Genomic DNA, 116,147 nt, shown 5'->3' with positions numbered 1-116,147 from the left:
CTCCCGTTGCTAAAGCAGCACGCTCATGTACTTTTTAAAAATCTTTAACAGGGCGATTTTGTACCGCTTATCAGTTATCGTTCGTCCAGATTTTGCCATCTAATCTTAATTGAAAATTCATGTTAATAATTTAAAAACTCAAATCAATCACAATAACAGGTCTTATAATACAGGCAAAATAAAAAGCAATATATTTTGTCCAAGTACCCTGCTTTCAGCAATCACAAAACAATGATGAATTTTGTTGCTGCCCGCTGCGCATCAGAGATAAGCCTAATATTAAAAAGCTATATTTGACGAGTAGGAAGCTTTTTGATGCTGCGGAATAATACTGGGCCTAAAAAGGTTTTTCTATAATCATTGTTTTGCCAATAAGACGGCTTAGCCTGATCAAATAAAATAAAATTAAAATGTAATTCGGTACCGGTTGCAACAAATTTTATGTCAAAGTTCAGGTGAAAACAAAAGAGATTTTCAAGAAAGAATACAACAAGAATAGCATTTAATAATGCAAAACGCACCAAACCCAAAGAGGATTGGGATTCTTATCAATCAAACTTAAGAGAGTTTAAGAAAGTCTGCAGACAAAAACAAAGAGCTGCTTGGAACGCCTACTGTGAGTAGGTTTGAAGATTTCTTGCAGGCTTCCAGGCTACAAAAAGTGCTCTCGAAGGATCCACATCGGCATATAGGCATATTACCGAACAAATATGAAAGCAAAATTTCTAACCTTTGCGAAAGTGCTAACTTCCTAATAAAAACACACTTCCCCGGTTTTACGCCTCAACAGAACCAAACTGGATGAAAGAAATAATCATACCCTCAGTGAACGAGTGGCATCTCGCCAGAACAATGATTAGTGAGAAAAAAGTAAGATAGGCCATCGTGCGTTAACCCTTTCAACTCACCAGGGCCTGGCGGCATATATCCAGCCTTACTACGGTGGGGACTGGATATCCGTCTGCCACAACTTGTATGCATATTCAGAGCCTCCTTGGCTCTGTGATATATTCCAGAAATGTCAACTGTGATGTATTGTTGATGATGATTTGTTTTATCGACTACAAAATGGCATTTGATAGAGTAAAACATGGCAAGCTCATATCCATCTTTAAAGAAGCGGGCTTGGATGATAGAGACTTGCAAATTATATATAAAACAGATTACAACCAAACTGCTAACATTAAGGTGGATGACCAATTGACAAAGACAATCTCCATAGATAAAGGAGTGGGACAATAATGCATTCTGTCTTCAGTGCTATTTAACATGTACTCGGAGCGTATCTTTGAGCAAGCACTGGGACAACTACAAGAAGGCGTCTTAGTTAACGGTGTGCGTCTACACTACATTAGATATGCTGACGACGTAGTAGTTTTTGCAGATATGGGCTGGATTTTAATACGAACAAAACAAAGTACATGGTAGTTACTAAGCGCGAAATATTAAATACACATCTTTTGGTAAACCAACAGCCAATTCACCGGGTAAACAGCTACACATATCTTGGTGCTAACCTAAACAGTTAATGGGACCACTCTACTAAAATAAAACAACGCATATCGGGCTATATCGCATAATAAATATCTCAGCTACATTTTTTATTTGAAACATTTTTTTCTACAGTGTACAGATTCTTGGTAAATCGATTTTTTTTGCGTTTTTACCCCCCTGCGAGGGGGCTTTTAGGAGAAAGCCCGAGGGTAAAAATAGTAAACTTTTTTTGCATCTTTTTTGGGGTTCCAAAATTAATATTCTCTGCAAAATTCAGCTTGTTCGTATGATTTTTGGGTGTCAACTCTCTGACGACTGGACTAATGGTATACTACCAGCAATTAAAACTAGTAACAACGATGTCACTAGGAAACAGTTCGAGGATAATAGGGATGTAAGATTAAAACAACGCTGGCTACAAAAATAAAATTATATTCAATAACAGTCACTTGAATTAAAAACATTTTTACAGATATCAAATTATTTTAATAACAGACTTTTTAAAAAAACGAAAATTCGTCTTCGAAATTATCAGAATACCCAGTAAAATGTTTATTAAAATTTTGGTGGAACTCATCCTCTTGGTCATGATGATACCTAGATCCTCCTTCCGGAACTAAAATCATTACCCTACCGTATTTTCTCTCGTCTCTATGAGGACTTTCGTCGTTAACAATTTTTACTTTTATTATTTTGGCTTCTTCTTCATGTTGAGAGGGCTTCGATTTCGACTCTGGTCTTGAGACTTCTTCGTGTTGGTTCGAATGTTCTATGTCCAGAAGCTCCACCGGTTTTTCTTTACGATATTTAGTTAATTTTTCGTTAATATTATAATGTTCGTCTTCTCCATAGTGATCTTTAAGGTCGTCGTCATGGTCTACGTCTTTTCTAAAAAATCTGAATGCTTTAAAAGGAGAGAATCCAAAAAACTTTCGTATTTCTCGGTTGCTAATAAAGAAACTTTCTGAGTTGGAGATGAATGTTGAAGCAACTATTAAAATCAGTATCTGAAAAATAACGTTATTTTTTATTTCAAACGCATAAGTAGCATGAAATAGATATTTATTTATAAATTTAATAAACAATAAGTTTTTTAATAGTATACGACAATCATAGTACTATTTGATTGATCATCAAATGCGATTTAAAAAAAATCAGTTTATTTGCTTCTGCTGGTTTCAAATGTACAGCTGGTTCTTTAAAAAACTGATACTACTCTAAAAGCGTATTTTGTAAAAAATTGAGCAGTGTATATTGAAGGATAAATACTTATTATTTACATACTGTCCCTTTCACTGCCAAATCTTAAAATTTGTCAGACAACTTATTCTGTTTAACCTCATAAAATGGCTCCACATGCTAGCAAAGAACTAAAAGCAAGACTTGTAACGAAATTAGAAGATGGTTGGTCACTATCTGCCGTAGCGAACCATTTTAACGTAAGCAAAACAACAGTTTTTGATATTAATTAAAGATGGAGAGAACAAGAAACTCTCGAAAAAAAGCAAGGTTCTGAAAGACCAAAAATATCTAGCGCTTATGTAGATCGTACGCTTTTGAAGAGATTAGAAGAGAATCCTTCTGAAGATGCGAATACTGCAAGTATTACCCTTGGGACAGGGTAATATTTACAGATGAGAAAACTTTTCAATATTCTAAAAAGGGCAAAATTATGGTGTATAGACCAGATAATAGATTTAATCCTCTACATGTTGATAGATATCGAGCAGCTGGTCATTTTAGCGCCAATGTAAGGGGACGGATTGCATCTAAAGAAATGGTAATGGTATAGCGTCTTGATGGCAGGTTTGTAAAATAATTGTATCTTCCAAAAAGATAATTGTCCTGTTCACACTGAAAATATAATAAACCAGTGGCTCCAGAATAACAACAACATCGAAACCTTACCATGGACCAGCTACAGTCCAAATTTAAACCCAATCGATAATGTGTGGGGGGTTATTATAAAATGCTTGTATCGGCGTAATTTTATACCTCAAAATGCTGAAGAGTTGTGGCATGGTATACAACAAGTTTGGGAAGAGCTCTCTGGAGAAGATAATTTCACGCAGATGGACCGAAGACTACAAGCTCTTATCAATGCTGATGGAGATACAGTAGACTCCCTCTATAACGAGAACTGAAATGGCAGACTATTTACCTCGTTATAAGCGGATCTCTTTATATCCAACAACAATAATACTGTGCATACATATGAATATGTAGTTTTCTAAAACATTAACTTTCTATAGTGAAGCCATTAGGAGCAATATAAGATGCTAATAAATATTGTTTAAATGGCGTTTTTGAAAAAAAGTGGTTTACTTTTATTGTTAATGAAATACATTAAAACAAAAAAGAGTTGTTTACTTCTATTGTCAATGATATACGTTAAAACAAAAAATCTGTATTCTGTTAATCTGTATAAAGCGTAATTTCAAGAATAACATAAACTACTGCGTCTACAATTGGAAGAAGTCTGTCATTGTTGACTGCTTTAAATTGTCCAGTATTCTATCTATTATATTTTCTAAAGATGTGAAACAGTTTTATGCTTCTTCATTTGCGTTTTTTTTGGATAAAGTTTCTGACAATCTTTGAAACACTTTCCACATCTTGTCTATTAGGACCTATATTATTAGGTGTGAATGGTCAACCCCCTACAATGACACTTGTGAATCATAAATTGTAAATTTCCGACTAAGAATCATAAATTGTAAGAAGTTTATTGGACGGCAGTTAAAAAGGGTATTTATTTATAGCTACGGTCGGGCCAAAACGTAAAAAAACACGTTTTTAATCTTATTTTCTCTCGTTATAAGCAAATTTACCTCGCTATAGAGGGTTCTAGTTCAATAGAAATTTCACGTTACATCTAATGTACCTCGTTATAAGCAAAAACTCGTAATAACCGTGTTCGTTATAGAGGGAGTATACTGTATTAGAAAATATTAATTTTATTTTTACCTACCTAAATTTAGTATAGTTTTGGTATTCCAGACCCTCGTTTTTTTTTTTTCGGGAGTTTCTTGTTTTCTCCATTTTCTACTAATAGAAAAACTGTGGTTCTGCTTATAATAAAATGTTTTGCTGCCTTAGATAGTGCTCAGTTATCTTTTAATTTGGTTGCAATTCTTGCTTTAATATATTGTTGAGTTAAGTCGTTTGTTTTATTTCTTATATAAAAATCTTTATAACAATAATAACAACAACCCTATTTTATGTAAAAACTAACATTTATTTAATATTTATAAAATGCAGAAATTAAAAATAATATCAAAATTTAGACCTTAACAATGATTACAATTTATGAACATTATACAGTGTGACCCATTTAGATTGGAAACACCTCTATAACATTTGAAGTTGTTAACCGATTTTAACCAAAATTTTTTTTAATGTCATGTAATAAAAGGTTTATTGAAGGACAAAATATGAAATATTTAGTTAAATTTTCAGGGCAGTCTACGATACTTTTTCTTCGTCGAAAATGGAGAATTTGTATTAGCGATTTTTTTATTAAAAAAATTTCTACGCCACTGGATTTAGAGTGGCTTTAAATAGCTACGACAAAAATTTCATTAAAATATATTTATTAATAACGAAGTTATGATAACTTAAAATTTTAAAACTCACTAAGCTACGAGTCAAAAAAGAACACCCTGTATCAACAGATAATCATAGAACTAATTATTTTTCAAATAATTTTAATAATAAATCACTACTAGAGAAAAAAATGTTTAAAATAGCATAAAAATTTGATGCAATTAACGCACATTATTAATAACTTTGCAAGCTACAACTTAAATCTCAGTTGCCATGACAACGATATTACTGTTTGACATTATTTGTGTCATACAAATTTCAGTGGTAGCATAAATTTATGCATAATATCTGCAACAATATTTACTTCAAATTCTTTTAATAATATTTTGTGTCATGGCTGCAAGATTAAGTTTGAGAGAAAAAAATGAAATTATACGTCTTTTGGGAGATAACGATAGAAGGGCCAGGGAAGTTTGTACAGTATTTAATGACAGACATGTGGATCGTCCTTTAGATGTGGTACGGTAAACAAAATAAATAGAATATTTAATGAATATGGTGCAGTATCAAAACTAATTTTAAAAAATAACCCGTTACAAAAAAGAAGATGAAATGATCAAATCATTTTAGATCATTTCAGAAATAACCCTAATACCAGTTTAAGGAATGCCAGTTTATATTTGAATGTGCCTCGAGAGAGTATTCGGCGATGTCTTAAGGTAAATAATATTAAACCTTTCAAACCAAAAGTCTTACACACATGACAAGAAGGCGACGAAGCAAAACGTTTAGAATATTGTTTATGGGCTCAAGGGGAATATTTAAACAATATAAATTTTCTAAAAAACCTGTTGTTTACCGACGAACCCACTTTCACTACAAATGGAGTTGTATCATCACAAAATTGTCGCTATTGGACAGCAGATAATCCCCATTGGGTAATAAACTGTAAAAGCCAGTATTCTCAAAAAATTAATGTCTGGTATGGTATACTGAACGAGTTATTGGTCCTTTCTTTTTTGAAGAAAACTTGAACTCACAGAACTTTTTAGAATTTTTAAACACCGACTTGTGGGATGCTATTCATGAGCTCCCAATTAATGAACCATTACATTTGTATATCCAGTTAGATGAGTGTTCTGTTCATTACGCCAGAACCGTGAAGCAATGGCTAAATGAAAATTATCCGAACCGTTGGATAGGCCGGGGTAGTCCGTTAATAGATTGGCCACCCAGATCTCTAGGGAGATCTTCTTTCTCTAGGGAGTTATCAAACAAAAAGTTTACCAAACCCGTGCAAGAGACGTAAACGAACTTCATGCAAGAATTCGACAGGCACGTGCAGAAATTACTCCCCAACAACTAAGAAATAATGTAATTAGAAATATTCATAAACGCTACGACAAATGTATCCAATTTGATGGTGGATTGGTAGGAACAACTAGGATTTAAACTAAAATTATGTTTCCATGTTTCTGTTAATACAGAGTGTTTTTTTTAACGTTAATACAGAGTGTTTTTTTCTTAGTGAGTTTTAAAATTTTAAGTTGCTATAAGTTTGTTATTAATAAATATATCTTAATGAAATTCTTGTCATAGCTATTTGAAGCCACTCTAAATCCAGTGGCGTAGAAATTTTTTTAATAAAAAAATCGCTAATACAAATTCTCCATTTTCGACGAAGAAAAATTATCGTAGAATGCCCTGAAAATTTAACTAAATATTTCATATTTTGTTTCGCAATAGACCTTTTATTACATGACATTAAAAAAAAATTTGGTTAAAATCGGTTAACAACTTCAAATTTTATAGAGGTGTTTCCAATCTAAATGGGTCACACTGTATGTAATCAATTGTTTATTGTTTGTTTATTTTATTATTTGTCTGTCATAATAAATATAATATAATGTCAAACCAATCAAATACAATGCTCAAAATGATCAAATCTTACTAAGAGTGGTATTAGTTTTCTTAGGAACCAGCTGTACTGACGAGACAATTTATCTGAATAGTAATGCTTAACCTAACAAAGCAATTGGGTTCTAAAAAATACTTATCATTTACAATAGTTCAAATTGTTGAAGAGGAGTAGAATAACTAGTAGGTGCTATATAAATTCATACAATATAGTATGGATGGAGCATTGTCAGTGACAAGAACGATCTTACAGGCAAATTGGCGATTTACTGTTCTGTCAACTATTTTTCGTAATTTTCTGCATTGGTCTTTAAAGTAATCTTCAGAATTGGCACTTGATGTAAAAATTAAAAGGACGTTTGGTATGAAATCCATGTACTTTGTAGTATATTTACTCGTCTCAAATTAGTTAATATAGCTGTTTTAATTGTCTACGTAATAAAATATTTTGTGCAACTGCTCGCTCCTGCATTTGAAACCACCTGTATTTGCTTAGCGACATAGAGAGCATTGCAAAAACCTGGAAAAATTACGGCTTAGAATTATAAAAAGACACTTCAAAAGACGCGTCAGTCTCAGAACACAAAAAACATGCAATCAAAGAGACAGACCCAATCATTTCATAAATCAACTAAGAAATAAAAAAAGCAATCGGCAAGATTGGCTTAGATGTAACACTGGATATGTGCAACATAATATTGATCGCATGTGAATGACCTATATCTTTATTCCTATATGTAAAAAAGATCACTAATCATATGCAGCAATCACAGAACCATTGAACTTATTCCCAATGGAAGAAACATTTTGCTAACAAAATCAATTAACGGCTAAAGAACTTTCTACTTCCGGAGATAGACAAAGGACAATGTGGATTCGTACCAGAAAAAGGAACGAGTGAGCAGGTCTTAAACACCAGCCAGACATTAGAAAAAGCAAGGGAAAACAATATACCAATATTGCTCTGTTTCGCAGATTACCCAAAGTCTTTTGATTCAGTAAAATAAAATTCCCTTTGGAGTATAATGAGAAATATGGGAGTACTTACTTACCTAGTTAACCTAATAAGAAATCTGTATGATAAAAACTCAGCCAAAGTTAAAGTGTTGGAAGTAGAGGAAATGGTAGAAGGCCGAAGACCAAGAGGAAGATCTCAATCACGATGGGCAGACCAAATAAATGAAGACTTTGGTGGGAAAATTTCTACATGAAGCCAACCATTTGGCACACAACCATTATCGGAGATAGCCAGCTAGCAATTTTTAGGGTGTCACCACTTTCTGATAAGGGCTCAAGGAATAAGGAGGACGTCTTTGTTTAAAAGAATTTAACAATAAGCCAATATTTGAAATATAATTTTGATCTAGGAGAAAATACTCAGCAGCTGTTTGCTTTCTAAATCAATAGATTAAAACTCTGTTTAAAATTCTCGACACCACACATTTGGGTTTGTTGATTACGCTATGTCTGAATGCTATTCTTCGAATCAGTTTTTTCTAATGATTTTTTAGAAGTTGATGATTTACAGTAGTTTTTTTTATTAAGTTTATATTTAATATAAGTGTAAATATTGTGTTATAAAGATAGTATCTTTCATTGGAACTATAACATTAAAGGGGGATGTTCTAAAAAACTGGTTTTTATAAGACAACCAATTCCGTTATGAAAAACCAAAAATTAAAGATCAGTACAATGCGTTGCAGGAAAATCTAGAAAACACAAATTTCTGGCAACTCCATAAATCTTAATGAATTAGTTTAATACTTTCAATATTTAGTAATTTGACCAAACAATGAAATCACATGTGACGAAGAAGTAAAGGCTAGGACTATAATAGCACAGCATTCAGTAAATAGAAATTTACACTTACCAACAGTAACCTAACTTTTCAAAGGGATTAATATCACTGAAATATTATGTGTGGTTTATTTTCTTTTGTGGTTGCGAAATATGGACGCTAAAAGTCGACACAATGAATAAAATAAAGGCGTTTGAGATATCGTGCTATGGAATAATGCTAAAATTTTTATGGACTACTGATACCAGCAATGAATAAGTCCTCAAACTACTTAATAAAGATCGTAAGAGGCAGTAAATAACATATTCTTCACCTGATTATCCAGAAAAAAGAAGAAAGCGAAAGATGGATTGGTCCTTCCTGAAAGGTTCTCATGGTTGCGGAATATAAGAGGTTGGATCGAGGTGAGTGTAGAACAATTTTCCTGTAAAATAAACGATCAAAATCTGTCATTTTATTGGGAGGTATTTGCCTCAAAACACCACGCTGGCAAGGCGGGTTGGTGAGTTTTTAATTCAGCTGCTCATTGTAAGTACCGACGCTGTTTGAAGCTGCCCGCTCTGGGTCAGACGCTTCTAGGTTTGTGATCTTACACTATCCCTAAAATCAGGTGTTGCCAACTCCGCCATCTTCGCCGTACCGAAAATATTCTTTAACACCTTGGATGCCGTTCTGGACTTCATCTGCGACCCTGGACAAGGGACCCTTAACAGGTGCTAGCTTAAAGGGTCAAAAAGCTCCTGGAATCTGCAGAGGGTACGGATTGATTCACTTTTTCTGATAGGACTATCCAATAGAATCCATGGGAATCTAAAGGAGTTCCTACCCGCTACCCTGAAAAAGACGCACAGAACCGTGAAGAGTGACGAAAAATGGAAGACAGTGGACAAAAGACGTTGCATGATGATGATGAAACGATCAAGAAAGATTATTATAGGGATAGCCAACAACCTAAAGTCCGAAGAATCTCTAAGCCAACTATAAATATAAAATTGTTCTGAAGCTATTTTCTTGTGGCATTTTAAATTAATTTATATTTAAATGGGAATAAGCCACAATTAAAGGTTAAAATACGTTTATTGACGTTTCAATTTCCCCTTCGGAAATCGTTCTCAAAATACAAACATTAGTAAATTAAACAAATTTTGTTTTTTGTTACTTAGTGAAAAATTCTTCTAATAATTTAATTTTATCTGACTAATCTATATTGACAATTCAGACATACCTTATACATTTTAAAGTAGACGACTTTAAAATGATATTGCCAATATTGTTGAGTTGCGTTCCTGGGACGACTTTACTTATAAGAACGTTCATAGATAAGACTTTAAATATAGTCAAGACGAAATTAGAAAGTGATGATACATTGGCAACTAGAACAAGACTAAATATATCAGCTATAATGGAGTTAATAAAATTATGTACTGATAATACATACTTTCAACTAAATAATGAATTCTATAAACAAAGTTTTGGACTAGCAATGGGCTCTAGTTTATCTCCATTATTAGCCGATATATTTATGGAAGATTTTGAAACAAATATTATTTCTAAACAAAATATAAAACCCTCAGTATTGTGGAGGTATGTAGATGATGTATTCTCAATATGGCCTCATGGATCAGAGTTGTTGGAAACATTCCTAAATGATATAAACGATAAAGAAGAGACAATAACATCTACCATGGAAAAGGAATATAATAACACATTACCTTTTCTGGATGTTTTAATCTCTAAGAACGATACTGGATACGAAACTCAGGTGTATAGAAAACCAACACACACCAACAGATATTTAAATTTCAAATCAAATCACAATATTAATATTAAAAAGGGAATTATTAAATCCTTATACGATAGAGCCAAAATTACTTGTTCTAACGAAAATTCGTTCTTGGAGGAAAAACATTTGTTAACATCTGTTTTATTAAAAAATGATTATCCTTTATCGTTTATAAATAAGGAATTTTCAACAATCGATCGAATAGAACAAAACAACTTAGAACGAGATCCTACAGCATATGCAAGGAATAATACGAGGAAAATAACAATACCATACATAAAAGGATTATCGGAAAAGCTTAAAAGGATAGGAAATAAATTCAACATTTCAACAACATTCAAAACAACAAACACGTTGAGATCTATCTTGTCCAAAACCAAACCTAATAATGAACAAGAAAGGACAAAGAATTGCATTTATAAAATACCTTGTGAATGCGATCAGTTTTATTTAGGTGAAACATCAAAACCATTAAATGTTAGAATAAGTGAACATCAATCCTATATTAAAAATAGAGAATTTGATAGATCTCAAATCTGTAAACACGCATGGGATAATGAACATAGGGTTCAATGGAATGATTCAAATATAGTCCTAAAAGAAACGGATGGTAAAAAGAGAAAAATCAAAGAAGCGGCTCTAATTATGCTAAATGAGACCAATTGTGTCGCGAATTCCTCGGCAGAATGTAGTAGGATCTGGTTACCCATATTGAAAGAGGAAGTTATTAAAAGGAAAATATCAGTATTGGTAAGTCAGTAATATATAGAGAATACATCATTTATGTTTTTTTAAATAACAAACATATAAAATCAGAATTTGGTGTTTATTGAAGGTAAATTAAATGCACGATCAAATACTTACCATGTCGGGATAGTATTATGAGGTTTTTTTTTCCTGGTTTTTCCCTCATAATTTACTATGGAATCACTAACAGGAGAATTTTACTGTCATCATGGCATGCATTTGTCTTTTTAAAGACGAATTACATGTTATGATCTTTTCTGACGGATATTCTTAAGTTAAACTTGATTTCATGTAATCGAATGAACTATCTTATAAGTAAAGTCGTCCCAGGAACGCAACTCAACAATATTGGCAATATCATTTTAAAGTCGTCTACTTTAAAATGTATAAGGTATGTCTGAATTGTCAATATAGATGACTCAGATAAATTTAAATTATTAGAAGAATTTTTCACTAAGTAACAAAAAACAAAATTTGTTTAATTTACTAATGTTTGTATTTTGAGAACGATTTCCGAAGTGGAAATTGAAACGTCAATAAACGTATTTTAACCTTTAATTTTGGCTTATTCCCATTTAAATATAAATTAATATAAAGATAAAAGGCATAATGCGAAATGTATACAAAACTTAAAGATCGAAAACGAAACACTGAATTAGAGAACTAAGCAGATTAGATTCGTTACAGAGCAAGTGGAAAAGTAGAAAAAATTATGAAACAAAAAAATAACATTAGCGACCATGCGCATATCGGGGAGTAGAAGAAAGATTTTGGATTAAACAAATGTACACTTCGGATATCTACAGAAATGGAAGTGATCAGCTAGGATAAATAGAAGATACGAAGAGAATAAACATTGAATATGAATTTAAATGTATAACTAACACTAAAATGCTAATACATTTTCTTCGTATTTATGAAATAATATTAAAAGTAATAATTAATTAATATAAAATAATATAAAAAAAAAAACGTATGACGACAGTACGTACCAATTTTATCATCTTGATTTGTCTATTAGAATCACATGAATAATTTGGTGAAATGTCTTTTTTATACTATATACCAAAATATCAGTTAAACCGTTTAATAAAACCTATCATTAGATTACACAATTTGATATTTTCAATCAACTAGTTTGTTTTTTTATTTCCTATATAATTTATCTACTTTCAATTGTTAGTATATATACATGTTCGTAGATATGAAAATATTTATGACCTATAATATAATGAATAATTATAACAAAGCTTGTAGGTTATAAAAAGGTCCACGAACAGGAAGTGCAAAGTGCGTAAGTTTCTTGTTAAAACCATATGTTTTCATTTGGTAAATTACGATCATTTTCATTCGGAAAAATGTCTGTAAGAGCAGCTATAAGTTCATTTTGTATAAAATTAAGATATCTTTATCCCGTAGGAGCATCATCGCAGAAAAAAGTACCTATCTTTAACTATTCCTGCCCATACGTTTACTTTTTAAGGGTACCGAGTGTGTGCCTCAGTCATTCAATTTCATTATCATTATTTATCACGGTGCTACACCCTTAAAGGGCCTATTCCTTTTTAAGCTTTCTGTGCCATTCTGCTCTGTCTACAAATTTTTTAGTTGGCAATACCGATCTTCTTAGCAACCAGTATTCCCCGTTTATTCACCTAAGCTTTGGTCTTCCTTTTCCACTGGGTGTGCTGTTAACATCTTTTTTATCTTGTTCTATTCCAATCAGGCTACATGTCCTGCCCACTGCAGACGGTTTTGCTCAATTATAATGGCAACTGGCTTTGCCCGTCGCAGGCGATAGTGTTGTACGAGTTTTCTGAAAGAGACGTTTGTTAGCTAAGTACTTTGATAGACCATGATAACACGTATTTTGACCCTGATTGTTATTATTGGGGTTAACCGATGTCCATAGATATAAAAACTCTGTGACCACTTTGAAGTTTTGTTCAGTGTCAATTAGATCTGCGTTAACATTTCCAGCTCTTGTGTTTGTGTTACTCGAAATGAATTTGGTTTTATTATGATTTACATTTAATCTCATTCGTTCACGCGCTGGTATTCGTGGTTTTCGCCCTTGTTCTTGTTATAATAGTCCATGTTGTCAGCATATGCTAGAATTTTGACTGATCTATAATATAGTTAGTTCCCCTGCTATCTAAATTAGCATCCTCTACTATCTAACTTTTTCTAAGCTATGTTAAAAAGCTGACACGCCAGCGCGACTCCCTGTCTTAATCCCATATGTATTTAAAATGGGAATGACGAGTTATTCTGAATTTTTAATGCTAATAGCTTCTTAGCCATCGTCACATTTATTATGCATATTATTTTTTTTTGCAATTTTTAACTCATTCATAAGTATTGCAAAGCCTTGGAATTATAACATTGTTATAAGACATATATCTATTTTATATCTATTTTAAACTATTATTATTTTCGAGAATTTTTCGTAGTGTGAAGATCTGGTTAATAGTTGAACGGCCTCACCTGAAACCTGTCTGATTTTTTTAGGAACGCTTCGATATAAGGCTTCAATCTCTCAAGCAAGATGTTTGACAATATCTTGTATGCTGTGTTTAGGAGAGTTATTTCGCGCTAATTTTTTCATTTTAGTTGATCCCCTTTTTGTGTAACGGGCATATTAAGCCTAAGCTCCATTCTTCAGAGATTTGCTCCTCAGACCAAATTTTGTAAACTATTTTTTGCATCACATTGGTGATCTGCTTTTCACCGAATTTAAATAACTGTTCGGATATCATCGCTGCCTGGGGATTTGTGATTTTTAAGTTTTTTTTATGCATATTTAACTTCCTCTGCCGAGGGAGTTTCACAAATTTCCCATTTCGGTATTCCAGTTTTAGGATTTTAGTAGGTGCTCCTTCCAGCAACGCTCGAAAGTGTCTTATCCATCTCAACAGGATATCCTCTTTTTTAGTAAGCAAGCTGCCATCCTTATTATTACTGATGTTGATTCTCGCCTTGAATTTTTTCTAATAATTGGTGATAGAACTTTCTGGTTTCTCCTTGACTCACATAGTCTAATACGTCGTCTTCTGATTCTCGTTTCTTTTTTGTACTATATTTTTGCACTCTAAAGTCAAATCAGTCGTTTCTCTTAAATTCGAGACATTTTCAATGTGCTTTCGGCTGCTAATTGCAAAGCCTCCCTGCAAACATTTTCACGTTTGATTAGTCCACTACCAGGTTTGTTCTAGGGTTTCTTTTATGTGGAACTGTTTCCCTTATGTTTTCATTATTTAGCATATGTAAATTGAATTTTATATGTCTATGTAGAGCCGTTTGTTTTTTGGCGTTGGAAATTTTTTGTCGAAACTTGGCTCCTAGCATGAAGTGGTCTGAGCCAATATTTTCGCCTCTGTAACTTCTAACGTCCATTAGGTTCATAAAGTACCTTCTGTCAATTATAACATGGTCATTTTAGGTTGCGGTATTTGATTAATTTATTGATATTCTCTTCATTAAAACATATGCGTCCTACAATCATATCTTTGGCAGTTGCCATACTAATAAGTCTTAACCCATTGTCGTTAGTAACATCGTAAAGGCTGTGTTTGCCAATTTCATGGTAGCATATCTCTTTTCCTATCTGGGCATTCATGTCCCTAACGATTATTTTAAGTATACATAACCGATCATTTATGGCTTTAAAACCAATCTTATGATTTTTGATTTTCTTTGATATTAGGGACATGGTTCCGATCTTGTGTCGGTCCGAGTTGCAGTTGTAATAGACATCATCAATGTTATCAACAGTTATCCAATGAGGATTCTTTTTATTTCAATATCTGCAATTTTGCCGATTCACTGTTCCATGTAAACAGAAGGTTGCTTCGTCAGAAAAAAGGATGTGACGAATGACATAAATCGTGTATTACTTTGCAAAACTGAAGTCTGCAATCTGGACCATCCTCCACCTCCACCTCTATCCTCCATCCTCCACCATTCCTGGATATTATAAATTTTATACGGAAGAAATTTCTTTAGTACACGTAAAACAAAAATGTTTGTATCATCTGTAAGTTTTTTTCTGTTTTGTGACAATTATAAAATATATTATGTATTAAATAAATTACGTACATACCTACTCCTGTGTAAATTAATTTAATTAAAAATTTAAATATTTTCCTGACCTCCCTGAGCTAGCACACGACCCCTATTTTTATTAAAAAAATCATAGATTACTTCCAGATGGATAACGTTACTAGTATGATATATCTGCCAAAAAATTATAACTTACTTATTAATTTTGCCCTTCACTGTATATTTCTTCCATGTTTATATCGTCTCCTTTGCTGTGCATAGAACGTTTTCTTTTTTTTTATGTTATTATTAAAGGTTCATTTTTTTTTTTCGAATATATAGGATTCTGGGATGTTTCTGTAACTTGCTAGGCGATTAAACTCATCATAGTTTTCGTCAGTCATATTTTCCCTGCTGCTTCGCTTTTTTTACGTATATTGTAAATTTTCCTTATTTTTTATGTCCGAGTATAGAGATAGAATAGATGTCCGAATAGAATAGATACAATTAGTAATTCTAAGACACTAGAAGACTTTTATATGGCTCTCGAAGGTGTACTTGATAAAATACAAAACAAAGACATGGTGGTGATACTAGGCGACTTTAATGCCAAACTTGGAAGAACGAATCTAGATGACCACATGAAGATGATTGTAGGGCCATATGGTCTAGGAGATAGAAATGAGCGAGGAGAACGACTATTAGAATTCTGCAACCAAAGGAAATTTTCTGTAATGAACACGCATTTCAAGCATCATCCGCGTAGACTCTATTCCTGGAAATCACCTGGAGATAGAACAAGAAATCAAATAGACTTTATTCTGATCAGTTCGAGATGGAAGTCTTCAATTACCAACGCAAAAACATTTCCAGGAGCAGAATGCGGAAGCGATCACCAGCTCTTGATGGCTGATTACAGAATACATTGTAAGAACATACGCAAAGCTTCTCCCCGTTCTTTTAGGCTAACGGACCCCGAATTAGCTACCTTTAAAGAGAGAATTGAACCAGCACTAACCAGAATAGAGAACAATCAGGCAGAACAAAGTGTGGATGAAGCCTGGACAGATATTAAAGAAACCATCGTAACAACAGTGAACCAATGTCGCCAACCATCTATAAATAATAGCATTAAACCGTGGATCAGCAGAAACACGTGGAAAGTGATTGAACAAAGAAAGCAACTTAAAGTTGGCCCCTGTGATCAACAGACATATAAAGCTCTCTCCAGAGTTATTCAACGAAGATGCCGAAAAGACAAACAAGAATACATCTCTGAAATCTGGCAAGAAATAGAAAATCACGGATATCGAAATGAAACCAAAGACCTCTTCCGGAAAGTGAAAATTCTTGCGAGAGAATTTAAACCCAAGAACTATGCAATAGAGGACAAACATGGTATTATCATAAGTAATGTCGACAGAGTATTGGAAACATGGAAAAACTATTGTTCAGAGCTCTACAGGGAAGAACACGTAAATCTAGGCCACACTTCAGCCCTCGAAAACATCGCATACAACCCTGAACCTGAAATTCTGCTGTCCGAGATTTAAGAAGCTGTAACTCACCTCAAGAAGAATAAATCCCCTGGCTGCGATGATATCACGGGAGAGCTCCTTCAGAACATGGGAGACAAAGGATGTTACATAATGTGGAAACTTTGTAATAAAATTTGGAGATGCGGAAAGTGGCCCAGAGAATGGCGCACATCATTGTGCATACCAATCCATAAAAAAAGAACAACTACAAAGTGTAGTAATTATCGTACCATCTCACTGATTTCCCATCCAAGCAAAATATTACTAAGAATCATTAAACGCCGTTTGCAACAATACTTAGACAAACAAATTCCCCAAGAACAAGCAGGCTTTGTCAAAGGGAAGGGTACGAGAGAGCAAATCCTTAATATGCGGCACCTCATAGAAAAGGCCCGCGAATTAAAAATTCCAATAATAATCTGTTTTCTAGACTACCAAAAGGCATTTGATTGTGTGAAGTGGGAAGTTCTCTGGACAGTTCTTCATGAGATGGGAGTTCCAGATAATTTGGCAATATTAATTAAAAGCTTATACGAAGATAACTCAGTTAAAATAAGAATTGAAAACCAGCAATCTGATACCTTCAAAACCAGCAGAGGTGTACGACAAGGGTGCATACTATCTCCAGACCTGTTCAATTTATATGGAGAATACATAATGAGGAACGCACTCGATGGATGGAGAGGCGGCATCTCCATTGCAGGAAAAAAGATCTCAAACTTAAGATTCGCAGACGATACAACACTGATAGCAACATCTGAAGAGGAGATGTCGAGACTGGCAAAGAGAGTAGAAACCGAAAGCAACAAGTGTGGGCTCAAGATTAATAACAGAAAACAAAAATCAGGATTGTGGACTACGCGAATATCCTCCAAACAACAGGCGCCCTAAATCAATTCGAGAAAGTAGACGAGTTCACGTATCTAGGATCTTCCTTAAGCAATGCAGCCTCCTCCCATACGGAAATTCGCAGAAGAATAGGGATGGCCAAGAACGTAATGAGTCGACTATCAAAAATATGGAAGGACCGCTCTTTATCCAAAAAACTCAAAATGAGACTGGTACGGACACTCATTTTTTCAATCTTCAGTTACGGTGCCGAAACATGGACAATAAAATCAGAGGATAGGAAAAGGATTGACGCATTCGAAATGTGGTGCTGGAGACGAATGCTACGCGTCTCGTGGACGGAGCACAGATCCAATCAGTCGATTCTCGAAGAGCTAAACATTCAGACCAGACTCTCCTCTCAGTGTCTTGCAAATGTTTTAAAGTTTTTTGGCCACATTGCGAGAAGAGACAATGACAACTTAGAAAGACTAATTGTGTGCGGAAACGTAGAAGGACGTAGAGGCAGAGGACGCTCACCTATCCGATGGTCAGATCAAGTACAGAAAGCCACTGGAGAGACGTTTTCCGAGTCCATGAGAGCAGCCCAAAATCGCAAGAGATGGAGAGAATTGACAGCCCGCATTGTAGGAAATCACGATCCTCAGCAATGAGGAAACGACAAGAGAGAGAGAGAGAGAGAGAGTAATTCTTAAAACACAAAATTTTTACGTTTCTTCGTTTTTATGACAAGAACTTTTATTAAACAGTTTTTTGCTATAAAAACAGTAATAAAACAATAATAAATGTATATTATTTAAGCCATCTAATTATAACCGACTAGAAATACTGATTATTGCACATTTGTAAGTATAATAAATGCGCATGTATTAATTTGTATCATTTACAGTTGTGCTCATTAATTATCTGGAGCATACATCCACGGCTTCTCTAGTAATTAGGTACCCTTCGGTTTGTGCTCATCACCTCATCGGTTTTTAATCTCTTATGTATTTAAACGGTTCGCTACTTTTGCTTAACGACCGCCGAATTGCGAATAGAACGGTTAAAAAATAATCGGCAGCTAAAAACATTGTCACAAGCTATTATGAAATGTTACCTCGATTAAAAAGATACTTTTGTGAACTAGTTTTTCCGTTTGCAGCCATAGATAATTGCTTTGGTTTGATTTAATGTGAGTTTCATCGCTATATAATTATTCAGTATTTACAGTGGCGGAACCCCCTTACAAAAACAATTTTTGACATAAATCACATTTTTGTAATGCAATAAAAAAAGTTAGGAATTACATTAGAAACCCAGGATAAAGTAAAAACAAAAGGATATAGGTCTAATATTTTTATAGTAGAATGAGGCCTCAGCGAAACAGATTCACAGTCGTCGGTAGTCTTTATATGCGTCGCACTTAAAAGGATACCAAAGTGAGGTATATGCCGGAACAAAAGACACTTAAGTCGGGAAGTTTATGAAATACAATCGTGTCGTCACATATACGTCACTTAACAAATGCTTCTCTTGGGAGTAGTTGACTATTGTCGTTTACCGAGAGGATCGCGTCCATCCTGACCGACCTATTGTAGAACAAATACGACAGACAGGCTAAGCATTAATTATAAATGAGTTGCGCGAGAGTTGGGCATCAAATAGCACTGCTAAAAACCTCCTTAAGGTGTAGCAGTATATCTTAGCTATCATACGACGTCCACCCTACTCACCAGCAACTTTTTGATACTGAAATCATTATCCGATGAGAAAACCTTCACTGATATCTGATTTCACTTTTTTGTTTTCAGATGACATCTAGTAGTAAGTGGACAGATAATGAACCTCCCACTCATTAAGAACTCTTAGAAATAGTTAAGAACTTGACTTTTGATGACATACCAGAGGATAATAATATCTTCACCGATAATGAAAAAGACTCTTCTTCTTCATGTACCATGTCCTTTCAGAACGTTGGTTACCATCAGAGCTATCTTAATATTATTCACTGCCACCCTAAATAGTATGCTTGTATGAATGCCATACCAATCTTGCAAGTTCTTCAATCATTTTTCTTCGTCCTGGACTACGTTTGCTGCTATTTTCCTTTGCATAATATTTTATAGTAATCTATATTTAAGACTTCTAATTATATGTCCTAAGTACTTCAGCTTTCTCTTCTTGATGCTTTTTATAATCGCAGTAGTCTTTCTGCGACGTTCTAGTATTGTGGAATTTCGAATCTTCTCCATCCAAAAACTTTTAAAATTCTTCTATAGTACCACATTTCGAAAGCCTCAGGGCGATTTAGATCATTTTTATCCAGTCCAAGACTCGACACCATAAAGTAAGACCGACAATACGTAGTAGCAAAGTAGGGGGATCCGCAATCTTGGACATCTTGGAAAACGACTCGGAGAATGTCATAGGTTCAGTCTGAGCTTAGAATAGATGCAAACGAAAGTGACATCCTAATAATAAAATAGTTTCTACAGAACTTGCTTGCCAAACAGCAACTGAGATAGTTTTTTCATTACTGGATCCTCTATTTTAGATGATTCCAAAGCAGTTTATGTGCAACTCAAAATACAAAGATATTGAATCTGAAGAAGAATGAATTACATTATTTACTTTTATTGGTATTATTAATCTAATGGCATAATCGATTTAGAAGTACCTGTGATATCATATGCAATGACTTAAAATAGTTTTAAGCTGTACACATTGAGATCAATGATCAATAGGCTGAATGACATTTTTAAACGGTTATACAAAGGAATACGAGAATTAGCAGTTGATGAATTAATGGTAGTTTTTTTTGACAAGAGTTTTATAATATAATCCGACGAAACCAATTAAACGTGGTTACAAAGTGTGGTCTAAATTGGCCATCATCATCATCAATTTAGACAAAAAAGACATTGAGTTTATTAAGGCTATATACTGGAACCAGAAAGCAGTAGTAAAGGTGAACGATATAGAAACAAATAATATACCGATTGCGAGAGGGGTTAGGCAAGGATGCGTCTTGTCTCCGACGCTTTTCAACGTGTACTCACAGGTCATATTCAGAAAATGGGAAAGAAAAGAGGGAATAAGAATTGGTGGAGAAATCATAAACACCATGAGATTTGCAGATGACACGGTAATTATGGCTCAGAGTATAGAAGAACTACAAACTTTACTAGATGCAATAAATAGTGAATGCATTCAAATGGGACTTGACATTAACACAGATAAGACCAAATTTATGATAGTACCAAGGAGTCCAATAAATAATGAACAACTAACTCTTGGTGGACAGCAAATAGAGAGAGTGACAAAATATAAATATCTGGGAGCTTACATCAACACAGGATTAGATCCAGACCAAGAGATCCGGGTACGAATAGAAATGGCAAGGGCAGCGTTCTTAAAATTCAAACAATTGTTCTGTGACAAAAATCTGAATACTGCGCTGAGACTGAGGTTTGTTGAATGTTACGTCTGGTCGCAACTATTGTACGGGGTAGAAACATGGACACTAAAAGCGCAAATAGTTAAAAAGATTGAAGCCTTTGAACTTTGGATATACCGGAGAATGTTGAGAATTCCATGGACTGCCAGAGTCACCAATGAGGAAGTGCTGAGAAGGATGGGTCGAGACAAAAAATTGTTGAGAACGATAAAAGTACGCAAGACTGCATACCTTGGACACATACTAAGAAATAATAAATATAGTCTTCTGCAGGTCATCATGCAGGGTAGAGTCGATGGCAAAAAGGGAATAGGTAGAAAAAAGTCATGGCTGCGAAATATTCGAGACTGGACAAACATGACTGTAGACGAATTATTCCACGTTGCAAAAGACAGAGAAGCTTTTAAAAATGTGGTCGCCAACCTCCGTTAATGGGGACGGCATAGGAAGAAGAAGAAGACAAAGTGTGGTGTTAATCGGCTATGTCATGAAGTTTGACAGTTCTGAAGAAAAGAATTCCGAAATAGAAGAGAAGCTTCAAAGTTTTTCTCTTGGAGTAAGAGAAGTATTGCAATTCAAAGAGCAATAATGGGGAAAAGAGAATATTAAACTGAGAAAACCTCAATTCCGTTTTCTTTAGAAAATAGTGCAAGCAAAAATGCAGTGTTCTGCATCGTCTAATCTGTACACAAATCACTTGTGGTCTTCTTTATTCTATACGGGTACGACCTAAAGGAGCCGTGGCCGGTGGAAAATTGTGTTAAAAAAATAATTTAACCTTCTAAGCTTACATTTGGACCAAGTTACTATATTGGGGATTTACATTTCGGTCCATTGAGCCTTCGCCTTGTATGCCTCCCATTGATTTTTTCATGTTTTGGGCATATGTGATCTTACGTTCGATTTTACTCTTGGTATATAACCGTTTTCTCTGTTATATTGAGTTTCCCTTTCTTTAGCTAAGAGGTGAATGGGGAGTGTACCCGTTACGGCCTATAGGACAGTAGTAGTAGTTCAGTACGCAATTGCTACCTTTAATAGAAGCTTTCTTTGTGCCTTTGTAAGCAGTTCTTTATATTTAGCCATTCTCAAGGCTTCGTACCATATAGGGTCGCTGTACAAGAGGGTAGAATGTACAACCTAAACGTACATTCTTCTTTTGAGTGCGTTTGGACCGCCGATGTTGGTCATAATTTTTATAAATGTCGTGATTCCCTTTTCTGCTCTACTTGGGCAACTTTCATCAGGTGCTTTGTAAATCTTGGACCTGTGTCAAGTTGAATGCCCAGATATAGCACAGTACATAGGCTTTATCCTTGTATTACATATTAAAAAATTCAGTTTTGGACGGGTCCTAGGGCCTTTTAAGATCAGAATTTCTGTTTTTTCTGTTCCCAACTCTTGTTTTACCATCCATCTATTGACTTTTCTGAAGTTTCTTTTGACTAACATTATTACACAAAAGAACCAAAATGACTATCTACAGAACTTTGATTAGACCGTAGTAACCTATGGTTGTGAAATCTGGGTAATGACGAAAAAAGACGAAGCCCAACTTAGGACATTCCAGAGAAAGATACTGAGAAAAGTATATGGCTTGGTACAAGAGGAAGACGGCACATGGAGAATCAGGAGAAACAACGAGCTTAATGAACTAAATGAAGGGTATGACATAGTAAGATTTGTGAAAAGTCAAAGACTGTCATGACTGGGACATGTTCAGCGACAAGAAGACACGAAAACGACAAAGAAGATGTTACAGTGGAAGCCGGTAGGAAGGTGGAAAAAAGGAAGGCCCAGCACGAGATGGTTGAATGACGTGGAAGACGACCGGGAAACTATGAATATAAGACAATGGAGAAGAAAGGCCCAAGAGAGATCTGAATGGAAGGACATAGCCAGACAAGCAAAGACCCATTCAGGGTTATGATGCCAAAAAAAGAAGAAGAAGAAAAGAATAAGAGTGTCAATCTCGATGTGGTATCCTATATTTATGAGAAATGGATGTGACACCTGCAGTATCACCTTCCTGATTAACAGCTGTATTGAGAAAGAAATGATTTGGTATAGTGCTACATATATATGTTTCAGACAGTGTGCTAAACAAAATTTTCTTTATAAGAATTGGGGGTAGTTGTTGTCCAGGAACAGTCGGTACAGGATTTTGAGGTATTTTTTATGTATTGATTTATCAAAAATTTGTACGACCCTACGTTTCGTCTGTTTACCGAGGTTTAATTTTATGGAGTATTTATGGTAGAACATGTACAAATCTTAATTTTTCTGTGCTAATCTACCAATATTTTATTATGCTTAAACAGTAATTCATCTCTAGTATCTTTCTGTATAGTTAGTATTAGGTCATCTACATATTTTTTTATAAAACTCAACCTGAAGTATAAGACTTGGATAACAATGTCTAGCAGATTGTCCATGCCATAACTAGCTAGAATAGGACCGATGTTAGCGCCCATGGGAGTGCCCCATCCTTGTTTTATAATTTTTTCCTTGCAAGATAAATAGTTGTTATTAAATGAATAGCATTAATATTGAATTGTTAATAATTTCACTAAATTAATTTTTATCTTATTTAATCGCAATACAAATTTATTAAAAACAATAAATTCTGTTTTTTATCGCATAAAAAAACAAAATATAAATAGTTAAACCCCCTAACGCCCGATACTTTCCTAAGTCACTGGTCGCGTGCAAAATTTACCGGAGCATCAAAGCTATTGCTGAAAAATTTGGAAACAAAACAGGATTTAAGCAATACACTTTCTACCGAACGAGTGAGCAAGGCAAGAAGTGAAGAAACTGAAGAATAGCGTGAAGCCAGCAACTGCCTTACTCATCAGCGAATGCAGAATTTCTTCGGTGGCGAAAAGTAGGTTAGGAGAAAGTTAGCTTTTTATTATAAACATTGCAGTACATTTAGTCACACTTTAGCCGTTGTGGTGTGTGCTGTGAATACACGGAACAATAGTACGAATACAAGTAAGTTGTACATACTATGCACTATCAATATTTACGCACTTGTTGTAAACAAAATGTGTTACACTTAACATTTTATGTAGAAAATTTAATTAAAAGTAGATAATACACTGTTAGCGCTTGAAAATTTATTTAAAAAATACGAGTCTAATATAAAAATTGTGAGCTTAAAATTACGTTTATTCTACTATTTAAATGTGCTTTTATGTATCAAGTAGGTATTCTTAGTTTATTTATTTTATGAATGTTTCCTATAACAATAATAATACAAAATTATAAGTATGTTTGTTCTTTAAGCCTTAACAGAGGTTTTCTGTTTTTTCTCTAAGTTATCTTAGCAAAGTTTTTTCACTAGATATCAACTGTAAGGATAGAATAATTTTCAACCCTATCTTTAGTTTAAATTATGTTCTAGATTTAGAACTCTTAGTTTTTCATCGCTTTTTATAAAATTAAACAATTATTTTTTGCTTTTTTTCGCCTTTTCTTTCCGTCTATTGTTCCATCTAATAGTTTTTTGTCACCATTTTAAGGAAACTCTTCGTGAAGCAGTATATACTAAGTTTAACACTCTTCACAAACAATCCTCGAAAACCCAACGTTAAGGTAGGATTTTTTCCGCTCAGAACTTTCGTACATTCCAAAATTTGTGCTTGGGTGGCACTTTCCCTCTGTGGACGTGGACTATAACTTCAGTGATTTTTTTATATAGGCTTGTTTGTATTTTCAATAAGGCATTTCCTTTAATTACAATTAAGTCAAAAAATCACAAACCCTGGACTACCAAAGATATCCGCATATCATCCAACAATATACATTTACTACTATACATCAAGAAATTTACTACTAACGTCTTTGTCACTGAATATTTATCAGATATAGTACGGAGGAAACTATCTAAAACTTATTAAAACAGCTAGACAAATGTACATCTGTAGATTTCAGTCAGAACCGCCTGGGAGCTCCAAAAATGTTGCAAGAGAAACTTGGTCCATAATAATCAATCTTCGAAATAAAATTAACACAATACACAATTAATGAATACTTCTTCTTCTTTCAGTGCCTATTCGTTCCGAATATTGGCAATCATTCTGGCTATAATTATTTTATTGACTGATGCTTTAAATAGATTCGTTGTTGTTGTGGAGAACCATTTCCTCAGGTTCTTCAACCATGATATTCTCCTTCTCCCAATTCCTCGCTTTCCGAATACTTTACCCTGTAGGATTACCTTCAGTAATCTGTATTTAGTGCTGTTTCTCATTATATGTCCGAGATATTCCAACTTTCTCCTTTTAATGGTATACATCACCTCTCTTTCTTTGCCCACTCTTCGTAATACGGTCTCGTTGGTTATCTTGTCTGTCCATGATATCCTTAGAATTCGCCTGTATAGCCACATCTCGAAGGCTTCAAGTTTTTTCTCCATTGCTTCAGTTAGTGTCCAGGATTCAACTCCGTAATACAATATTGAGAAAATATAACATCGTAGGAGCCTTACTTTTATCTCCAGATTAAGATTGTGGCTTTTAAAGAGTTTGGCCATGTTATTGAATGCACTCCTAGCCTTCTCTATTCTACATTTTATTTCCTGTGAGTGATCCCATTGTTCATTTACTGTTGTTCCAAGATAGTTATACTGTTTTACTCGGTCCACTGGTGTATTATTGATAAGTAGTTGGGCGTCTCTAACTTTATTTTTGCTGATGATCATAAATTTAGTTTTTGTTATATTTACTTGAAGTCCAAATCTTTCACTTACTTCATTTACTTTGTTTATCAGTTGCTGTAAACTGTTCAAACTGTCTGCAAAAATAACGGTGTCGTCTGCATAACGGATGTTGTTTAGGCGTTCTCCATTTAGAAGTATTCCATGTTCGCATTTTTCCAAGGCTTCACTAAATATTTCCTCTGAATATAGATTAAATAATATAGGTGAAAGTATACAACCTTGTCTAACGCCTCGTAGAATCTGGATCATTTCCGTTGGTTCACCTCCAAAATTCGTTCTTATTGTGGCTGATTGGTTCCAGTATAAATTTTGTATTATACGCCGATCTTTATCATCCATTTGGGCTTTTGTTAGAATATCCATCATTTTTTGGTGTTGAACTGTATCAAATGCTTTTTGGTAGTCCACAAAGCAGGTGTAAATATCGCAAGTCATATCTCTGCATCTTTGAAATAATACTTGTAGACTAAACAGTGCATCTCTCGTACCTACCCCCTCCATGAATCCAAACTGTGTGTCTTGTATTCTCTCTTCGCATAGCTTGTATATTCTACGATGTATAATTTTAAGAAAAAGTTTTAATGTATGGCTCATTAGACTTATTAGCCTATATTCTCCGCACTTTTTTGCTCCCTGTTTCTTTGGTAAGGTAATAAATTCTGAAAGTAGCCAATCTTTTGGGATATTGCCTGTGTCATAGATATTATTGAAGATTTTACATAGTACTCTTAAAGATTCATCATCAAGAAGTTTAAGAAATTCAGATTGTACTCCGTCTGGTCCTGGAGCTCTACCTTCTTTTAGTGATATTATGGCTGCTCTTATTTCTGCCACTAGTAGGTATAGGTGGTCCTGTTTCCGTAGGTATTGGGGGCTGGTTCTCTCTCTCATCAAAAAATAAATTTCTTATGTAATTTTTCCAGGTATCATTGATACTCTCTTTGTCCACGATTATCTCTCCATTGTCATTAACAAGTTTACTTATTCTTCTGTTTTTACATTTACCTGTAATTTCTCTTACCTTCTTATGCACGTTGAAGTCGTCGTATTTACTTTGGAGAATTTCGATTTCTTGGCATTTTTTCTCCAGTTCTTTCTGTTTGGCTTCTCTGATCTTTCTCTGTATCCCTCGCTGTAATGAATACTTAATGTGAGTAAAAATATAATATCAACTATTTTGCCACAACAAGATCCTATTTCCTATCTCCCCAATTCAAAAAAGGTCTCGATTTCATTCTCTATAAGACCAGCTGATAAATCTGAACTGATCCAAACAATCAGTAGTATCAAAAGCAAATCTTCCTGTAGTACTATCCATAACAATTTTCTCAAATCTTCCAAAATATATTTTGGAAGTCCTGGTCTCACTAATTAATGATTCCTTTGAAAAAGAAGGTATATTTCCAAAGTGCCTAAATACAGCCATTATTATTCCTCTTCATAAGGGTAGTGAAAATCGAATGTCTGCAAATATAGACCTATTGCCTTACTACCGGTCCTATACAAAATTATTAAGAGACTTATAAAAGCCCGACTTATGTCCTTCTCGTTGAAAACAACATTTTATCACAAAGTCAGTTCTGCTTTTTATCTAATAAGTGTACCAGTGACGCTATGTTTTCTGTACTACATGAGGTCTATCAAGCACCAAACAATAATCCCCACACTGCCACTGTTTTTTGTGACTATGCCAAAGCTTTTGATTGTGTAAATCACGACATTTTGATAAAAAAACTAAATTTCTACGGAATTCGAAGTATTTCCTTGAATTGGTTCCAATCTTACTTGAGGAATAGGAAACAACTAGTTGGAGCAAATGATACTGACTCTAATCATGGAGTACAACAAGGTTCACTACTTTTCCTTATCTTTATAAATGACATCACTAACTTAAAAATCGATGGAAAATTTTTTCTTTTTGCTGATGATACCGGTATTACCTGGAGGAACTCTAATATTGCAACTCTTCATGCAACTATAACTTTTGATCTACCTATTAAAAAAAAAACTGGTCCGTCTCTAATTTACTCTTTTAATGTGGATAAGACAGTAGAATTATCCTATAACGGAGCTCTTTAACCCTTGCTTTTTAATAATAGCCAGATCAGTATAACATATTTTTCTTTGTTCGAGTCTCATCTTCGATATGGCCTCCCTTTTTGGGGTTCTAGCAGTGACGGCTTGTGACCCCAGTATGCGGGTAGACGACCTTTATGTATATATTTTTAATTTTTCTTGGGTATAGGTCCTATGTACTTTTCAAAAAGCAGATTTGAAGAACCTATTTCTTGAAAAAACTTGGAAGTGAAACAGTTCGCGTGTTAATGTACATATTGTGTTTAGCGCAATGACATACACACCCCCGGCACAATCCTTGTCCTTCCAAATCGACCATGACACTATTCATCTGAAAACTAGAGTGCCACGAGTAGATTCGGGAAGAACCCTTCCTTTTCACCCCCGGCTCATCCGCCAAGTCGTCACTCGATCTCGCCTCTCCCGAATGTCGAGTTTCCTTATCCCATTATTCCATTTGGAGAAGAAAACTATTTAACTCGCGCTACTCAGAAGAATAGGACGTTTAAAAAGCCCATCTATTCTCTGCCACTAAAATTCGAATTCGCTGGCGTGTATCCTGACCGCAGTATCTCACAGCCCAGCGGCGGATTGTGGGATAAACCATCAGCCAGATGTCAATATATTCTTGAAAAGCTTAGGATGCCGGCCGATATGAAAAGTGAAAAAGCTGAAAAGAACATTTTTTTGGGGGTACCGAAGTACCATTTTTTATTTTTATATATATATATTTTTTTGTATTTTTATGTTGTATTCTTGCAAACCAAAATGCCTTAAAAAATAGTTAAATGGATTTTATTTCCGATAAATCAAATTAAGGCGCCTGTCTTCGGGAGAAGCAAACTTATTTATAATTGTGTCATAAAATTGTTCATTGTTAGACAAACTGGAAAGAAAATCCTTCTCAATTGAAAGTAAAGACAAAGCTGTCAGTCGATTTTAAAACATAGCGTTTATTGAACAGTTTTTAATTCTTTTAGTCAAAAAAATTACGTTCAACGGAAACTGCGGGTGTAGTAGCAATTTAATCAAATAATTTGTATGCTTTATAAAATATTTTTATTAATTTATTCTCGTTAAAATATTGCAAAATTTTAATAACATTTAAGGTATAAAATTGTTCATCTTCGAAAATGACAATTAGTTCATTAATAAATTTTTGTTTACCAAATAATTCAGAATATTGTGTTTTTAAATCTCTGAAACGAACTTCTAGTTGCATAATAATTATATTAATATTATCTATAACTTCAAAATATAAAGCTTTATATTTTGTAGTCCGGTCCATATTGTACGAGGAGCGTACAATAATTAACTTCGAAGAGAATATAAAAAACTAGCTTTTCTTTATTTTAAATAGTTATTAAGACAAGTCATAATTTATAAATCACAATTTTTAATTAAGTAATTTATATTAATAAATAATTTATTATTGTACATTTGAACAGTTCAATAGGGTAGGCGGCGCTTACCTTGCCTACCCTGACGGGCCGCCCTTGGGTTCTAGTACAGCTGCCCAATCTGATGTTATTTTTAAATTACAAAAAAGAGCGATACGGTATCTTTTTGATCTCAATAGAATAACACATTGCAGAATCTACTTCAAAAATCACGTAATTTTAACTCTTCCTTCTTTATATATTCTAGAAATTGTTTGCTTAATTCGTAAATACCTACATGTTTTTTCAGCAAGACCTAACCGTGACTACTCCACCAGAAATTCAACGTTTGATGTGTATTTCCGATCATGTTCAATGAGTTAGTAAAGAAATCTGTATTATATTCGGTAAAAAAATTATACAACCATCTCCCTTTGCAACTTAAATCTACAACTTCTTTTCTTAGGTTCCGTAAATTGAAAAAGTTATTTCTCTGAAAGACCATATTATTTACTGGAATAGTTTCTTAAAGAATACCTAAGAAATTACAGTACGTTTAGGTAGAAGCAACGAAGTATTTTTATATTTGGGTATTACATGCAGCAACTTAAACTTACTGGTTCGTAAGGTTTTGTTTTGCAATTTAGTTAAATTTTGCAATGGATTGTATATTTTATTATCTTTTATTTTGTGATAGTGACGATTTATGTCATTTCAGTAAATTTTAAATTGGTATTGTTATATTTTTTAATTTTTGTAAGCTTTTTCCATTAAATTGTACAATTTTCAGTGACAATAAAGCATATTTCTTTACGTGTGTCCATTATCGAATTTCTTACGTATTTGCCACTACTTTTATCATCTCTTCTTTGGATCTCTTTCACCAGGTTTTCTCTAATAAACTTATTTATTTGATTCTTTCACATCTGATGGTGTAAAATCTTATGATATAATATACTGTTTGATATAATCAAGTCATCTCTTCTGGGATCTGCCGACGCTACGTTTTGTCTGTTTTAGAAGCTAGTGTACTAGTTTAGTTGTCTATATATGTTTAGTTGATTTCTTTATTTGTTTTTCTTTCTCTAAGACTAATACCGAACATTGTCCGTTCCATTGCCCTTTGCATATCTCTCAATTGATTTGCAGACTTTTTTGTTACAGGCATTGTTTCTAAGCCATAGGTTACATCTACTAGTGGTAATTAACAGGCATTGTAAACTTTTCTCTTCTCAGATTTAAGGGATTTAGATATTAATATTTCCAAGTATATACTACTACTTGGCTATCTTGACTTAAAAATGAAATTTATCAAAAACAATTCGTACTAATTTTTTCAACTATAAAACTTACTTTGTAAGTACCAAATCCTAATTTGTGGGCCTCTCGGTGACACGTTGATCTTGAAACTTGTCTTCTAATAACATGACTCCATAAAAAGCTTAACTCCATATAATTTGCTCGTCGATTTTTCAGTATAATGTGTCTTAATGCCCTTCGATCTGCTTCGGTTATTTTACTTTTTCGTACATTTCTAGGTTTTGTGACGACCGAACCTGTAGTTTTGTATCTTGTGACTATATTTCTTACACTATAGCGTGATAATTGCAACATATTTGTCATTTCCGAATTGGATTTTCCAGAATTAAAAAATCTTATATTTATTGAACAAACTTTACCTCGACCCATTGTACAATCCACAAACGGCAAAAAGCTTTACAATATAACAAAATACATTTGACATTAACTGACAATATTATTGTTTTGATGTCATTTTTCCATAGCTACCTCTGGATTTAACGAAGTTGTTTAGTGAAATTGTTGAAAATAAATAAAAAACTATAAGGGTAATGTTTTAAATAAATATTAATAAAAATGCATATTAATTAATATGGGAACTTATAAAAACATGCAGAGTATAATAAATTTGTTTATGGTAATTGACTTAAACTGCAAATTCCATAGGTAGGCCAACTGATATGGGAAGGGGCTCGTACATGCCATGTATTACATCAATCTTACTTTTCATTTTTCGGATAAAATATCAAATTTCAATTATTTCAGAATATATTTTCTTCCCATTCTTATAGATAGAAAGTGATTTATGCCCTGAAAATTTGCACCCAATATAGTAATTACTTAAGTTTAATTTTTAATAAATATGTAAATGGAGAAAAACACTGATTAACTTTATTTTTTCTAATATGAACTTTTTCTGTGGTGGAACTTTTTACTCACAAATTTTTTCACTCCTATGGGCTCTTCGATCAACTCCATTCTAGCCAACATAGTTTTAAATCATCTATTCAATACAGTCATTCCACGACTACAAGTTACCGTTCATATTCAAGTATGTGGATATTAAGTCGAGAGCTTAGGCTATTAAGGATAATTTCTTTTCTTTCATCCAAAGCTCGAAGTGAGCTTTTTAACCAGGATGGTAAAAAAGTAGAGTTTCGTCCAGGATGTTAATTTATTCGTCAGCAGAGATCAGTAATTTGGTAAGAAGGTGCGGTCTTTTTAGGTTGTCTAAAGAATACATTCCCCAAAGGTGATAGGTTTTTAAAGCGTTTTGGGCTTAGATGTTTTATGTACAAATTGTTTCTAGATGTCTAAAAAGTTGGATTAGGTATCACTCTCAACCTTTTACACCAACCACCGATATGGTGCAGATGAGTGTGACCGTGCACTTCCATGACATCTGCATCTCGTGATATTGTTATGAGAGCAGTGTAGTCTGCTTAACGAATTGAAAGTGTGTTGGTATATTTAGGGTTAGGGAATTCGCTGTTGTATATTAAGTAGGATACAATAATGGAACTTTAAGGTACTCTTGCGGCAAGAGTAAATGGGGTTGAGAAGCGATTTTCCACTTTAACCTTAATGTTCCTATCTAAAAAGTAAGAACAGTTCAGTTTGGCAAGAAGGATGCATACTATTCTTATTTTCTTTTCTTTAGGTTATTGCTATTGTCATTAGTTAAAAAAGCTCGGCGATCAGAGACAATAAATAAATAGCAAAATGCACTTTTTAACATACAATCTCTTATGTTTTAGCAGACAAATCTGTTACTTATGAACATTGAAGAGGAAAAGGTAAAGGAGGCATTAAGTAAATTAAAAACTAAAAAATCCCCAGAAGAGGACAGAATACCAAACGAACTCAAAGTACGGATGACCAGATCTAACCAAACAACCATTAAAACTAATCCAAACAATATTGGAACAAAACAATATTCCTCAAGAATCGAGATCAAGCACCCTAATACCTCTCTTTAAAAAGTGAGATAAATCGGACCCGGAAAATTACAGAGGAATTAATTTATTAAACAAAACACTAAAATTCAAGGACTGGGTAAGAAATAGAACAGTAGAATGGAACGATCATATAAGCCGAATGACAACAAATAGAGTAGTAAAGACGACAAGAGACCGTTCCCCACTAGGAAAACGCTCAGTAGGAATACCATGTAAACGATGGAATGATAACTTACTGGAGGCACGTTGAAAAGCAGACAAAATCATGTCTACATAAAAAGAAGAAGATCTTTTCCTAAACTTTACTAAAAAATCTGTAGGAGTATTTATTAGAGCTATTGATAGCTATATAGTGGTATAACCATCATCATACTTTTCATGTGTTTTTTATCCATGAGTGTATTAATCGAGGGTAATCTTGTCGCTAATCTAATGCAGTATCGTAAAATCTTGAATTGATATAGCCGATATTCCTAAAATTTTCACAATTTTCTGCCGTTTTTGCATAAGGTGGCATCATTGTTTGCAATGATTTGACTAACAACATAAACGAAAATAACGATGTTTGACTATTGTTAATGGCTGTTTTACCCTTTTGATTTCATACCATAAAATGGTTCAATAATTTTTCATTAGTTATAAATTCAGCTTCTTGGGTTCTACGAACTTAAACTTTAACAAAAGATGTGTTATATAACTTGTTACTGGCTTATAACATTTTTTGATGCACATTTTAAGATATCTTTTTGAACGAACCTCGTACAGGTTAAGTAGGTTAATGAAAGTGATGTGGATCTTTGTCAGAATCGGTTGTGCGCCTTTTCATGGTCGTGTGTTTTTATCAATTCGTTTCATAGCCGTTTAGTTCTCCTGTTTGTCATTATTTTTAATTGTATATTGTTTATAAAATGATACTTTTTCTATGACATACTTGCATGTTATACTTTCCAGAAGCATAAGATTGAGATATTTTATGCTTTTTTATATAAATATTTTCAATATTTTCATCAGATCAATTGTTTTTGATGGATATATATATATATATATATATATATATATATATATATATATATATATATATATATATATATATATATATATATATAATAATAATAATAATTCCATTGCGAACAAGTATTATATTTTTCAGGAGTTTAAACGCAGGTGACATATGTAGTGATCACAAGTTAGTTCTGGAAAAGTGCAGCTTTAAGTTGTAATTAGTCCACAGAATGCATTTGGAAATGATAACACTTCAAGAACACGAGACGAATACGTAACCCTCATGAGATAAGTAAAGCAAGCAGTGCGACTGGATAGGAACGAAGACTAGAAGAAAATGTGTAGACACATTGATATCACGATTGGCTATAATAGGTCAATGCAAGCTTGAAAAAAAATAAAAAATAGAAGAAAAAAAGTAATAAGATCTTACAAATGATTACACCAAATGATTGGACAAAACATTATAGAACGTTACTATAAGAAAATAAATCTTAATATGAGTACGACAACCATCAATGGCGAAGCTAAAGTCATAGAAGATAAATATACAGTATGGTGGAAATGAAAGGAATAAATTCGTTATTTCGTAAACCGGAGAATTTAAGGAAAAATCCTGAAACCCGTCGATTTTTATTTTTAAATAAGCTATTCGTAAGAATACATTTTTATTTTTGACGTCATCTATGTGAGCGTGATGACGTCATTGCTAAAATTTTTAAATAGAAAGGGGGGTATTGTAATACATCATTTGAAAGGTCTTTTAAATACCTATTCAGCCATATCAATATTTCTGAGTATTTGATGTTTGTAATTGTTTAAAAAAATTATTAAATATTTATTATTACAATAAATATTTATTAAGTATTGACATGATGTATTATTGACACCCAAAAATAAATTTTATAAAGGCCATCACTGGTAATGAAATGTCTTTTTTATCTACTTTTTACCTTTTTAAAAAAACTAGTTACCTTATCAATATGAACATTGATAGTTGGACATTCAAACTTAATTATCGTTCTGTCAAGTGATTAATAGTATTATTGTAGTTAACGTATTCAAAAAGTCTTTGTATCTTTGAACATGAAGCTAACTGAAACGCAAAGAATTGAAATTCTCATAATGATTGGTTATGGAGATAAAACACGTACGCAGAAAGAAGTATGTGCGTTATTTAATAATAAATACCCCCGTCGAGAACCAATTTCACAATCCACTGTAAGCAAAATTGAGAAAAAATTTAGAGAAACGGGTCATGTTAAAGACCTTCCTAAAGGTAGTAGAAAACCAATATCTGAAAACCACCAAGTAGACGTTCTGTTAGCTTTTCAAGATAATCCTCATAACAGTTCACGGCAAGTAGCATTAGATAATGACATGGACCATTCAACAGTTCTTAATCAGCTAAAAAAGGAAAAGTGGCATCCCTACAAAGTAAGTTTAGTACAAGAACTTATGGAAGATGATTTTGATAGACGAATTGAATTTTGTGACATTATAATGGAACGAAATAACAGAGATCCGATGTTTTTAAAAAAGATTATTTTCTCTGATGAAGCTACATTTCTACTAAACGGTCATGTCAATCGTCAAACTTATCGGTACTGGGCTACGGAAAATCCACACTGGATGCAAGAGTACCGTACTCAATACCCAGAGAAAATTAATGTTTGGGTGGGAATAATAGATAATAGGTGTATTGGACCATACTTTTTCGAAGAAAACTTAACAGGTCCTCGATATTTAGAATTTCTTCAAAATTTCTTGCTTCCAGAATTGAACCGGTTGTTTCCAAACAGAAATGATTTATGGCTACAGCAAGATGGTGCGCCTCCACACGAACGATGGATAGGTCGAAGAGGAACAATAGAATGGCCACCTAGGTCACTTGATTTGACTCCTCTTGATTTCTTTTTATGGGGATATTTAAAAAGTAAGGTGTATCTAAATAGACCACAAAATATTAATGAACTGAAAGAAAGAATACGTAATGAGGTTGTTCAAATAACTCCGGAAGTTTTAGAGAATGTTAGAGAAGAGTTCGCGGCACGCCTTTCTCATTGTATTTTAGCTGAAGGTAAACAATTTGAGCAGTTAATTTAGGTTTCGTTGTATTTATTGAATAATACTTAATAAATATTTATTGTAATAATAAAAATTTAATTATTTTTTTAAACAATTACAGACTTTAATTACTTAGACATATTGATATAGCTGAATAGGTATTTAAAAGACCTTTCAAATGATGTATTACAATACCCTCCTTTCTATTCAAAAATTTTAGCTCACATAGATGATGTCAAAAATAAAAATGTATTCTTACGAATAGCTTATTTAAAAATAAAAATCGACGGGTTTCAGGATTTTTCCTTAAAGTCTCCGGTTTACGAAATAACGAATTTATTCCTTTCATTTCCACCATACTGTATACATATTATAGGTACAAAGATTATATAAGAAGATAAAAAAGCACAACTGTTAGTGGCGGATCTAGACATTTGCCTTGGGGGAGGGGAACTTTAAACTTAAGGAAACATCAATTAATTTAGGACTTTCTTGGGGAGGTTGGGGATGGGGAGAAAAATTGCCCCTTTTTCCGTGTATTCGCCGCTGCTCGCTATAAATAAGGTCTCAAACAAGATGTGGCCTATCACCTACACTTTTGAGAATATCTATATTGACCAAGCTTTAGAAAGGCGGTATGGAAAATGAGGAACAATATATTCCACTCACTACTCTTCGCAGAGGATTGGGTCATTTTTTTATATAGACATAGACATAGACATATGGTAAGAAAATTAAAAGAAAAGTACACGAATCATAGGGCCGGAAGATAATTATAAGTAAGACGGAATACCTGTCTATAAAACGAGACGCTGCATATCTAAACTTAAGCTTAGAAGGATAGCTAGTCTATTCTTCTTGTGGTGCCTATTCGTTTTGAATATTAGCGATCATTCTGGCTATAACCATTTTATTAACTGATGCTTTAAATAGATTAGTTGTTGTTGTGGAGAACCATTTCCTCAGGTTTTTTAATCATGATATTCTTCTTCTCTTAATTCCTCGCGAAGAATCATTTTCAGTATTTAGTGCCGTTTCTCATTATGTGTTCGAAATATTCCAACTTTCTCCTTTTAATCGTATACATCACTTCTCTTTCTTTCCCAATTCTTCATAGTACAGTCGCGTTGGTTATCTTGTCTGTCCATGATATTCTTAGGGTTCTTCTGTATAGCCACATCTCGAAGGCTTCAAGTTTTTTCTTCATCGCTTCTGAGAGTTTCCAGAATTCAACTCCGTAGTATAATATCGAGAAGATGTAACATCGTAGGAGCATTACTTTTATCTCCAGATTAAGGTTGTGGCTTTTAAAGAGTTTGGCAATGTTGTTGAATGCACTCCTAGCCTTCTCTATTCTACATTTTACTTCTTCTTCTTCAAGATAGGTAAACTGTTTTACTCGGTCCACTAGTGTATTCTTGATAAGCAATTGGCCGTCTCTAATTTTATTTTTGCTGCTGACCATAAATTTTATTTTTGATATGTTTACTTGTAGTCTAAATCCTTCACTTACTTCATTTACTTTGTTTATTAGTTGCTGTAAACTGTTTAAACTGTCTGCAAAAATAACGGTGTCATCTGCATAGCGGATGTTGTTTAGACGTTTTCCATTTAAAAGTATTCCATGTTCGCAATTTTCCGAGGATTCACTTAATATTTCTTCTGAATATAGGTTGAATAATATAGGTGAAAGTATACATCCGTGTCTAACGAGTCGCAGAATCTGGATCGCTTCCGACGCTTCAAGATTTGTTCTTATTGTGGCTGATTAGTTCCAGTATAAATTTTGTATTATACGCCAGTCTTTATCATCTATTTGGGCTTTTGTTAGAACATCCATCATTTTTTGGTGTTGAACTGTCTTAAATACTTTTTGGTAGTCCACAAAGCACGTGTAGATATTGCAAGTCATATTTCTGCTTCTTTGGAATAATACCTGTAGACTAAATAGTGCATCTCTCGTACCTACGTCTTTCATAAATCCAAACTGTGTATCTTGCATTATCTCTTCGCATAGCTTGTATATTTTGCAATGTATAATTTTAAGAAAAAGTTTTAGTGTATGGCTCATTAGACTTATTAGTCTATATTCTCCGCACTTTTTCGCTCCCTGTTTCTTTGGTAACGTAATAAATTCTGAAACTAGTCAATCTTTTGGAATATATACTCTTCTGTTTTTACATTTGCCTGTAATTTCTCTTACCTTTTTATGCACGTTGAAGTCGTGGTATTTACTTTGTAGAATTTCGATTTCTTGGCATTTTTTCTCCAGTTCTTTCTGTTGGACTTCTTTCATCTTTCTCTGTATATCTGGTTGTAATGTTTTATCTTCTTCTTCTAGTGCTGTCTCCACTAATGAAGGTTGGCTATAACCATTGCCAATTTGTCTTTATCTTCTGCTTTTATTAAGAGCTCCTGTGTGTTTAACCCGGTCCAGTCACGAATGTTGTTCAGCCAGGATATTTGTCGTCTACCAGGACCCCTTTTTCCTTCGATTTTAGCCTTCATATTTAGCTGCAACAACTCGTACATATCATGTAATGTTTTATACATAGAGTTATTGTTCTTGTTTTTCCTTCTTTCTTCAATCAGCTGCAGAATCTCTGTCGTCATCCATGTCTTATTCTTACCTTCTTCGTTATTCATAAAATTATCTTTAATGTCGTCTATCGTTTAATTAAGGGATTCTATCTTCTCTTCTGTGCTTTCCGTTGTATTATCGGTGTCTTTGAAGTTTTTATTTATTGTTTTGCTGACTATTTCATTTCTACTACATTTCAGTTTTCTCATGTCATATTTTTTTTACAGTTGTTCCGCGTGTTTTCTTTAACTTGGCCCATATATACATATACACGCTTACTAAAGGATTGTGGTCAGATTGAATATCTGCGCCTGGGTAGGTTTTAACACTGTTGAAACTATTTTGATATCTTTTGTTAACAAGTATATAGTCTATTTGGTTTCTTATAATAGCGTCTTCTCCGTTATCTCTAGGTGATTTTCACGTATACAGGCGTCTAGGTTGTAGTTTGTAAAATGTTTTTAGCACGATTAAGCCATGTTCAGCTGCAAATATACTCATTGTTTCTCCTCGTTGATTTCTCTCTCCCAATTTATAAGGACCGATATATTGCCCTTCGTTTTCGCTACCTATTTTAGCATTGAAATCTCCCATGACTATAAGGAGTTCACGTCTCGGTATATCTCTTATAAGATTGCTATTTGTTTGTAAAATTTTGATTCCCCTATCCGCCACCTGGGGACGCGCACTATAGGAGTTACAGGTTCTCCCGAGAGAGCTAATCTATAGAGATGGTAAATGTGTACGAGATATAGAAATAAAAATAGCTCGAAAAATATACCAAAAAGCAATTTATGGAACAACATTCTTATCAAAGTAAACAAAAATAATCTTCCACAGTATCGTGGAAAATATTACCGTATACGAAGTGTAATATGGCCAGTGAAAAAGGAAAAGAGATTGTTCAATAACAAGAAAAAGGAAAACAGCACTACAATGGTAGGATCATGTTCAAAAACTGCCAGGCCATACGTGGCTAAACAGAGTAATTGAATGAGAACCTTCAGGACGAAGACGGAGAGGAAGACCACCTATGAGATGTAAAACATATAGGGAATGTGGTCATAGAGAAAAATGTTAGAGAAAGTAACTGAAGAATATTAAGAACGGAGTTAAAACAACATTCGCTCACTAATATTTCACTGACAGTACCTTACGAATAAGAATAAGAGGCTAGTGGAAGTACCTAAACGTTTTAAGGGCTTTACATATATATCTATAAGCAGTTTCTTTCGGCTTTCTTATAAACAAAGAGTAAAATTAAACATAATAAATTAATTTCTCTGGTTAACAAAAGGAATACAAATTTTTATTCTCATTAATATAAAAAAGAATTAAATAATAGCCAATCACTTATCAAAAGACGAAGTTAAGTTTAGTAATGGCAGTGATTTTCAATGTCAGTTGTTAAAATTGCCGGAGAAAGTGCCACGGAATAAGAAAGTAAGCATACGACTGTTAACCTGTTTTTTGTACTTATAAAATTTCTTCGATATATTATTTTGCAATCTAAAAAATTCAAAAGGATTCAAATTAAGAGGTGGGTTTTTACGGTTCAAGTGGTGTAATCTGTTTGTGAATTTTATAGATAATTGAGGTCAAATTTGAGCAAAAGAGAATGTGTGACTTGCGAAAATATGAGCTTAGTAGCAATGTAATCATAGATATGTATATTACCTTAAGATTTTGTACTGGTTATATTTCTGGTTTTTAACTAATTATTGCTTATAATACCCAAAAATATTTATGTCATAATATTTTTTAATAATAATAACCGATAATGATGTCATAAAAACCGATAATATTAAACGCACTATAGAGGAAAATAACAGCCTAAAAGTTCTACGTATAAAACTAGCGAATGGGAAATACGAAATTCATTAATTAAGAAACAAGCAAAGTGAAATAATATCACGTAGAGACAAGTTAATACAGGTCGTCGAAGAATTTTACAAAGAATTATATGGAAGAAAACGAGAAGATCAAACAGGAATACAAACAGCCATTTCAAAGAAGATCATGAATCAAAATCCACAAGGAAACTAAGTTCCTGTAGCTGGCTGTATACCATGTATCTCAAAATTTTTTGTTAAAATCCTTTATTAAAGGTATATAAGATTAAAAAACCCAAACGGGCTATGTCATGAAGACAAAACGTTTTCGGAATCCATATTCCATCATCAGTGTCTAGGTGTACATGTTTTGAGCCAACAAATATCTGGGTAAAAACCCGTTAAAAGTTATGTGTTACAATTTGGTTTACATTATTTAGTCTTATATATTAGGATGTTAAAGTTACCAGTGGATATGATAACATGGCAACGTATGACTCCACATGAAGTTGCTGGTCCTGAGACGAAGTGTCTACGAGTTGCTATCATCAAGTCCTAGTAAAAGTATTTGACCTCAAAAGCATCAAAAGAAAAGTATTTGACCAATGCGTATTACCGGTCATGATCTTTGGGACGGAAACTATGACTCTAACCGAGACTACGGCTTCGACATTGAGAGGGGCATAGAGACGAATGGAACGGTCTATGCTGGGAGTGACGTTGCGGGACCGAATAAGAAACGAAGATCTGCGAAGAAGGACGAGTATTGCTGATGTTGTGGAACGCATAGCAGAACTGAAATGGAACTGGGCAGGCCATGTAGCGAGAATGCACGAAAAGCAGACAAACGTAGTAGAGGAAGACCACCTACACGTTGGGCTGACAACATCAGGTTTCTCACCAAAAGGCCTTTGTCCAGCAGTAGACGTGATAAATGAAGGCTGGATGATAATGATGATGAATATTTTCTTATGAATACTAAAGTAATTGCAATCAATACCTTATGATATTTATAGAACAACCTTATTCCCCTTATATTTCTGTCTGCTCCTATTGCTTCAGAGTTATACTATAAAAATTAAGTCTTTTAAACTGCCCAAAATTTATCAACTAGAATGTTTTTGTATCTTGTTCTAATCGTATACTTGTGCTGGCCACCCTAATTCCAAATCATTGACGTACAATTTGCGGCCAAGAGAACTTCTTTCATTCCAAGCCCCGTCTTCCTTCGACCTTTTCTTCAAATATCGGCTTCAGAAAACCATATTTATCATTTATAAAGTTGCTTCTTCATCTTAACTATTGTCAATAGATTTTTATCTGTATATATTCTTTCTAACACTCTTTATTTGGTATATTTTCGATCCATCGTATTTTCAATAACCGCCTGTATAATCTCATCTCAAAAGAATCCAGACCTAACATAGTTTTTGTCTTTAATGACTATCGCACAACTCCGTACAACAGTGTAGATCAGTGTTTTGTGCCATGCCCCATTTTAGAGCCTTGTTGTACGAGCGCTAATATCGTCGCGTTAGCGTCGGTCCAACTGGACAATGGCACTCATCATCATCATCATCCAGCCTTCATTTATCACGTATGCTGTAGGTGGTCTTCTACTACGTTTGTCTGCTTTGAACCTCCAATTTGTAATTTTGCTCGTCCATCGTAAATCGTGCATTCTCGCTATATGGCTTGCCCAGTTCCATTTCAGTTCCGCTCTGCGTTCCACAACATTAGTAATACTCGTGCTCCTTCGTAGATCTTCGTTTCTTATTCGGTCCCGCAACCCACTCTCAGCATAGACCATTCTATTAGTCTCTGTGCTACTCTCAATTTCAAAGCCGTTGTCTTGGTTAGAGTCATAGTTTCCGCCCCATAGGTCATGACCGCTAATATACATTTGTCAAATACTTTTCTTTTGAGGCTAATTGGTATGTTGGCCCTAAGTGTGTTTCGCAGTTTTCCAAAGATTGCCCACGCTAAAGTAATTCGTCTTTGTATTTCGCATGTTTGGTTATCCCTGCTGATTCTTATTTCATAACCCAGATACGTATATTTTCCCACCAGTTCTACCACTTTGTCTTGAATAGTTAAATGGCTATTGGGTCCATATTTGTCATAAATTTAGTTTTGGTCAAGTTCATTACGAGATGAAGCCCACCTTTTATCATACAAAGTCCAATTTATTTAACATATCTGTGATTTCTCCTAAACTATCTGTGATAAGGACAACGTCATCTGCAAAACGGAGATGGTAAAGCTTTTTGCCGTCTATTGTTACTCATCTGCGGTCCCATTTGACCATATTAAAGTCATACTATAATGCCATTATGAATAATTTCGGTGACAATGTATCTCCTTGCCTTATCCCACGTTTTATTTATTATTAAATATATTATTAAATATTACTTACAGTATTATTAAATATTATATCTATGATCAATCCTGCTTTCATTAATTGCTTCTACAAGGCTGTCTATTTCGATCCTGCAGGCAGGAATCCTGCCTGCTCTCTCTGTTGGTAGAAATCTTCTGCATATTAAATGTATAATACAAATCCACTAAAATTAGGTGCATGATCCATGTTGGAAAATCAATTTGTGTTAAATAAGAAAATGTTTCTTTTAAATCAGTCTATAGATAATTCAGATGATTAACAATAAGTAAAGTGGTATCTGTTACTCCACATTTTCAGAGCCAATAAAACTGTTTCTGTTGTTTATGTGTTTTTGACATTACTCAATATGGGTAATGAAACTAAATATCTTTGCTTTTGATCGGTAAGAGTTTTATTTGTTCCTTGAAACTGCTTATTTAATATATTTTATTCTTCAAAGATATCGGCTAAATAACAAAAATACTTTATCATCGATTATTAACAGAGATACATCATTTCAGGTTTGTCGCTTAAAAAATCGCTAAGAGTATTAAACAGTTCCATAAATCTATTCAAGCAGTTTCACTTAAATAGCCATCTTACTTCAGAATGAATTAAAACTCTCACGTAGTTGATCTTCACAAAATAGCTTGAAGAGGCGCTCACATTTGGCATTAGCTTTAATAGCAATAACACTCTTTATTACTGAATGTAGGACTTCATTTAGAACAGGCGAGATGTTTCTAGCTACCAAGGTTTCTTTGTAAGTATAACATAATGCACAGGAATCATTTCTGGATTTACACTTTTATCATTTTTAAGCAGCCATTTTTCTTGTCCATCATGTTAGGAGCACTTATCTGCAGCATAAAGTATGATAATATATAACAAACGTAATACTACATTAATTATTTTTTTAATAGTCAATATTAAGAACTTATTAAAATTATTTCTTAAATACTGATAATTATCATAAAAAATATGCAAACGGTGCTTAAAATAATTGTCATTACTTTAGATTTAAGTAATCGTCGGCAATCTACGGTATCGCAATTTTACCAATTCATTTCCATTTTAGTCGTATTAGTCCAGTCGTCAGAGATTTCATATCTAAGAACGTTACCAACAAGCTAAATTTTATTAAGAATGTCAACACTGGGACCCCAAAAAGTTTCAAAAAAGTTTTCCACTTCTACCACCGAGCTTCCCCCTAAAACCCCCTTCGAAATAGGAGCCGAATAATATCAGTTTACAAAGAATCTGTAAATATATAATTTTAAATTAAAATATTTATCAAAATTTTTTTGTAGAATAAACCGTTCTCACAGAAACAACGCTTGAAGCAACTGGAGATTTTGATTGTCAGTTACTCACGCGAAATAATTTTTTTAATAAAATTTGTTGTGTATCTTTCGTATGCAGTTTTTGCATCTTGCTACAACTTTTTTTTCTTCAAAAGACATCTCAGTCCAGGAGATGCACTAAGGCCTGACTGACCTTAGTGCAGGATTCGTTCTTCTTACTCCCGGCGATAGTTCCCGAGGTACTTTACAATGCCCTCTCATCGCCGAATCTACGCTGAACTCCTACCTGCTAAACCAGACTCTCCTCTGTCATCCAGCGATTTGGAAGCGAAATGGCCGCTGTAAGGCCGGCATCTATTCCGAAGCACTATCTTCATTCATCCACAGACTGTTAGTAAGGAGGCCCTCTGTCTCGTTTCGGGTATCTGACTCACACAGTATAACTCACACCGTCTAACTTATACAGTCTGACTCATTTTTCTAACTTCAACTTCCAGCATCTTTTCCTCTTACCTTTACTGTTGGTCCAGCTGTCTTTCTTTCCATTCTGTTCCTTTTTACTGTTGTACTCTAATATCGTATGTGTCACAGTGTCCGAGTGTCCACACTATAGTCATTCATCTGTGTCAGCCTTTCCAAACCTAGAGAGGTAGGCCCTAAAACACCCGTGCCCTGTGAGCACCTGCGTTAGGAAATAATCCAGTCTCCTGTGGCCACAGTCCACCCAATGTCTTATGTTCGGGATCAGCATCGTTGTCCACTGTGCCACATCCTTCGTGTTGTACCATTCTTCTTGCCATCTTTCAATCGACCTTTTCGTTTTCTGTCTTCTCTCGGCCATAGTAAAGAGCTCTTTTCTTTCCACTGCCAAAACATGCAACGAAATACATCCAGTAATAGTCCACAAGGCTGTCGCAGACACCGTCTTGTAAGTGCATTCCACGCATCTTGCCGCAACTAAAGTTAGTTTCTATAGAGAATAAATCGCGAGTAACTGTCATTAAAAGTCGTCGGTCGCTTCAAACGTTGTTTCTGACAGAACAGTTTATTCTACACAAAAAGTGCCAATCTACATTGTTGTTTAAAATTATCTCAGCTACATTTCTTTTTTAAAACATTTTTTTCTACCGCATACAGATTGTTGTTAAATATATGATTCCCTACCCTACGAGAGGTAATTTTAGAAGGAAGCCCAAAGGTAGGAGTGGTAACCTTTTTTGCATATTTTTTGGGGTCCCAAAATTGACATTCTCAGCAAAATTCAGTCTGTTCGTATAATTTTTAGAGGTTCAGTGGCATTTTTGTCTCTGACGACTGGACTATAAAGCGAGTTAAATTACAGAAAGTTGTACCAACGCTTCTTATGTATCGTGGGATTGACTACTAGTTGTTAATAACAGGAATAACGTAGACAATTTTTTACTTTCTCTTATTTTTTATGCATATTTTAGAATATAATGTTATTAATATTTATAAACTATTAGCCGAAACCATTACTTGTAAAATGGCTTCTATAATTTAGTACGAAATCGATATTTAATCAGTTTTAATTTGCTTTTAATTTTTATTGTTTTGGACTTAAATTATATTCTTAGTGGACTTTGATTTTATATTGTTGATTGAAATGAATACTTTTATCTGTTATTGGATAAAATTCCTGTTTGACTGATGTTATATTTTTATGGTTTGTTATAATATTATAAAATTATAAACTGTTTTTTATAAAATATTTAATATCTAAACTCGTTTGCTTTATTTGCTCTATTCTTGGCTATTTTATATATCTTTGTTTGTTTTTTCTTCGTACGATCAAGATGATCGTATAAATTAGTTTGTATACGCTTTTGCTACTGCTCTTTCACTTCCTTTTGGCGACTGTATGGTTTTAAAGATCTGTGTTTAACTTATTTTCCTGCCACTGTTTATATAATTTTCTCTTCTCTTTTATTTTTCTTGAATTATATATCACCACGAGGTCTCTTTATTATTCAACTTCTTTTTTAACGTTTTTCCAAATATTTTAAAAGCAGTATCTTCAATAATACCATTATTAATAATTATTGCATTAGATTATTATTGCATTAATAATAATTGCATTAGAATTGCACTCGGAGCCTTCCAGACAACTCCATCCGAAAGCATACTGAGCGAAGCCGGCGAACCACCTCTAAATTACCAAAGAATATACTTAGCTCTAGCGCATGCTACATCTATAGCCTCAAATATAAAAAAAACCCCTCTACTGTAATACTTTTAATAACAAATATATTAATTATTACAATAATAAGCCCCGTGCCCCCAAACCTTATTACGAGAGAATGCGATTATATAGCTCCAGACTGAACATTCAATTTCCAACAGTATTTCAAACGAATACCAATAACTATCTACCTTGGATTATCGCCCAAAGTCATTACAGCGTTAAGTATATATAATAAACATGAAACTAGTCCTATTATTTTTAAAGTTAAACTAAATTCAATCCTAGATTAACAATACAATGAGTGGATTAAAATTTATACAGATGCATCCAAAGCTGAACTTGGCGTTGGAGTAGCAGTGGTAACCCCAAATGACACTTTTTAATTTAAACTTTCTCTAAATTCCAGCATCTATACTGCAGAACTATTTGGTTTGCTCAAAGCCATCAAGCAAGTAAATATTAAAAACATCCCTTGTTGTCTAGTCCTTTCTGACTCTCTCAGCGCAGTCAAAGCTATTCAAAATGTAAAAATTATCAGGGCCGAATTAATGAAAGCTCAAGAAAATTTCAGAAGAGTCCACTTCCTATGGATACTATCTCATATAGGCATAGAAGGGAATGAAGAAGCAGATACTAGTGCGCGTAACGCTATCACCAGAGACGCATCAGAAACAGTGTCGGAGTATCGCAGGCGATCTAAAAGTTTATTTCAAAAATAAGGTGTTAAGTGCGTGGAATCGGGAGTGGAATGACTCTAGTTCGAAACTCAGAACCATCAAAAGTGACATTTTTCATGGAAGTCCACAGCCAGAAGTAGAAGATGCCAAACTATTATTACACGTCTACGACTTGGACACTGTAGGTATAGTCATGCCTATCTCTTCTCAAATAGTGAACCTCCAAAATGCGAAACATGCAATACAGTAGACAGTATAAAGCACTTCTTGATAGACTGTCCTAAATATGTAAATCAAAGACAGTCTTACAATTTGCCAAATAACCTGAAAGCACTGCTCAACAAAAGTTTAGTTCCGAACAATTTATTAGGTTACTTAAAATGTATAAATATGTTACACAAAATTTAACTTAATTAATTGTTACAAATGTTCAATTGTTACAATGATTGATTGTTACAAATGTTAAATTTAATATTATTACAAATGTTACAGGAATGTCGCTAATAACCTTTGGGTGGATGCGACTTTGTTTCTTTAAATAAAAAAAAAACAAAAAAAATAATACCATTCACCTTCTTCCAAATTGTACTGAGACTTCCTTTTATTAAACAGATTTTTTTTACTGTTTTTGCCCCGAATGGGCCTTCAAAAAATATATCGTTTCATATTTTAATTTAAATAAACACATTTGGAGTGTTAATTTATAATTAATATTATATAAAATTAATTAAATCGATCCTAACATTACTTTTACCGTGGAACTAAAAACATCTAATTATATCAACTTCCTTGACTTATTTGTCACCAGACAAGATGACCACTTTAACTTTTTTACTTACCGTAAACCTACACAAACAAATTATGTTATCTACTTTTCTTCAAACCATCCACTGTCACAGAAGCTCCGCAGTTTTATTCATGGAATAAAAGAACTAAACATTATGAAATAAATTACAGTTAACAATGGTTATCATTATGATCCATACATTATAGATAAACTCCAACTCAAAATAGAGCTCAGTTTCCTCCACCAATCTGGCTTTCCCTCAATTTCCAATATCTCTCCAATTTGTGCTTCTTTATCGTTTCATTATCCCAAAATTTTATTTATAGTTAAAAACATCCTTAGCAAGAGTTTAACCAATACAAAGGACCCAATACATTACATAAACCGCAGTGGTGTATTCAAACTTTCTTGTTCAGATTGCGATGTTACCTACATTGCTAGAGCTTATAGACCCTTATCCACCAGATCCTCAGAAGACTCCAAGAAAGAGTCCAAATTACTTTTTCACACCATTTAAAAGTCAATAAACATCAACTTAAGATTCCTGAAGGTGTCCAATTAATACACAACATACAACAATAAAACATTTTACTTTTAGATATTTCCAGGCTTCGCTCAATCGTAATTTTGTTCCCATCCATCGACAGTTATTTTCGTAATCAACATAATATTTTCCAATAGTTTTACTTAATATTCTTCTATATCTTTTTTTTGGTTTTCTACTTATCAATGACTTCTTCCTCCATTTTTTAAATTTTTTTATAATAGAAGTTTTTTACTTCTATATTCGAGTTTTGTAACTAATATGGTATAGGGCCAACTCCCGGGAATTATCTCATTTTAAGTTAACATTATTCATTTATATAAATTAATACAAAGATGTTAATATACATTAATTATAACAATTTAAATATTTCTTACGAAATAATAGTAAAATTCAATAACTTTTTTATGGAAAAATTAATTTTTTTATTTTTCCGGGATTTTCCAATTTTTCCGGGAGGTGAAAGTAGCCAATTTCTAATTATATTTTCGAGCTACCCTAGTTAAATAAAAATAAATGTTTTGCGTGTCATAGTAGCAGATATATTGCAAATTTTTCCAGCGCGCTTCAATTTTAAGTTCCATTATAAAAAAAGGAACTCGGAAAGTTCTCACCTCCACCTGAACGTGGCGATGTTTTAAGAGTACTATCAATTTAACGTGTTATAACATTTTACACCTTCCTTGTATATACCATCTATAAATCGGATTATAAAATCTAAATATTTATTTAAAATCTGTTCAATTTTTGGCTCTAATGTTATCTAATAAACAATGGAAATATAATTTTAAGAAAATTAATGCTAGCATGATTCCTATTGGTCATAGAAGGTTCTTAAAAAAAAGATGTGCTTTAATAAAAATTTTAATAAAAACTTTAAAAAAAGTCTTATTAATGTATCTTAAAATTGAAGTCGCAAAGAATCGATTGCGATCTGCTAAATACCTCTATAGTCACTATTTGGGCAAGTACAGTTGTTTAAATAATCGCTCTCCGGGTTAAACAAATAACATAAATTATTTGGTCGATCTGGCTGAAATCTAGCACACTTCAATAACTTATTAATTTCTACAATTTTCATCAAATAATCTAAGAGACTATCTTAAATCTATACATATGTATATCTCACAATGTATAACATATCTTATGTAGTCGCTAACAACCTATGCTTGATGCGACATTTCTTCTCTTAATAAACAAATCACGTTTACGTCTTCACGGATTTGTCATAAGTAGACTTCGGCAAATATGCAAATAAAAATGTAGAAAATATGCGCATAAATATGCACGTGTTTACCCGAAAATATGCAAATATTTTACAAAATATGCATACAAATAAATAAAAAAATCGTAAAATAGTAACAATTTTATTTAAAAAAAAAGTGTACATAACTAAATATTTCCTACTATTCATTAAGATTTACATTTATTTTAAGTAACTACATCATTTTTAAGTATGAATAAACTTATTTAGAATTATGGTAACAATAAATGACCAAGTGGTGTTCAAAATTTTCTAACAAAAACTTGTGGCTTCTGTCTGAGTACATATATTTATATATGGAAAAACTTCGTTCAACATCAACTGATGTAACGGGAGCATTTTTCAAACTAACCAAAACATTTGGTTCTAAATTAATTGTTTCCGAAATATTTCCAGCTAGAACACTGACTACTTCAGAAAGAATATGGTAACCTTTATTTTTTTCCATAGTAGCTTCAAATTTTTTTAAAATATCTTTTTCAATATTACCTCTAACGTTCCGACAACATGACGCAAATTCTTTTATTAATGCTGTACTTTCGAACAATGACAGTTTTGGTGATTCTAACTGAGTAATTGTTTTTTGAACAAAACTAAAATTTGATTTTATAAATGAAAGTTCTTGTTGAAGCAAGTTACTCTGAAAAGTTTGTTTAGAATCCAAAAGAGATTGGGAACTTTCATCTGTTAACGTATCAATTATGTTCTTTATTTTAACAAAATGATCTGCATAAAAATTAGCTGCTTCTAACCATGTTCCCCATCGCGTTAAAATAGGTTGTGGTGGAAGAGGAATGTTAGGTAGCATTTCTTTATAAAGTTGAATTCTTATAGGAGATTTAAGAAATACTTTTTTGACACTGGATATCATGGTATTTACAAGAGGAAACTTTTTTCGTATTTCCTCTGCAACTCTGTTTAATCCATGCGCTACACAAGTAACATGTATTAAATCTGGGAAAAATATTTTTAAATTTTGTCCTGCTTTCACCATATAAGGAGCAGCATCCGATAAAATAAGCAGTAATTTATTAGAAGGAATAGTTGTCGGAAGAAAAAAAGTTGCTAATGTTTCTTGTATAAAACGCGAAATTGTTAAAGCATTTGTTTTCTCAAGTTGCTGGCATGAAATAAGATGAGATTTTGGTAAGGTATCTTCTTTAAGAACACCAATCAATAAATGAGCAATATACTTTCCTGAGGAATCAGTGGTTTCGTCTACAGATATGTAAAAATAATTATCTGCAATTTCTTCCTTAATATTAATTAACACCGACGAGTATAGCCCGTTCACATTATTTCTTCTTAGAGACCGATCACTTGGAACATTAAGTTTGCAATATTTTTTTAGAAACGAACTAAAATTTACATTTGCTAATTTTGAAAGCGGTATGTTTGCAGACACTAATGCGCGACACAAGTCTTCATTAAAAGTTTCTTGCTCATCTAATTTTTTTGAAGTAGATTGGAAACATTTAGCCATTGAAGTTTGATGTTTTCCTCCTATTTTTCCTTTTTTTGCAATGTGTGAAGCAGTTCTCACATGTTGGTCTATCTGAAATTTCTTCTCACATGCTATCTATAAATAAAAATAAAAACCTTTATTCTAACCCAACCTTTAAAATATAAAAATATACAAGGTGTTTTTGGTTAATCAAATAACTGGTTTGGAAAAAAAACACTCGCTAAGTGTTTTAAATGCAGTATTAATCCACAAATTAGTTTTTGTTACTAACCATTAGTACATCATATAACTTATTTTAAAATTCAACAAAAGTTTTTTTTTTTGTTAATTCAATTACAATAAAAATAATTGTGTTTTAGAATAGCTGACTTCATAAAAAAAAGTAAAGGTGAAATTTTTTTCTAAATACACACCATTGTATTGTACCATGGACAATTTTTTCTCACTAAAGGAAGCTATTTTTCATTTAAAAACAACCTACGAGTACTAAATTTCAAGTAAATACGTTTTGTTGGTTTTAAAGTTATTGTTGTTATTAACTAAAAGAATTTTTTTTTTTTTAATTTTAACACCCTGTATCTCGAAAAGTAAATAAGTTTGACCCCTCATTAACTATATCGTTTTGTTCAATTTTTCGAGAAGTATCTACAGTCAAACGTTGTAAGTGTCATTTGGAAACACCCTGTATGTATGAAATATTAGATATTTAATAGAAAATATTAGATACTTACAATTTTCCCACATACTGAACAGTAAGTTTTTCCCATATCCATAGACAGCTCTTTATAAGGTTTAATCCAAGTTGAAGCACTGGTTGTTTTAGGCATTATAAAATCACAATCTTCCTTTTTGTTACGCACAACGAGTGTTTACGCTTTGAATATCAAAACAAAAATGATTTACAAATCTGAGCATCAAATTAGAAATGTTTAGGTACCTAATTCAATAAACTGGGAGATTTTGGAAAATCCCTAAATTAGGAACAAAACTATTAGCCGTTTACCTGCTGTTAAGATACAATAAATTATAGATAGATTTGGGGATTAGATCATAAAATGCAAATGAGCGAACCCTTAGCGATTATCCAATAACTGAATGCCTCAGTGACCGAGACTTTCTAAGAATGTAGAGGGCTACTTAAATTGATCTTCTTTGAAATTGTAAATGTTTTGTACCTGTAGAGATTACGTACTTAGATCATTTCTTGATTAAAATGACTACAAAATTTTATACAAGAATTGAAATAAATTAGTATGTTTAAAAATTTTCAAATACAGTATAAAAATCTGAACTTTTATGCACTTTATGCAAACTTTTATACAAATATGCCAAAATATGAAATATTTGCATAAAATATGCACAATATGCAAAATATGCAATATGCATATTTGCCGAAGTCTAGTCATAAGCTACCCCTAATATACTTTTTAGAACGTTCAAATAGCTGTATAAAATTTTTACTTAAACTTGACGATTTTTTCACAGATAGACTAGATTAATTAGTGTCAGAAATTAAAAGTGTAAAAATTACAAGTAATAGTGGAAGTAAAAAGTAAAGTCGACTTTTTCCAGTTTATCGTTTACTGTAATTAAACTGTTACAAAAAGTGGAAATATACGGGCCAAACCTTCCAAAACACTTACACCCAATAAATTCTTGGTGAATCACAAAGTTGGGCATTGCTAATATTTTGTGACAAATCGTAAAATAAAAAGGAGGTTCTTAAAAGTCAATTAGGATGTAAAAAGTTCCACCGTGTTTACAATAGTTAAAATACTAGCATTGATAGAATAAAATGAGTGATTAGTACCGCCCTCGCTATATATTAGTACACACAACAAAACTTATATGAATCACCATGTATTTTAAAACAATATTTATTTCTTTTAAAAAACTTTTTATTGTTGCGAAGAATAAAGGTTTTTATTGAAAATAAACTATCCGATAAAACAATCAGATAACACAGCTCGGTACGTTATTAAATTACATGCTTTAGTAAATTGGTCGAAAATAAATTAGCTAAATTTTGCATTCAAAAACGGATGTGCAAAGGGGAAAAATTATTCGTCTTTTGGTGAAGCAAGGGATGTCTCAGACATAGCTGCAGTAGTAGGCGTAATACACTTCGTTGTGTCAAAAACCCATGCTAGGTATCAAGCCTTTTAGCCCTGTCAAGCCTTACCAAGGAACGTTTAAGAATAGACCAACACAAAGTCACCAAAAAGCAACAACGGTTAGTCACGATCGTTTCCTTGTCCAAATAGCCACTAGAGGAACAACAATTTTTCACCAGCAGCTCAAAAAGCAGCTTTTAGAAGCTACAAATGTAAGTGTTTTAGTTAAAACCATAAGATAAGACTTCGTGTCCAAGGAATATACATCAGTAGACAGTTACAGGTAATCAGATGACTGACGAATTCGTGTACTTAGAGGGCGAGGAAGACATTCAAGAACGGAAACTGCCAGATCTGTACACATATAAAGGAGGAATTCTAGGAAGGCATTATGATCGGTGAAAAAAATCCTATAATTTCCATACATCCACCAACTTTAACAGCTCGCAGATTTGTTGATTTTTTTCTTGAACCCGTAGTTAAACTGAAGGGGTGCAATTGGAGAAAATTTAATTTTCATGCATGATAATGCACCTGCATATAATAGAAGAGTGACTACAGATTTTCTCGAAGTAGAACATATCACTTTTCTGGAGTCACCTGCTTGTTCACCCGACCTTAATCCTAGAGCATTTGTGGGATACATATAAAAGAAGAATTAGAGCTCGCGGGGATAATCTACAAAACACCGCGCAGCTAGTACAAACTGTTCTTAAATAATGGAACAACTAATCACAACAAAATGTTGATAGTTTGAATAGGTGCTTGTCCACTTGAATTGAAGCTTGCATAATGGCTAGTGGTAGTAACACTGACTACTAAAAAAGACATAAATAACCAAAAATAATTTAGACAATATTCGTTTTACTTCGAGAATTTATTGTATTTTTTTTGTAAATTTTTGTATATTCGTGATTAAATTACTTTTAAAATAAATATTAATTGACTTGTATGTTATTTTTTTTTATTTTGCTTGAAATAATAACCAATATCAGATAATTCCATATTAGTTTGGTTGTATACATTAGAGCTTTGCTACGGCTTTGATGAATTGAGCCAGTCTTCTCTACGTCTCTACGTCTTCAGACAGTCGGGAAGATTCAAAACTCAGAAACGGAAAGCCAGCAAATGTGTAATGCTATTTTTTATACTATGCTGGTGTAATGCTGCAAAAAGCGCCACCTATTTTGGTAGCCTCAGCGAGGGTCCTAAGTTTGATTTCAGTATGAAAAATAAATTCAGAGAAGAACTGTTTTTTTAACTGTTTTTTTTGTGTTTGTGTTGTTTTAGTATTTTTTCAATAATAATAATACTTCTTAAGATTTTAAACTAGTATTTGTTTTATGTAAAATTTAATTACAAAACTTTTATGTACTATAAAAAATTATTCTAAACCTAAACTAGTTCTTGAGATACATACAAGAAAAAGAGGAAAACTCTGGAAATATTGAATCATTTGAATTTTTTCATATTTTGTTTAATAAAAAACACATTTTAAAACTCACGCATAGTAAAATTATCATTTGTAGTACTATTTTGGAGCGATTTATGCAAAAAACTGCGTTTCTATGCTTCTCACCCAACTAAAAACAGATACTATTCCGGAAATCCATATGAAGTTAACTGTTCTAACTTTTTCTTGATACCTATGTAGGTAAAGTTCTGACTTAATCATTGGTTCAATTGAGTGTTTATGATATACTTGTTGAATTGAAGTAATCCAACTCAGAGAATCAGGTAGAATCAACGCTTTAACGATATTTTGGTATCATTAATAAATTTAATTGTTCGATAAAGATCGAATAATTCGGCTGTATCTGAGGAGGTAAAATGCAAAGAAACTTAAGTCACAAATAGGTAATTTTTCAGGGAGTTCTAATCAATATTATATAATAGTATTGGTTCCCAACATGCGATTAAAATACTCATTTTAGTTAGGGTAGCTGAAAACTAGTTTAAAAAATTCATTTTGCTTTGGCAATAAGACCAATTTTGCACGAACGCAGTAGAAATAAGTCGTTTTACTTGTAAAATGTTGTGCACATAGGCTGATTAACATGTAAATAAAGTAATAAAGCAATAAATGAAAGACCCTACCTAAGTGACAAACATTGTCATAATACTTAGTTAATGCAACAAACAGTTTGCTAAATATGCAAATGCAAGGGAAATACAATAAAATATTTTGGATTGATGTTTTGTGTGTTTCCAAAAAATAACTAAGTTTTATAAGGACAATATTATTTTTATTCTGAGAAAAGGAATCATCGCTAAACAACCTTAGTATAGAACAACCCTGAAAATCAGCTTCTGTCAAATAGTTTCTGTCAAAAAGAGAGCGGATGATATTTCCACACTGCCTTTTCCTGCTTGCTTCTCTGTCCAACTATAAAACATGGAGTTTTGAGTTTTTAGATCAGTAATACAAAAGTTATAAAACTCAATTTGTCTTGCGTAATAAGCTTCTTGAATTGGACTTTTCGGTAGTGGCTGAATTTGTTGAAGATCAAAGCAAAGGCTAACAGAATGAGGGACATCCGTTTTCATGTACTCATAAAACGCCTTTGCTCTTCTTGAATGAATCCGCTTTTCAACCATTAGCTGTGCCTTTTTAGCAGACTGTGCTGGTGCACTTTTAATTTGTTCTTTGAGAAAGCAGCACGTACTGATAATATCGGAGGCAGGTGACTTAAAACCTATGTTAAACTTGTTCATAAAAATCCTCCTAAACATGTTGCATTTTACTTTTAACTGTTCTTCACACTGATCATTATACATTTTACTTAGTTTACTAATACTTAACTCACTACTCAGATACAATCTTTTAGACTTCCTTTTTCTGTAATGTGATTCAGTTCCTCTGAACTTTTTTATGTACTCTCTAACACTTTCCTTCTTCAGATAACTCTTATTTTTGGAAGTGTCACCTCTTCTCTTCAACAGCAAACCCAAAATGTACTTTTTTGGCTATGTGTTTTATTCTAGTTTGTCCAACACCAATAACAGTGCGAAATTTTAAACATTCAGAAGTTTTAACACCAGAGACAGTTGGAAAGAAATATTGTATTTAATACTTTTGCTCAGGTCCAGGTTTTTTCTTTTTGTTTTTGTTTACCGGCCTAGGTCTATGTCTTTTGACATGTGTTGTATGAATCAGACTGGCAATTATATTGTCTTGTCTTTTTGGCCTGGAACTTTATAAAACTCTTCTTTAAAATCTTTGATGTAATTAGGTCTATTTTTAGGCACGTGAAACGTTTATTGTTGTGTTTACATGGTACAAAAACTATGGCTCTTTTAGGAGCTGCAGACCTGGTAATTTATTCACTTTTTCATTTTCCTCCTGTAACTCTTATCTTTCTAGTCCCTTCATTTCATTCATTCTCCTTTAAATAATTCGTTTAAATAAATAAACGTAATTACTAATTGTTTCTAAATACGTTGACAATCTAAATAGTAGTCACAAAAACTTTTAAAACACAAAAATACAAAACCCTCACATAACCTCAAATTTGTAAGTCTCACTGGGTCAGCTGAGAGGCAGTTGCAGCGCCCCTATTGGTTGGTTGGAAATAAGCTGATTTGCATGGACCAATACAGTGGAAATAAGTTGTTTTGCATGTAAAGGTGGTTTTTAACATGCTGTTATCGTTGGGAATATTTTTTTGCAATAATCAGGTAGAATAAACCACTTTGCCTACAACAGAACAATGCATTGGCACATCTAACACCACTTTGATTTTTATGTGACTTATGCCTGTTTGCATTTTACCTCCTCATATATGCTACAGTGGGAGAACAGTTAAAATTGAATACGTAACTTTTCAAGATTCATTGTATTTATATTAATTCTGTTGAGAGAAATTATTAAACAATTCTGTTGTAACTGCAAAATTACTTTCACCATCCTACATTGTGTTTTCAGACAATAAGCACATACCTAATTATTAACAATTTAAAATCAGTAGTTAAAACAATTATCTGCCAAATAAGTCCTAATCGACTACTGAATAAGTAAGTCACGGAAGATGTTCGCTTGGCTATGACGTAGACACGATAACACTTTGAAATTGTTTGTGATATTAGACGCTTGGTTACTTACGAAAACTAATGCGATATGTACAGTAATAATAAAATACATAGAATATAAAAAAATTAAAATTAAAAAGTTGATATATTATTTAAAATTCCTTTTCAGATTTCTAAAATGGGTTTAGGCGGTAAACAAGAAACAGAATACACTTTCACATTACCCGAAAAAGAAAGAAAAATAGCATTAGAAGAACTTAGAGAAGATGACAGCATTCGTGAGCAATCATTAGAACAAATGAGAGAGTGGATTGCCAAACATCCCAATATCAAGAAATGTAGAACTGGTAAGTCATTTTTTATAATGAATAAATTTGTAAATATAAGTGACATATATATTCCAGAGAAATAAGGTTAAAAAATAGGTACCCTGATGGGGACTTTAATCTTACCAGGTACCTGACAAGATTTTTGAGATTCATGGACCTCAATAACCAAAACCTCTATATTTTCTGCAGAGGGTTAAAAACTGTAAAAAATCTAAGAGTTCACAATTTTCAATAAACGTAAATAACTAATGTAAACATTAATCTACAACCTTGATATTCCGTGGAAAATTGTTTATTACAGTGGTAAAAATGTGGTTCGTTCAAAGTGATTTATCCAATATTTTAAAAGTTATTCAATTTGTTTCTCCTAAGCAGCTTATTTTTGCTTCTTCTACGAGTCAGAAGATGGAGGAAAGTTGCCAGTAACCGACAGGAGTGGCGACTTTTTTGTGAGCAGGCCAAGATCCACAACGGATTGTCGAGCTACTTATCATGATGTTGATATTAAAACTTCTGTCCCTGATCTTTTAAATATCGCTAATTAGGTTTCTTAATTATTATAAAAAACAAGTTATGAATTGAAAAAAGTAACCATGTTCATAATATGCTTTAACACTTAATCAAACAAAAAAAATTATGCAATAACATTTCTGTTTATGCCAACCATAAATTATAAAAACACGGTAATGAAAGTTGTTTTGTTAAATTAATATTATCATCAAATAATATCAAAAATATATAAATTTAAAAGGTTTAACAGGAAGTCATTTGTATGTATAATTTAAATTCATAGTTGATGACCAAAAAATATTTTTCATTAAATTCTGGTACTAAATGTAGCGTGTGCGAATCAACATTTTGTGACAGCTATTTGAGAAAACTTTTAAAGGTTCTTTGTAAATAAAAATCTAGGAAGAAAACGTAATTTCACAAAATAAATAAGGGCTGGAATAAGCAACTAATGTCGGTCAGATAGCCAAGCGGGACAGGCAGCGGATTCTCATTCGCTTCACTGTCGAATGGTTCAGTGGATGTGAGTTCAAGCTCGGGCTCGGTGTACAGAAAAATAAAAAAGGCTAACGCAGCAGTTTAAAATTCTAAAACGAATCTGCGGCTTAGACTAGAATATGCTGGTGTCTGATCGGCCTATGGTGGAGAAGTACGGCAAGAGATAAGGGCTTGCGGCTCGGTGATACTCCTCCATAGATCCCTACCGGAAGGACGGTATATATATATATATATATATATATATATATATATATATATATATATATATATATATATATATATATATATATTTAAGCAACTAATGTATTTACGATCAATAAATTAAGAGGACGACTTTAGATGAGACAGGGGCATGATTATTTTAGTTGACAAACTAGGAAACATTATGAGATTATTAGAATATATTAAAGAACTGTTTGAAAATAAAAATCTAAATTAAAATAAAAAAATATACGAAAATGGTTGCGTTTCGATTTAATTTGAGTCTCTTACTGCCTAACACGTGTTTCTGGGTCTACCCGTCATCAGAAGAGTTTGTAAGAAGACTCAAACCAAATCAAAATGTACTGACTACTCTGGCAATTATAGAAAAAATAATTACCAGAGTATGCTACTAGAGACATCTAGTGAGGAAAGATGAAGTTAAATGTGTCGATAGCAATTAAAGTAAATTGTATACTCACGCTTAATCAAGCCGTTGAGAGCGATGCTGGGAATATTTATATTCCATTATGCATCAACATTTACACAATGAAATTATCGATCGAGTTAGCAAATACAAATATTTAGGCACTTTTATAAATGAAGACAACGATAGCTCAGCAGAAATCAAAATAAGAATAGAAAAAGCCAGATCCATATTCACTAAAATGAAGAGAGTGTTCTGCGGAAGAGATTTGAGCCTTGAAATGAAACTTCGCCTGATGAGATGTTACGTACTTTCTGTGCTGTTCTACGGAATGGAGTCATGGACGTTGAAGAAGATTGATACCAAAAAATTAGAGGCATTTGAACTGTGGATGTATCGCAGAATCCTGAGAATATCATGGACCGAGAGAGTCACAAATGTCGAGGTCTTGAGAAGAATGAATAAAGAAAAGGAAGTCATATTTACGATCAAAAAACGAAAACTGCAATACTTGGGACACATTACAAGAGGCGAAAGATATGAACTGCTTCGAATAATTATGCAAGGGAAAATAGCAGGAAAAAGGTCCATAGGAAGAAGACGAAACTCCTGGCTAAAGAATCTACGGGAATGGTATAGCTGTAGCAGCAACGAATTGTTTCGGTCAGCAGTTTCGAAAATACGTATAGCCCTGATGATCGCCAACCTTCGGAACGAAGATGGCACTTGAAGAAGAAGAATGCATCAACAATTTACCCATATAAATTACCATCATTCTTGTACTCATTACGTCGAGTAAGGACGATAAATATACGAAAATGGTTGCGTTTCGATTTAATTTGAGTCTCTTACCACTGCCTATAGGGTTTTGCATTTAACCATTTTCTAAGCAATATTTTTTCTTTCATATTGGATTTAGGATGTATAATAATTATTTTTTGATTTTTCTTCGATATATTTCAACATTTCTGACTAACTTCATCGCTCCCAGGAGCTTTTCCAGTCTTTATTTTACTTATCACTTTGATTTTTTATTAGTTAGGTGTTAATGGTAGTAGAGTGTAGAAGAACGCAAAAATACAACCTATATTTTTTAAAAGTTGTAACGATAAGACTACCCAAGAGAATTGAAATACTATTATAAAATAATACCTCAATCAACTATGGGAGCTTATCGTCTAAGCTTGGTCTAGCTCAGTCTCTCAAGTGTGAATTCGTCTTGTCTCAAGCTATGAATTAAACAATGAAAATTCAGTTGGTAACAAATAAAATAATGAATTAACTAATCATATTTATTTAGCATAAAACAAAATAATGATACTTAGTTTGCACAAGCAAACCCTGCCTATAGCTTTACAATAAAATGAAATGATACTTATGGGATCGATGGGTTGCTTGCTTCTGTATAGGATGTTGTTGCCTCCAGATTATGTGGGTAGGTCTTAGGTGTGTGCCATTTGAGTAGTCTTGCAGTCTTCATCATCATTTATCATCAATCAGCCCTGAGTTGTCCATTGTTGAACATAGGCCTCCTCTAGACTTTTCCATCTGCTTCTGTTCTGCTCCTCTGCTATCCAATTGGTCACGATTCTTTTGAGGTTGTCGGTCCATCGCGTTGGGGGTCTTCCTCGGCTTCGCTTGTCAGCCCGTGGTCTCCACTCAAGCAATTTTTTTGTCCAATTGTCGTCTTTCATTCTTGCAACATGTCCTGCCCATCTCCATTTTTGCCTTGTAATAATATGTTCGATAATGTCTTCTGTTCGATATTGTCTTCGCAGTCTTAGCTGGTTGGTTTCAATGTGGTTAATCCATCGTTTTATGTAATAAATTATCCCATAAACTAGAATATAACACAGGGTGCATTTCCACTCACATCAAAGAGGGTTTACTTCCTTGCCAATTATTTTACAAAACCACAATTAAACAAATAGCAGATGGCAAGGATAAAGTGAAATAGAATTATCATTAAAATTAGTTTTGTAAGATTAAAAATAAAAAGTTAAATTAAAAAGTTTTGTTAGATTCCTACATGCATAAAATCGAAAACGTGGCTTTGGAAGACGTAAGGTTATGAATATAGAAAATACTGTTAGAATTATAAAATATAGGTTACAATGAAAGTCTCTTCTTTGTCAACCATTTTTCATCCACTCCTAAATGTAGGTCTCTCCCAATTGCTTCCATCTTTCTCCATCTTGCGCCAATCTAATCCACTGTTTGCCTGCCACTGTTCTTTTGTCATCTACCCATCTTTTTTGAGGTCTTCCCATGCTTCTTATTGTCGTCCAATGAAAGTACTCACCCCAAAGAGATTTCTGCAGACCATAAAATGAACATTATTTTATATTTCCTACTTTTATAAATTTCAACTACACACAAAAAAAATTTTCCTACTACGTTAGAAAAGCTGATTGACTGAAATATTGGGGAGGGACTACAATAAAGTATAGCACAGATACCATAAAATATATGAGCTAGAATTAGCTCTTCTGTCAAAATAGAACAGAATATTTGGTCTACCGGATAGAAAGAGTGGGCGCCAATTATTTTTTGAAGAAAAAATAGTAAAAAAAAAGAAACTAAGTGTTAAGGAATTGATAAATTAATAAAGAAATTAAAATAAAATAATTTTAGATCAACTCCTTCAGATCAACTCCTGAAGTTCAAAATATCTTTCATTTGTCCACAAGATACCTTTCCTTACCGGTATGTAGGTCCTTTGAAGTATTTTCTTTTAAAAGTTAATGTGTTTTTTACGCATTACGTTTTTAAGATAAAGATGTTTTACTTATAAAAAACAACAACTACTTTGTTGCTAATGTAATTTTTAATTAATTTATTTCAGATAGCACCTTTTTACTAAGATTTCTTCGTACGAAAAAGTTCAGCGTACCTTTGGCCTGTGAGATGGTCGAACGATACCTCAAAATACGCCAGTTGTATCCACAGTGGTTCAGAAAGTTGGACTGTGAAGATCCAGAGTTAAAAGAAATACTCGATTCCGGATATTTATTTCCACTCTTTGAAAGGGATAGTGGTAGATGTGTTCTGTTCAGTTGTGTAGGTAAGTGAATGTAATTTACAGAAAGTTATTTATTAGTTTAAGAGAGTAAAACGGAAACAAGTAGCACTACAAAGCATAAGTGAAATGGAAAAAAATGAAAAATTAATAACGCTGATAACATAAACACTCCGAAAATTACAGAATAGGGCCAAAATAAATAGAATATAAACAAGTAAGTTTGAAATCAGTGAGGAGATGCGACAGGAGGACCCATTGTCATCACTTGTTCAGTATCCTTTACGAACTCATTATCAGAGAAGCCAAAATCAACAGGTCAGGACTTATGTATCAACGAAAACACCAATTCTTAGCACGCACCAATGATATAGTACTAATATCTAAAAGGAATTAGAAGAAATATTAGAAGTAAAAGCGAAAAAATTGAAGAAGTAGAAAGATTTCAGTATTTAGAAGTGACTTTTAACAGGAGACCAGATATAGGAAAAGAAATCCAAGCAAGAATTATGGCTGTCAATCTTTGTAACTTCACTGGCAGTCTAGGTTTCTTGGGTGAAACTTCTTTATACTAAAGTCACAAGCTCCGTCTGATGCCTATCAGAAGTATCTCCGCCTTTTCCTATCACTTTTAATGTCCAGCAGGAGTAAGCTCTATCCCCGCTTATCTTTTTCCTGTGTATGGACACACTCACTGCGGACCTTCAAGAACCACATCCATAATCGCTGTTGTTTGCCGACGACGTCCTCCTCGCCTACGCTACCAGGCATGAATTGTAGTGGCAAACTTAAAATTGTAACTCGACAATTATGACAAGGTACATAAAATGTGGATCTTAACTCTAAAAATAAAGTAGCTAACAGAAAAGACTAGGAAAAAATAGTAAACCAAACCATGGGCTTTCTAGTCCGTACCCTTTACCATAGATGAATAAGTCGAGGCATTGGATGCACTCACGACACGTAGGTCCCCCGGACTAGATCAGATACCACTTGAAGCGGTAAAGGGTCTAGGACACGAGGAACCTGGATGACTTTTGGAGCATATGAACGCATTTCTTGAAGCACAGACATTTCCTGAAGTTTGGAGGACATTAAGGTTGGTACTGGTTCCCAAAACGGGAGAAATATCATCCCATATGCCTTTTTCCGTGCATCGGAAAGTTGTACGAGAGAATGATTGAGTTTTGAGTGTAATCAGGGCATAGCAAAACATTGGGGACGAACAGCGCTGGGCCGCTCTGCTGGAAAAAGGTGATGCGGACCTTGGAAAAGAGGAAGTGTCCTAACTATCTGATGAATGTGATGGCAGAATATCTTTCCGAGAGAAAGTCCAAAAATCGTTCTTGAGTCCTATGGTATGGAACCTGACATATGCCGGGGTCATGAACTGCGAATATGGAGAAGGTATAACCCCTTCGCTTTTGCGGATGTCTCAATCATGTCCGTTGGCAAATGTTGTTCTCCATGATTTTGATTCGTCTGGCATTTACTTTGATGCATTTGATAATTTGAAATGTCAATATTACCAATCTGTATCTAGGTAAGTCAGATGCAGGAGATGCCATCTCGGGACCTTCCAACCTGCATGGTTTTTTGTAGAAATTTCTTATTTCTTAGTCGATATGTTCGAGTTATTTTAAAAGCGCCGGTAATTCGCGTTTTATTCTCTCGACAGTTGCATAGCATACATAAATTTACGCAACGAATTAAGTCTACATAAGTTTGTTGTATAAAACTATTAACATTAACTATACAGAACTTCTAATATTTATATTTTGATGATTTTAATTTTAATTTTAGGAAATTTTGATCCTCACAAATTCACTTCTGCGCACATGATCCGCGTTCACAGTTTAGTCACGGAATCCCTCATGGACGACGAAATGAACCAAATTCACGGTTATACATACGTAAATGACGAAGGGGGATTTAGCATGGCCCACATTTCCTTATGGAGTCTGGTAGATCTCAGAAATATTGTCAGATGCATACAGGTAATATGGTCTTTAATTATTATGTTGCTTTTCTTTCCTTTTTTTTGTATTTGTCTATTTATATTAACTGTATTTTAATGTATTTTATAATCCTTTTTAGGAATCTTGAAAAATATTTTTAATTAGCATGACAAATTTTGTCAAGTAAAAATTTAAAAAACTGCTTAAAATTTAACTAATTACTAAATATTATTAATTTTCGGTAAACAATACCACATTAATAGGGTTTTTTCAAGCCCCCAATCAATCTTTTTTTTTATTTAATAAAAATCCAAAAACAATCTTATGATTATTGCTGTCTGAACATTCATATATGATTAATAAGCAAGTTAGTTCTATATACAAAATATTACAGAAAACTTTCAGCCATATTCCTTAGGCTCTAATACATTATAGTACTACTAGCTAACATGTACACTTTAGCCGCACTTTGCTCTGCTTTTCACTTTCACTCACTTATAAGCACTTACACAAACGACTTCGTTCTCATAACTCTTCTTATCTGTTTGGCGTTGTCTAGGAGTTTGGTGGCCTCGACATTCACGTGGTTGGAGAGCCTTTGTTCATGGCACTCGGCAAACTTACTTATTGTCTGGATAACCGTGTCCATCTGGAGATCTCGATGAAGATCACAATTTCTGAAGTACCATGGAGCGTTAACGATGTTCCTTAATAATGTATTCTGATATCGTTATATAATTTGGATGTTACTTTCTACTGTAGAGCCCCATAGCTGTATCCCGTTAGCCCCATAGCTGTATGTCCATATCGGTTTAAGGACTTGCTTATATAATAACAATTTGTTATAAGTAGATAGAGTGGATTTTTTCCCTATCAACCAGTACATCTTTCTGAACTTAATTTCTAATTCCTCCTTTTTTTTCTTAATATGTGCTTTCTAACGTAGCTTGGAATCTAATGTCATACACAAATATTTTGCCATATTTGCATAAGGTATTTGGTTTCTATTTATACTAACTGAGATATGTTGTTCTCTTTTGTTAGTAAAATTGACATGAACAGATTTTGTTTCATTCAGTTTGATAGCCATTGCCTGGTCCAGATGTTAATTTGTGCAACAGAGTTCTGTAGCATGGTTCTTCCTCGTGGTTTTACCCGACTGCTTAAATGCATGTATCGTCTGCAAATGTCGCAATTGTGTTAGGTTCTAATGATGAAATATCGCTGGTATAGAGTAGGTATAGCACTGGCCCCAGGACACTTTCGTGTGGAACTCCAGCTTTAACTTCTCTTAGTTCTGAATATGCTTCATAATATTTAACTCGAAAGTATCTGTCGGATATATATGATTCTAGTAGTTCAGAATATTGTTTTGGTAAGTCGCATCTCATTTTATGATATAATCCATCATGCCACACTTTGTCAAAAGCCTGCGCTACATCGAGAAAAATTGCGGAACAGACTTTTCCTTCTTCTAGAGCTTTTTCTACTATATCTGTTATTCTATGCACCTGATCTATCGTTGAGTGGCTTGCTCTATACACAAACTGATGATTAGGAATTAGATTTTTTTCTCTATAATCGGGTTTAGTCTCTTCAAGAGTAATTTTTCGTATAATTTAGACATGACAGGTAAAAGCGAAATAGTCCTATATGAAAAAGCTTCTTGTGGAGGTTTTCCTGGTTTTAGTCTCATTATAATTTCTTTCACCTTCCATATCTTTGGTACGTACCTCAGCCTAAAGGAAGCGTTTATAAGATGTGTTAAATTTATTATAGCTTTCCTTGAAAGTTGCTTTAACACTTCCCCAGTAATTAGATCAAATCCAGGAGCTTTCTTTGGATTTATATTTTCTTTTATTTCCAAATATACTTCTTTTGGAGTTACAGGGCTAATCTCCATTTCATCTTGATCAAGGAGCTCCCAGTTAATTATTTCTTGTTCTTAATTTGGTTGAAAAGAATTTTCTAGGTGGTCAGCAAACCTGTTGGCATTTTGTATATTGCTTCTTGCCCAGGTACCATTAGTATTTCTAATTGGCGGATTCTGTAAGATTAGCCTTTTTCATTCGTTTGGTAGCCTTCCACAATCAGTAATCAGTAGCGCTATCATTTGATAGTTCACTTAGGTAGATGCTAACCGATTCGTTTTTAATTTTTGAATCAATCTTTGAATAAAATTTCAAACTTTAGACAGATTGTTTTAATGAGCGACTTGGTCAAAATTTAAAAGACCAAATTAATGGTGATGGAAAATCTAGGGACTTAACATTAAATAATAACGGTAGAACAATAACACACTGCCATGAACATACCCATTCAGAAATATATTTTTGTGTCAATGCAAACAAAGAATAGAAAGAAGCACAAAAGCAAAAAAGACAGCATTTTATCCCAATTTAATTTTAGAAAAAAAAGGATATTATAACGACAAAAAAAATTTAATGTATACGAAGCTGAAATAAAAAGCAATTTTTGTACGAAAATGAGAAAGAATAGAATCCCGTTGAAATGGATGCAATTAGAAGATAATTTGCCCATAATTTGAAAAGAATACAAAGTCGGAAATTACATTATTAAAGACATGATGAGTATTAAAAAAATATCGAAATAACGTGGTAGGGACGCATAGCAGAAAAAAGACTCCCTAAGCAAATATGAATTGACAACCGACAAAACGTCGAAAAGAAAAAGACCAAATATCAATAGGAAACAATGTGACTAAAGCGATAAGTGCTAAAAACCTTTAGAATTTTAAAGAAAAATGGGGACAAGGACAATGAGTGGAGCGCATGATGTTTTATTAAATTTTAATGATCTTACCCCATGGGATATTTTTCATATTCACTATGTCCGGTTCTTTACTTACGTAAGAATTTCTATGTGCATACCAAGTTGTTTTATTTATTTTAAGTAATTTCTTCCTATTTTTATTTTAATATAGTACTGAGCAGCTTATTTAGAAAAATCCGTTAGTTAGCTATACACCCAGACTTTTCAATTATATTAACTCTGAATTTTATACCTCTTTGTTACTTCACTTATCACTCTGTAACATTATTTCTTTTACTGCATTCGTTATTTCTCCTTTTTTACAATTAAACTTCCTTTTTATTTAGTGTCCAGCCCAAAATTCAATTCGGCTGTCTATTAGGTATATACATACTCTTTTTCTACGTATTTACAACACCGTATACACGTTTTAAAGTTGCATAGTGATATATTTAAAAATAGTAATTAGAATTTACAGCACGTTTGAATCATATTTTTATTTTTCAGAACACAACACCCATGAGGCATAAGGGAAACCACTTCCTAAACATGAATCCTAGTGCCGCCAAATTATTTGAGTATTCATCATCATTGCTTAGCGAAAAACTCAAAAGCAGATTACACGTAAGTATTAAAAGTAATTCTTTTAGTTGCATATTTAAACTAGTATCAGTTTTGTTACGTTTTAAATCGAGTTTTCAATAAAAGATCTCTATATTAGAAGGTTCGTTGGAGATGACTTCTGTTCTTCTTCATATTTCTAGGTTTGGTACTTTATTTCTGATGGTAACATCTAACATTAAACTTTCCATTGCGTGTTGGGTAACTATTATTTTATTTATTGTTCTTTTTGTCAGAGCTAATGTTTCTGCACCATATGTAAGGACTGATAAAACACATTGGTTAAAAACCTTTCTTTTTAAACAAACTGAAATATTAGAGGTGAAAATGTTCAATCTACCAAAGGCAGCCCATGTGAGAACCAATTTTCTTTGAGGTTCTTTTGGTGTTTTTGCACCATATGTAAGGACCAATAAAACACATTGGTTAAACACACAATTTTTCTTTGAGTTTCAGTTGTCTGATTATCTCGGCCTAAGCGAACTTCATGGTCTAGATATTTTTACACTATTACTTGATCGATGTTATGGCCTTCAATCTGAATTTTATCGCTAGCTACAAGGTTGGCCATAAATGTTGTCATTTAGGTGTTAATTTTAAGATCAATTGCTTTTGACGCTCCATAGAGTGTTTTCACCATTTTTGTAATTTTATCAACTCTATCGGATATTCAAACGATGTCATCGGCAAATCTTAGGTGGTTCAAATTCTCTCCATTTATATTATTTCTCGTATTAACCTATTATTCCATTCACTTGAACATGCATTTGAGTACAGCTGTAAACAATTTTTCAAACACATTTTTCATGTTACCAAACAGACAACTGTATACATGGCGATCGCCCTCAGATACATCGGAGAAAGTAGTCAGGAGCCAGATAGACTACATTATGATTAATGAAAGATACCGTAATGCTGTTAAAGCCGTGAAAGCATATCCTGGATCAGACGTGGCCTCAGATCACAATCCACTTATCGCCAAGATTACACATCCTTAAGAATATTAAAAGTAATCAAGGAATCCCTACAATAGACACAAAAAAACTAAAAGAACCTAACGTAAAAGAATGCCTGACTTGCATGTGAACTGCAGCAAATTGAACACAAACATTGTCTACTGGAACCCTGTAAAGAAATACCAAAAACTTCCGCAAGGAGAAAAGGAGAATAAATGAATGACGAGATACTCAATATGATGAAACAACGGAGACAATTTAAAAACAAAGGCAACAATAAAGATAAACCACGAGACCAGAAAGATAATAAAGCAGGCAAAATAAAAATACTTTGATGAGAAATGCAAAAAGATCGAAGACCTTCATAATAAATATGATCTGTTTTACCTACACAAGAATGTTAAAGAACTGGCAACCCCAAGAAAACAAAATCCCACTGGTTCACTTCTGGATAGACACGGGACTACTATAACACAGACGGACGAGAAAGTACAAAGATGATCAGAATATATCGACGAACTGTTCGATGATAAAAGAGGAGATCTGAAGCACATATAACTTACGTCAGAAGAAATAGATCCATATATTACAAAAGAAGAAATATTACACGCATTAAAAACAATGAAGAGTGGGAAAAGCCCTGAACCTGACATGCTTCCTATAGAAATCATAAAAATTCTAGATGAGAAGCACATTGATGTTTTAGTGATACTTTTGAACCAAATTTATAGTTCAGGCATATTACCCAAAGAGGGGTTAATGTCGATTTTTATTTGCAGCGATTACCGCACCATTAGCTTGATGTGCTAAAGTTACTATTAAAAGTCATCCATAACCGAATATATCACAAACTGGACATACATTAATGATACACAATTTGGTTTTCGCAGAGGCATAGAACAAGTGAAGTTCTTTTTTCACTTAATATACTGATACAAAGATACCTGGACGTCAATCAAGATATATATGCATGGTTTATTGACTATAATAAAGCATTCGATAAAGTACGACATGAACAATTAATGAACGTCCTGAAATCAAAGAAGATTGACAACAACGACCTCAGGATTAAAACAAGAAAATTGGAATATCTCGGACATATTACACGTGCAGAGAAATACACCTTGCTCCAACTGATTATGCAGGGAAAGATCCAAAGACAGAGAAGCATAGGGAGAATATGAATCAGAATAGCTATGATGATTGCCGACCTCCATCCGGAGATGGCACTTGAAGAAGAAAAAGTAAACAATTTCGGGGATATAGTATCACCCTGTTTAATTGCACGTTCTATTCTGAACTTTTTGGTATCTTTATGAAGGCAGACCCAATCTGTACCAGCTTCGTAGATACTATTAATCAAGGCAATATTACGGAAGTCAATGCGGCAGTCAGCCAGTGCTCGAACGATTATAAGAACAAAAGGCTTTTTGTATTCTGTGCACTTTCCTATTACCGTTTTAATAACTTGTAAATGATCATTTGTTCCATATCTGAAGCGATATTTAGCCTGTTCGCAAGGTTGGTATAATATATAAAGTTGTGAGTGGAAGAGGAAGTGCTAGAAAAACATCTGGTAAAGAGCCTCCTAAGGACAAAGAAACTTGGTGGTGGAACGATGAAATGCAACAGAAGGTTAGGGATAAGAAAGATGTATGGGAGGTCTACAAGAGAAAAATAAGGTTGCAAAGAGAGAAGCAAAACGCTCTGTAGCTATTGCTAAGGAAAGATCGTCTGCAAAGTTGTATTAAGAGTTGTCATCAAAGGACTTGACTCACATGCGGATGGAGTATATATATACATATATATATATATATATATATATATATATATATATATATATATATATATAACTTTTCAGTTTGTTCTCAAGCCGTTGTGTTATTATCGTCATGAATAGTTTGTATGTATTGGAGAGTAAACTAATAGGTCTGTAGTTTAGGTCTGAAATGTCACTTTTTTGTGTATTATGGTTATTATTGTATTATGCCATTGGGAAAGGGGTTACGTCTCTCACCAAACAAACATTGAACATCTTTCTCAACACATTTTTTAACATTTCACCTCCTTCTTTGATATGTTCTTTGACTATCCCATTTTCTCCAGGTGATTTATTGTTTTTCATCTCTGAGAGAGCTCTTTTTATTTAAAATCTTTTTATTTATCTTATTTCTTTTACTTTTATTTTTATCAATGGCTTAAGCTATCTGTTCAGTGTTGTAAGTTTTTTTTATTTAGTTTATTGTGTCTCATCTACAAGGTTATTGCCACTAGGCCAATTTTGATAATTTACATTTTACATTACATTAAGTATAATTTACAATAAAGAGAATATGTGAAAGAGAAAGTAATAAAAAAGAATACACTAAATTTTGTAATAGAAATTCGTTTCTCGAAGGCAATCTAGTACATTCTAAACAAGTTCTAATTGGCTTAGGATTACATTTGTAAGACCTTGTGTAGAGTATTTTTTTTGTTATTTTTGTTCTTGCTTGTATTTGACACGTATGTGTAAGAATATGTTAAATGAGTAATGATTCATTACACTTTTTACAAACAGGTGATTTCTTCGAAGCTATCAGGTGTCCATGTGTTAGCCTTGTGTGACCAATTCTTAGCCTTCGAACGATTAATTTGTCTCTTCTACGTAAGTTAGGTAGCTGAAAGGTTTCGATGGTAGGTTGTATTTTGTGTAATTTCGAGGTTGAATTTTGTTATTGGTTTTGCCAGGACTTTTTGATTTGCGACCTGAAAGGTGGTTTTAGATCTGATGTTAGTTGAACAGATTTGATGTCTGATTTGGTTGTAATTGCTTCTTTTGTAGCAGTATCAGCAGTCTCATTACCTAAAATGCCAACGTGTAAAAGAATCCAGATTAATGTTCTGTATGGTTAAAAGTGGATTGTGGAAGGCAGAACTTCTGAAGAATATCCAACACCTGTCTTAGTTTTAGATGTATCTGTGTACAGAATCTCGTCATATGAGTTTGTGTTGACCAGTTCTAAAAAAAAAATTGCCTCAAAATTTGGCTGTTGGTTTCATTTTTTTGATAACTATTAAGCGAAAGGTTAATTTTTGGTATGTTATTAATCCAAGGAGAAGTTGATGACAGTATATGAGTATGTGTTATCGAAAAATCAACAGGTCGTAAAAGTGGAAGTAAAATTTGAAGTAATGTCTGGTATTTATTGTTAGGCTCACAATTATAGGGTTTGTATATTAGCTTAAATGTAGAGTTGTTTTGATGTGAAGACACTCTAGCAAAGTATGTCAGAAGAAGTTGTTGCCTGCTTAGCGAAAGGGGAAGTTCACCTGTTTCACAGCAAAGACTTTCGGCGGGACTGGATTTAAAAACTCCGAGACATGTTCGTAATACAGTATTCTAAATAGTTTCAAGAGTCCTTAAATAAGTCTTTGTCGAGAGCGAATGAGAGATCTGCGTACCTTAATGGGTTAATTAGTATATTATCATCAGCTCCCCAGTGATGGTTTGCTAGAGATTTTAATAGATTTAATCTAATTAAGCAATAAGCTTTGATGCTTATAATCTGTGGTTTCCATCTTAGTCGACTATCAAAAATTAAACCTAGTATATTGAGTTTATTAGCTACTGTGAGCGAAGTACCATTTAATGTAATTTGAGGTAACAACATGCTACGTTTTCTTCGACTGAATTTGAGTACTTTTTATTTTTCAGCAGAGAAATTTTTACCAAAGCTTATAGACTAAGAAGTTAGTTCATTTACTGCTTTTTGAATTAAGTTTGTAGTTGAGCGTATCTTTACCGCGGCAATATAAAATCAGGTCATCAGCATATAAGTTATACTTCACTGGGTTGTGAATATTCTTGCAAATATCATTAATAATTATTATAAATAAAGTGGAACTTAGAACTGATCCTTAAGGTAACCCATTTTCCTGGACGTAGGTTGAGGAAGCTTTTCTGTTAACTAATACTTTGAAGCGGCGATTAGAAAGAAACTGTTCGATAAGAGATAATGTATTTCCCGTAATATTGTATTCTTTTAATTAAATCAATACTGTAGAACGTAAGAGAGTGTCGAAGGCGTTCTCGATATCAAATGATGTTGCTATTAAATCTTGCTTATTTTGGCATTGTGATCTCTGTTTGTAACATTACCAAGTTATCAGTCGTGCTTCGGGATGAACGGAATCCGGATTGAGCTGAATCTAAAATTTTGTGTTTTCCTAGATACCGTATAAGTCTTTTGTTTATTAGTTTTTCTAGCAGTTTACACAAGATTATTTTTAGTTTACCGGTGCTAACATAAAGTTTCTTGTAAAATTTTAACAAACATAATTAACATTTATGTCTTTTAGGTATACAAAAATATTGACGACGTTTACGGACATATAGACAAGAAGATTCTACCCAAAGAATACGGCGGGGAGGTACCTCTAAAAGAAATGTTAGACAAATTCAAGACATTCTTGAAAGAGAAAAGGGAATCGATTCTGGCTTTAGACGATCTCTACATCGAAATCGATGAGAAGAACTGTCCAGTGGTATCGGAAATGAATGAAGAACTAGGCGTTGGTCTCGAAGGTTCCTTCAAAAAATTAGTTGTTGATTAGGATTTAAGTAGGTATATCAAAATGTTAAGGAAAAATATAATGGTAAATACAATAAATATATGTCATAGCTTGTTACTGTTACTGTTCGTTTTTAAGTATTTTTTTTTAATTTGACTTAGTACTATTTGTATAATACATACTAATATCATGTTTATTGTATTTACCATTTGTTGTTCCATTTCTAAAATTTTCAGGATTTCAGGGAGTAGCAGTATAATTCATAATTTTAAATCAACTGCAAAATTTAAGAAAATGGGGAGCTTTTTAAAATTAATTTTTGTTCCTAAGATATTTCAAATCGCTCTTGCTGTTTGTTTAGTCCTTGTATATTTAAGGCCTACCTAAAATACTCTGTATGACGATGTATGACGATATCATTTTATCTATAAACTTTTGAACCTGTTCTAATAAATTATTGTTAAAGTAGACGAATTATGTGATTCTCGAATCAAGGCTGACTGTGGGTTTAATCAACAATTCCTTGTCCTGAATAGTCAAAAAATATAGAAATTGAGCAACACTGGAATAATCAGCTACTGGTTTCATGGTATCACGATAGCGGCATCCGGAGAAAAAAAAAAGAATCGCTCCTAAATACAACTATAAGTTCATCACAACTTCTGTCGTTATGCTCTGTAATACTAAAGAATAATTTAGATGAACTAAAAGTCAAAGTAGAGCAAAAGATGGTTTAGCATGTAGTAAGATAAAGAACACAAAAACTACACCAAACATGAAGTTACTTTGGAAGAATGGAGAAAGACAAAAGTACCGATATTCGAGGTGTACAAAGGGGGCTGCCGAAGAGATAAAGGCATAGTTTCCAATCTACATATTAACAAATATTATAGAGCTGAATCTGTATAAACATATTAAGGGATCTTACACATGAAGAAGACGTTATTATAATAATATTGTGTCAACATATCCAATTTTACTTAAAGAACAGATGGCTTTTCTTGGATTTTATAATGGTTTGTCTTAAAATACCATTAAAATGACTTCTGCAAATATTTCTTTATTTAAGTTATTTTTAATGTTTTTTCAAGATATTATGCTGCTTGTTGTTTCATGTGACGTAGCAATGTCATTACCCTAAGACTGACTAGTATCAATATTCATCCCACTACTTCTTCTTCAAGTGCCATCTCCGCGGCGGAGGTCGGCAATCATCCCACTACCCCAAAGCCAAATCCACAACACCGCTACATAACCGAATTTATAAAAAGTGCAAAACCATCCGTTTGAATTCAGAGCCAGCATGGGAACGAGAGAATCTCTCTTCGTTTTACTAGTTCTGACGGAAAAATGCTACGACCAACAGAAAAAGATATTTATATGCTTCATAGACTTCAAAAAAGCATTTGATTGAGTAAGACAGAACCTACTATTAGAACGTTTGCAAGAAGCCGGTTTAGATGGGAAGAACATGAAACTGCTAAAAAACTTTTAGTGGAACCGAAACGCCAGAATTAAGATCGAAGGTTCCACATCCGCAGAAGTAGAAATTAGGAGAGAAGTTAGACATCTCTGCTATTTAATCTTTATTCCGAGTTTCTATTTAAAGAGATACTGGAGGATTCCACAGACGGAGTCAAGTAGACTGGCGTTAATATCAACAGCATCAGATCCGACCATGATACGGTGTTGCGGATTCCGACTTGGGTCTACAACGACTCATTGACAGGACCAACTCATTCTGTAAGCAATTGATATGAAAATAAACATTTAGAAAACCAAAGTGATAGCAATACGAAAACACCTTTCCTAAATAAAAGGGAGGCCTTTTAAATGCGGATCTACCGGAGAATCCTCAAAATTTAATGGACATCACTTACTGTAAAACAAAAAAAGAATAGGAAGTTTTGCATAGAATAAGCAAGGAAAGAGAACTTTTCAATACAGTGAAATTAAAAAAAAAACAACATACCTAAGCCACATACTGAGAAATAATAAGTACCAATATGTTCAACTAATACTGAAAGAAAAGAAGTGAACGAGAAAGAGAGGGCTAAGAAGGAACAGACTATCGTGGCTAAGAAACGTAAGAAAATGCACAAGGCAAAATTTTAAACAGTTAAAGATAGAGAAGAGTTTTAAATTATAGTAGCCAACATTCATTGAGAAGAGGGCACTTTGAAAAGAAGAGGCAAAGTTATTTGTCGTCTGTTAAGACTATGTCTCCCTTTTAACTTCCTTTATATTACAAGCTATAGGAAATTACATCTGTCATGTTTGCGAAAGAGTCACTGTTCTGTATTTTGTCTGTCTTATATACACTGCTAAAGATATTTGATAGTAACTGTAATATGTCTTGTTCCAAAAGTTTTATAATTTCGCCACATACGTTATTAGGTCTGGGTCTAGCAGCTTTTTCATTTTTTCAAAAAATATTGTCTAAATATCTAAATCTAAAGATCTAAACGTTTATATACAAATGTACACAAGTGAAAATAATAATGAGCAGGAATGTCTTAATTTCATAGTCATATAATAATCTTACAATATTAGTTTTGCGCTTAGTATTACTTTTCTTTGGCACAACAGCTGATTTGGAACTATATTCACAACTTTAATCAATAAGCAAAATACAATTTAAATAAAACTTGATTACTTACCTATAAATTCCGTGCAGAAATATCAATCACACTTTAAACTTTACTATGTTGATTTGGGTTAGGTTAAACACAGACTGGGCGGCTTGCGCCGCGTCTGCGCCTCGTCGGCTGCCGCGCGGCTTAAAACACATTAGGCGATTTAACAGTGGCAGTAGTTTTGCCATTGTATTCGGCGTTGTCAAATTTAGTCGAGTTTTGGACGTAGAATGGTATGATGATGTTTCTAGAATCATCTAGTGAAAGTGACGACGATTTGTTTTTCCTAATAAGTGCAAGTTTACTTCATATTAGATCAAAGAAGAAGAAACGCAGGTATTGGATACATCATATATAGTAAATGAATGAAAAAATTAAGGAATTTTTTACACGTTAGTTAAACGAAATTAAAGACGGCCCAGAAAAGCATCTTCCGAAATAAAACTGTGGGTAACCTCTTCCCAAGCACGTTTTTTCTTTATTTTATTTGAATATTCATTTTAGCGCATATCCCAAATTGCAGGCCGTGTGTGAATTTCGGTAATTAATTGAACTATGTCTATAGCTTCCATAATATACACAAAATTTGGCAAACACTCACACAAGTAATCAAATAAAACCGTTGACAAACGACGCCTCTCTGTGTTGCATAACATAAGTACCATAATTATGTATCATTAAATTATTTTTATGTATCAAAACTGAACCAGCAGTTCCCCTACTACTTTTATTCACTAAAGTTAATTTCTTTTTGTTGATTTAAAATAATGTGTTTAGCTGTAACTTTTCAATATATGACATATTACCTAATACAATTTTTACATGGATATTGATGTGATTTTGTAAACAATTATTGTGATATTTATTGTTTTTCAATTACAGTAGATTACCTTCTAATTATTCACAGCTACTTGCTTACTATATACAAAGTTTCACTTACTCTGTGTATTCCGTCAAATGTAGGTCGTTTTAGCAATGACACAAATGTACTAGTCTATAGATTCAGTTTTCATATTTTATATGCTTATTATTAATGGAAGATTGAAGTGATTGACCTGTATTAATGGTTGTATGTTAAATTAATATCTTTACTTTTTTAGTGACTATGTTTATAGAAATGTTATTACATTTAATATAAGACCATAAAACTAGCGTCTATATTAACTTAGTTGTAAATGATAATAGTAGGAAATACCAGGCTGGTTTCAGAGCTGGTAAATCGACAATTTATCAAATTGCAGCCCAGGGACAAATTTTAGAAAAAACCACTAGAATATGATAAGATACTCACCACAAATTTATAGACTACAAAGCAGCCTATGACTCTGTAAATAGAAGAGAAATGTTCAAAGCAATGAAAGAGCTAGGAGTACCAAAGCAGTTGGTAAATTTAACAAAACTATATAAAAAATTAAAAATATGAAGATAAAACTCTACAAAATAATAATACGCTCATTCCTAACATATGGTTCAGAGATATGGACTCTAACAAAAAGTAAGAAAACAGTTAGGATGTTTCGAAAGAAAAGTACTAAGGTGAATCTATGGAGCGGTAAATTACAATTGAGTATAGAGAAGACGATACAACTTCGAACTGTATTTATATATAATTAGAATATTGATAGACCCATCACCCGAGACATGAAAAATATTGGTATACTTGCATGGCGGAGGAAGGCAATGGATAGAGAAGACTGGAGAAAAATTCTTGAAGAGGTTGGGACTCATGCAGGATTGTAAAGCCAAAGTAATAATGATGATAATGTAAATGATATACAAATTAGATGAAACAAAATAATTTATATGAACCAATTACAAAAAATTACAAAAATTTAGGTGACGTATTTTGTTTTCTAGTAAAACAGACTAAAAAGACTAATCTTTTAGGATAGCTACGGCGTTTTAAAGAGTCAGTAAGCAAAACACCCATATATCTAGGTTAGGTTATTGTTTGATAAAAAATGATACATTAAAAGAGGACAATGTTCACCTTCTAGTATAAGGAGAAAAATAATAAAATAAAATAACACAAACACGGCAAAAACCTGGCTAGTAAGAGGAATACTGGTAGGAACATTCGTAGAAAAACCTCGTAGAGTCCTCGTAGAAGATTGAAAGGAAAATAAAGAAATGTAATGGTTAAAGTAATACAATTAACAACCTGCATTTTAGATCAATCTCAATAGCCACATTCCATAAAGTCTCATGACATTACATACTGGTTATTTTACACTTCTTTTTTAAACTGTTATAGCTGTACAGGAAAAGACGAATATCTTATTGGAAGCATATCTCTCTTATCGCGGACTACGGACTGAGACAGATCACGTAACCACACATTACATGGAGTAGTAAACGCAGTCCCATGCGTGTGACTAGAAACGAAAATTGACTAGAATCGAATCGAGTTTAGTCGAGTCGAATTGCATTTGATCGAAATAAAATAGAACAGAATAATATAAAATAAACTTAAATTAAATTAAAAACCATCCATCCGTGCTTAGACGATAAGAAAGCTATGCTTACACTACTCGGTCACTTCCGGAGTACCACATCTCATTTTTTATTTTATGTTTAGTTATTTGTAAAAACATTTATAGTAAGATGGAAATAATGCTATAACGGTAGATCAAGCTCTGAGAAATAATCAACATCGAAAGACAGAAGATTGTATGATTCCATCTTCACTGGAAATACAATTTTAAAGAAGCTGTGTAAGCTGGATGTCAGAAAATGGAAAATAGTTACTTAAAATCGATCTCAGATGCTTGGAAGCAAGTAGTTGGTTATACCTGAGCCTATATTAACCTGTAGCGCAGCGGAATAGTAGTAGGAAGCCAAGAAGAATTAAAATAAAAATAGTCATATTGATCACCGACATTCAGAGGGGACAGGCAAAATATAAAGATGATTTACCATTCACTGTTCACTGCAATACCGCTGCTTCTAATGTTGGCGTTCATCTAGCGATTGTGATGCGGTACGCTGATGTGGCGTTTGTATGGGAGACGCTGCAAAGATTTTTGACGGCGGATTTTGAATGCTGTTATTTCTTTTATTGAAACAAATGGGAGACCATTTGTTCTCAACGGCTTCTCGGATAATTATTAAATTATAGAAACGAATGGAGCCTCTATTTTTTAAAATCAATATTAAGACCTATATAAAAATAATGAACTAGAGTTAAGATTGTTCGAATTGGGAACTGCAATGGAATATTCATAGATTCTCTTTTAAATCCTTCGATTGCTTTGGCCTACGTATTACTGTAGATGCACAAGAAATATTAATGCATGGATTTTATTAGTAAAATATGGGACAGAGCTATAAGTACAGTATATGACGTAGATGCAAGGTGAAGAACATCAAGAACTGGGTAAGAAATAGAAGAGTAGAATGAAACGATTATATAAGCCGAATGACAACAAATAGAGTGGTAAAGACGGCAAGAGACAGTTCTCCAATAGGAAGACGATCAGTAGGAAGACCACGAAAATGATGGAACGACAACTTATTAGAGGCATATTGAAAAACAGAGAGACTGCTGTCTACATAAAATGAAGAATAAGGATTTTATTAGCAAGAATGATTTTAAATATATTTTAAAATCATTCTTGCTAATATACTAATATTTTATACACTAATAATTGCTAATATACTAATAATTGCTAATATAATAATACTTTTGTTAAAAGGGTCGGTAAATTTTTTTACAACGTTGAGAAAATACTTCTCATATCTCTGGATACTATAACTAGAATTATATTTATGAATAGGCAATCAAATGTGGGTCAACTGCTTTAATCTTATGTCTTTTAGTATGTAAATAAATGTATATATTGCCAGTTGGTGGTATAAGTTACCTTTTTGTTTGTGTTTCACAAGTTAACTCGTTAACATCGTTTGATAAGCTTATCTTTTTTAATCTAGGTAGGTTAGACAGGTAGTTGGTGGCATTTTTGTTAAACAATAGAAACAATGTTGCAACAGATAAAAAACTTTTTCAATTAAATTCTTCTTGTGTGCTTTAAACAATACTGGATAAATTCTTTTAAAAGTTATTGAGTGTTTCGAATAAAATGGCAAATCTTATCTTTATATAATTTATACAAATACGTAGATAAGATTTTGATACTTTCTTTCTAAGAATACGTCAGTAAAATGTTTTCATTATATTTTGTAGTTTTATATTTTTTGCACAAGATGTCAAAATTATATTTGTCAATTGAATAGTAATCAGAAACACATCATCTTGTCGAAGATATGACAAGAACAAATGCTTTTTCATTAAAGCTATTCACTCACGTTTATGTTAATATATATTTTATTTATTGGTACCCCATTTTACTTATTTAAAGTACGCCCCAGCATGTTTAAATTCAACTTTTAAAAACGCGCGTATTTTAAAGATACCATGGCAACATCAACAGTTTTAAATATTGATCTGACCTGAGAGGAGTACGAACCTAGTAAGGTCAAATAAATAAAATATGAATAAAACATTACATTTGAAACAAATGTTTTAAAAGCTTTATTCAAATATTTGAAAATCTTAATCTTTTAAATTAACGTGATAAGTACAGTTGGTATTGTTTGAAATAATACTACCGATATTCTTGGAAGCCAATGGGGTTATACTTTTATTAACAGCACTTCCAATAATATTTAAACACATTTTTCCTATTGGTAGTACTATCTTCAACGTAACCAGTCGCCACAACTGCCGATTTCCATCCTACTTGTCGTTGGATATGATCAATTGACATACCACTGTTCGCCATAATTGTAGAAGATGTACGTCAAAACGTATGTCCCGTGTATTTCTCAGGATCGTCAAATTTTAGACAACGTCAAATTTGCAAGGGACAACTACAAGATTAGTGCACTTTCCTTATCATACAGTAAGAAAACTCTATCTGTACTTACATTTTTTGGGCGCAATAACAAATACTTCTTCTCCAAACGCACAAAATAAATTGCAGAGTTATCAGCAACTGTAAAACGTCGAGCCATCACAGTCTTAGATGGTCGGATAGTAATAAGTAATACGTTTTCTTGTTCTTTGATCCCATGTTAGCATAAATCGCACAATTCACATCTTCTACAAGAGCCAAAGATACCGCAAATAGCTACCACCTTCAAAAATAAATGTAATGTCTGGAGTATCTGTGAAAAACTCCGCAAATCGTCTTCCTTAAATCCATACGCCTTCTTGGCCACGTCATTCTTGCTAATTGCCTTCATGAAAGCATGCACTTTCACCAATGATATTAAATCGACTCCTTTGTTTATCCTCAACAGACTTTGCAATTTCGAATGGATAGCTTACATAGTCGACAGCTTGTACGGTTCCGACATTTTCTAAAGGTAAGCAAGCGCAACTCGTTCATCTGTATCTGTTACCTTTTGCTCTTCCATCCATTTATTGAACTTGTATTTTTTTATAAGCGTCTTTCGATTTTTACGGTATTAACAGAGATTCTGCTTTACTATTTAAGTAATCAATGTTAGAACTCATTTTTAAGCAATATACAACCAGTAAGAACAATTAGTCTGATGTGAGAGATTGCAAATTAATTTTTGTTTTTAATATTCAAATATTCATGGATAAGCTTGCTCTATTTCGAAAAATTGGGCGTTTTTTAATGACCTCAATAACCACTTATACTTTAATATACTATTAGCTTTGTATTTGAAATAGCATCTCTTATTCTTAAAATTATATATGTATAAATAAAAAGAAAAAGTTTTTTGGCTTTCAATGTTCAATTTCAATATTTAAATGAATGTCCCTACCTATATATTTTTATTTAGTAATGTAAACGTATTTACTAGCTTTATTATCTTTAATATTTTGTTGAACAGTAACAGTTTTGCGTTTTACGGGTGAAATTGTTTACAGTTTGTTTAGTACTTTATACAATTGTTATATGTGGAATATTAATGTTATTTGTTAGTATATTTGGCACAACCGCGTTAATAAAATTGTTAAAATTGCACAAAACTGCGATTTATTTTCTTTTACCTCGGAATTCGACGAAAATACCTTACACCGCGCTATAGGACGAAGATATAAAAAAACAACATAGTTGTTATTATATAGTAAGATAAAATTATTTTTTTTGTTGGGAATAAGCCATAATTGAAAGATAATAAAGCGGCTGGCCTAGGCGATATACGAACTAAACAAATAAAGCACTTTGGACCAAAAACCCTAGGGTGGCTTGTAAAAATGATGAACTCTTGCGTCCGTACATTCCAAATCCCCAAAATCTGGAGGAAAGCTACAGGATCTGGAGGATACAAAGAGTTTTAGACTTGTCTCTCTTTTGTGTCACCTTTTCAAGGCGTTCGAAAGAATGATACTAAACCGGATCGCTGAATCTGTAGACACTAAAATTATTCCTGAACAAGCAGGGTTTAGACCCGGAAAATGCTGCTGCAGTCAAACTCTTAATCTCACCCAACATATTGAAGATGGGTTTGAACGGAAAAAAATAATAGGAGTAGCGTTTATAGACCTGACTGCTGCCTATGACACAGTTATCCATTAACGGCTACTGGTAAAACTCTACGAAATTACTACGGATTTCCGACTAATAAAGTTAATAAAATGTGTTCTCCAGAATAGACGCTTCTACGTAACGCTCCAGTCCAAGAACAGTCGGTAGAGGGGTCAAAAAAATGGACTCCCACAGGGAAGTGCCCTCGCGCCATACTATACAACATTTACACCAACGACCAACCCAAAAACCAACAAACAAGACAGTTTATTTACGCGGATGATACAGCTGTGGCAACTCAGGGAAGTACCTTCAATGAAGTCGAAGTAAAACTGACAGATGCCCTAGAAGACTTAGCTCTATACTATGACGAAAACCATCTGAAACCCAATCCTACAAAAACCCAGGTGTGTGCTTTCCACCTTAGAAACAAGCATGCCCGAAGGACACTGGAGGTGGAATGGCGTGGTCAGATGCTAGAACATAATGAGACGCCAAAATACCTAGGCGTACGTCTTAATAGAACTCTGTCTTATCGATATCACTGTCAAGATATCAAGAAAAAAGTAAGCGCCAGAAATAATATCATCCGCAAACTAACAAACACAAAATGGGGAGCACAACCACACACTCTCCGTACTTCTGCCTTAGCATTATGTTTTTCTGCCGCCGAGTTTGGAGCACCAGTGTGAGAAAACTCTGCCCACGCTAAAAACGTCGATGTTGCGTTAAATGAAACGGTTCGTATAATATCTGGTTGCCTGAAATCGATACCTATCGAAGAGGTCTATCCTATAGTTGGAATCGTTCCACCTGCTATCAGAAGACAGGTCACGTCAGAGGTAGAACGAAAGAAGCAGGAGGCGGATCGAAGAATTTCCTTGTATGATCACCAAGTTCAGCCAAGTAGATTAAGATCTCGGAAAATCTTTTTGAAAAAATCACGATCCCTTACTGAAGAGCCAAAGGCGCGCCGAATTCGCCTATGGCAAGCGTCAGCTACAACAAATTTTGCTCCCTCAGAGGAAATGGCCGCTGGACACAATTTGCCGTATCCCATATGGAAAGCGCTAAACAGACTAAGAACTGGCGTTTCACGTTGTGCTAGTAACCTGAAGAAATGGGGATACCAGGAGGACGATACCTGCGGCGTGGTTCAGAATAGTCACCATCTACTATCATGCACAGACATGAGAGAGACCTACACAGAAGAAGATCTATTCTTAGCGAATGACAGGGCCATCTATGTGGGCAACCAATGGAAACACAAAATTTAAAGCTGTTGGTGTTCCGGACATGGAAAGTAAGTAAGTAGCCATAATTTAATTTTAAAGTAAGCTAATTTTTGACATTTCGCTTTCCACTTCGGAAAAATACAAAAAAATAATAAATTAAACAAGTTTGGTTTTTTATTACTTGATGAAAAATTCTTCTTATAATTTAATTTTATCTGACTCATTCATATTGACAGTTCAGACGTATATTATACAGTTTAAAGTAGAGAACTTTAAAGTGATATTGCCAATATTGTTAAGTTGCATTTCAGAGATGACTTTATTGTAAGATAGTTCATTCGATTACATGAAATCAACTTTAACTTGGAAACACTCGTCAGAAAAATCATAGCATGTGATTCGTCTTTAAAAAGAAAAGCATATGCAATGATGACAGTTAAATTCTCCTGTTAATGATTCCATAGTAAATTATGAAGAAAAAACCACAAAAAAACCTCAGAATACTATCCCTCATTTAGTTTACTTTATGAGACTCAGGTGTATAGAACATCAACACACATTCACAGATATCTAAATAACAAATGAAATCACAATATCAATATTAAAAAGGGAATCATTAAATCCTAATACGATAAAGCCAAAATTACTTGTTAAAATGAAAATTCATTTTTAGAGGATTAACATCTATTAACATCTGTTTTACTAAAAAACGATTATCCTTTGTTGTCTATAAATAAGGAATTTTCAAGAATCGACGAATGGAGCAGAATAACTTAGAATGAGATCCTACATCATCCACAATTGTTATTAATTTAAAATGTCTACTGAACCTAAATGAAATAGAGTTTTGGATTAGCGAGGTCCATAAAACTCAAAAAAATTATCAGATACCTAGCCGGGTTAAAGTCACAGGAATAACTTTTTTCTCTGTCGCCAGATTATCAGACATCCGTTGGACAAAACGTATTGTCAAGTGGATTCTAAGACAAAAAGCACTAAGGAGTAGAGGACGCCCACCAATCAGATAGACTGACGACGCCAGTGATATTCTGCATGGTACACAGGTATTCCCTCTGGGATCCGAAGTTTATCCCACTTTTTATGGGAATATCCCTACCCAATCGTATCTTCGTTTATCGCGAGATGGCGCAGCGAACACACATTTCTATACAGTGCATTAACACTGTCGCGATAAACTAATATACATAATAATATATCAAATTAAACCAAAGGATAAATAATACATCTTTCGTAATTTTTAAAAGTTTTAATTGAAAATGAAATATAAAAAATACGAATATAAAAAATGTATATAATAAAAAGTGTATAAAATACCGTATAATATAAAAAAAATTTGGTAAACTAAAACTGGTTGAAATTTTATATTTTTGGGAATAAACCACAATTATTGTTATAGAAGAATGTGGAAAATATCTTGGACACAACACATAACAAATGCGGAAGCGCTACGAAGAATGAAAAAAGATCAAAAAATACTCAACACTATAAAGAAAAGAAAAATGAGCTACTTTGGTCATATACTAAAAAACCAGAAATACGAATTGATGCGGCTGGTTATACAAGAGAAGGTGGAAGGCAAAAGAGGACCGGGGAGAAGACGCACGTCCTGGCTGAAGAATCTGAGACGATGGAGTGGGAAAACGTCAATAGATCTTTTTAGAACGGCTGCAGATAGAGTCAAATGGGTCATGATGATAACCAATGTCCTTAGGAATGGGACGCGTTAACATTGTTATCAAAATTACATTTTTTTTCCCGAATGGAAATACCTAATTGGAAATACCGGATTTCCCGAATGGAAATACATACGCCAAAAAGCGTAAAATGAAACTTGGATTATTGCAATGCTAGTTTAACCCAAAAATATAAAATTTTAGCCTTTAAAATATGTAGTTCTGAACTTTCGATAAAGTTAGAAAAAAATGTCTTCTAAAATATTGTTTTTACTGCTCAGAAGAATATGGCAGATGCAGCGTAACAGAATTACGTGGATCACATATGGTCGAAAAATTGTTCTGAAAATAAAGCTAGTTTTAATATTAAATAAGTATTTAAAAAATCAATAAATGCTCACCTTTTTGAAAATTGTAAATCAATGCTCTGGATTTTTTGCGTTTTAATTGAAAATCCTGTAATATTTTGGAGTCAAAGCCAATTTTTTTAATGTCTGGAATTAAGTGGTCTACTACTTGAAAGTGTATATTGTGGTCAACAATAAACGCTGCTAATAAAAGTTCTGCAGATTTTACTGGGTTTTCGTGCTCGTTTTATTTGTCATAAATGTATCAATTTTTGCTGTGGTTTTTCTTAATGTCATATTGTGTATTATGAAGGCTGGTTAATAAATGTCTTTTTAATTCCGTCTTTTCACAACTTAAAACTTTATTACAAGCAATACATTTGCATTTGATTTTGCTTGTTGGTACTGGTACAACCCAATCTTTAAAACCTTTTTGTGTCCGCCATGAAAAAGAGAACACTTTTTTCTTTGTTTTATACTTAGCTTTTTTACTGACTTCGCATTATCACTATCACTATCACTTGACATTGTAAAAGGAAAATAACTTTAAAAAAACTGAATAGATATATTATAACAAAACTCTCTCAAGTAAAATTTTATACAATGCTCTCAGTTCTCAATATTGCTGTTATTTATATAAAATTTATTGTAAGTTCCTAAGTGGCCTTCTGTACTTCCCTATCTATTTTATCAATACAATCTGTGCCTTTTGTACTTCCCAATTCATTACCCACAATAAAATCTGGCACAAAAATTTTATTCCGTACTTCCCATTTATTATATGCTAAGAATTCTGCTTGAAATTTGAATTAATTACAGGCTTTGTCAATAGATGGCACGGTTGTAGATAGAAATTATATAACTGCTTAAATAAGTTATTTTGCTTATGAGTTATGATAATATTCCTCATTTTGATAGAAATATCCTTTTATCCCATTTGCTTAAAATAATCCCTCGAAAAAAGGATAATCACTCCCAACGAACATGACTGGACGACCTGAAGTGTGTTAGCAGTAACTAAATGCAAGCCGCACAAGGCAGAGTCAGAAAGAACTGAGGGAACGTATGCCTAGTGATGGATGCGTACAGGTTAATGATGATAAATTAAAGACCCTATATAAACCGTAACATTAAAAACAAGAATTTTTACGTCAAAGTATTCGAAGATAGGAAGCAGTAAATATCTTGTTTTTGGAACAATGAGTGTTTGTAAAATTACTTTGATATGGTGTACTTTATTTAAGATATTAATACGACAACAAATAGAAATTGAGGTCCATAATTAAAACAATGCTAAATTTTATAATATTTGGAAGGAAAAAGACAGTTAAGATTTGATTTCACGAGCCCTTTTAGGGCGAAATACGTATAAGCGGATACACAGATGCACTGTACGTGAAATCAAATCTTAACTGTTTTTTTCCTTTTATTCTGGTATACTCTTTATGAGTACTAGAAACCAATTCGGTAAGGGTTTTTGCTTAGTTAAGGAGATATGTTGTGGAATGCAATTTTTAGGTTCCCCATGTCTCTAATAACATCTTTATCAACGTCTGATTTGACTTGTAATTCTTAGAAGGCACAGATTAAGGCAAAAATCTGAATTTGGGTTCGAAAATTAGTTTACGGATTTTTATAATATTTTTTTATAACTGGAAACTGAATTCATATTAAATTTTCTTATTATCGCCATATGTCAAAAATAAATAAAAATCAAATAAGGACATACATATGTAGTTATTTTTATTTATTCTTACGTGTACAATGATACACTCTAAGTTTGGCTCATTCTTTGCCTCTCGCTCTGTAACTGTATTAACTGTATTGCTTTTATTTTGCATCTATTAAGAATCACGTTTTTGTTTTAAGAGCGAATAAATACCTGTTACGGTATAAACTTTTGGCAATAGTGCAATTTTGGAGAAAATCCTTGAGAAGGTCTGAATTCGCCCTTCGTCCCCCGCGAACAGTCAGATATTGGTGTGAATGTTCAGTGTTTGGAATGCGAGAGTTGGTTAGGGTGGTTTACAATTTTCAATTCAAAGACGCCAACATCTTCAATATAGCAATATGAAAAGGGTCGGAAGGGAATCCCAAGAATTACTTGGACGCGTTACCATCTTATATAGGTACCTATATCGGCGTGATGGATTCAAATTTCAATTTGCTGAATATTTACCGGGTGGTAAAACAAAAATATCTCGGACGTTTAAAGTTTTATTACAACAAATAGACATTTGCCAACATCTTATATCAAAATGGAAATTTTAAGAAATTTTTCAGAAAATATTTATTTGCATCATCCACAATTAATTTTATTTATTGCATCAATAATATAGAAAAACGAATTTATTGTTAATGTTTTCATTCTTAACGTAAGTATTTTTAATAAAAGTATATATTAAATGAATATTGTTAATTCTGCGGGTGCGTTCAAAAAGGACTTATATAACTTTTTGGTGTGTTGTGAAGCAGAAATGTACGTAAATTTGTATGGTTTTCTATATGTATATGTAAAAATAGCTCATGCATGATTTCTCTAATCTGTTTACATAAAAGACATTTTTTGGACAAGTCTATAATCCTGATAGAAAGATTTGTTGTTATTTCTGTTATTTTTATGTATCAAAAGTGTTAAAACAATAGGTGAAAGGATGTTGTAACTTTTACGAATTAATATAAGAGTTAGATAGAAAGGAGTTCTTTTTTTAGCACACTTTTATCACTGGAAAATGACTCGTAAGTTTGGGGTATCTTAGTGGAGCCATAACCTCTTTTAGTTTGTACACCGCTGATCCCTGATCCTGCTGGTCTGTTGCTCCCCGTTTCGATTCAGAAAGCAATAAACCAGTAGGGTACGGCTCTTTATGGCACAGTGTTTTGACAGACAAATCGTACAAGATCTATCATCCTCTCTGCAGTTACTAACGTCGGCACAACCATACGATCGTTCTTAGAAAATGATGTAATAAAAGATAAAACAAAACAAATGGCGGTACTTATATTCGAAGTAAAAATTCTCATAAGCTCCTTATGCTAAAATCTCATAAAATGACTATGAATTCGAATGCTACCTTGAATAGCCTTAGTAATAAAATTGCGGATGTCTAACCGTGAAAGGTTAAAAATTCCCAATTTTCGAGAATTCGATTGACACCAGGTTCCGCGAGCTCCAACTATTAGAGGTGCCATGCAAATAGTTTTCCTAGGATATCGGGTTTGCATGGTCTAAAGGAATCAAGGCTCAATGTATAGCGCCATTTTATTGGCGGCAGCCATACTTAAAGGTTCAGGACCTTCCCAGCTGATAGAAACGTCTGTGACAAGTACTCGATCATACTGTTGCACGAAAAGGTCGGGTATTTTCAAAGTTTTATCTTGGTATCTTATTCTTTTCTCTGTCCTACAAATTAACCCTGTCTCTTCATCTACTTTTTGAAGATACGTAACGAGCTGGTCATGTCTCTTTATTCGGTGCCAGTGTCCTAAGGAGCACTTTTGAAGGATGTGGCTCAAACTCTTGCTACGGCACCTTTATTAATGTGCTGGGTTTGACGGTATCCCTCTAGTTGATAGTACATTTCCTCTCAGATGCCTTGATGTAATCTCTTTCCGACCAGTAGGGTGGTGGATTATTAATTCAGGCAGAGCTTTCGGAGTGTAAAGAGCCCTGACAAAAACCTTCACTGCAATTCACGTGCGATGGATGATGAACTGCCTGCTGTTATTACGGTCCACTTTAAAAATTTTCTCCCCGAGGACTAACATGTATGGAGAAGAAGGGTAAATGCGGTAGCTTGAGTCGCTAAGCTAATTAATTTTGTCACTCTTCTCCTCATGATAGTCGAGATGGTTATGGTCATGACGCTCAGACCACCCTCTTTTGTAAGAGCATGTATATGGGCATCGGCACACGTTCAATTGAGGGACAGAATTATCCGTACGCCTATATGTATGACCCTGTCAACACCCTTCAGCGTTTTCGTCATGATGGTAGGACTCTGTAGCTTATCAATATATCTCGGTGGTAGGTATGATTTCAGGACAAGCAGTTTTTGTGCTGGTTTCATCCCCGCTCGTTGAATACGATCGAGCTGGGTGTGCAGCTCGTTGAAGGCTACCTTGGTCTAGCCGAGTGCATTATACCTTCGACCTAGGTATCCAACCAGCTAACTTATTTGCAGCTGCCGAATCCTGGCCAAGATGAGAAAACGCTTTACGTACTAAGAGTGCTTATTACCACGGTTAACATTAACCATAATAGCTGCACTCTTACCTGCGTTTATCGACATTTTCCTCTTCTCGAAGAATTCAACGGCTGTCCGAAGCTGTTTGGTACCATTTTTGGCCGATTCGGATAGCAGGATTAAATCGTTAGCATAACCCAACACTTAGATCTTTCTGCTATCTTCAATCGGAAGGCTAAGCCGATCTTCTTCGAGATTGCATAGCAGCCCTCCAGCCACTATATTGACTAGGTAGAGCAATAAGGGGTCTCCCAATTTAACGCCTCTACGCAATTCGTTGTTTTTCGTGGATCTACTACTGGCAGTGACGCTCGTACGACTGTTTATGTACGAGACCATCACGTACCGTGGACTTACCTTAATACGTGGAATACCATCCATGTATTAAGTGGAAATATCTGATTTGTCTTGATGCTATAGCCACTATAAAAAGGACTATAATTGACTACGAGGAAGGTTATACTACCAATAATAAAACTGTTAAGAATATGAAGCTAAAAACAAACCTAAATAAAATCAAATATCTTGAGAACTGTCGTAATAGAAGACAGACGCAAGAATCAGTCATAAGTGCCACTCTGGAGGCTGAAAAGATCGAACACTGCTTTAGTTGTATACCCAAGTATAAAACTCAATCAATAAAGAAAACAAGCAAGTAAAGGGAGTTTAGTTAAAGAAGATTTTAAGCAACGTCTACAGACAGGATAAGAAAAGTAGATCAGATGGAAAAAATACCAGAAGTGTGATTAGTTAAAGGACTTTAACAAAGAACGAGACGGTTTTGAAAAAGATTAAGTAAGCTAAGTAAGTGGTAAGAATAGTAGCCCAAGATCAACCAGTTTGTTGGCATATAGTTAGTCAGATCCAGGCTTGTATGGGATTTTTTTCTCACATGTCGTTTCCATTACTAAGGATCTTGATTTCCTCCAGTACTCCTAATATTTTATTATCTTTATTGTTTTTTAACTTCAGTTGCTCTAAAAGTTTCGTAGAATGAGTAGCCTGCTGAATTCTGAATTTGATCGGACCATCTGGTTGGTTACTGTCCTCTTTGTCTTGTCCACCATGCCGACTTGAGGAGCATACTTACACAATATTAAACACTCCTTTATCAAGCACACACTTATCACGTTATCTTTTATTTCCCTATCAGCAATTATCCCAACGCCAGACCTAATATTGTTTTCTCTTCTTCTTTAGCCGTTCTCTATCTTTTTGGTATTGGCCTCTCTCAGCTCTTCAGTTGACTTTAAACTGGGCTAGCCAATACCAATTTAGTCCTTCTGGTCTTTTAAGTCATCGTTCCTTCTTTGTTGCGGTTTTCCTACGCTGTTTTTTCTTTCCATGGTCTCTATTTAGTCACATGTTTATTCGAGCTTTTTTGACTATTAGCCACACGTCCGACCAAGTTCCATTTTGAGGAATATACTCTTTTTAATTAATTGTCACTGATGAAAGATACATATTTACAGATGTGACAGTGCTAAATAAATTTGCGAAATCAAGCGACCATCGTATGGTGAGAGCCACCATTGTGTTAAATACCAACTATGAACGACACAATATGATAAAAAAGAAGCAAATAAACATATGGACACATCCAAAAAACGAACAAAATTTTGAAAATCATATCGGTAAATTCCTTCAAGAAAAATCATCAACAAATGATATTAACATCCTAAATGACATAATATTAGAAGCAATTTCAGAAGCTCAAAAGAAATGCTGCCCAAAAAGCGTGAAGGAAAAAAAATGAGTCTGGAAACACAGAAAAAAATGGAACAAAGAAGAATACTGAGAAGCGACGAAAACTCTAGTAACGACGATATAAATAAAATGAACAAGGAAGTATCAAGAGAAATCAGAAAAGACCTAAGAAAATACAAAGATGAGAAAATCATCAAAACCATTGAGGAAAATAAGAGTATGAAAATAATGAGACGCAAACTCACAAATGGAAATAAACAAATAGTCAAACTCAAGGATAGAAACAGAGAACATTTGTTACAAATTGTGGAATCATTCTATGAGACATTATATAGCAACCAATCTCTAGATATATTTGAATATCAGCAGAGGAAGGTTTAAAATCAGGGTTCCGAAGATATCCCAGAAATCTCCTTGGACGAAATTTACTAGGCTCTAAAAAAGATGAAGAATAACAAAGCTCCGGGGGAGGACGGTGTCGCCACGGAAGCGATAAAGATAGGAGGCTCAGCACTGATAGCCAAAATTCAAAAGCTCTTTAATCTATGCCTATGGAATCAAAATATCCCAACAAAGTGTTATAATTCAATAACTGTACTCTTACACAAGAAGGGAGATATAGCAGACCTGGAAAGATACAGACCAATCAGTCTCCTTAACCATCTTTATGAATTATACACCCGAATAATAACGAACAGATTACAGACAAAGCTGGATTTTTACCAACCTCGGGAACAAGCTGGTTTCCGCCCTAATTACGACACAAACGATCACCTACAGTGCCTAAAAACCCTGATAGAAAAAACTAACGAATACAACCATCCCTTGGCATTGATATTTGTAGACTTTAAAAAGGCGTTTGATACAGTGGAACTACCGTCCATCTTAAGAGCACTACAAGATTGCAGGGTCGACCACAGATATTGTAATATAGTTAAAAATATATATATGAAAATGCCACAACAATCATAAGTCTACATTCAGCAACTAAGAAAATAAAGATAAAAAGGGGAGTCAGGCAAGGTGATACCATGTCACCCAAGCTATTCATTACCTTTCTTGAGTATGCATTTAAAAGACTAACATGGCAACAGAAAGGAATATCCATCGATGTAGAAAGATTAAACCATCTACGTTTTGCGGACGATATCGTGCTTCTGCCAGATAATCTGGGAGAGATCAAAGACATGCTCCAAGAACTGAATGACATACTACAAGAAACTGGGCTGGAGATAAATTTCGAGAAAACCAAAATGATGACCAATATGGTTCCCAGCGAAGAGATACAGATCAATGACAACAAGGTAGAATTAATCGATAAATTCACATACTTGGGTCATGCAATTAGAATAACCAGAGACAACCAAACCTGCGAGCTAAATAGACGAATCACGTTGGGATGGGCGGCATATGGAAGGATGAGAGACATTTTTAAAACAAACACCCCAATTCACCTGAAAAGGAAGACATTTAACCAATGCATCTTACCAGTCTTGACCTACGGAGCAGAGACCCTAACTTTAACGAAAGCTACTGCCGAAAAACTGAGAATAACACAAAGGCGAATGGAGAGATCAATGCTGGGCCTGACCTTGAAAGATCGCGTGAGAAATGAGGAGACACGCCGACGAACTGGCGTAGACGACATTATACTGCGAATCAATAAACAAAAGTGGAGGTGGGCTGGACATGTTGCTAGAATGGAAGACGGAAGATGGACGAAGAGATTATTGGAGTGGAGACCAAGAACCGACCAGCGAAGTCGAGGCAGACCACCCACCCGATGGACCGACGACCTAAGGAGAATAGAAACAAACTTGATTGCAGCAGCTAGAGATATAGAGAACTGGAGACGTTTGGAGGAGGCCTATGTCCAACAATGTATGTAAAAATGGGGCTGGATGATGATGATGATGACTCTTTTTAACATGTCGTTGACTTTTATCCGTTGCCTAATACATTTTATTCTATCTCTTAAAGATATTTCTACATACCACAACGTGTACTATCTGCTTAGTTATATTAAAAAAGAAGTGTTATTAATTACACTATATTATATTAAAGTTTGAAATTTCAATTGCAATTATTGCAATTATTGGATTATATTGTCATTTCCAGATCTATGTTCTCTATAATGAAAGTCTTGATACGTAGGCCTCAAAATTTTCAGTTGACTCCTGTAACACGAAATTTCTAATTCTATTAGAACCGATAACAAATTTAAATTGCTAAACGTCTTCTCGGGATTATAGAAGTCAGCCTCCTGTGTTTTCCAAATTAGAATATCTGTGTTTAAGTGTCGGAGAGAAGGGCTCGGGATTGGAATTTCTTAATGAATTCTATTACCGATATTACCATTTAGTTTACAGCTTAACTAAAATAGGCTTAAATTAAATAAAAAGAAATATTTTCATTAATTATTTGAGTAAATTATAATACATTTATATATAAATCGGTCAAAATTTGTAGAATTTTTTATAAACTATATGTTACACAAGAAATCTTAGCCACAGTATAATTTAAGAAGTATTGATCTAGTTAAATAGTACTACCAACTCTATATTGTATTGAAATACCAACATCATAGGTGACGAAAAACGAAGAAATAAATATTGAGGATGAAGAGGTAAAAGAAGCATTAAGGAAATTAAAAAATAGAAAATAACCAGGAGAGGACAGAATACCAAACGAACTCATAAAGTACGGAGGACCAGATCTGATTTTGTTCTATTATCCAACCTTCCTGCTCTAATTCTCATTTTAGTAATTTTGCTGTTATAACCATGCATTTTGTATTTTTTGGGGAAATTTACATGTTAAATTTTCTGGCGCTTATATTAAATTGGTGCAGCATACGTTGTAAATCATCTTCACTTTGAGATAGTAGTATTGCGTCGTCTGCATAGCAGATTATTTCAAGTTGATTTCCTCTCATTTGGAATCCTTTTTTAGTTCTTACTTTTGTTTATTAAAGTGTTATATTTAAAACATATTTTTAAAATGTTCATTATTGGTTCTCCTACTAAGAGAAATAAATCTAGAATCCACCCAAAGAATCCTTCAAAGCACATTAAATAATCTCCAGAAATGGTCTGATAAAACAGGACTCAGCTTCTTTAACGAAAAAACAAAATGCTTGCTCTTCTCAAAAAAGCGAAAAGTAGATAATCCAGTTTTAACTTTAAATGGTAAGAATCCGATCTTTTAAAAAAAAATAAAATTACTCGGTCTTACATTTTACAAAACATTGGTTTGGAAAAGTCAAATTAAAAATCTAAAAGGGGCTTGCCAGCAAAGCATTAATATTTTGAAGAAACTGTCGAACAGCAGAGATGTTTGGATGTTAACCGTCCTCTTTACGTCTGTTTTATAGACTACAATAAAGCGTTTAATAAATTAAAACATGACCGACTCATGGAAATTCTATAAAATAAAAACCTAGATGAAAGAGATTTTAAGCTAATAACAAACCTTTATTACAATCAGCGAGCAATAGTATGAATTGAAAAAGAGACATCTGAAGAAATGGAAATAAAGAGAGGAGTCAGGCAAGGCCGCATACTATCACCTCTATTATTTAACGCTTATTCTGAAGAGGTAATTCGAGAAACTCTGGAAGATGAAACAGTCGGCATAGTCAGAATCGAAAAAGCACGTTCTAATTTTATGAAAATGAAAAAGGTCATATGTGGCAAAGATTTAACGTTAGCTCTTAAAGTAAGCCTAACAAAATGTTACGTATACAGTGTACTATACTATGGAGTGGAATCATGGACGTTAAATCTAGACACAATGAGACGACTTAACGCCTTTAAAATGTGGTCCTATAGAAGAATTATGAGGGTTTCCTGGGTAGATAGAGTTACGAACAATGAAGTACTGAGAAGAATAGGTAAAGAGAAGGACGTTGAACTTACAATACAAGAAAGAAAGCTACAGTATCTCAGACATGCGATACGGGGCGAGAAGTATGGCATCCTGCGACTCATAATGCAAGAAAAGATGGCAGAAGAAGCATCGAAAGAAGACGAATTTCATGGTTCAAGAACCTGAAAGAATGGTTGGGATGCAACTCAAAACAACTATTTAGAGCTACTGCCTCAAAAATTAAAATAGCTATGATGATTGCCAACCTCCGTAGCGGAGATGGCACCTGAAGAGGAAGAAGTCGAACAGCACAGCAACGATACGGCAACGATACGGCAACTCTTCTACGAATTTTTTCATCCTTAGTTCGATTAAAAATTGACTACGGCTCAGTGATATATAACTAAGCTAAGAAATCTGTTTTTAAAGAAAGATATGTAATTCAAAATAAGGGACTGCGAGTCGCTTTGGGTGTCTTTCGAACAAGCCCCATACTAAGTATATGCTGTGAGTCAAGACAAACCTCCACTAGAATTTAAAAGAGATTTTTTAAGTTTGTCGTTTGCTTGTAAAGTTCTATCCTCTCCAGATAACCTAGTCTACCATAACGTTCATAGCAATCGTTTCAGTCACTACTTTTCATCTGCCATTCTATGAACGGCAGATTCTTATCAACGGTAGATTCAGCACAACTGTCAAAAGAGCTTGCACATACCCTGGAGCAGATGTCCCTTCTGACCACGTACTATTAGTGGCCGTCATAAAGATCGCTCTTTCATGCAAGAACAAGCCTGAAACTCAACAACATATAGCACTGGACAAACTGAAAGACCCAATGATACAAGCAGAAATAAGCAATGAAATAAACGCACAAATTCAAATATTGACGACAAACATTGCCGAAGATCTAACACCAACATGGAATACGATTACAAGTGCTGTAACAGACATCATGAAAAACAACTTAGGGTACAAACGAAATAACAAGAGGCAAAAATGGATGACAGACGAAATACTATTACTAATGGAAGAACGACGAAGACACAAGAATAAACAAGATGGCAGCAATATGTATGAAAACATTAACAGGCAAATAAAAGCAAAAATAAGAATAGCAAAAAATGAATGGCTTAAGCAACAATGTATCGATCTAGAACATTTACAACGACAGCACGACGACCGTAATTTACATAAAAAGCTTAAGGAGACTGCTGGAATATACAGAAAACGAAGACCAACCACCATAGTTAATCAGGATAACCAGATAGTGCTGGGTGAAAAGGAAAAAATTGATATATGGGAAAATTATATCCAGGAGCTCTTCCATGACGAAAGACCCATGAGTGAAGTTTATACAGACGACCAGCTGACTGGCCCTGCAATCACCAAAGAGTAGATAGAAAAGGCAATATTCAATTCAAAAAACAATAAGGCACCTGGACCAGATGAAATCCCGTCAGAAATACTCAAATTACTGGATGAAAGGGGAATTTCAGCACTACACAAAATATTTAACTTAATTTATGAAACTGGCTGCTATCCTCAACAGTGGTTACGCTCTACCTTTATTCCCCTGCCCAAGAAAGTCAATGCAAAAAGATGTGAGGATCACAGACTCATTAGCCTGATGAGTCACACTTTAAAGATATTCTTAAAAATACTACATCAAAGAGTATACAAAAAATGTGAATGGGACATCAGTGACTCCCAGTTCGGGTTTAGGCAAGGTTTAGGAACACGAGAAGCAATAGTAGCAACACAGGTGCTGGTCCAAAATTGTTACGATCAGAAGAAGGATGTGTTCCTATGCTTTTTAGATTACCAAAAAGCGTTTGATCGTGTCCAAGACCACAAGTTAATGCAGATCCTCAAGAAAGTTGATATAGACCAAAAAGACATAAGATGCATTGAAAACTTGTACTGGCATCAAACGGCACAGTTAAAAATAGACAATTCTATATCCAAACCCATACATATAAGAAGGGGCGTTTGACAGGGATGTGTGCTTTCCCCTCTTTTATTTAACATTTATTCGGAAGCCATATTTCAAGAGTCTCTGGAGGATGCAAAGATGGGAATCAAAGTGAATGGAGTACTGATCAACAACATACGATATGCTGATGATGGTGTCTTAATTTGTGACAACATAGTCGATCTTCAACAACTTGTCACTATAATCGGAGAATACAGTAAGCGAATGGGATTAGAGATTAATATCAAAAAAACCAAATTTATGATCATCTCCAGAAACTTGGATGCACTTGAAAACTCCACCATAACACTGAATACTAAGTCCATTGAAAGAGTGAGTAAATTTAAATACCTGGGATCGTGGCTTTTTGAAGACTGGGCATCGGACAGGGAAGTAAAATGTCGCATTGAGCAAGCTCGACAAGCTTTCGTAAAATTCAAGAAGGTACTGACTTGTTCAGAGTTCGATCTTCAACTGAGACTAAGGTTTACTAAGTGCTACGTGTGGTCAGTGCTGCTATATGGCGTAGAGGGCTGGACACTCAAAACGAGGGATATAAACAGATTAGAAGCTTTCGAAATGTGGCTCTATCGCCGTATCCTAAAAATACCATGGACAGCGAAAATCACAAATATAGATGTCCTTAAAAGAATAAACCAAGAACGCCAACTTTTCGAAACCATCAAGAAAAGGAAAACGGCGTATCTAGGTCACATCATGCGAAATGAAAAATACCAGTTCCTCCAACTTATAATCGAGGGTAAAATTGAAGGCAAGAGAGGAATGGGACGCAAGAAAATGTCCTGGATCCGAAACATAAGGCAATGGACAGGGATTAACGACATACAATCTCATACATATTGCAAGAAATAGAGAATTAATGGAAAATGTGATCGCTAACATCCATTAGTGGATTTGCATCTAAAGAAGAAGAAGAATTCTATGAACGAATTAACCGATTACTTCATAAATATAGCAGAAAATTCCCGACAATATACCACCCTACCGAAAACCTTCCTGTTTTTGCATGGACTGTAAATAAACCATCAGTGATCACTGATCTATAAAAATTTAATAAGCATGAATCCCCACCAGCCATATTAATAAACCACTTCAAAGATATTATGGATAGATTTAGCGACTACCGACAGATATACACAGATGCATTAAAAACAGCGGACGGAGTGGGACAGCAATTTTCTCTAAAACACATAATGCTAAATTTAAGTGTCATAACAACTGGACTATCTCTAATGCAAAACTATAAGCAATCCTTGAAGCTCTAAAACTCATTAACAAAACGGACCAGAGAAATTACACAATAATAATTGACTCAGTGAATGCTCTTTGTGATATCCAAAACATAAAAATATACTGCAGCAACCCTATCTATAAAAACATTACAAATAACTTCAAAATGCTGCAAAGAAAAGCAAATACGTGGTAATAAAGCTGGGTTCCATCTCATATTGGAGTACACGGTAACGAGGTTGTGGACCGCCTAGCTCACGAAGCAGCAACAAGTGATGGCCAAGGTCAACTAAATAAAATAATGCCAAGTGTTTTTAAATTGTGCTTAAAAAACATAGTTAGTTGTGCGTGGTAAACCAAATGGTCACAGTGTTCCGAAAAACAAAGTCAAATTAAATACAATGCTTTACAAAAACAAGTCTTGGTGTTAACTAGGAAAAAACAAGTCATCTTTACTTGACTCTGACTCTACAGTAAAACATATTTTAACCGACTGTCAAATTTTTCAGGAAACGAGAAGTAAACTCAATAAAACATCATAAAGTTCTTAAGGGCTATAGGCATAAAAGATATTTATTCTAAAATCTAGTTTGTATCACAAATTATATCAATCTCCTTTTATGTTAGTATGTAATTAATATTTCCTTTGTAGCTGTTAATATTAATGTAACCTTTCTTTGTTTTAATTATGCATTTTTCCATTGTTGCCGTCTATAACCTCAGTGGTTCGGACGACATTAAATAAATAAAAAAAATTACTTATTATTGATCTACTGATCGATATATTTACGTTAAACAATTAATACCATCCCCTTTAATTATTGTGTGAATTTACAACACAAACATAAAATAAATTATCCATTGCAAACGTGTAAGTAATCTCCAACACGTGTCCTGTCAAACAAGGACAAATCAGATTTAAAGCCTTAAAATTGAAAAATCTGCTGGTGACATTGGCTAAGCTTAATCTTCGATTTAAATCCCACAAAGGGTTGTTTGTAACGTGTTACATTGTTTTGAAATATGTTTTAAAATAGGTCGATTTATTAAAATTGTATTTAGTAACATATGCTTCCATGTTAAACATTTTATTACCAGTTTAATATTTTTTTGAAGTAATAAAATTATTATAGTATATATCGAATACTAGAAAAATAGAATACAAAACAATAGAATTTTTAAATAATTAAAATATTATAACAATAAACAAAGATCCAACGGAAAAGTATCAAAAACAAAGTAAACTAGAATTAGAAAATTTAAAATCAATATTAAATTCAACAGAACAGAAATACCTCAACATCAAGAATCAACAGCCTCATAAATTATACTCTTTTATTAAACTACACAGAAGAAACTCTGAAAGTGAATATAAAAGTGAACCCTCCCCCATAATATTAAAGTTAGAAGTTATAAGGGCAATCAAACAGAGCAAATGGGGAAAAGTACCAGGCCCAGACGACATATACATAGAGGTTCTAACAATGTTGAGTGAAGACAATATATACGCCTTGGTAGATATTTTTAATGAAATTTATGGGCCCGGTCCTTTATACCAACCTTTATACCAATCCCAAAAAAGCCAAACGCTAATAGTTGTGACCAATTCCGAATGATCAGCTTATTGAGCCAGGTCCTAAAACTCTTCTTAAAGATATTTCACACAAAAATATACAAGCAGAGAAAGAAGCTCCCCCCAGAAGATTAGTCCCACACAGTTCGGTTTCAGACAAAGAATTGGCACAAGAGAAGCACTTTATAGCTTAACTGTCCCATTTCAGAAATGTAGAGATCAGCAAAAAGATGTCTTCCTATGCTTTATAGATTACCAGAAAGCTTTTGATTGTGTTAATCATTCAGAATTAGTAAGATTGCTGCAGGAACGTCCGATAGATGAGAATGACCTTAAAATTATAAAGAACCTTTATATGAATCAAGTGGCATCTATGAGAGTAGGACTGGAATCTACATCATATTTCTCAATCGAAAAAGGTGTACGACATGGTTGTATTCTGTCACCCCTTCTTTTTAATCTTTAGTCTGAAACGATTTTCGATAGAGCAAGTAGTGACACTGAAGAACGGAAATACTATTAATAATCTTCGCTATGCTGATGATACAGTCATAATAGCTGATAGCCAAGAAGCGCTACAACGACTAATAGATAGAATAAACACTGAAGGAGAACAACTGGGCTTGAAGATTAATATAGACAAGACGAAGGTAATGGTGGTTAGCAGAACACGAAATATGCAATTAAATATAAAAGTAAGTAATAAGAACATCCAAAAGGTCCCCAAGTTCAGATATCTCGGTATTTGAATAACTGAAGATCTAGATCCAGACATAGAGATACGTAGCAGGATTTAGCAAGCCAGAACAGCATTTACTAATATGAGAACCTTGCTAAGCAACAGCAGCCCTAACTTAACGCTTCGATATCGCTTTGTAAAATGTTACATTTACTCCATACTGCTATATGGTGTAGAAACCTATACCATAAAGGCTAATGTGATGAACTGATTGGAGGCCTTTGAAATGTGGGTATTTAGAAGACTACTTAAAATTCCCTGGACAGATTACACAACAAATGTCGAAGTATTAAATCGAATGGGCAGAGAACGAGAATTGCTGCCAATAATAAAAAGATGAAAAACTGCTTATCTGGGTCATATATTTCGAAATTTCGAGTAACAGTTCTTAAAGCTTATTATGGAAGGGAAGATAGAACGAAAACGGGGCATCGGAAGTATGCTCATGCACTCTTTAGAGCCACACAAGATTAAGAGGAGTATGCCAGAATTGTCGCAAACATCCACTAATTGAATAGGGCACCATAAGAAGAAGGAGTAGTTCTATATTATATTGTTTTTCTCTTATAGTGTTCAACGGTTCTTCTGTAGAGGGGGCCTGGTTATGTTTCCAATTAATGCCATTTTTGCTGTCAGTAATTTATGGTCAGTTCCTCTTCTGCTCGTCTTCTGACTCTCACATCTTTTATCTTTATTGTGGTATCTTGTTTCACTATTACGTAGTCTATTATCGATTTCAGCTTTCGTGTTTCTTGCTTCCATGTATATTTATGAATATTTTTATATCTGAAGAAGCTGTTGGTGATGTTTAGGTTGTTTAGTTCGTATAAATCAATCAGACGTTCTCCGTTATTGTTTTGTTCATCCTCTCCAAATCTACCCACTATTTTATCGTTTTCTTTCTTCCCGGTTTTAATTATCTCCACGTTCTTCTTGATTAGCTCTATTTGCTGTTGAAATTGTTCCGTCAAATTATAGAAATCAACAAATTAAAAAATACAGACATAATTCTGACTGACCAACTTGAGAGAAACAGTTCTCCTCTCCTCAACATATTTAGTTAAAGACTATAAAGTATAAACACATACCAAAAATAGATCACTCGAGAAAGGCTGAAACAGCTGTAGTGAAAATAATTTAAAATAAATTTTGTGGAAGTGTTAAAAACAAAAGTTTTCAGTGTTTTATTGTTAAATATTATAGGTATCAATTTCTTCTTTTTTGCACATTAAAATTAACTATTTAAAACAGTGAAGAAAATCAATATTATGAGAAGGAAGAAAAAGAGGAAGATGAGGAGTCAGAACCTGCAGAGGAAGAAGTCTATAAAGTATTTCTATAGCTATTGTTCATTTTTTCTATCCGACATTAAAATTAAGATTAAACAGTTTTTTGGATATCCCTGAATATTAATTACTACGTGAAAGTAGTTGTTATTGTTTATCTTTTACTTATTTATCAATCCAAAAAACTATTCGCTATAATTCATAATAATAATAATATATAATATAATATAATAATATAAGCTATTCAAAATACCTTTCTAAGCAAATATGAACTATTTCGAATAATATGCTCATTTTGTTTAAAAATGGTTTCTATTTCTTATAAATGTGTACAATAAATAACGAAGACGAAAATATATAAACGGAAATTTCCATTTAATTGATATAATATTGAACGTTGCCTCTCATTTGTGCAACGTGCCAGTCATTTTTCCGTAAATTTAGTCGTGAAAATCGAGAAAACAAATTATGGTGTAAAATAACGAACCTCTCATATGAATCAGTTCAGCGCATTCCACAATAACGAGATCAATCAAGTGGGCTGTTAGGTACAGGAAAGGATTTTGAAAATTCCGTTAATATAAAACATTAAGGTATTCATAAGGACAAATATTTTAGGATATTATGTAGAAGCTATTGTAGATTATAACAATTTTCATTAACTGTTTAATAAATCATGTTATAAATTTTATAAATCTATAGACTGGAGTATGGTGACTGATCAACTGAGTGCGAAGGGTACCTGGGAGTCACTTTCACGAGCAATTATTCTCAATATTGTTCTAAAGCTATTTTCTTGTGGTATCTTAATGTAATTAAGAACTTTCCGAATTTTCGTTAGAACAAGTAATTTTGGCTCTATCATGCAAGGATTTATTAATCTCCGTTATAATTATGATTTGATTTGATCTGTAATTTAGATATCTGTTAATGTGTGTAATAAAACAAAATTAGAGAATGATGATACATTGGCAACCAAAACAAGACTAAATGTATCAGCTATAATGGAGTTATTGACATTATGTACTGGTAATACTTATTTTCAATGAAATAATGAATTCGATAACCAAATTTAGGTCCATCAATGGGCTCTAGTTTATCTCCGTTATTAGCCAATATCATGGTTGCGTAACTTGAGGGAATGGTACGGATGCACATCAATTGAACTATTCAGAGCAGCAGCATCTAAGATCAGAATAGCCATGATGATTGCCAATCTCTGTCGCGGAGATGGCACGTGAAGAAGAAGATTAGCCAATATATATATATATATATATATATATATATATATATATATATATATATATATATATATATAAAAGATTTTGAAACAAATATTATTTCCAAACAAAATTTAAAAGCCACAGTGCGGTGGAGATATGCAGATGACGTATTCTCGATATTGCCTTATGGATCAGAGTTGTTGGATACATTCCTAAATGATATAAACGATAAAGAAGAGACAATAACATTTACCATAGAAAAGGAATATAATACCATATTACCTTTTCTGGTTGTTTTAATTTCAAAGAGGGATATTAAATACTTATACAATAGAGTCAAAATTACTTGTTCGAACGAAAATTCGTTCTTAGAATGGAAGTATTTGTTAACAACTGTTTTATTAAAAAATGATTATCTTCTTCGTTTTAAAATAAGGAATGTTCAAGAATAAACTGAATGGAACAGAACTTAAAACGGGATCCTACAACATTCACAAGGAATAATACGAGGAAAATAACGAGATAATACGAGAAAAAACTTTTAACGATAGGAAATAAATTCGACATTTCGACATTCGAAATTGATCCAAAGGGGAAAAATTGATAATTGCGAATGATTAAGAATATTTTAATTTCTCCTGAAATATAAATAGCTTAACAAACTGTTGATAATATCGCTTATCGCTTTAGTTAGTAAACAATAGCGTGAAACCTGTGATTGTTTATTTGAAGTTTCTTTAGCTTCCTAACTTTCCGGTGCCTGAGAAAAACTACAAAAAATGTGCGATTTTAACTAATTATCTCAATAGTTACTTGTTCTCTGTCAACACATGTAATCACGGTATTTTTCAGGGTATCATTATTCACGCAGGAAATTTAAAAATTCACAATGGGGCTAATTTGTCAGGTCTGTGGGGCGAAATTGATCTTCACCGGGGGCGAATTTGATAACATTATTTCTGAAGAAATCTTAAATTATTGTTTCTTTTAAAAAAAAATGTTTCGAAATTATATAAGAAAACTTGTGCTCGTCCGTATAAGGACTATGATGAGGTAAGGGTGGAAAATGCTCTCCAGAAAGTTCTTGAGGAAGGATGGTCCTTACGTTGCGCTGCCGAAGAATATAAAATTCCCAACGGAACCCTTAATAACCGCTATAATGGCCGACAAAGAAAAAGAATGGTGGACAAACTGTATTTTCCGCGAACGAAGAAAAAAACATTATATAGCCTGCTGCAATATGCGCAGAGTGGGGATTTCCCGTTGACTTGCTAGATATAAAGTATTTGGCCAAACGTGTTATGGATGCCCAGAGTCAACAATTGCGGCGATTGAAATTTCGTCCAAAATAATGAGTGTCATAAAAGAAGGTATACATTTTCGTCCAAGCCTCTAAAATTGAGGTATACAAGTTCGTCCAAAGGGTCAGGTAAATTTTCGTAATGCTTTTCGAAGAAGCAATTAATATATTAATATGTACGAATCTTCGAGTTTATTTATTTGTGAAAATATTCTCAAAGTGTTTATATTGCTATAGTCTTGAATTGTCTTATGAAAATCATTTATTCTTGAAACGTTATGGAGAATTTCGACAAACGTATGGTGGTGAAAAAAGTGCAACGAAAAGATTTTGCCGAAAAGTTAAAAAGTGGGGAATCACGCTGGAGATGTTGTACCAAAGGTTGTAACGCTGCCGTCTACACAATTGAGGATGATGTAGTAATTTCTAGGCAAAACTTAAATCATTCTCATGAAAGTCTGAACTGCATTCAACAACACTTTGTAAAAGTAGTAGCCTAGCGTAAAGCTGCAGAAGATATAAGTACTCAACCCAGGAAAATTTTACATCGCATTTTAAGTGAAGAAGAAAACACAAATTTAACTATTATGAATTTGAAATCAGTGAAGCGAAGTTTTTATAATATAAGAAGAAAATTACTCCCAGTTTTACCAGTTTTACCAAAAACGTTAGAAGTATTGAAATCATTGGAAAAATTAGAGGACCCTATCATCACGTCTAGAAATGAAAACTTTTTATTGGTAAATGATAAGAGTGCAAAATTGACTATTATATATTGTGAGACAAATCTCAGACATTTATGTAAGTGTTCTAGAATATATATGGATGGTACATTTAAATATTGCCCAAAATTCTATTATCAAATGTTTACAATTCATGGATACTACAATGGCCACTACATTCCACTAGTATTTTGTTTATTGCCAAATAAATTATCATCTACATATAAAACATATGATATATATTCAATTTGATAAGGACCAAATGTTCAGAGCTAATTTTAAATTTTCTTCCAAAAGATGTTGTCATTGATTTTGAAAAATCAATTCATAAGGCTGTTAAATCAGTTTGGGGTCAATCTAAAATAATCGGATGTAGACTCCATCTTTCGCAGGCTTGGTAGCATAAAATTCAAGAACTTGCCTTAACAAATGATTATAAAAACAGAACTGAAGTGGGAAAATGGATTGGTCATTGCTTTGGTCTTTTTTTTCTAGATCACCAAGAAGTCGGTGATTGTTTAGTTTTTGATCTGATCGAAATTACGCCAGAGAGTGTCGAACTAAATGCTTTTGTTGATTATTTAGTTGAGACATATGTTGATGAAAACTCAACATTTCCACCGATACTCTGGGCTGCAAAATCATCAGAAACTACGAGAACAACCAATGCATGTGGATCTTTCCATTCATATTTACATAAATCCTTTAATACATACCATCCGAATATATTCGTGTTTTAGAGGCTATCAATCAATATCAAAATAAGATCTACATTAGAATTCAAAGTATTCATAAATGTAACAGACCTAATAATAAAACTGTAGATCATCAGAAATTTTTGAAAAGTAAAATAGAAAATTTTAATGAAAAAACCATATCCCATTATTTTAGTTTTTAAGTAAGTTTATTATTATTTGCTATTTATATTGTAAATTGTAAATGAAATTCACTAATCTAAGATAATAAATTTTATAACGCAGTAAGACAACTTTTTTTTTACTTATGGGATTGATCCCCGCAGAGCTCGACCTTTGGACGAAAGTGTAAATGAAAAAATATTTGACTTGGATGAAAGTATTATTTCTTCATGTAAAAATTTAAGGTAAAACTAAACTCATTACGATATTCCAGACGAAAGTGTATCTGCTCAACAATTGCCTCTTTTCAAAATTAATTTACCTGGAACTGACTGGGTATATTCATTACTGAGACGGCACAAAGGAGAAGTTACCCAAAAAGTAGCGACCAATATTAAAAGATCTAGAGCTAATATTTCAAAAGAAACTTTAGTTGCCTACTTAGAGAATCTGCATAGAGAATTAAAAAATATTCCACCTAGTAACATATCCAATTACGACGAGACCAATGTACAAGATAACCCCGCAAATAAGAAAGTTATATTTCAACGCGGTACCAAATATCCCAAACGGGTTTTTAATTTTACTACAGCAGCAACGACTATAATGATGTGTGCTTCGGCTTCAGGATTGCTGTTACCACCATATATAATTTATAAAGAAGAAAAAATGTGGTTACAATTGACTGAAAATGATTCAAAAGGATCACCTTGCTGTATTGACAGATGCTGCTCTATAGGTTCTCGATATAATCGCACCCATTATGGATGGACCGATTAACAGACATTTACGGATTGGTTTTCTTTGACCTTTTTACGACATGTAAAACGTTTTGAAGGGCGAAAATTCATCATAGGAATAACTATTGCCCACATTTTACCGATGATATAATAGCTTAATGCAAAAAAAACAATGTAGGCTTTATATGTTTGGTCAGAAACTCATTTGACCTAAGCACTTAATGTCGTTTTTTTCCATCCCTTTCAGATGGCTTGGAGCAAACCTCTTAATGATTGGAAAAACTGTCACCCCACAGTAACCACAATAAATAAAAAAGATTTTCCAAACTTGTTAAACACTATACTTCAGCACATGGACAAAAAAAAAACAAAAACAGCTAAGAAAACAGCGCTATAAAACAAATTATTGTTTCCTCCTTTACAGCCACTTGAATTTACCCTTTCTGCCCCGAAAAAGTTTTAAATAGATTACCTAGAGAAGATGAAGAAATATAGGGCCAAAGATATTCAGCTGCACCATCCAGGAGAAATGAAAAGCGACCAAACTAAATCTCGAGCCAGGAAAAAGTGGTGTAGCTCAACAACATGATGAAATTGAAAGCGACAGTGAAGAAGAGCCACCAAGTGATAACGAAACATAAAGTGAAACATCTCACTTGGATGCCTCTGACTATAATGATGAAGTGGTTGAATATTTTGTCTATAACAAGGATGACATCAAAGAAAAAGTTTTTCTGTTAGTTAAGGTATTGGGAGGTAGAAGGAAGAAGCGATACTATGGCTATGCTGCTAAAATTCAAAAAGCCAATGAAAAGGTCCTAGACATTGTAGGATATAAATCTACGAATAAAGTAAAGAAGGCCTTTAAACTGGCCGAACATGATAAATTTTCGGTTGAAGTGAGTGATATTATTGCCAATTTGCGCTATCTTGAATTCTTTAATTCACCAAAAACAACGTGTATGTTTAAAAAATGTAATGATTTAATGAAGATATAGAATATCACTTTAAACTTAATAAACATATATGTTTAAAATTATGTTTTTTTGGTGTTATACATTGCAGTACTAGCCCAATTTTGTATTTCTTTGGTTTAAGCATATTAAAGTTTACTTTTGATGACCTTTTTTACACCATTACAATTTTTTAAAATATTAGTTTTTAATGAATATTGCTCTTTGGTTCAGTTTTTTTAATATCATTGATAACTTTTATTTGTGACACCTAATTTATATAAATATATAAAAATTTATATAGAAAATAAAAAGTAATATGAAGATCATTTTATTCTACCTAGGTAATACGACAATAATTTTGAAAAAGAGGTGTCTCTACATTTCCCGGTAGTCCGTCCCATATAAACGAATAGAATGAGTATTTATAAGGAAACGTTAGCCGGATGCCTGGCTTGGAGATTCAATTATTTTACGATATTTCTCTACACTCGTTTTCCTCGTTATTTCACAAATTATTGTTCTTTTTCTAAATCGACTTATTGTGGAGTGTGAACAATTTAGACAAACACTATTGTGTTTTAAATCACCTCACTATTGCTATAAAAATATGAGAAGTTAGAATTTCTGGAGGTAAAAAAATGTATTTGGGTTTAATATAATGTTCAAGTCTTCATTCTTCGATAGATTTGATATTATTCTATATTTAATATAAATTATTACTTTACTTTTGTCTCCTGGCGTCGAATATAAAATATATTTTGAACTAACATCGATGCACTAACTTGATGAAAATTCATTAAGACTTATTTCATTGCCACTTATTTCTTTATGGTGTGAGAAATATAAATGGACGAGAAATTTGGATGAATGTTAAAAAATTGAAAATTAAAAAATATAAGGCTTTGTCAGATCTATAAAACATAGATATGCTAGTTTATTGTACTCGATGGCCTTTTCTGTGATTTGTCTTAGCACAAATACGGCGTCTACGCAGGATCATCTGGATCTGAATCCTTGTTTTTCAACTTATAAAGTTGTTAGTTTATTGATTTTGTTGATTAGGACTTTTGTGGCAAGCTTAAGTGCGGTGTTCAGTAGATTTATACCTCTATAATTGTTGGGGTCATCTTTATCTCGTTTCCTAAACATTTGTATCATTATGCTGTTTTTCCATGCTTCTAGTATTTTTCAGTGCAATATTAGATTTTGTATAAGTTTTGTCATCTTTTGGGTTATACTTTCTCCTCCGTGTTTTAGAAGCTCGTTGGTTATTCCGTCTGGTCCTGGAGACTTTCTATTTTTGGGTGAATTTATGGCTATCTCTACTTCCTGAAAACTTTAAAATGAGACGACTACTAGAAACAACAGAGATGAAAATACTTCGACGAATATCAGGGAAAAGTCTGTTAGGGATAGGGAAAGAAACGAAAACATAAGAAGGGCATACATAGAAGACATAAATGGATGGGTGACAAAATGGAAACAGGAGTGAAATGAACACATTAATAGAATGGCAGAGGATAGGATAGTATCAATAGCACAAGATAAGTCACTAAATGGACGAAGTATTGGAAGACCAAGAATAAGATGGTGCGATAACTTAAACAATTTAGGAGGCTAATATTGAAGAAAAAACTGGCTTTAAAGCCTACATACAAGAAGGAAGAAGAAAAAGAAGATGTGTGTTGGAACTTGGCTCTGCACTATATGGAATATTTGTAGGAAGAGGCTTTTAATATTCTTTTGCCGTTCTTAACACAGTTCTTATTTGAAACATAATTTTCAGCATATACAGCTAGGAATACAACATATAGCAATAAACTGAATGCCGAACCAGACATAAGAATTCAACTTTCTTCTATAGAGCATGATATTACTCATCTGTTAAGGATTAAAAAAATAATTTTATGACTAACATTAAATGAACTTAGGTTTTTTAGATAAAATCATTTTTTTACTAACTTATTTTGTACTCAGTAAGTCTAATTGTGTCTACCATTTTTTGCCTGATGATTAATAGACAATAGTCATAGTCATAGTCATAGTTTATTGATCCTTTAAGACATTCAAAATAAATGTATAGGATACGTCACTACAGAATTTAGTATAAAAAACATTAATGTGTATAATACAATATTCACAGTGTAAAAAAAATTGACAAAACATAAAATATCGTACGTATCGTATCGTATCGTATCGTAATAAATACCATTTTTACAAGTAAAATATGAAGTTACTGCAGTTTATCCTCAAGATATTCATTTATACAGTAATATGCTTTTCTTAAGAGTAAATCTTTAACATTTTTTTAAATTTAGAGATAAGTGGTAATTCTTTCACAGTTTTTGGCAAATGATTGTATAAGGTCAGTCCCATATATCTGAAGCAATTTTGAAATTTGGATGTTTTGTGTTTAGGAACTCGTAAAGATTCAGCACTTCTTGTATTGTAATAGTGGTTGTCTGAATTTACTGGAAATGTATTGATTTCCTCTTTGACATAAAATAAACATTTATAGATATATAGGCAGTAGAAAGTTAAAATTTGATGTTTACTAAAAACTGGTTTACAAGACTGTTGATAATCCAAATTAAAAATTTTACGGATAATTTTTTTTTGGTTAATGAACACTTTGTTACTATCTACTGAGTTCCCCCACAAAATTACATTATAGCACATGTGGCTGTAAGCAAGGCTATAATAAACGTTCATTAATGCCGAGATGGTTAGTGTGTTTTTAATTCTAGATATAGCATAAAAAGCTTTATTCAATTTCATGTTCACTGAATTCACATAAAGCAGTCAACAACAGTCTTCATTGTCATTTTTAATTCCTCGAGTGTACGTGCACAGAGTATTAACGAGGTATCATCAGCAAACATTGATATTATAAGTGCCCTTATGTGATCTGGTAAGTCATTAATAAAAATTAGGAATAATAATGGTCACAGCACGGATCCCTGTGGTACTCCCTTATTTGTCGTGTATGGTTCTGAGCTTGTTACTGTCCTGTACACAACAAAAAGTGTACAAATATTGGCATTTGCAGATGATGTTGATATCATAGCCAGAAGCGAAAGATAGATGATAGAAGCATTTAATGCGATAGAAAGAGCGGCACAAAACAGTGGCCTAAACATTAATGAAATAAAAACCAAATACATGAAGGTCAGTAAATCGACAGGCCAAAGAAACCTACATAATCTGACAATAGGAGACTATAACATCGAAAGCGTGAAAAATTTTACATACCTAGGTTCACTAGTTACCGCAGATATCAATGTCAGTGAAGAAGTTAAGAGAAGAATACATATCGCTAATAAAACATATAATGGACTAATTAAACATCTAAGATCTAACAACATCACAAGAAACACCAAATGCAAAATATACAAGACCCTGATAAAACCGGTCCTTGTATATGGATCAGAGACATGGACACTATCGAAAAGCGATGAAAACCTATTAGGCACATTTGAACGAAAAATCCTTAGACACATATATAAGGGGGTAAAGGAAAATGACATATGGCGCAGAAGATATAACTTTGAACTGTACACAGCATACAACGAACCCGAGATCATAACATCCATAAAGATCGGACGTCTGCGCTGGATGGGCCATGTTGAACGAATGTTGGAGACTGAAACATCAAAACATATTATGAGACAAACACCAGTAGGAAGAAGGTCAAAGGGAAGACCCAAACTTAGATACATGGAACAAGTGGAACAAGATCTGAAAACACTTAAGATTACCAACTGGAAAAACAAAGCAAGGAACAGAACAGAATGGCGGAAAATCCTAGAACAAGCCAGGATCCAGAAAGGGTTGTCGAGCTACTGATGATGATGATGATGGTTCTGAGCTTGATTCTTTCATCTTAACAACACTTTTCCTGTCACTTAAGAAATTTATTATCCATTCTAGAAATATCCCTCTAAAACCAACGTTATATAATTTATTGCGAATAAATGTTATGTCTAAGCAGTCAAAAGCTCGTGATAGATCAAAAAATAGTCCTGCCACGTGGTTTCTACTATCTAATTCATCATAAATACGCTCAAACAAGCTGCATGCAGCCGTGAGTGTTGAATTTTTTTATCTAAGGCCGTGTTGGGTTGGAGTTAATAAATTGTATTCTTCTATAAAATTTAACATTCTGTTGTATAAAACCTTCTCTATTACTTTTGAAATTATGCTAAGGACAGATACTGGTCTATAATTTGAAATATCATCAGGGTCATTCTTTGTGAAGATTGGAATAACTTTTGCCATTTTAAATATGGATGGAAATTGGCTGGTTGTTATTGAGAGATTAACTAAATGGGTTAAAGGATAATAGAGATATAACTGATTTTGTTTTAAGTTTATGAGATTAGGGTTTAGTGTTCCGTTAAAAATTAAATTTTTTAAAAGGATTCCGCCACAAAAATTGTTTGAGAACCGCTCCAGAAGAATCTACCATTTACCTAGATACATTTAAAATTAATTTGTTTTCTTAACACATACTTAATTTAAAAAGTAATATTTTTCCAAGTTGTTAAAGTTTTATCATGATACTTACGTTGTCTCTAATTTTGGCCATTGTTGCAAAAAAATACCCCTATTCATACAGGGTGGTCTGGCCATTATATAATTCCTTAATGATACTAGTGTCGGGCCAATTCAATCACGGGATTAGTCTCAAAATTACAGTAGCTGACAACATTTCAAAAGCTGTTATTTGAGTGGTGACAGTAACCGGATATTTTCAAGACCCTTCTAGGTAACAATCACGAGCTACCTTGTTTCTTTTGGAATAATACTCGACCAATGATACGACTCGAAAACAGGGGATGCACGAATTATATTTTAGGGGAATGCGAAACGAAATATGGAAATGTTTTTTGTATATTAGGGTATAGAGACGCTTAAAATATAAAAAATATGAATATATGTGTAGTAAGTAATTTAGAAGATGCAAGCTATTTTGTTTTTTTGCTTTCACAGGAGCCCTCCGGAATGTATCTAGGATAAGCACATTGTGAATTAATCATAGTACCCTTTTTATTTTAAATTAGAAATCAGAGTTTCAGTGACCCCACCTCACCGTTAAGGTAAGTTGTGTATTTATTATAAAATTAAAGATTTTCTTGTAAAACCTATTCTTTGTGAGGAAGAATCTGACTTGTCTGATATAGAAGATGGATATGATATCGAAGAAGCACATGGATATCCACTTTAAGTGAAAGTGATGATAATGAACAATCTTTTTCAAATGATGAAAATATTGATGAAGAATTAGACCAAGAGAATGAGGATGAAATTGGAAAAAAGTACTGTTATGGGAAAGATTGATAAAAGTGAGCGGTAAATGTACCTGTAAATAATGTGCGAACTCCACAGCATCATATAGTCATAACCCTACCAGGATTAAAAGGTTCTGCTCGTACTTTAGGAGATAAAACTACTCCAGAAGATAAATGTAACCTTCTCATTTCTGAAGCTGGGATAAATACCATAGTGTAGTATACAAATATAAAGATTGCAAAAATTTGAACACGGTTTGCTGTAGAGACACGAATAGTTTTGAAAGATACGGATAGGACTGAAATACGAGCTTTGACGGGCCTACTAATAGGTATATACCGCGATCTATAAATCTAATGATGAAGATATTGACGCCATATTTACTGCAGATGAAACCAGAAGAGACATTTTCAGGACTGTTATGAGCGGAAAACGATTTATTTTTTGATAAATTGCTTGAGATTTAATGATGCCACATCTAGGAAACAAAGACTAAAAGAAACACCAGCGGCTCATATAATTGACATTTTTGAAACGTTTTTTGAAAATTGTCAAGATATATTTACCATTGGAAAAAATGCACGCATTGATGAGGTGTTAATCGGGTTTAGGGACCGGTGCAAGTTCCGGATGTACATACCAAATAAGTCACGAAAATATGGAATAAAATAGATATTGATAACTGATGCTAAGACTCAATTTGCTTTAATGGCTATATAATATACAGTGTGTAAAAGCCAAATGGAATAAATTCATTATTTAGGTTACTGTACATATTTATCAAAAATCCCGAAACACGTAAAATTTAAATTATAACTTGACATTCTTTAACGTGAAAATACAACCCCTACCTTCAACCCCCTTAGAATGACAGGTACAACCCCCAATTTTTAAAATAGGAAGTATAGGCTTGCTTGTGATATATCGTTTGAAGGGTTTTTTCATTCTCCATTCAAAAATGTTGTCGCTTTCAAGTTTATTAAGATTAATTAAGATAAAATAAATTAAAATCATGTGGTTACCGAAATTCGCTAAAATATACTCAAAACTTATTTCCCGTTTAGGTCTTGAAAATGAGAAAGTGAACAAAAACCATAGCAATGTGGTTTTTAGATGGTAACCATTAAAAAACTTTAAAGAATTTCCGTTGCAACGTTATTTTAACACGCATTAGTAAATTGTTTTATTTAAGTTGTCAGTATTTTAATTTAAGTAAAAAGTTCGTTCAATTCAATTCTGAAAAACGGTTAGATTAACGGAAATGCATAAAATAACAGTTTTACAAATGATTAGTTACGGAGATAACACCCGAACACAACAGGAAGTAACTCGCCTATTTCATGAGAAATTTCCTAATTTACCGCCTATATCCCAAGGAACAATAAGTAAAATAGAGAAGCAGTTTCGCGAGTTTGGTCATGTAAGGCAGATAAAAAAAGCAGCTGCCAATGCACTGAGTGATGAACTCAAATTAGATGTGTTGCTTGAATTTCAGGAAAATCCACATACATCGAGTAGACAGGCATCCACTACATTCAATGCTAGCCATACATCGATAGTAAAAGTTAGTTAAAAGAAAATAAATTGCATCCCTATAAGATGATACCTACTCAGGAGCTCATGGAAGACGATTTTGATAGGAGAACTTTTTTTTGTAAGCAAATGATGGACATGTTGGATAACAATATTATCCAATTAGAAGACGTTATGTTTTCTGATGAGTGTATTTTTCACTTAACGGTCATGCTAATCGGCAAAATTGCCGCTAATGGGCCACGGAAAATTCTCACTGGATGAGAGAAAAACACACTCAATACCCTTAAAAGGTTAATGTTTGGACAGGGATTATAGGAAACAATATCATTGGTCCATTTTTCATTAAGAGCCACTTGAATGGCAACAATTATTTGGCACTACTTCAAAATGATGTCATTCCAACGTTGGCAAATTTATATCCTGATCCAGGAAACCCTCAAATTCCAGCGAATACGATATGGTTTCAGCAGGATGGAGCACCACCACATTACCAACGTAATGTCCGGCAGTACCTCGATACAATATTTCCCAATCGGTGGATAGGGAGGCGAGGATCGATTGAATGGCCAGCGCGATCACCTGATCTTACATTATTAGATTTCTTTTTATGGGGATATGTGAAGAGCCATGTGTACAAAACTAAACCTTCTGATTTAAATGACTTAAAAGAACGAATAACGCTTGCGATTAGGTCGATCACGCCTTTTATGTTAAATAATGTTAGAAGACAGTTTTATTTGAGATTAGGATGTTGCCAAGACGTTCGCGGTGAACATTTTGAACATCTACTTCATTAACATTCATAGTTCTTTTTCGTGTTCTACATTTTATTACGTTTTGCATTACATTTTAGTTTTTGATTGTATTGTAGCGAATTTCGGTAACCACATGATTTTAATTTATTTTATCATAATTAATCTTAATAAACTTGAAAGCGACAACATTTTTGAATGGAGAATGAAAAGACCTTTCAAACGAAATATCACAAGCAAGCCTATACTTCCTATTTTAAAAATTGGGGGTTGTACCTGTCATTCTAAGGGGGTTGAAGGTAGGGGTTGCATTTTCACGTTAAAGAATGTCAAGTTATAATTTAAATTTGACGTGTTTCGGGATTTTTTATAAATATGTACAGTAACCTAAATAATGAATTTATTCCATTTGGCTTTTACACACTGTATATACCGGAAAAGGTTCGGATGGAATTGGTCTTTCAAATTTAGAAAAACAGTTAACCAAACACACACAATCGGTAATTTGTCTATCAAAACCTCTATTTGGCAGTAATAGAAACATTACTGCAGATAATTGGTTTTCTTTCTAGTAAAAGAGAAAATACCTCTAGAATTTAAGGCAAACAAACAAAAACAAGTTGATCCTGCAGTATATGAATTTTCAAAACATGAAACGCTGGTTTCATATATTCCTAAGAGAAACAAGGCTGTAATCAAGGCTATGCATCACTGTTGTACTACGGATGTTGAGATTAACAAACCTGAAATAATATCATTCTATAATTCAACAAAAAGGGCGTTATTGCACTAGATGAGAAATGCACCATTAACAGCTCATCAAGGAGAACGTGACGTTGGCCAAGGTCTATTTTTTATTAAATATTAGACATGAGTTGTGTCAATGCGTTTGTCATGTCTAACTGTTTAAAAAAAAAAAATGAAAATATATCCCGAATCAAATTCATGAAGGTCTTAGCGAAAAGCCTGACAGGACCTTTTATGGGGAAACGATTTTAAAATCCTAGAATTAGCTTAGATATAAGAAA

General features: G+C 33.4%; 1 protein-coding gene across 1 annotated transcript; it reads left to right on the top strand.

Annotated features, from left to right (window-relative positions):
* The first annotated feature begins 23,964 nt into the window (after positions 1 to 23,964).
* Positions 23,965 to 81,324, top strand: LOC140443175 (clavesin-2). Its single transcript, XM_072534272.1, has 6 exons — positions 23,965 to 24,149; positions 57,009 to 57,186; positions 61,650 to 61,868; positions 63,627 to 63,820; positions 67,061 to 67,177; positions 72,472 to 81,324. Exons 2-6 carry the CDS (start codon positions 57,018 to 57,020, stop codon positions 72,724 to 72,726), a joined length of 954 nt encoding a protein of 317 aa, XP_072390373.1. The 5' UTR covers positions 23,965 to 24,149; positions 57,009 to 57,017; the 3' UTR covers positions 72,727 to 81,324.
* The last annotated feature ends 34,823 nt before the right edge of the window (positions 81,325 to 116,147 follow it).

Source organism: Diabrotica undecimpunctata, chromosome 6 (genome assembly GCF_040954645.1).
Source record: "Diabrotica undecimpunctata isolate CICGRU chromosome 6, icDiaUnde3, whole genome shotgun sequence".
Taxonomy (NCBI): Eukaryota; Metazoa; Arthropoda; class Insecta; order Coleoptera; family Chrysomelidae; genus Diabrotica; species Diabrotica undecimpunctata.
Note: the sequence above shows the minus strand (reverse complement) of the source record. Positions and strands in the feature narration are given on the sequence as shown.

Excerpts from the sequence above, each read along its gene's own strand:
- LOC140443175 (XM_072534272.1), top strand. The coding sequence starts at position 57,018 with ATGGGTTTAGGCGGTAAACAAGAAACAGAATACACTTTCACATTACCC. Across the intron at positions 57,187-61,649 it reads TATCAAGAAATGTAGAACTG|ATAGCACCTTTTTACTAAGA; the intron begins GTAAGTCATTTT and ends AATTTATTTCAG. Across the intron at positions 63,821-67,060 it reads ATATTGTCAGATGCATACAG|AACACAACACCCATGAGGCA; the intron begins GTAATATGGTCT and ends TTTATTTTTCAG.